The sequence below is a fragment of the Pleuronectes platessa genome, chromosome 20 (assembly GCF_947347685.1).
Source record: "Pleuronectes platessa chromosome 20, fPlePla1.1, whole genome shotgun sequence".
Classification (NCBI taxonomy): domain Eukaryota; kingdom Metazoa; phylum Chordata; class Actinopteri; order Pleuronectiformes; family Pleuronectidae; genus Pleuronectes; species Pleuronectes platessa.
Window position 1 is genome coordinate 4,148,758 of NC_070645.1, and position 144,179 is coordinate 4,292,936.

Genomic DNA, 144,179 nt, shown 5'->3' on the forward strand with positions numbered 1-144,179 from the left:
GACTTTAATCAACAAAAGGGCGATCTGACATATCACCACACTTATTCAACGAGCAGATACAGCGATGGGATTAAAATTCATAGTCAAAATAAGTATCGGGCATCTCATCTGTTACAGAATCTCTCCCCACTGAGGTGACTTGTTTTAATGTGCAGCTACAAAATCCAAAAATGAGAAGCTCAGTTCCGATCATCATGAATTTCTAACACAAGACGGACAACTGAGGTGAAATTTGCCTCTCACTGTGTTAATAATCATTCTAATGGCCAGCTCATTCAACAGTCATGCTTTCTTGGGACTTAATATTCCAGGAGTTTCCCCTCCTCTGACTGCTCATGTGATAAACATGAAAAATATCTGAATGTTCAAGAAAATACCAGGACAAGGAAAACAGCCCATTTTCATTCCATCAGTATCGGAGGAAGGGACAAAAAACAAGTCAATGATTTGTTTCTAATGTCAAGCTGGGACTGAGTATGGCGCTAAGGGAAAGGTCACGGAATCCATTACTTACATGTTAATACATGTGGTCGATTATTTATTCTGTTTGTTTATTTCTCAGGAGAGCACATTAATAAAGATGTCCATTGTGAAGACTCACTAATGTGCAGGAACTAATGAATGCTTTTTTTTATTTCTCTCTCGTATATTGAATCACACGCGCGCACACACACACACACACACACACACACACACACACACACACACACACACAGTCAGCATCAGAGGAGGCAGTAGTGCAGACCCTAAAGCCATGTTATAAGTCAAGACAGGGTGCAGGGTGCATGTAGCTCTAATCCTCCAATTAATTCTCATTCCCCACAAGCAGACGACCCCTGAGAGCTTCTTGACACTTCCATTAAAAAGTAAAAATGGAACACAGCATGAAGGTGAAGAAAAAAGAGAGATCTCTTTCTTCTGTCCATTTCTATGGAGAGCAAACTTTTACAACATTCTTTTGGCAAGTAGGGAGATATTTTCTCTTGTTCTCATGTGGGGCTCGTATTCATAACAAAAGCCAGTTGGCACCAGGGGAGTTCTTCCTCAGTTTTGTTCCCTCTCCTCGTTAATTAATGCAACAGTTTCTAGCCACATCCAGATATTCAAGAGACTATGGATCAAGAGACCACTTTATGAGGAGATCACACATGCTGTCCACATGTGGACTTTCTGACGCATGACACTTTGAAATTAGTGAAATGAATAAGGAATAAGGAGTAAATCCTTTGATTTTGCAGTCTTTTGCACCAAACCCAAGAAAATATGACTGGAGCTTGAAAATACTTTCTCCTGATTTCTCAAGCGAACAGACACATTAACAAGGTCCTATAATCATGATAGTTATGGGTTCATAAAACTTCATTAATTGTTTATGTCAATTAAAGAATGAGTGAGCCATGCTTTCACAGCACAATTGTACTCACAGTACATTAAGTGATATATCTGTTCAAGGTAGAGCTGTTCTAGTTCTTAGAAAATACTGGGTAGTTGTTATCAGTGATGCATCCTATTTGATAGATTTTAGAGTAGAATCTGAGTAAGATCTTTTCCTTAAAATGTGTATTAGCTTCACTCTCCTGTTTGTGTTGCATTTTTTTTACCTTTAAAGCAACAGCTACTTCCTCCTCGTTGTGTGCCATTACCTTGGTTATACGTGTAGTTCCTGTCTATTGAAGGGTTAGTGAAAAGCCACCGCTTTCTTGTTGTCTCTCCCACACACACACACACACACACACACACAGACACACACAGTGTTCATGTCACTGTGCGCTGCAGTGATACAACACACTCATTGTCCTCAGTAAATCTTCTTGTCATTTGCTGTTTGAGGTGAACCACTCTAACTCTCTCTCTCCCTCCTGCTAGTTTCACTGCAGCGAGTGTTTCCTGTTATCTGCTGTAGAGCAGGTTATAAACAACTTGGTTTCCCGCACTTGTTCACAAAGATATTGTTCTGGATTTAGCTTGTGAGGAGAATGATCTTTGCATAAGATTATTAGAGGGAGTTAACTCTATGTTTAGTTTATAGTAGTGCGGTGCCCGTTGTAAACCTGCCTGTCTGGAATGGGCTGTTTGCTTGGCCTCTGGTAATACTGGTTGCAGCCTTTCTTTCTATAGCTCTAAAAGTGACCTGCAGTACTGAGCTGCACTCAGTACGCAGAACCCAAACTGGAGAATCAGTCGTCGTGAACACGCTGTTGTCGTAAGCGATGGCAGTGTCCAAATCGCACAAAAGTTCAAAACTGCACTATCTTGAGCCCTTACCAATACACCTGCTACATGTGGAGCAGGTTAGATGAATGGCTCTCGAGATATGCATTCCACATACAGAGAGATGTCTGGACTGAGTCTGCGCTAAATCAAACAGCAGTGGATAATATAACACTCCCTTAAAGCAATGTATCCTCCCTGGTATATAATACAGGGGGATATAGTGATTGGTATGTCCATTCATCAGTCCATGCATATGTCCATCTGCAACAAAACTCATTTCCAATTTTTTTTACATGAGACTTCACTTTCTTGCTGATGATGTAGTGATGGTGTCTTTGTATTTGGGGTTTCATGAGAGGAATATTATGATGTCAGGTAACTTTGATGGGACCAAATGGTCTGCTCTTTCATGTTTTGTGGGATATGTCCTCTCCTGATAACTCTTGTCATAAATGTCAGTATGCTGCCGGTATATTGCTGCTTCTTGTCTAATTTTCAGCAGATTGTGGATGAATTTGGTCCATAAATAGGTCTCTTCCCAGAACCAGTGACAACGGATGACATGACTTATAGAGTGGGAACGTCGCTGAATGTCAGATAATTCTCAGGCACTGCAGTGAAACTTCTCAAACATCTAAATCAACTTCAGAACAGGAGATATTTTGGGCAGCGGAGGAAACTTGGAGCTTGAGAATAGAGGGTTAGTCCAAAGATACGATCAGGTCATTGAATTAGAATGTGCTTACGAAACCGTAATTATTTCATTTGTAAATATATTCATTTTTCACTTGAGTTGACTTGATTCCCACGATGGCCCTGCCATGAATATCCATATTTAGTTATAGTGCAGTTTAGAGGCTGACATTACATCATGGGTGCGTCACTCTGTTTCCCATTATTAAAAGATTCCTCAAAAGTCCTACCGCTTCTTCTAGAGTGTTGTTGATCAATACTCAGCTTCTTCTTTCCTCCCCATTTGCGAAACATGTTTATTGTAGTAATTTTTCCAGTGCAAGGATATCGGCTTCCTCTAACATTTCCCCGGTCTTGACTTTCCTCCTGACATACCAGGGAAAAACGGATGGAGAGACGTCTTATCTAAAAGCATCACTATCTGCTGAAGCCCCTATTCATTCTTGACGGCTTGATGTTTTTTTCTCTACCCTCTCTGCGCCAGTGGAAAGATTGCTGGAAATTTAATCTTGGGTTACCATTTATCAGTGAGCAGCATGCAAGGGATAATTTGGCAGTGAGGGTGCTTTGGCAGGTGATTTGCCAGGGCTTTAAATAGAGCCAGTGTTGGGACGAAACTTATAAATCTATATGCACCGATATCTGGCTCATCAAAATAACATATTACTTTTAATGAATGAAATAGAGAAAAAATGGCTGCCAAAAAAATTGAAGATGAAGGCACTCTCTGATGCCCCTTTGCCCCGCCTGTGGTTCAGGAAGTAGAGCGGGTTTTCCACTTACCGTCGGCGATTTGATACCTGTCTCCCCTATTCTGCATGGGGGGTCCTTAAGCAAGATACTGAGCCCCAAATTGCCCCTGATGACTGTGCCACTATTGTATGAGTGATGTATAATAGAGAAAATGCTGCCCATAGCAGCCTGTATGGATGTGTGTGTTAATGGCTGAAGGGCGAAACTGTAATGTAAAGAGCTTTGAATGGTCATCGAGACTAGAAAGGATCTTTATAAATACAGACTATTTACTCATTTACCATTTATCTGTGTCTGGTTCCGTAAGTACTCTTGCTCTTGTCCCTGTGGTGACAATGACACAAACAGTTGAAACAAATCAAACATCATTCTATTGTTCCTGTGCCACTATACTCACAAATTCATGACGAGCATTTGAACCTCTTCACTCTTTCCAGGGACTTCACTTCCTCTCATTGTGTGATTACCATCCGTGTGATTGTGTCCCCCCGCCCCCCGACTAGTTCCACCACTGTCTGACTTACAGGGATACGTTTACATGTTACAGAGCTTAGTCTGATTATGACTCACAACAACATCACATCCTCTACGTTGCGTGTCCGACGGCACACACTCGAGCCCAGGGGATTAATCATCAAGCAGTTAGTAACTATGCAAAATGCTGAGAAAACTCCAACGTTATAAAGCCATTAAGACATACAGTATATGTAGCTCAGGAGATGACGCGGGTCATCCTCTACCGAGAGGGTCGGTGGTTCGATACCGGTTTCCTGAAGTGTCCTTGGGGAAAGAACCCCAAATTGCCACTGAGAGCTGTGCCGCTAGTGTAGGAGTGATGTGTGATTGAGCAAGTGCTTCACATAAGCTTATTTCAGACATGCACTAGACTCCTTCAGTTCCTCAGTAATTTATCCAGAGGAGGTGGATATGTTAACGCAAATGTCAGAGTGAGACGCTCCATTGTTTCCAAGGACTTTATCCGCCTGGCCTCCTATAAAGTCCAGCAGAAGTCGATGTGTGAACACAGCAGAGGGATCCCCTACTGGATTCACCGCAAGTGTGTGGGGGGGGGTTGATGTTGCTTCTAACACGCGACAGAAGCTAACATATAAAAAACGGGGACAAATATCTCCCGGTGAAAAGGTGGTGAAATACAAGTAGACACCGATATAGATGTCAAGGGAATTTGTGGTGAATAGAGCTGATGACAGTGTCAGGGTGCTGTTAACATGATCATATGATATAGGCAGCAGAGTTAATACGTCACTTCCTGTCTCTACCTGCTGCGATAATCATAAAATGCTGTTTATATGGCAGTGTCTTATTCATACTATTGTCTGATTTGGTGTTATAATATCAGTGTCCGTGTCAAAATCGAAAGAATGCACTGAAACATTTCGGAAAATCCCAAACTACCTGCGACATACAACACAACTACCAATGTGTGGGAAGGCGTATAGTTTGTGTAAAAGCTGACTGTAACGCAATCATGTGATCTTGTTGTATTTTATTCATGAATAACCAATTTCAAACCAACTTTTAAATTGATCTTTGACTGAAACCTTCCTGCAGTCTAAAATAAAGGGAGTGAATAAAGCAATTATTTGAAGAGTCATTTATTGTGGCAGGTTGAGATAACCAATACATGTATGTTATTGATGGAAAGGTTTGAATTAATCAAAAAGCTTTACACTAACAAACAAAAGAGCTAAATCGATTGAACTTGTTACTCCTTCTATACACCGTTCCGAGTCACAGCTCAGTGTTATTTCCTATTTGAACTGTTGTATATACAAAACTTAAAAAATGACATTACGTAATCACCTTTTGCGAAATGTCACAGAGCAATTTGAGACATGGTTCATTATCAACACACAGTATAACACAAAAAACCCAAACATGAATTTGCAGGTTGAAAGCCACATAGAAAATATCTGGAAAATGTATATGTATGAATAACTTAATATATGATTTTTTTAAATATAGGATATTATTTTAGGTTTGCAGAAAGGAATTAAGAGACTAGGCTGGTTTCCTTCTTAACTTTGTACAACTTTTAATTTCTGTCAAACAGAGGGGTCACAGAAATCTTAAATATGATGGTTAAAAGAATCAATCACGCACATCGGCCTGATGAACATTCTCTCACATTTACCAGCGCACGATTAAATCATTAACATAACCATCACCGCCAAGTTGCAATAAAAGACTGGTTACCTGTTGTTCAAATGTTTTATTATGTGGGATTTTAAAAAATGCAACCAAAAAGTAAAAATAAATTTCATGCTGAGGACGTGTTCTAAGTTTTAATAGTTAGACAATTGATAATGCTTAAGGTTAGCATAAGTCTAAGACACAATTCATTGTGTGTGTGTCACTGTCGGTGTGAGTGTTTACATAGACCAATGTAAATATCGTAGCATTGATCACAAATAATAAAATGTATGTGAAACATTAAGAGGTGCAACAAATATTTTCAGTTCCTAATGAAACTGTAGTGGGTCAGGGACGTCAGCTGAGTAGGTGATCCCTCACATGTCCCAGACCATCTACGAATACGAGTGTGAATGAGTTAAGTGATGCATCCTCAGTGTGCTCTGACCTGTGCTTGGAGTTGTCCACTTGTGATCACATCACTCAGGACAGATGTTAACACCAGGACCGACAGGGATCTAGGGACTTCTTTCTCTAGTTTTAAAACCCATGCTTTTAAGAACACAAACCAGTGCTGAGGAATAAAGGGCACCCTACGCCTAAAGATAATTGGGTGTAGTTTTTGTGGACCTATTGTTACTGCTGCTGATTTGATGGCAATAGATCTGCCTCTTTAAACATGGGAAGCGTTTCACCACAATCTGCTTAAAGTAGTTTTGGAACTTTTTCCCCACAAATGTGTAGAGGATGGGACTGAGGCAAAAGTACATATAAGCAATATTACGGGTGATGTGTAATGCATAAGCCTTTCTCTGTTTTTGCTCACAGCCATCAGCGCTCATCAGCTCTGCAACGTTGAATGGAGTCCAGCACAGGAAAAACAGCAGGACTATGATGAATATGAGTCTGACAGTCTTGTACTTGCCGATTATCCTGGATGAGAGGACAGTGATTGTGATCCTAAGGTAACAGTAGATATTAACCACGAGAGGGAAGATCAAGAAAAGGTTAAGCTGAATGTAAAATTCAGCATTTCTCAGATGGTAAACCGTAGTTTCGGTTAAGTTATTTCCACCCCACTCCTCGCACCGGGCTTTGTTAATCATATTGTCTCGATAAAGGTCTTGGAACACCATCGGCTTGATGCACGCCAGGCTGCTGATCAGCCACACCACGGCGCAGGAGATGACCGCGTAACCTCGGTTCCTCACTCGCGGGGCCTCCAAGGAGTAGACGACAGCGAGGTGTCGGTCGAAGGTCAGAAGGGTAAGGAACAGGACAGAACTGGAGAAGCCCAGATAGTAGACGCTGCACACAATCTTGCACATAGCCTTGCCGAAGATCCAGTCATCGAGCTGCATGTACACCCCTAAGAAGGGAAGGCTGCTCATGAAGATCAGGGACGACAGCACCAGGTTCAGCAGCAGGATGTTGGTCACAGTGGTTAGCTTCTCGAACCTAGGAAGAATAACAGTCCAGATGGGTCAAAAATGTTTGACACTGACACTTCATTTTGTGTTGGTTTATATGGCGTGGCTGTGGCTGAGGGGTAGAGTGGTCGTCCTCCAACCTGTAGGTCGGCAGTTCGATCCCCGGTCTGACCCATCTGCATGCCGAAGAGTCCTTGGGTAAGTTGCTGAACCCTGAATGGCCCCCCATAGAATAACAAAGTGCTGCGAATAGATGCACTGTGTGTGTGTGTGTATGGGGGAAAGTAAAACTTTAACTGTACATCAAGACTAGAAAAGTGCTATATAAATACAAAACCATTTACCATTACTATTTACATGATGGGTTCCCACAGAAAGTTCATCTGCCTTGAATTCCGTCTATTGACATGTAGTGACAGTCAGATTGGCGAGTCTGCTGTCTGTCCCAAGATCAAGGGGTTTTGGGGACAGGGCCTTTTAGATCGCTGCCCCTAAACTCTGGAGCTCTCTCCCTTCCATCATATTAATATCTCCCTCAATAGAAATTTTAAGTCATCTGAAAACACATGCTTTATTCATTAGCCTTTCGATATGCCTAAGTTTTTGTGTTGTTAGAATTATTTTTGTTGTTATTATTGTGATTAGAGTTATTCATGATGGTAGTGATAATTGTAATGACAATTTGTTTGTTTTACTTTAAATTGAGTTAAAATGTGTGTCGTAAAGCACTTTGGATCAACAGGGTTACGTTTAAAGTGATATATAAATAAAGTTGAAGAGTCTAGACAAGGAAGTTTTGCCTCATTCAAATTAATATGATTCTGTCTGCTCTGTTTTGTTGCTGTGTGGTTGAAGGGGACTTGTTGCACTCAGTTAGTGTCCATGTGCTCACATTTAATCATGATACTACAGCATAACCTCAACAACCTTTGAGAAGTCCTCATCCAAGGAAAGCACATATTATCCAACTGCTAATAGGAGCTGCTGTTTGCTATGAAACAGTTAGAGTCATATTTGTTTAGTTTATGGCTAAGGGTTCCTTTTGATAAAAATGATATGTCTTTGTAGAGACAATCCTGGTAAAAACGGATCTAGTTTGTGTTTCATTTCATGTAAAGTCCCAAGATCCAGTACATTGGCATGGTGTCATTGATGGAGACTTTGCTTTTATATATGGCATTAATGATCCGTTGTATAATAGATGTAATGTAATGCAAAATGGTGGCCCCAGGATGATTTAATCATGATAATCTCTCAAGCAACACGTTTAAACACTACCCACGGACATCCGCATTGAGCAAAGCTTGCTAGCTAGTTCAGGCATCCAACTTGAGCTGTGCTGCTGCAATCACATGTCATTACCCACCCTTGATAGTCCTCTAAAATAAACACCCTCCGAATTTGGCGTTCTATTTAAACTGCAAAGATTTCCTATCACCCATTTTGCTTGCCCCCCGCTGTCGCTGTGCCGGTAGTGCTGCTGATTGTTACTAAATAAAAAAAATGACCTTCTTCAGGAGGGATATGAAAAGATGGTGCTAAGTATTACCAGCCTCAATGATTAACGCTGTAAGCATCTACCTCACTCGAGTCAATGCATCAAGGATTCAAAATTATGTTGATTTATTTGATTAAAATGTGTCCACAGCTAAACCGCATTACTGAATAGTGTTCTGTTCATTTACTTTTGTAATGTTAGAAAAAAAATTTATAATCAAGGTTGTTCAAAGAAGAAAAACGAGGGAGTGAGATTTCCCTGTGCCTGAATGGATCCATAGAAAGTCTCTCTTTACTTATGCTGCCAGCATCTCTTCAGACATCTATTACACTGCATTCTAAATATTCCTTTCAGCTCAAAGCCCAGTCAGATTATGCTGAGATCCCCTCTGACGCTGTCATTTGTGTTTTCATGACCAGCGGGAATATGTGCTTGCTCACAAAGTTAGAGATCAGTGGTGGAGGCCAGGGAAAGAAGAGAGGCCGGACAGCAGAAGTAACTTTAAAGTGAGGCTGAGAGGAACTTTACCTCTGAATAGTTACTGATAGTTATTGTAGGTTATGTTATTTCTTCTCTGTCTGGGCTGCTGTAATGACTTCATCTTATGCTCGCCCAGTCAGTGTCTTTTTTCCCGCCCTCTTCGCCTCTCAAATGTGAGAAAGTCAAACTTGAAAGAGACCTTGATTCATCTTCATGGTCTCCTTGGGGTATTCAGTTCTGTTGAATTGTATTGCATTACTGTTTCTGATATTTTGTCCACTCATTCATACATGTGAGGGTGGTTAAAATATTGAACTGGACTCTGGCTATTTAATCTGGCTAAGGGTGGCTGTGGCTAAAGGGTAGAGCGGCCCTCCTCCAACCAGAAGGTCGGCTGTTTGATCCCCGGTTTTCCCCATCTGACGGAGTGTCCTTGGTCAAAATACTGAGCCCCTAAATCTGAGGCCTAAATGGCCTCAGATGTTGAATACACTAATGGTAAGTGGCCTCGGATGAAAAGTGTCCCCCAAATGGCATGTAATGTAATGTAATCTGCAACTATCTGACAGTTACCTACTCCTCATAGGAGATTGGACTAAAGTGACATGGAGTGAGAACTGGTGTTCAGGGTGAGGAGAGGAAATGAAAATGGCACCATTCTCCTTATTCCAAGTCAGTGAACATCTATTCTTTAATTCCAATCTCAAGAGCAGTTCATTTTATCGGGTCCACAGTTGGCATGTGTATTGTTGTGTATTGTGTGAAGTTGTGGATAACAACAACAGTGTGGTCATGTCAACGGCAAAGATAACTGATTCTCCAGTTCAGGGTTATACTGAGTCGAGCTTCACCGTACTTTGAATAAACAGGTGAACACTTCTTTGTGCGGCGGTGATGGAGCAGCTTCAGGTTCTGCGGACTGAGTCATGCAATCGCTCTTTACTTGCCACAGCTCAGATGCTGCGGGTCACTTTTACGGTTTCAGAATAAAAGCTGCAACCAGCTTCACCACAGTTTAGAAAAGGCACGGCACTTACTCGCATAGTGTTGCTTTATGCTATTTAAAGTTACAATCCTCGCGCATCAACCCCAATTTGAAAATATTTATGCTCAGAAAACCACCAGCAAAGCCATTCAGTACATACTGTAATCAATGCTGTATGTGATAGTTAGTTAGTGAATACACAATTCTACATTTAAAATATGCAACCGACTCGTACACAAACAGAGTTGCATATAAGTTCATGATTTAAGCCATATCAACCTAATTTTTAAGTAGGCCCTCCTTCTCAAAAGGTACTGGAGCTAAGTTACTGATGATGTAAACATTTACTCCAGCTGCTGTTTCACATAATTTGTCTGTGCCATTTGTTCCATAAAATTAGATCACAGTTCAAAGGGCAACTTGTTAAATGATGGAAAAAGGCCAGTGATTGTCAGATTTCTTTATAAAACAACATGGCTTGTTTGGTTGTGGTGGACACAACTCCACCAGTTGGTCTTTTGTTGTGTTTCTGACTAAATAGCTGTTCATTAAGCATTTCCCTTACTTTAATACCACACTTGCAGTCACAACAGTAAACGCAGATGTTGCCAAATCGACTGGGGTCTACGACTCTAATTTGCACCTACTATAAAATCTGAATTATACCCTAATTCTGGGTGTATGTATTCTAAACACTAAATCATACAGTAATTTAAACTGACCCACTGTAAAAACTGTTTAAATGGGATCATGGATACTGCATTAAACTGCTAAACTAAGACATTGTTTACTATGGAATCTTTTTAATTATTCCTGCACTATGTACTCTGTGTTTTCATTCAAGCTGAGCAATGTTTTTTTTAGTTAGTATTCCACTCACCGATAGATGATGACCAGAACCAGCACAGTTCCACAGAGACTGAAGAGAAACATAAAGTAGTACAGGATGGATAGACGAGCCCCCAGTGTGTTGTAATCGTCCATCACACAGAAGGTGTAATTATCGTCATCCTCGTATCCTGGAGATTCCATCTCAGATGTTTGCAGGAGACTCTGTCAAAAAAAAAAACATGTAGCCATCAAACCATGCTGTGTTTGGAATGATAAAATGAACAATCCTTAAGAATTGTTTTCAGTCATGTGAGAGCGATTAAACTCTGCATATCTGCTCCCAAGACTCAAGGAGCTCCAGTATAATGTGTTAAAGTAAAGCCCAGGAACATTAAAGTAGATGTTCATGCTGAGCTGAGATGACTTACCGCCTGGCCAGCGGAGACGCTTCTGCTTGTTGTCTGACAAAGAAGGCCTGGGCTCTCTGACTCACAATAACTTCAAGTCACTTCATGATAAGTCAGGCAGCCAGGGTGAGGAAGTTCCACAGCAGTGTGTGTGAGAGATCTGTGTGTTTGTGTGTGTGTGTCTGTCTGTGATTATAAGGGGAGGGATCTGCTGAGAGCTCAACATTGCTACACACCCTCTGGATCATCCTCCTCCTTGGATTGTTTAGAACAGATTCAGAGGCTGTGGCTACAGAGACTGGCTGAGAACATCTGTGCAGACAATTCGCTGGGATTGTTGTATATGTCCTGAATTGATTGAGGTCAACAACGTGAAGTCTAAAAACTGTTTAGGACGACTAGGGGTGAATTTATCAAGCATGTTAGGTAAAAGGCAAGATCCATGTTCCCCCCAGGAGACAGAACACAGCAAAGTGACAGAGATACTGCGAACAAACGTTTTTTGAAAGCAGTGATATAGATTCAACTTGGCCTAAAAAGGTTTTCAGACCAGAGATTGTAAAAAAAATATTCCAGAAACTGGAGCCAGCTACTTGCATCTTTGACATCATTTGAAGCAAGTGTCCTGCTGTGAAGCCACCACATCAAGGTCCCACTAATGCACACTCGACCAATCATGAGTCAGTTTCAGCAGTCAATCATGACGTTCCACTTTCTTGTTTTAGCATCAAATAACTAATTAAAAACCACACTCATCAGAAACATGAACACTTGAACAAACATTGTTGTAAGATCTACATAAAATGAAAGAAACCATCTTTGAGAAAAAAGAAAGTTGATGTGTACTTGCCCCATGTCCCATTCACTAACATGGAGGTCACTGTGTAGTGAGTATGACCTCTACTGCAGGTCAAGGGGCTGTCCAGATGTTTCGGCTTCACTTTTGGGAGCTGTCATGTCCTCCGTCTGTATATACAGTCTGTGGTTCCCACCAACAACTCCTGTCTTGCATCAGCAAAATGAGACAATCCCAGCCCAAATCCCAACACAGCTGTTTAGTGTTTATAATACAAGCAGGAGGACGGGAGATAAAAGCTCTGGCAGCTAACATGGCCGATCCTGAAGTCTGCCAGATAAACAATTGATTACATAGCAATCTATTAGGTATGTGCAATGGCAACTAACATGTATTCATGGCATCAGTCAGACAAATATATTGCATTCTTTTCCGACCTCAAATTTAAAATTCTCACCTTCTACAGTATCCGCACGTGGTGTGGTTAAAGATAAGGAAATATGTTTTCAGCAACTCAAACAGGATGGAACCTCAGCCCCCTGCCAGAAGGTCTCATGGGACACATCCACCTCACTGGCCTCCACGCTTTAATAACACTACACTCAGAAGGAGATTGCAATTTATTATCACAGCTAATATACCTTATCACTGTCCATTATCCATAGATAATAAATAAGAGCAACTCTTGTTCTCTTGAAAGCACTTATTGAACATAAGCATTAAACTGGATGGAAATATTCAAACCATTTGCAAGTTAAAGTGGATCTTTTTTCTAATACTGGTATACCCACAGTGAGGGAGGTTAAACAGACTTTCACAGCATTTATTTAAAATATACAGTTATAAATGTATGAAGGCGTTCAACATTAGTCTTCTCAAACTCAGTATTAAATGTACACCTCGTCACTGTGTAAAACCTTTTCAGTATAATACTTTTCAGCGTAATCTTTATAATCTAATATAATTCACACTTTATTTAGTATTTCCCTGAATATGCTTTCAAATTTCATTCTGGCCAAGGTTTGAGTCGTAGAAAAGTGTGTGCGCCTGCTGCTTTTGAGCTTTATTACATTTTTCTCTCAATATGAAAAAGAGGCAGATATAGTCATAATGTCACCCTGTCAGCAGAATATTTATAATTCAGTCCAATGCACCCAGTTCAGTGTGCATCACAGTCACAGTGGCATTGTACTGTGTGTGTGTGTGTGTGTGTGTGTGTGTGTGTGTGTCTGTTTGATGGTAAATCGCAGATTTCAGCTTCACTTATTCACTGGTTGAAGTACAGGGTGTTCCCAGTCCTCCCACTATTTCCCAAGTAGCGGTTGATATATTGTCGAGTATAAGTGTGGTGCAGTTAACTGATGACTCAGTGACAGCTGGTAACATCAACTGGTCATCAGAGAGATAATTGCAACAGCAAGCTCAGACTCAGCAGACGTGGTACACATGTTAGAAAACGTATGTGAACGAGCTACAACATGAAATACTATAAATATTCAACATGTATTGGCATTATTACACAAATCTATAAATTAGCAGGGGAAGGAAACAAAACTGACCTTTTGACCTCATTGAACATGCAGAATATTTTGTTTTTATTTCTTACGTAATATACATCATTAATTCAGCGGCATAGTCAACTCAGATTGTTTTATATTGTCAACTGAGAGACTGCTCTCACACTTAAGAATGGAGGAATGCTTGTCTTCTGTATGCTGTATGTGAAATCATCCCTTGAGAACTGCAATTTATGACCTTTAAAGGCTACTCTATTTTATATTAAATTCCAAAATGAATTTCTATGTAAAGACCTAAAATAAGCAACATGTTTATCTGTCTCTTAATACTTACTGACATCCTGTCCGTGACTTTGTGCCAAGCCCATACTGAGGATGTAGGACGGACGGACGGACAGATACTTTATTTTTCTCAAGGGAAAAGCGTCAATAATTTCCTTTTACAGCTGATCACTGGAAAATGTTATCTAACCAGAGGGAAATAATACATTCTTGATTTGTTGTTGTGACTCTAAACAACCCAGCACCAGTGTGTCCGGTGTTGGCCACCATTTTGTATAGACTACCCCCACCTGCCAGTGTGAGCAGGGAAGGACAGCTAATTAACACATTAGTGCATCAATCTGCAGCAGGACAATGTGTCCGTGTGTGTCTGTGTGTGTGTGAGCGTGCGTGTGTGTGTGTGTGAGTGTGTGTGTGTGGGATAAAGTCATATTATTATAGGAACATGTCGACCAGTGAAACAGTGAGTCTCCCCTCGGGTCAATGAGGAGGAGGATCTATCGGGCTTTAAATACACACACTCACACACACACACACGCACACGCACACACACACACATTGTTCTGCACTTTTGATTTGTGGACAAAGCGAGAAACTTAGAACATGACCAGACTTGTACTTCACTGTGGCCTTTGACTGTGTCTTGAGATATCATATATAATAGATTTCCATCATGTGGCCTGACAATAGAAGCTGTTATATAGATCCGTTAAATTTGCTCTTCTATCTATCTTTGGAGAAAAGTTGGGATTGTTGTCGTCCAGTTTTTGAGGATCAGTTTTTTTGAGTTGACAGTGTTCCTATCATCAGAGCAGAGTGGATATGAGAGGGAGATGATTTGTCTTTTGAGCATCTGAAAATAATTGTGTGGGAAAAGCATTGGTTTGTTTATATGCAGTTGAAAATAATAGGGCCTGTCACTGAACTGAGGCGCTGACGAATAAAACGTATGTAATTAAGGATGAATAATGGAAGACTGTGTATAAATCAGTCCCTGGGGTTTTAACAGCGAACAGATTAATTAATAATACAAAAATAATTGGCTGCAGCTCTACTGTTGTTTCAGCGGGTTGTGATGAACAACCTCTTTTAGCCTGGCAGACTTGTTGACCTCGACGGGAAAAAATATTTTGGTGTTTGGTGAAATAAAACACAGTTTGACGTCTCAAGGTCGTGTGCATCCTGCAAACTGCCTTGTGATTTCAGTTGCACGGAACAGGAATCCACTTGCTAGCTTCAAAAATACAGTATGTCACATATATACCATGCATGATTTGTCAGATTAAAATTCTGTTTGCCGAAAGTAAGGAAATCACACTTTGGTTTTGAGAGGAAATCTGTTCACCCCCTCTAAAGAGTGTAATACATTTTGTATGTGATGATTGGATAAACAGACGTGTATGTAGAAGATTGACTAGATTGTTCAACCTTAACTTTCGGTTTACGATTATTGCTCAGGGACTTTAAATTTATGGCCTCTTGAAGCCTGAGGTTCATGGTGTTTCTGGGCAAGTGTTTTGGATCTCACAAATGTTTCACTCCAAGAGTCTTGTCCAGAAATGAAGAGAGAATGTCTCCCACCCTAATTAAACATCATGGAGGGTAATAAGATACCCAACGGGAGGGAGCAGTGGGTTATAAGAACACAACTCTCATGCCTGTTCTTTGCTCATTGTGCATGTCATTCAGGTGATGAGTACTTTGAGTCCATCTGGAGATGTTGGATTAAATTTTCCGAAAGACAATGCTTTTGACATATGCTTGATTCGCAGAAATTGCCGCTACAAGAGGTAAAGAACCGAGCACGCACAGATCTCAGACGTGATCAGCCGCCAGCAGGGGTGGACTGGGACAAAAATTCAGCCCTGGCATTGTCTGTCCAGACCAGCCCACTACATTATCAGCGGACACCACATAGAAGTCCACAAATCTCGCGGCGTCTTCTCTCATGCATACTACTGTTACCACCTATCTCAAAGATGGCAACAAGAAGGGAGGCCACACACAAACCTCTCAAGCCAAAAGTAAATTTATTTAACTCCAAATCAAGATAGCTCTAACTACGTAGTGGGATGTGTAAAATATGTTACGTGTCATTGGTGTTAACAGTGTTTGGATGTGTGAAAATAAGGTGTGAGGTATGTTGTAAGGTGCAGAAGCAAAGAAAAACAAAGGCTGAGGGCCCCATGCCCCTGGAAGCAGCCTTTAGATCTGCAGCTGAAGCCCAGCCCAAAAGGGCAGGCCCAGGGTGACGCCCCTGCCAGCTCTACCTTTGTCTGGAAAACAACTCCTCAGGCTCTCACATGTCAAGTGGTCAACCTGAGAAGGACGTGGATACATTATAATGTCTCTAATCATCACAAATTAAGTATGATTTCATAAAACATAAAAAATGATAAACTCACCAGACTAGAGGAGACTCAACAGACAAACTTTGGTACAGTGAAGGCAGAGAGTGGAGGCAGACAGAGAGCAAGTCCTCGAACATGGACAGAGGGGGAACAACTCCTCAGGCTCTCACATGTCAAGTGGTCAACCTGAGAAGGACATGGATACATTATAATGTCTGAAAAATAAAGAAAATGTTTTCCTCTGTCCTGCACCTAGAGTTGAGAACTTTTGGATGTGTGTTTCTTTTAAAACCTTTTGAAAATTATTATAATTATGAAGTATGAATTTATACATTAAAAAATACATGATAAACTTACCAAATTCTAACAGTGGTCCCAAATGTCCACATATAAAACAGAGGGAGAACGACTCCTCAAATATATCACAACAACCTGTAATAATTGATAATTTAGTGTACATGATCACATCATTAAGGATCAACACATAAGCACAATAAAACTTGTGTGATAATAACAATAATATTAAATATTTCTCACCTTATCAGTGGAACATTTACACACAAATTATACCTATTAAATAGTTACCACCTCAGTAAACAATAAATGAATTGAAAGATTACAATAAATTCAATGGCAAATATTTCAAATTAAACTAATTATTCCCTATAGGTTTACTTGTATTCTGTTTTCAATACAGCTTGATTCTGCATCTCTATTTAAAGCTCAGCTATGGCAACAGTAAACGACGTTAGCAGCTCTTAGCTAGCTTAGCTAAATCATCTGAACAATAATAACCCATAATATCACAATTCGGCATATTAAAACCAAATCAAAAACGTTTTCTACTCTGTTTTGGACATGTCTCAAAAATGTAGCCTAGCCAGCCCCAGGCCAACGTTACTTACCATGTCTGCCTCCACTCGCTCATCATTGTCGAGTCCTCCTCGCTCGTCTCCCGGCGCACCTGCTGCTGCTGGGCTGGTGAACCCGGCACCAAACAGGTCCGTCAGTTTGCCACATTTAGCAGCCTCCACCTCCAGAGACTTCAGCTTTTTTTCCGATGCTTCTCAGCGCCAACCAGGCGTTTTTTACTCTTATTATCCATTTTAAGTTTCTGTCTCAGCAGCAGCCCGTCCCGCTACTCCCCCCGCCAATGCCATGAGGTCCCACCCCACCCTGGTTTGTGTTGTGATTGACAGCACTGTCAGGGCTCTCTGAGCCTGTCAGCCCATGATTGATTGACAATGACAAACAATAGGCCAATCATATGTGTCGATGCTGGCAACACACTGCTAGCCCTCTGTAGCCAATTGGCCGGCCCAATTGGAGGGAATTTAGAGAGGAAGAAGAGAAAAAAAACAAAACAAAAAAAACCAGAGCGGACCAGACCGGCCCACAAAGGGTCAACGGCCCACCGGGACGATGCCCGGTATGCCAGATGGCCAGTCCACCACTGGACGCATCCCATAATGAGCAGTTGTGAGGGGGCACAGGATTAATGACAGCGGGGCTCCCTGTGAGGCTGAGGGTCATTGGTCCCACCCAGGGGCGTCGTTAGGCCTGTTTTAGGGGGGCTTAAGCCCCCCTAAAATGTGCTTCAGCCCCCCAAAATAATGATTGTGATTTTTTTTTTTTTAATTAAACTATTGTTTTACACATGGACAAGTGATTTATAACTCTAACATGCTACATGTCATTTTAAATTGACTTCAGGGCCATGAAAATGTCTTCTGATCTGATATTGACCTCAAACTTGAATAAATTGAAAAAAATGTGTATATATACAGTAAATATATAAATGATAATGACTTGTGTGTGTGTGTGTGTGCGTGCGTGTGTGTATGCGTGTGTGTGTACGTGTATGTGTGTGTGTGTGTGTGTGTGCATGTGTGTGTGTGCGTGAGTGTGTGTGCGTGTCAGATGGGCGTGGTCAGTGTGATGGGTGGGCCCTCAGATGAGATGATAGTATTATTATTGTATTGTTGTCATAATTAATATATAGATTTGACCAAATGTAAAAAAGTTAAGAAACATTGTTTGTCTATGCTCTGCTGTGTTCATATGAATAGTAGCAAACTAAATGAATCACACTGATTTGTTTCACTCCAACACTGTGTTAATTGATCAATGAATCCTGTGTGTATATTCAGAAAGACAGAGGTAGATGTTACTATACTAGTTATTTTTATTCAAAAAGTTTAACATATTCACAACACATCATTAGATCATTTCAAATATGTACAAAGGGGGACAGGGGAGGGGTTTGTTTTGAGGAGTAGAAAAAGGGTGAGGGTGGGGGCTTCTCCACCTCTTCTCTCTCCTCCAGCTCATCTCGGCCTCCTCCTTTCTGTAGCTCAGTCCCATAGTTGGAGTTTTCTCCTGCTGCAGTTTCGTTTTCTTTCGGCCCTGAAGCAAGCACCTTCTCGTTCTCCTTCTCCATGTTGACCTCCACCTCACTGCTCACTTGTGCAGACTTGCTTCCAGAATTTTAGCCTTGGCCTGACAGTCAGTGAGCTCGGCCAAGCAGTCAACATAGGCCCTGAGGCGAGCATGCCCTTTCTCTACCTCCTTCGTTATGACAACATCTTTGTCTTTCAGCTGGTTTTCCAGCTGCTCCACCTTCTCCGTCAGGGCCTGGATCTCATTCTCCTTCTCCCTCTCCATCTCCCTCTCGGTCTCAGTCTCAATCTTAATCTCCTTCTCCTTCTCCGTCTCCTTCTCCTTCTCCTTCTCCTCCTCCTTCTCCTTCTCCACCGCCATCTTTATGATATCATCTCTGTCTTTAAGATGGTTTTCCAGCCGCCACACCTCCTCCTTAAGAATCAAAATGTTCCTGTTGGCTTGGAGGATTTCGACATTGTAGATCGTCACAAGTTTCTCCTTCTCCTTGTCCTTCTCCTTGTACTTCTCCTTCTCTTTCTCCTTCTCTTTCTCTTTCTCCTTTTCCTTCTCTTTCTCTTTCTCCTTCTCTTTCTCTTTCTCTGTCTCCTTCTCCTTCTCCTTCTCTTTCTCCTCCTTCTCCTTCTCCTTCTCCACCTCCACCTCACTGCTACATCCTGTATCAGGCTGGGGTGGCTCCTGGTGCAGCCTTGCTTCCATCAGCTTAACCTTGGCCTGACAGTCAGTTAGCTCAGCAAGGCAGTCCAGATAGGCCCTGAGGCGAGCGCGCCGTTTCTTCACCTCCTTCGCTATGACAACATCTTTCTCTTTCAGCTGGTTTTCCAGCTGCTCCACCTTCTCCGTCAGGGCCTGGATCTCATTCTCCTTCTCGGTCTCGGTCTCAATCTCCTTCCTCTTCTCCTTCTCCTTCTCTTTCTCCTTCTCCTTCTCCTTCTCCTTCTCCACCGCCATCTTTATGAACTCATCTCTGTCTTGAAGCTGGTCTTGCAGCTGCCACACCTCCTCCTTAAGAGCATTAATCCTCCTGTAGGCTGTGAGGAGTTCGTCATTGAGGATCTTCAGAATATCTGGTTTCTCCATGGTTCACCACAGAGAGTAGATGTATCTTTTGAAGAAGCTGTTGGATGAGTTGATGCACTGTTTTCCGAAGAAGTTTCTGCTCTTGTCTGGAACTTGAAGTCAAAAGGCTTTATGTCTGCAGGTGACAGGATGAAATAGTGTGTAAGATTTAGGTGAATTTGATCCATCAAACATTCAATATAAAACAATTGACACAGATAGAGAGACACACGCAGAGAGAATGAGAGAGAGAGAGAGAGACAGACTGGCTGGTTTAAGAGAGAGAGAGAGAGAGAGAGAGAGAGAGAGAGAGAGAGAGAGAGAGAGAGAGAGAGAGAGAGAGAGAGAGAGAGAGAGAGAGAGAGAGAGAGAGAGAGAGAGAGAGAGAGAGAGAGAGAGAGAGAGAGAGAGAGAGAGAGAGACTCCCCTCCTGCTACGTGTGTATCTGGTTGCCATGGAAACTCAACTGAATGCAACTGCTCTCTCCTCACTGGGAAGAGAGAAATCTAAACTCTGAGTGCACCACTCAAACAACTATAATTCAGAAACTATAAGTCCTATCTGTGAAATAAAGACATCGGGAGAATTCCAAGACTTTGCCAGACACACAGATATATTTGAAATTTGTGAGAGTAAAAAAATGGGACCGTGTGAGCAAGTTATGCAAGTTGATGCTCCTTCCAGAAAAGTTTTCTCTGAAATAACATTAGACCCAATAGAGAGGGATTGTTTTTTTCCTAAAAGCAGCTACACACCTCATGTAATGTGCTCCTAGCATTAACTTAAGCTTCCGTCAACTTGTCCTTCAACACATTCAAACTACACATTAACCAAAAAATCACCAGTAAATTTTTTGGGGAAATAAAACTTCCCTCATCAATCACCATGGCACCAAGCCCCTTTGATTTGAATTTGAATCTGAATTTGATTGGCAGTGATGGAAGCTGTTGTTTTTTTACTTTATCTTAAATACTAAAGTTAAACACCAAGGTTAATCTTCCCAATGTTACAAAACACATCGTTTGGTAGAATAAGATGTGAAATGGGAACATTTCCTGGTGCTACAGGTGTTTTGTCCACAATGCCTCGCTCTGCCTGGCCTCGGTGACCTAACGCTACTTAGCATCACGTTAACACATATCACCCATTAAGATAAGCAGCAGAAAACACAAAAGAAGCCAGCAACAACATTTTCACATTTGTCATAAAAGCAACAGAAAACCGCACATTATCAACATGTAACAGCAGAAGCTTCATATTATACAGTGGTTTAATTTCAAACTTGAATAATGAGCCTGAATTGTATTGGTTAGCATGCTGGGTAAACACAGAGAGAGGGTGAGACATGACTTACCTCAGTCAAGGTCAGAGTGCAATAGCAGCTGTCTTAAAATTTAACAGTATTTAAAGCAATCAACAGCCAATCAGAGGTCTCCTATCAAAATACCAACTTTGATGCTGTTCATCAAAGCATCAAAGGAGGTATTGAGAGAGTGTCCCTGTCAATCAAAATAATCTTCTATTTCAAATCTTAGCATCTGGTTGCTATGGTGATATAACCACCTACTGATGAGGAAGTTTTGCGATCATTTATTTCTGTAAATAAAAACAGGACGTTTCATTTTGGTGGACTTTTAATTGCGTCATTCTTGCAGCATCTGATCTTTAATTTTTTTAATGGCTCCTGTCTTATCACCTTCTTGTCTTAGTATTTATATATATATATATATACATATTATATATGTATATATATATATACAATATATATTTACATATATGTTTATATACATTAACATATGCATGTAATAAATGAAACAAAATACATTGTTCATTTCGTCGTGTAACTCTTAGCCGCAGTATTTCATCACAAACGAACATGTGAACATTATACAACCCAGGATATTTCCAAACAAAATTCAGACTTAAATAGTTTTAATTTATTTTACCAAGAGGTTCATGTCACACTGTATGGAGAATATTTAAGATAAGACGATTTTCGACAACCACAAATTCCATTGTACAAGTGTTTTGCAGCAGAAAATACCTTCATAGGTGTCTATGGATGAGAGTAATTCAACTCAGAGCTCAAACAAAACCTAAAGAATCACGGAGACGGATGACCAATTACAATACATATGATTAACTGGATATGAAATGACTTCTACAAGAGGATATGACATTTTGATCATTTTGCGCAGCCCTAGTTTTCATTGAAATACTTGTTCTCTCACATGAAAATACTTTGTTCTTTAAAATGCAAAACAATGTTTGTCAGTAGGACTTCCTGATATCTTCCTCAACGATGAATGGACACACATTCTGTTCATCCACCGACTGCCCTACCTTACACATGGCATGACAGTATGATTTTGAAGGTCGGATTTCAAAAACATCTCAGAGTTAATTTTTACTGTTTTAGATTCTTAGTACTGGAGATTCTTAACATCTTTCTGTCTAAAGTTGATTTTAGGTCTATTTAAGAAGATGTGTACTGTTTGTAGTGATCTATTAATGCAAAATGCAACAAATTGGTAGCTAACATGGTCTATCAATGAGGCCTAACTGGTTTGACCGCTATAGAGGCTGTTGGAATATATGAACTTCATTTGTTTGGTTAATCTTTATAGTTATTTCTAGTTTCTTGGTAGTTGATTGTTCTGCCTTAAAAGATATAAAACAAGCACGACGATTTCCATGACTTTTATAACTTCAGACGACAAGAAATAGCAAATAACGATTCAAAGGGAGCAAACAACATGGAACCTCGAACAAACACAGGAGAAATGATACATGTAAAATGATTTAGAACAGTCAATTATATTAATGATTAGATAATAAGATATAACAAATACGATTCTTAGTTTCAAAATGTACTCAAAGGAGAGACGTTTAAATGTGCAAGAGTATTGACATTGACAAATGTGACAACTGAAACAATAACATTTGTATTGGAAGCTATCAAATCTGCACCATCAGCAAATGTAGTCATCCTTATAAATCCTAAACATCTCATTTAATTCAATTCAAAAATATATCAGGTAGCACTATTTTGACATGTGACATCAAATACTATCACATCAAATACTACAAATTGCAGCACTGACTGAGCTTTCTCATAGGTTTGACCAAATAGTTAAGTCTCTGGGCTTCAGAAGAGAGTTTCCCTTTAAGGGCCACAATAAGAATCCTTTTCCAACAGGTTGGACAACTCCATCCACGACAGGTCCCACTGCACCTCCGTCACATCCAACTTGGTGGCAGGAAGCACCCCTGCTGGAACTTCCTGTTTGGAAACAGGCCAGCAGCTCCAAGTGCAGAACTTCTGGTACCTTCAGGAAAATACAACAGGCAGTGAATCATTTACTTCACCACCTGTTGGGCTTGTCGTTCATGCAGTAGAAAGTAGGAAGTCAAGACGGATGAAGATTTTTTAAAAACTAACCTGTAGTGACAAATGAGCCAAACAGTCAAAGGAATGACGATCAGAAGTAGAACCCCACATGAAGCATGATCCATTTCCAGGAACCTGATCAAGACGACATAATACTTGTTTAAATAAATAAAACTGTTATAATAACAACAACAATTGGATTTCCAATCCTCTTGGCGGACACATGTAGTAAGTGTCAGGAAAGGGCCCACTGTATTTTGGTATTAAGCCGATCCAGTCATTTTTTAACTCTTTCTTTAACATTGTGCTTTTAAAACGTTTTCCTAGGGAATAATTCTTGGACCTTAATGAAAACAATCTGCCGTATGTAGAGGACTGATATCTATGAGTGTGTGAAATTTGGTGCAGCTTGATTGTATTTAAGGGGACTGCTGGGCCTTGTTGAATATGCGCTCTACTGAGTCCCATTGTAGTTTCTTTCATCTCATTAGATCCTGAGGGATCTTCCTGATGAAATTTGACCTTGATGAAAAGACAGAGCAGGAGGAGAACCAGACAACCAGAAGGCTTCACTCAATAATGGAAAATGTGTTGATTAATATTGAGTATTTCCTCCAAAACAAGTAGATGTATATGAATAAGAAAAATACCAGTGGAGGCTGGAGTCTCCTCTGATGTGAAGTTTCCTAAAAGAAACAACAGTTGATATATGACACTGATCCGCTTCTATAGAACACACAGCAGAGTGATGATGTTCAGCTGACCTCTGTCCGGTCTCACTGATAACCAGCTCTCTGGACTCTGCAGCTGTCTGTCGTGGGACGCACACCTGTAGAAGCCTTCATCTTCCCGTGTCACATTCTTAAGAGTCATCTTTATGACTCGGTCTGAACCGGACGAACTGTTAGAGTCAATCAATGCTCCGTTTTTAAAGAAGCTGGTTTGTTTGTGTTTGCCGCTCTGATGCTGATAACACAAGGTGACATCGTCATCCGTAAACACAGGGGAGGCTTGGGTCTTCAGAATTATGTCGCCATCTGTGGAAGAAAAATGGAAGGCAAGATTGAACTCCTACTTCTTTTAGCCCCTAAGGATGCTGAATTTTTGCGGGCGCAAACATTCAGCATCCTTAGGGGCTAAGCCCCCCCTTTCTTTCAACCCTAGAAACGCCCCTGGTCCCACCCTCACTAAACTCTCGCAATTAACCCAGACAGGCAGAGCCTCGATTAGCAGAGGACACGGGGGACGAGTCCCATCGCTCAGCGGGGCCACGTCACCCCACATGCACCGTCACAGGCCGGTAGAGGGAGAAGAGCTCTGCAGGTTGGTTCTGTAGGTAAAGTTTCGCACAAAGAATATTTAAGGTTGCATTTTTTGGTCAGTATCAGAATAGTTCTTACACAAGCAGTGGATGTTCTCAACCTGCCTGTTTGGAAGGGGCTGTTTGGGCCGGTGCTGATGCTGGTTGCACGTTATCTTGCTGAAATTGAGAAAGAAAGAATGACCCTCAGGAATTGAGCTGTGGCAAGAAAAGTCCGACGAACACAAAGAGCAGTTCACCTGTTTACTCAACGTTCAGTGAATCTCAAACTGGAGTATCAGTTTTCATAAAGTAACAAACACAATCTTCAGACACAAGTTTTCAAAATAAAAGCTCTGTAATTCAGCTCGATATAAAGTATTTTAGCAACAAAATTAAGAATGTGCTTTTATTTTGTGGACAAATTGCTTAAGATAATGATGCTGTGAATGGTGTCGCCATGAGGGAGATCAGCATCTGCGACACACACGAACGCTCAGGTCAGTTTGATGTTGTTAAATAAAAAAAATTCATAATTATCAAAAGGATCTGGCAGAGCAGAAGATAAGTTCATCTCGGTCCACAGACTGAGGCACGCTGCCCAAGCCCCTCTGACCGCAAGTCACTGTTTATACTGTTTATACTGAACCTACTGTGTGTGCTAATCACATCAAATTCAAAACTGCACATGTCAAGTGTGAAGCCTAAGACATTTGTTCCAAATACACACAGACTTCTGGAATCATCAGCTGAATACAATTGGAGTCGAAATTATATATTTTACTATCAGCTACTATCAAGCTATTTCATTAAAAACATCTCCTCCTCCTCCACAGGCCACTGGGAGCGCTGCCAAGAGCGAGCGAGTGGAATCCCTCTGACACAATCAGGGCAGGAGGGACAGCGGAGTTACAGCGTCCATATACATGGCCACATTCATACGTCAGGGGCTGCATTATGACCGATGGACAAAGAAATGCGCTGAAGGCAGGGGTGGACTGGGACAAAAATTCAGCCCTGGCATTGTCTGTCCAGACCAGCCCACTACATTATCAGCGGACACCACATAGAAGTCCACAAATCTCACGGCGTCTTCTCTCATGCATACTACTGTTACCACCTAGCTCAAAGATGGCAACAAGAAGGGAGGCCACACACAAACCTCTCATGCCAAAAGTAAATTTATTTAACTCCAAATCAAGATAGCTCTAACTACGTAGTGGGATGTGTCAAATATGTTACGCGTCAGTGGTGTAAACAGTGTTTGGATGTGTGAAAATAAGGTGTGATGTATGTTGTAAGGTGCAGAAGCAAAGAAAAACAAAGGCTGAGGGCCCCATGCCCCTGGAAGCAGCCTTTAGATCTGCAGCTGAAGCCCAGCCCAAAAGGGCAGGCCCAGGGTGACGCCCCTGCCAGCTCTACCTGTGTCTGGAAAACAACTCTTCAGACTCTCACATGTCAAGTGGTCAACCTGAGAAGGACATGGATACATTATAATGTCTCTAATCATCACAAATTAAGTATGATTTCATAAAACATAAAACATGATAAACTCACCAGACTAGAGGAGACTCAACAGACAAACTTTGGTACAGTGAAGGCAGAGAGTGGAGGCAGACAGAGAGCAAGTCCTCGAACATAGACAGAGGGGGAACAACTCCTCAGGCTCTCACATGTCAAGTGGTCAACCTGAGAAGGACATGGATACATTATAATGTCTGAAAAATAAAGAAAATGTTTTCCTCTGTCCTGAACCTAGAGTTGAGAACTTTTTGGATGTGTGTTTCTTTTAAAACCTTTTGAAAATTGTTATAATAATGAAGTATGAATTTATACATTAAAAAATACATGATAAACTTACAATTCTAACAGTGGTCCCAAATGTCCACATATAAAACAAAGGGAGAACGACTCCTCAAATATATCACAACACCCTGTAATAATTGATAATTTAGTGTACATGATCACATCATTAAGGATCAACACATAAGCACTCTCATCTCTATTTACAGCTCAGAAAGTTTACTGATGCTATGGCAACAGTAAACGACGTTAGCAGCTCTTAGCTAGCTTAGCTAAATCATCTGAACAATAATAACCCATAATATCACAATTCGGCATATTAAAACCACATCAAAAACGTTTTCTACTCTGTTTTGGACATGTCTCAAAAATGTAGCCTAGCCAGCCCCAGGCCAACGTTACTTACCATGTCTGCCTCCACTCGCTCATCATTGTCGAGTCCTCCTCGCTCGTCTCCCGGCGCACCTGCTGCTGCTGGGCTGGTGAACCCGGCACCAAACAGGTCCGTCAGTTTGGCACATTTAGCAGCCTCCACCTCCAGAGACTTAGGCTTTTTTTCCCGATGCTTCTCAGCGCCACCCAGGCGTTTTTTACTCTTATTATCCATTTTAAGTTTCTGTCTCAGCAGCAGCCCGTCCCGCGACTCCCCCCCCCAAAATGGAATGAGGTCCCGCCCCACCCTGGTTTGTGTTGTGATTGACAGCACTGTCAGGGCTCTCTGAGCCTGTCAGCCCATGACTGATTGACAATGACAAACAATAGACCAATAATATGTGTCGATACTGGCAACACACTGCTAGCCCTCTGTAGCCAATTGGCCGGCCCAATTGGAGGGAATTTAGAGAGGAAGAAGAGAAAAAAAATAAAAACATAGCAGACCAGACCGGCCCACATTGGGTCAACGGCCCACCGGGACGATGCCCGGTATGCCAGATGGCCAGTCCACCCCTGGCCGCCAGCAGTCAGTCCGTTCATGGGGTGAAACAGTGGCAAATGTAATTTTCGCAATCAGTAGATTGTAATTTTCATCTGATCCTCATTGTGTCTCAGTGGTGAAGCTCTAAAACTGTGTGAAGAGATGTTACAGTCAAAGTTTGTAAGTCAGAGTCAACGTTTTTTTCCACGTTGTGTAAAAAGTAGCAGACGGATACTAATTTGTCCCGATGGACGGAACAATGACACTTGGAGGCAGAGCAGATTAAACCTGAATGCCTCCCCGATGAGTGTTATTAGCATTCCTCTTTCCTGAAGACACACTGATATAAGACGCTAGTGATTGTGCTTTAACTGAGCTGCTGTGAGATTGGCACTTTCAGAGACCTCATTATTTCATCCTCCGCAAAGTGGTGCCGAGTCTTTGTTAGTTTCACATTGACACTGTCATAATTTTCCGGTCCAGTGGCCACGTTGCTAAGATAACAAATGCTTTTGTGTCCATCTGAACCATCTGTGTTGGATTAAAAATAAGGATTGCATTGTTATTGATGGAATTTTATTATCTTAATTAATTGTAAGATTGACAAACAAAAACCTGATCTACACAACATTATCCAGCTGAATGCACTAGGAACAACTTCCTGACTGGTGTTTGTACTGAGCCTGATGCTCAGCCTTTCCTGTTTTCTGCTGGAAAACAGAACAAGACAGTTAATATCCCTTAAACGTTTGAAGGTCTTCTGCACTAGTTTGCAAATCACCAGCAGATGTTAAGGGACACATCATCTGTTGAGTACCTCAACGTCATTTGTTCTTTCTGCCTTTTAACCATCGAAAACTTTGAAAACTTTCAAAAAAGGTGGGTGACTCAAAAGAAACCCATTATAAAAGTAAAAGTCCAAGCAACTGAGGTTCAGCACCAAATAAATGGATCCTCAACCTCCTACAGTTCAGCTCAGTAACATATGATATCATAATTACCTGTCAAGTAGACAGGCCCATGTCTTTCAAACAACACACCCCCGGTGTGTAAGCCAGGATTTTTATACATTTCCAGAAATAGTGCATTCTCACAGTGACACTTTAAAATGCCATCCTACTCACTTTTCTCCGTGCAGCTTCCATCATCACTCATCCACATTACAGTGGCTAGTAATTTAGAAAAAAACAAAAAAAAACACTGCTGTCTGTTCCAAAGTGAATTGATGTGTGGCTGTGCTCAGCTATGTCCTGTTTATACAAAACAGTTATGGCTATGAAATATTGTGCACTGTCCACTGCCGTTTATAGCTACACTATAGTTCCTTATAAACACTCAGTGCTAAAAACCACATGGACAATTGTATTATTTCAATCACAGGCTGATCTTCATTGCACCATCAGTTGTTATTTTATGTTCGGTTATTGGCTTTTTTTCTTTCTTCAGTTGATGTTTAAACTAGAATAGCACTCAGTAGAGCGCATACCCCCGCCCAGTCCCAACAGTCCCCGTAAAGTCAGTCCAAGCACAACACATTACACACACCCATAAATATCAGTCTTAAATTTGCCAGATGTATTTCATCCAGATCCATGAATCATTCTACGGAAAATGTCTGAAAATGTCAAAAAGACAGCCAGATGTCCCTTTTTTTTCTGGGAAAACAGTTTTTAAGGTTTTAAGTATTATTAATGGTAAGAGTGTGTTTTACTAAAAGTTATTGTGAACAGATGAATGGAAAGATGAAAAGATTTCTCATAAAATTATTGAATGTAATGAATTTTGAGGTCACTGTAGGTCTGTGTCCTTGGCTCAGACTGTAAGGGAAATGTAACATGTGACCATAATATAATCATGTTTATGTATACTTGGATTGATCATCATTGAATCTCTAACAAATGTAACTTTGATGTTGCTGTTTCCTGTAGAACTGAGTGAGTGCTGGCCTGATTACTCCAGTCACAGTAATCTAATTAGTCCGGACACAGTGTGATAGTAATTAGCTATTCAGGCATTATGATTGATGTAAGGAACTACTTTGATGTTCCTTACACAAATTCACCTAACAAAGACCTTACAACACGGGGGATTTGTGGTGGTTGTAGACACTAAGAAGGGATCTTGGAGACAGATGTTACACTCCAGGGGTCTGAGAGCAGGGGACAGGATATCCGTCACCTATTTCCTTTATATCAAAGAGGCTGATCAATAAGTTTGTTCCTCTCTAGGAGGAGCTTGAAGATGTTTGAAGTGCTGCTTCTCCTGTGTCATTAACTGTTTAACAACCCCCTCCCGATTGGGTGGGGTTAGCCAAATGTATAAATACCAACCACTGTCTTCTGTCTGGGTGCATATGACAAACTCAACTCTGTTGTATGTACCATGCTCGAGCATTAAAGTGTGACAATACTGTAAGAGAATTGTGTCTCGTTTCCTCCTTGCTAAGGTGGGATTATTATTAATTGCCACGACAAGACCAAGGAAACAGACCATGGTTTTATGTGCTTCTCTCTACTCTGACCTCTTTTTCAGAATCCCCTCAGCTACCACTACAGGGAACAACAACTTCTGAATGCACAGTGCCAGAGTGGACTTTGAACTGATAGCAGTATGATACATTAGGTTGCTTGTTGTTCATCATTGCAGTTGTAGGAATGAAAGAAGATATAAATGTCTAAATTTAAAATATAATCTGAGATGTCTAAACACATTAGTTTTACGAGTGCTTTAAATTTGGCAGTTTTCAGACTGATTCTGAAAAAGTAATTTCCCTAAACTGTTAAAATAAAAATTAACAATATCAAACTGAAAGTAAATATTTGCTATTGACCATCATACATTGACTTATTTATGTATACTATCTGTTCAGACAATGTCCAGCATACAGAGCAGATGGCAAACTCTGCCATCTGCTCTATGAAGACAGAAGATATACTCACAAATTTTTTTGCAGGTCAACACTGCAGAGTAGGGAGCTATATATTTAAAAAAAAGGAGAGAGAGAAAGGAACAGGATGAAAGAGTTTTTCAGAATATTCTGTCAACCATATAAACTAACACTGGAAAAATCAATCGGTCAAACTTTATTTGTATAGCCTGTATTCACAAATCACCATTTGCCTCATAGGGCTTAACAAGGTGTGACATCCTAGAGGGCCTCATGTGAGGTATCACTCTCCCAGGACGGCCAAAGGTGCAACAGAAGCTTTAGTGTTTTACATCAGGTCAGGTCTGGGAGAGAGTAACATCAGCAATGACTCAAAATAAATGTATCCAAAGTGAGAGGCAGATCTCTCTGTGAGGCTTGTCCTGTTTGGGGCAGTGAAAGAAGAAAGACATATGGTAACTGCTGGTCTGTGGTCTGGGGCTTTCTCCTGCAGCAGTCGTGAACATTGATGATTGTGAACGTGGACAAAGAATCAGTAAATCCACCAGCCACAGTTGGAATACCTGATAGCCCAACCTGGGTTTTTGATGCAAAAGCACTAATATAGGCCATGAAACCCGAAAATACATTTGGAATATGTACTTATATCAGTGGTGGGTAACAAAGTGCATTTACTTCATTACTGTACAGATTTTTCATGTATCTGTACTTTCTACTCCACTACATATGTATAATGTGTTACACATCATTTTGTCATCAAGTAATCAACGAGAGGGGGATTGAGAGAATAAGAAAAACCTGAGATGATTCAGTCGTTAATAAATATGGCAATGGAAGTGTGGTCAGTAGCATCATCTGCATCATCATTATTTATTAATATGACAGAGTCTGTACTATTCTGGCATTAAATAAAATATACAGTTGGCACAGTTAAGGTGAGTAGACTGTTGGATCAGGAAACCAGCTACATTTAGCAAGTACTAGGTATATTTATATATAATACATTTATTTTATACTTTTACTTAAGTAGAATAATATACATGATCAATGCAGCTTACATGACTACATCTCAAGTGCTGACAAATACATACTAATGAGTATAATGCAGATGAAGATGGAGGAACAACAACAGGCCAAAGCAAAGGTCTAAGTTCTTGTCCTGTGACAATAACCATATGTCTTTTTGAGACATAGTGCAAGTTCAGGACGGATCAAAATTTAAGACATTGCTCTGACATTGGGACATGGAGCTGAGTGCCACACGATCAGAATGAAACACGGTGCCACAGAGCCTGAGATCTAACCCCTGCCAACATCGTTCACAGCTCTTTCACCTGACAGCAGAGATGTACAGAGCAACTGAAGCATTTACCTGTGCCCTGTCCGACCTAAAAGGGTGTAGTGGTGTAAATTATGCAAGATGTCGAATGTTCAGGAGTGGAAAGTGCACAGACAGACGTCTTGCACCTAACAGGGTTTCCTTACATAAGCACACTCAGCGGGCAAAGTAGCTTTCATCCAAAGGTGCCTGCAGAGTCAGCCAGACAGACCCCTGCCAGTGGCCCACTGTTGGAAGATTAAGGGAGACTTCTTTGTGATTGGCTGGATGACACTTCCCCAGCAACCCCGGTCAGCATCTTGCTGTGCTGCTACTGTAAAATAAAGACACAGTGTGTAGTAAGCACGATCCACACACACACGTACACACACACACAAAGACTGAACAGGCCATTTACTTTGAAAACATCTTAAACAAGGCCTGGAGTGCATTTGTTTCTTTTAAGGAAACTAAAATGGAGGTAACTGTCCAAGAACAGAAAGATGATCAAATTAAGTAAAAAAGTTGTAATGCTATTGTAAAAAATATTGACATATTAGGTCATCTTCAGATACAACCTCTGTAATAACTGGTGTCTCTTTAATTTCCAAAAGCTATGACTGTTTGGGTAGTTTTAATTTTCACATTTAAGAAACATTGTGAAGTGTAACAGTGATTTGTTTCTACATATCATTCTAGATGCAGGGCAAAAAGGTTCCTGATGCAATGGTTTTCAATTACTGGTAAAGGGAAATTAGTCAATGGCCTATTAGTCAAGGTGTAAAAGAGATGTTTGTTAGAATGTGTTTTGAATGGTTGCAATATTTTGTGCTTTAATAACATCGACTTGAAGCTTCCAACAATCAGAAATATGAATTTGGAACTGATGATCATTTGAAAAACAAAAGTGGTATCTGAAAAATGATTGCATGAAGCCTAACACGTAGGCTGTGGGTTCAGAAACAAGCAATGGGCAACTGGCGCAACAATTTATATATTGGTTTAGTGTTGTGTGTAGACAATGGATGACCACAGACACAGCATCTCAGATGCTCCTCAACCTCCTGATAGAAAGACAGGCTTGTCTGATTCTTCATAATGAGGTAATTTGCGAACAAATTCATACATGTGAAAAGCGAAAGAGTTATGATGTTTGGGAAAGGTTTGTTGAACCACACCTCTTTCTTTTGGACATTTCCTCAAGGGATGATCACGACTTTATAAAAAAGAGAGACCCTGGTCAGTCAGTCACAAGTGCTTCTAATGACGTCATCCACATTGTAAAAGATGGCAAGCGTGATTGGTGGGGAAGCAATGTTCTGACTGTCATGGCAGAATTTATGACTCTTTAATCACCCTCATCTGACACAGTGACCATCTAAAGCATCTCATAGTCTGACCCCATTAGGCAGAGAGCAGCCTTTTGCCCTCAGCCTATAAAGCAGTATGATAATGGCTGCAGGGACACAGCACTGCTCAGACAGATCAGTCTATCCAAGACAACTGTCTATGTAACACTGTGGTTGGTCTGTTTCCTTTCCCTAGTTTAAACAAGCCAGAAAGTTGTGAGGGCATCTTAAGGGCTGGGTTAACCAATCAGCAGAGATCTCACCATTGATTTTAATGCTTTGTATCCTGACAGGATCATAGTGCAGTCAGTGTGACTCTCACTACATATTACTGATCAAAGATCCATCAATATCACCATCATGTAGCCAATAAACAGGATGGATCCTTTTGAATAAGATTCGTCCTGACTGAAGTATTATAACAAATTGCAGTAAAGTCAATAAAAAGTCAATGTTAAATAATTAAAGTTTATTTCAATACAAAAAAACTTTACAACAAACATAATAATGCCATGTTTTTTCATATGTTGCTCATAAAAGGTACAAAAATATCATTCCAGCATTCAGGGATATTTAACATTTGAAAAATATAAACAAATCAATGTTTCGTAGAATATAATTCAATTTCAGAAGCTTGAAATGCAAAGAAGTCCTCCACAAGAACCTGGTTAAAGATCTTGTTTAACCATTGTTTTCTGATGAGATTGCAAACTCAACTCAAAATGTCACATGTAACAAATCATGTCACCGTCTGCACTGGAAAATTGTTTCGACAGCAAAGATTGTTTCAGAAAAGGCTGACACCTTTAAGTAGGTGTCAGCACCCAGGAATGACAGATTATATATAAGATAGAAAAAGAGAGCTTTTCATGATACAGAAGATACTGTGTTGAAACCAACCAAAGCTGCACCTTTCAGACTCACAATGTTAAATGTGAGACTGTACCCAGCAGAAGGACGGGAGCTTAGTCAGTAGCAAAAGCGGAAGTAGCGTGACATTGATGTACTGCTACAAAAAGCTTTAGGTAGCAGGCTGGAGTGGGTGTAGAAAAACATGTGACTGTGATGCTGGAGCCTTTTCTCTACCTCTTTTCTGTTAGTCCAAAGACAAGTGGTACAGTGCAGAGGTAAGTGTGTTGGACGGTTCGGTGTACGAGTCACTTTTAACATCGTGACTCACTTTAGTGTGTAGCATGTATTGTTGGAGTTTAGGCTTGTAAAACACTTGGTTAAATGGAACTCAAAGTCTATGCAAGCTCAAGTGTTTTGAGCTCGCAAGAATGAAACCATAAAAACTTAAAATCTGCTTTAGCTATTTAGGGAAAGCCTATGTAATTTGTTTATAAAAAAGATCTAAAAAAAAAAACTGATCTAAAGTTTACTATATCCTGCAAATAAATGGTATATAAATAATATATTTTAGGTAAACAGATTTGTATGAACTTTAATGATCACATTCATGCTCCTCGGATGATGAACCCGTTCAGCCCTCTCTCTGACCAATATTTCAATTGGTGCATTACAAATGGCAGATTGTCATGATCACATTCATGCTCCTCATAGGATGAAACCATTTCATGTTCACCATTTCCATGTACCAGAGATAAGCTTAAATTTAATGTAGAATTATATTAAATTCAGCACATTCATGGTCCCCAGAGGAAGAGCCCTTATGGTAGGGCACATTTACAGTGCTGGAAAAACTACAAATTCCAAAAGTATTACTATTTTGTTGTTTTGTCAAACTCAAAAAACTACTCTATGTAACCTGTAAGGGCTGCTAGCCAAGCTATTTATTTTTTCAGATTTGTCGTTTTAATTTTAAATAAAATAATGCTGGCAAACTCTGAAATCAGACATTTGGACGCTTAAGATGTGATGGTTTAATGGAATATTAGCATACTAACACGTAAAATATATATAATATTATGTTTTCATAAAAAAAATTATTGTAATAAATAGTAGGGTAATCATTTTAAAAGCATTACTCTTCCAGCAGGTCTTTGGCTTAATGCACATTAAAGTACATCCTCATCACTTTAAACATTTTATGTCTTGTCATATCCCAAAACTAATATGCTGTCTTAAGCTAAGTGATGCTGAATCTTTACCCAGATCTGCCTTTTTTTAAATAGCTAACAACACATGAAGGGATAGCAGGTGCTAAAGCGAAAAAGGAAGCCAACAAAAGCGTCTTAAGCTTGGGGTTGATAGTTTTGGAAGAGTATGGAACTGTGCTGCTATCAATGAATGTTGTATGTATGCTATCAGAGTGTCCAAAGCTACAGAGCACAGGCCTCAGACAAAAGGCCTGCTCAAAGGCAGGGGATACAGTGAAAATAAGAAAAGCTTTTTGCTGACTTTCTTTGTTATGATTGTCATTATGATGGTTAAACCATGAATATAAATAGGAAATTTCAAATGATAATTAGCTTTTCTTTATTTTGATTAAAAACGTAGCATTTTAATTAATTAATTATTTCTAATAGTTGTACATCATTTTCACTCCACCAGGAAGGGGATGGCCCTATGAGCTACAGGGAGCTATTGTTTTTGTTCAATTAATGGTTACTCAATCTAGTGCAAGAAACGGAAAATGAAAGTGACTGGATGCTAAATAAGTTTTAGCATAAGTAGTTCATTAGTGAAAAAAATGGGACAATGAGTTGTTGTGGCCCTGATGAAATTAGTGTTGTGGAGATGCACCTTTGCGAAATCTATCAAGACAACAGAAAACATGGAGGAGGTTTTGAGTTAGAGCTGACAATAATGTGGACGTATACAGAAACAGTGAGGCTTCTTCCCCTAAAACATGAGAGGATATAAATATAAAATGGGGAAAACAGAAATAAATGTCTATCAATAATAAGTGTCTGTATGATCTGCAGTTGAGGCACTTTCTTGAGACTTATTGGCATTTCATGCAAACCAAAATGCGATGCAAAATAAGTCAATATATAAAATTGATAAGCAAAACCTAAAAATAGACAGAATAGAATGGATCCTTTAAAGCTCTGTCTGCCACGGTGATTGATTAGCGCAGCCCCTGGTGATGGTAAGGTTTCACATATTGTCTCTAAAGCAGGCTGACTGTAAAATAAGGAAGAATCTTGTGCTCGCCATCTGCAGGTTTTACGCATTCATGAAATCTTTTTTAGTTTCTTAGCTTGTTAGTTGCTTGTCTTTCACAAGATGAAGAGGTGAAAGGTGTGAAAGGGATGTGCTCCATTCCTCCTTTGTGACGTATCCCAATGTAACATCAAGGAATGTACTGTACTTTTAACATAATTTGCTGATACAATCATTCTCTCTGGAACAGAGCTGTGCTGAGGGCAGATTTTACTTCACAGGTTCGGAGAAGCAAAAGGAACCACAGCTTTCCAACACAGCATGAGAGATAAGTAATGCCCACTTCCATTAATATGCAATTTTAGCTATTTATATAATGAACTAAGTAGAAAAGATAAATTATTCATTTTGGATCAGTTTTTATATGTTATTCAAAGTATTGGAAAGACCAATGTTTTAATTGGCTTTCTATGTGATTTCTTATTAATCGTATATTAAAGGTTCTTTATTATAATAAGTTGATTAGTCTCTTTTTGTGAATGCATGTTGATATTTGTGCGGACTGCTGGTGATGTTTGTCTGTTGGCCTTAATGATACCTGTTGGTATCATTAATTGAAAGAGTGACTCAGGTAAAAGAGGAGGTAGCTATTCTGTTGTGTTTTCCCAAACATGAATTATCTTGATAGTTACACAAAAAACAACACGTTTCAGTTACAGCAATTTCGGTTCTTTCCAGAAAAACTCCGGATAAGAAACCACCGTTTAAACCTGCTGTTAAACTTTGCATGTTTAAAGTTTGAATTAGCCATGTCAGCCTGGTATCTCAGTAAGTTACTGTGACCCTGCTGACCATCTTTGATCATGAAATCCAGAATCATGGGGGTATGTCCGCCTCCAGTGCAGCTGTTTTCCCACGTACTCTCATAATGGAGTCCACAGTCACACGCACTTCTGTAAATCTCTAATACAGTAAATCACTTCCGTAAAAGCAGCCTCTCCCACACTGCAATGTCCTCAGACGTTGGGTCCTTTGCTGTAATGTTCCCTGAGGTTGTAGCTCTGATAACACATGGAGATATCACACACCCCTGGGGGCCCTGAGCTTCCCCGTTTACCAGGGTCTCCCTGAGGTCCTTGTTTTCCAGGAATTCCCTGATTGCCTGGATGGCCAATTCCATCAAATCCCCGGGGACCCTGAATTCCTGCGGGGATAAAGAAAGATACAACAGAATTTTGTGTGAGCAGTATTTCTGCGTCATGTATGGAAATAACGTCAACGGTTCTAGTTAATTTGAGTCATCATTCTAACAAAAAAAAGCATAATTTGGATCATAAATTGCATCTACTCATGTGTGATGAAAATACTGCACTTACTGTCTGTATCTTGCCGTCACATCTCCCTCACCAAACCAACCATGCTGTCACTAATAGTACTCATTGAGAACTAAGTACAAACCTGATCCACCCAGGAACGTATTAAAAATGTAAGACTACCAACAGCCCAGATGCCTTTTTGTTAAAAGTGCATTCGTGCACAGATCTGAAAGCTCAGATGTCAGAACATTGCGGTTGTCAAAATAGCTGTTTCTTCACAAAACGGAATAATGGATGAGTCATTTAAAAGAGCGTTCGGATAGGTGCAGATTTACATACCTGGATATCCAGGTGGTCCTGGAGGTCCACGGTAACCTTCTCCTTTGCTGCCCTTGAGACCTCTGGATCCCATGTCACCTGAGGACACAATATATCTCCTTTAACAATAACATACAATTTGAGTATCTGTAAAGGTGTGTTTCTGTTAACACTGTCCAGACCTGTGCTGGGTCCACAGGCTTTCACTAAAAGGTAACAATACAGCAACTTATCCACCACTAACTCGCCACATTATTTGTTTTTTTACAACCTTACTCGTATTCAAGCATATTATCAAAAGCACTTGTTTGGAGTTTTATTTAAATAAGTCTCTTTTGGGCATCACAGTTTCAGTGGTCCATGTGGACACTGGAACACCTCACAATCATCAGACAGGATTTAAACAAGTTTAACTGATCATTGTTACCTAAACAAGTTGGAGTAAGAGAAATGTCTGCAGATTTTTTAAGTGTGAAACCTTGGAAATATCTCTGCAGGGCAACAAGTCTAAGCGCTGACATCTCTTTGAGGCTGTATTTAGGCACATCAGTGCTTCAAGCTAAATGTTAAATGTCAGCATGCATCATTTAACCTGATGCTAATATAGTAATCTATTCGTCATCATCATTTTCATGTTAGCCTGCTTACATTTGCTAATTACCAGGAAATACCTTGTTTATATGTTGGACGACATACAAGTTTGACCTGATGATGTGTGAGATGAAAAGTCAGTGGATGAACATTATTACATCTGTCCTGTGGGAAAGATTAATACCCATACTAAATGTAATGGCAGTCCACTAGTTGGTGACACATTTCACTTAAAAATATGTCAACCTCTTAGTGACTCAGGATAAAAAAGTTTGGTGATCACTAGTGGGATTCAGTCTCAGGGGTGTTTGTTCAAAGTTTCCTCTTAATCAGTGATAGAGTTTCTGTGTGAACCAAAGTGGTGCGCTGACAGGCAGACTAATCAATGTTGTCGTCTTTAGAGCTGTGCCACTTGTGTGGGTGAAAAGCCTCTGAATGCAGTTGCCAGCAGGATACTGTTTGCGCAGCACCACTCCCCAGGATCCTGGAGGAATCTCTTGGGGAGAATCTGTCCCTCCAGATGGCTGAGCGTAAGTTATACAGCTGAAAAAGACATTATTCTTTCATTTAGCTCCTTTAAACATTCTGTTCAAGCCTGAGTCTACAAAGTTCTCATCGATTACAGGACACGCAATGTTCATACCCCCCAGTGAAACTTTGTAGACACATAATTCACAGAGAAAACGAGAACGAATCATCTTAGGCCAACCTTGGCTCAAATTCATCATATTTATCCCTCTGATCTCTATGTGAACAAAGATAACTAAAATAAAAGTGAAGCCTCTTTCAGAAATGCACATGAACCCCACATGATCTCCTGAAATAATCAGCAGGGGCTGTATGTGGGAACACACACGTCCGAGTCATTTGCAGTGCTTATTCTGCAGCGTTTCTCCTGCCAGCCCCCTATTAGAAACTCCATGTGGGTGCATTGCTGATGACTTAATTAATACAAAAAAAACAAGAAAAACAAACAAAGAGAAAAGAGAAAAAAGGCCTCATACACAATTCGAGAGCTTTTTGTGAAGCCGGTGTTGATGCGCTGTAAACCAAAACACACAATCTCTGCGACGGACTGTGGAATACTGCGCCACCTCTCGCCTTAACACTCAAGATAAAAAAACATGTAACCGGAGATTTTCCTACTGCCCTCTTCATATGTGAAAGGCAAACATCCAAAACCAAAAAGTCCTGACATTTTCCAGAGTTCATGTCTGAAAACGGCTTTAAAGACGTACTCCAGTGATCTAGAATTGTACTTGTGTGACATAACAAAACAGTGCCAGATCAATAGAAGGCATTATGCAACTGTTTTTAACAAGTAAAACCTGCCTTACACTGAGCAATAGAGACAAGTGCATCTACAAATGACATGAGTGCAATTACCTTTTTAAGATGCTTTGTGAATAAAATGTCATTCAGGACATTTAATCCCTTTTTTCTCACTGCATTCAGCCTTCATTCTGTTCCCTCAGTGTTTCTAACAAAACCTCACACCTCTGGTGTTGCTCCTCTCCTGAACCAGCAAACTTAAATAGTCCACATGAGCAGAGTGGTACAGTTTGGCATCTTTCACAGCTGATTAGCCATTCCCTGTCTTGAAGTAGTGATAAATCAGAGACAGCTTATTGGGATGCATTCGGTATTTGTTGTCTTTTGCTCTGCTGGCGTTCACTGATGTTCACTTGTTTAATGACTTGTTTTATGGGCAACAGTGAACATCAACGCATCCAATTTGTTAGGCGTTGACACTGTTTTGATTTTAATAGTTGATAAAAGAAACAGTAAATTTTGCCTTCACTCTTGCTCACGGAGATGTGCTGCTTTTGTTTTCTTTGGGGTAAAGAGAGATTGTTGTCCCAGTTTCAGACAGTGAATCAGACGCCGTCTGTAAGGAAGCATTGCCTATAGAGAGCCTGCACTTTCACAAGGTGTTGATGAATACCTTAACAAATGTATACATTATGGGTCATATTACCTTTGATGCCTGCAGGACCCTGAAGTCCAGTTGGCCCTGGGTAGCCTGGAGAGCCGCTGCTGCCAGGGTAGCCTGGAGTTCCCATGGAGCCTTTGGTACCTGGTGCTCCTGGCTCGCCCGGGGGTCCCTTGATGTTCTGGCAGGGTTCACACCTTGCTTGGGGGGCCAAGGTCTGGAGCAGTGCTGGGAGTTGATCTGTAGGGCACAGCCAGAAAGTACTATTAGTGTTATTCAATTGAATTTATAATTTCAAACTCCGGACATATACAGGTTTACAACATTCTCAGGGTTTCTACTGCTAGCTACCACTACATTGGAAGTGGTAGCCAATTCCCGAACGATACTAACTTATTTTTTCTACCTTTTAAACATTATTTCCTCCAAACTCGAGGTTGCAAAAGAAAGAATCAATGCTCAAGAGAGCAAGAGGTATCCATTTGGTGGATTGGATTCCTTCACGTTGACATTTCTTGCATCTCTGTTAGTCTCTGTTGTTAGGAGCTAATATGTGACTTAACGAGTCAGGGAGGCGTAGAAGCTACATAGGAGGCATCTCATGCTTGAGTTGCTTTTAGATAAAGGGTAAACATGTCAAAGGCATTTACACAGTTAGGGAGTGTTTGGTTCTTTACGTTCATGTCAATATTGCTAAATAATGAAAACCATCCAATATGTTTTGTGTTATTTAACTTAGCGCCACTCCACGAAAGCAAAAGAGCAGAATAACCTGCTTAACCCCAGTTTGTTATAATTAATGAGAATCAATCAAAGGAATTATGTGAAATGTGCAGCTTTCAATTCGAGACAACTTAATCAGACTGAACCAAGGGAAACTGTGGTTTTCCCCTCTGGTCGACAGAAAAAACAGACACTTACTTCGCAGAACATCAGTGAGGAGCTTTAGAAGATATTCATCTGAGGGAGGTTTGCCCTGCAACACACAATTACACCTTTCTTTAGCTGAACCCACTCAGGGACTAGGAAAGCGGACTCATCCTGTGATTGACTATGCCTGCAGATTTACAGGATGTCAGCGCTCCACTCTTTGTCTTCACATTCAGCAGCCCACAAACACTGATCGTTGCACCCCATTACTCCCAAACATACCTCCCCTAGTCCAGACAGGAAATCACTGATTGTATCTTTCAGCCCAATTATTTCTCTCTTGGTTCACTCACAGGTTTCCCTGGATATCCTGGCTGGCCCGGTTGGCCTGGCAACCCATCCTGGCCCTGAAATCCCCTGGGACCAACAGTACCCATGTGTCCCATGTCACCTTTCTTTGCTTCAGGACCCCTCGGGCCTGTGTCACCTGTCACACCTTTCTGAAAAAGCAGAAGGAGAGACAGAAAATCTAAAATCACATGGAAAAGAAGCTGGGGCCTGATACTGTTTGCAGCAATTTACCAAATTATGCTGTAGATTAATTGAATGTTCGCTAAGTGCCGCCCCTAAATATTGTCCAAATAGGGCCCGGCTGGCTACCAATGAAAGAGCAAAGGCACAAGCACTGAAATAAACGGTGAGTTATTACATAAGCTGCCCTAAAATTTGCTGCAATCATTAGCGTGTCTGGGTAATTAGTTATCAAATAGTAAACTATTTCTGTTAGCACCAAAGCTAAGTTGCAGTTCATTAACTAACTAGATTACATTTGTTTAGTTAGTTGCATAAGTGCTTACATGTTATGTAAAAAACATGGAGTATCAAAGAGTTTAGGAGGCTTAGGAGCTTTATCCTGCTCTTAATGGATTTGGAGAATTTAGGGAAATGTAACCCAGACAAGATCAGAGAGTTAGCCCTCATCCAAAAACCTTTGTCTCTTGTCAAATTAAAATAAACTAGATGTCAACATGAGCGTGCTTAAGCAAGCAGAACATTTGAACCCACTTTTAAAGTTGTGGTGGATCTGTGTGCGAGCGATAAACACTATAAAAGGGTTATGTCAGACCAAAATAACAGTCTGCTCTTAAATCTTTCTAATAGAATAACTGACTAGCCCTAAACTGGATCACATGGATCAGCCGGTGAGGATGCTGTTTGCCTTGGATATGCAGTTTCAGTCTCTTTTAAGACCCTTTAGCATCGCTCTAATTTGTAAACAAGTCGGCTTGAAGCACTAAAAGTCAGCCGGAGACAGCTCGCGGAGGGATAATTAGCGAGCTGATAGCTTGGTTGATAATATCAGCTACAACTGATGATATCTGCCGTGGACAGTTGTCGTCCTCGACTCACAAAATCAACGTCCCTTTAGATAGAAAAGAGAAGCCTGGTTTTGTCGAGCTCTGTCTGAAATCAAGGAACCATTGTTTGAATAGAGTTATATTCTAGAAGAATTTCAAGTGGTACATACGCCACTGTGGTGAAACTGATCTGTGCAAGAACAGAAGCAGGAAGCAGTTTATACATGTATACATACGGCATGCTAATGTTTTCTACTTCACTAGATTTTATTAGTGATCAAAAAGCATAACACAGACTATATTCAATTATATCTTCCAAATTGTACAGCACTGGCACAACGGAGAGAGGCCACATAACTTGTGATTCTGCAGACAGTACAGTGTTTGATATTTAAGATGTGTGCGCCTTTAGAAAGGAGTGCTTTTGTGATGTATATTTTTGCCCGGGGGGCCAGATTTCCCCCAGCCTGGAGGTATTGGCTCTGTTAGTCTTCTATAGCAGCCGTGCAGGCTTGACAGGGCTTCTCGCCGCGGTGAAGAATAAGACAGAATGGATTATATCTAATGCCGCAAAGTCTAATTCGACAAACCTCTCCTTTCCATCCCCTGGGTCCCACTTCGCCCTGATGGAAGAAAGAAAAGAGAGCAAGAAGGGTGGGGAGGGAGAAGGGAGGGAGAAATGGAGAGAGGCAGTTAGAAACTTCTGCTTCCATATCAAAGGCTGAGACAGTATGTCAGAGGAGATGTGCTCGCTGCTCTGCATGGCTGATGCAGGAGTGTTCTCTTTCCTATCAAAGCTGACGGCTTACCAATCATTTTGGATCGGTTATGTAATGCGTTATCTAAAGTTTTTGTCTTACGTACAACTTGTTCTTTTGTGATGAAAAATGCAGATAGTGGTCCATAAATAACACCCTGCAGTGGTAACACCATTTCTGTGAGGCTTTTGATAAAAATGAAGAACCAGGACATGAATCTGAGGCTCATGATGTGCTCTGTTTCCCTTAAAACCCTTCCTCATTTCCCCCCTGAGGTGACTGATTTCAGCCATCTCCATCATGTATGACACAAGTAGCTTGGTCTGCTGTTAGGAAGCTTAATCCCCAAAATATATATCATATCAGAGAACATAAATACTGCCTCTTCCAGCTAGCATTCTCCAGTGATGTATTTACATGTAAAGTGTGCATTCAAACCCTTGAGACAGGTCCCTATTTATCTATTCTTCATTAATTCACATAAATGTATGTATTAATTCACTTAAAAACCATGCTCCTGCCACCTACCTAAATTTCAAAGGTAACTTTGTGCAGATGACTCGATGGAAACGACACTCAAGCTCATTTCAAGGATGAAGGATTCCTTATTTATCTACAATAGAACTTTTAAGAGCTATCGGGACTTGAATAAGAATTTCAACACTTGCAACAACCTCACACAGGAAATAAATTAAACTGTCATGCCTTGGTGATGGCAACATGAGAAAATAACAGTCTAATGCTCTACAGGATCCACAGTGATTACAAATAGCACTGATGTCTGCCTGTTTCTATTTTAGTGATAATATCCTTTGTCTTTACCACAGTTCATCTGGGCCTTCCAGTTTCAGTTGGTCAATCCCACATCTGACAGAAGGAAACCACACTCTCAAAAAGACAAATGTTTACATCGGTAGCAACGTCAAGCTGCTGTAGAAACGATGATGTAAAGCCGGGAGGAAGTCACATTGTGTTTGAGTTATGCGACTATTTGTTAAAAACACTGGCAGCTTCTTCAGATGTTACTGTAGAAATGACAGACTGTAAAAGATGGACAACATGTCTCCTCTTCCTTCACCTGTCCAGAAATAAAGCCAAAATACAAACGCTGACATTTTAGATTAAGAGCCGCAGTCTATGCAGTAGGAATCGTGGGTTGGGGCCACAATAGCGCGGCCCCGATGATAATAACACTCAACCTTTCTGAATCAAGTCCCTAACTCTTGTTTTCATAGCATCAGATATTTTATTAAAACCAAACTTACAGGCCAAAGTAAACCCTTTGTGATGCATCAATGTGATAAGAACAACCTACAATTATCATTCAGTAAAAGTTTAATTTTGCTAGGTCTAAAACTTCAGATAATGTATGCTGTGAAGTAACAGTCAAGTCAAAAGTAAAATTGAATTAAATTGAAGCAAATTGAATTGAAGGTTTATGATCCATTTACTACCAGCCACTAGGGGGAGACCAAGGTTCTTTGGATTAATTTTTTGGGGGGGTGGCATTTTTATTTACGGCCTATGCTGGAAATTATGTGTTTTTACATGATGTTTTTGCTCTTATACCAACTGGTTTTGGCAACTGTGATACATAGTTAGGACGGATGGTTCATCCAATCAGCTGTCAGGTATTTATTTATGAGCACCTGTAAAGTTGGGTTTATGTGACAAACCCTCTGTTGTGTGTCACGGCGGGGAAGTCATTATAAATCAACACAATCTCTGCAGGGAGACGGATGGGTTAACAGGAAATGAGCGTTCATTTCCCGTTTCAATCTTACAGTCAACATTTTTCATTTGAAAGAATAAAAACATCATTGGCTTGCGTCATGATTATTTCTAAACCCAAATCAAATCGTAACACTATGAGTTATCACATCATTATAGATATTTATATTCCAACGGTGACCAGTAACCTTGAGTTTCAGAGACACTTCTACGGTGTTGACCCACATAAACCCCCATGGACACACATCTTTTATTATGATTAACTCTAACCAGTTACCAGCGTTCACTCCAGAGTGTGAGGTTGTATAGAAGATATAGTGAAGGTGGAGTAAGGGTCACGCTATCTAGGATTGATGTGAACTTTTAGGATGCTCTAAAAAAAAAAAAAACTTTCCCTCTCTGTTCAACTCTGCGTCCACATCTCATTCACTTTCCTTCCATTCTTTAATCGCCTCCTCCGTGTTGTGTTACCTTTGAATAGTCACAAGAAAAAGCCAATAGGGGAACTATCATTGTGTTATTAGTATAATTTTATTCCTGGACACCCTAAACCCCAAATGTCTAATTTATTGCGTCTGGGCTTTGCTAATCACTGTGCAGAAGAGCCTCGCTTTCTGCCCTAAATCTTAATGCCACATTACTTGGCGGACGGGTGGAAGTGAGGAAGGAAATAACTGAAACAGAGCACACCCTCTCTTCTCCTGCAGTGCAGTTTTATCCTGCAGGAATTAGGAAGTCTGTCTGAAGGCAAAAATATGTCATATTCATTTCTGGGGGTGACACACTTGTGATTCACGGCTGATGCTTTTAGCCTTGAGGGCGTGTCACATGGAAGTTGGGCTACACTGTGTGCACGTTAAGCTGCACACTGAGAAATACAATCGTTTTATCTGTCTCAAGTGGCACAGGCAAAAAAACACAATTCTGCAATATAGATCCTGCTGCGCATGCACACACACACACACACACACACACACACACACACACACACACACACACACGCCTCTGACTGAATTCTTTCTTCTATAGAGATCGATGCCTCAGTAATTGATACTCACTGATCGATTCTATTCATTTGCTGTTGTTTCCAAAATGTATCAATTAAGAATACGAGGCTTGAAGGCTTAAAATCGCTGCAGATAGCACAGCAATTTATATCACTATTTTTGTTCATTAACAATTATTGATGATAATCTCAGTATAGATAAACCTGTTAAATCAGTCGTGCTGTTCTGCTTCTTTCACCTTATGAAACCTCATTTCATCTTGTTGCCAACATCAAATTATTCCTCACTGCTCAGATTGAAAAAAAATTTCAGATGGAATTGCATCTTAGCTTCAGCGTTAGCATAGGTAAATATATCATTAAAAAAATATATATATACTACATTTGTATTTGAATATTGACAGAGACTGATCATTTTATCTGCTAATCAGCTGGGAACAGGCTAGTCCTCATCAGACACAATAAACTTTTTCACAGAAGACACTTTCACTGTTCTGGGGCTGTCATGGTTTACTGGGACACTCAAACAGAGCAAAGTCATCGTTGGTGCAGTAGCTGGTCTTAATGTCTTCTGTTGAAAAGGTCTAATATTGTCATAAGAGCTCTCCAAGCTTAGAAAAGTATCCATTCAAATCAGCTAGAATAAGCTCATTAGCTGAAACATTTGCATATGTCTATGTGTTAACTTTCCAATGCCCATGTCTCTTTGGAGAAGAGCAGTACACACACTACTAAAAATGTAGATGAGGAAGCACAACAAATATGACACAATCATACAAAAAATCATCGAATGGCTTTGGTATTAGTTAACAATGTAAATGAGTGTGTCCGAGTGAAACTAGAGGCAACGGATTTGCATGGATTTTCTATGCCTCTGAGCAAATCCACTGGTCATGGTGATTCCACTGAAATGAATCAGTTTTGCTGCAGAATGTCACTGTTTTAATTGATGGTGTGGCCGCACTCTCTCTAACACACCGTCCTGCCTTCACTGCATCAGAACAGTTTGCCAGCACAGACTGCTTAAAATTTGCCCGACTGCAAAGTGACCATTGATTTTCAGTTGACCGTAATTCCACCTGCACCGACTTGGCATCTCACCATTGTCAAGAATCTGAACTGTGACCCCACAGTCCTCTTATTGGTCTGGGGTTGAATCTAACACAGGTAGTAGCTTCAAAATGAGGGGACTGAGATTGCAGGACAACGTTCCAAAACAGAGTAGCCAAGTCTCTTACCTCATTGCTTCTGAAAGTTTTGTTTTGCAGACTACATTTTATTAGATTTTATGATTTTATATTATTCTATGAAGCTTGAATCATTTTGTTCTTTCAATTTTGTTTTCGTCTTGTCTCTTCTGTAATCTGCTTTTTTCTTTTATTTCTTTTGCTCTGTACAGCTATTCACTTCACATTTTTGTTTGGCCTTTTATTGCATTTTTTATCTTTCTACATGCTGGTGAATTGTATTCCTGTGCAGTACATTGTTAAGTCAGTTTCAGACTTTTGTTATATAATTTTAGTTACTTATATATATTTTGTGTTGAAGTGACTTTCATGAGAGGATTTCTGACAAAATAATATTTCATATTATTATCTGCTTTGTAATATATTTCAAAACGTTCGCTATGCATGTAGCTGTAAAGTGTCATTACTTACAATCGTAACGGTGAGTGTCGAGAAAAGAAAAGTAGCTGCGGAATGTGCCATTTCTAAGAGAAACGAATGCGTAAAGAAAAAGAAAAGTCACTGTGCCTGGTTTGCAGGGATGTGGTCACACTGATGAAAAACTGAAAATACAGCGGCTGAACTGGATGAGCTGCAAGGACAAATGCACTTGAATGAAGTTAATGCTCTTTGGCGGAGTTTCGGTTCCCAATAACCAGCTTCCACATAATCGCATTCTGACACAGACAGTGTTACACAGGCAAGTTTTGTGGAGAGAGAGCTAATAGCTGAGAAGTTGAAACCTCATTCAGAAGGAGAATTTGTGGAGAGCCTTGTTGCTGCTGTGTCACTGCAAAGTTGAACATTGTGTGCCAGCACTGGGCAGAAATAAAATCCCAGTACAACAGCCTCCCTCTGCTCAAGTTTTCTATTCATGAATCTGAGTATGAGACCGCATTCTGTTGTTAGCAAAGCAAGTGCAAAGCTCCGCTCAAGACCCACTGACCGAATGTGAGTAACATCATCATCACTACCTTCTGACATCAGATCCCTTGTCAAAGTGAAGCAGATTCAGACATCTCATTAGAGAGCTCAGTGTGAAGTTTGCGTTTAGTTATTTAGTATGGCCCACAAAGGTTATTATGAAAGTCCAAATTAACTGTAAGTGTGTTTAAAATTTGATGTCAATTTGTTATAATGCAGAGAAAAGTATTTTTTATAGTATTTCAGAGTGATTTTTCTTTTTAAAAATTAGCTTTACTTCTTATGCCCTTGAGGGAACATTTGTGACCACAAACACACATTTAAACCAGTGTCTCTGCTCAACCAATCTCATAAACTTCGCTGCCACCCAGTGGAAGTAAAACGACTTTACACTTACAGGCACACCAGGAGTCCCAGGTTCTCCATCTCTGCTTCTCTCCCCCTGCAAAGACATACATCATGATTAACTGAAGGTTTGTGTGAATAAGCTTCCATACACAATGTTTGTGTGTGTGTGTGTGTGTGTGTGTGTGTGTGGGTGTGTGTGTGTGTGTGTGTGTTCTCTTACTTATATATCTTTGTGAGGACCATTTAAGTATAGACCCTAAAGAGTGAGGACATTTTTGGAAAGTGAGGACATCTTGACTCGTCTTCACTTTTTCATTCGGCTGTTTGAGGGTTAAGCCGGGTTTTATGGTTTCATGTGTGTGTGTGTGTGTGTGTGTGTGTGTGCGTGCGTGCGTGCGTGCGTGCCTGCATGTGCGAGGATGAGAGTGAATACGTGCAACAACAGTGTGTCAATGTAGTTATGTGTGTGTGCCACTGTCTGCTGGTCCATATCTTTATTCTGTGAGTGTGTGAGCAGTAGAAAAGGTCATGATTACCACTAGCAGCCAATAAGAGAAACCCAGGGAGAGAGGGAATAGGAAATGGCTAGCAGTGACCTTTAACAAACCTGACTTTTTATCTTGTGTGTGGATTTTCCCACTATATCCTGCAGCACTGTAACACACTGCTCCCCTCTCTCTGCTCCGGGCCTTCACACTGTTTTCCATTAGCGCATGTAAAAGGGAGCAAGTGAACCTGAGCATCCATCACATGCTGTGATTGTTCACTTTGTGATTGATGCTGTGTTCACAATGCTCGAAGTAGAGTGGCTGATGCAAATCAGTGCAATATGACACTTTTAGACTTTCAGAGCTCCCGTAATGAGCAAAGGCTGCAATCTTAGAGCAGATTGTTGTCGCACCAGCCACAAGGGACCTCCCGACTAAGATCAGCACATTACAATCCTATAATCACATTAATTAAACCAGGTCCTCTTTAATCAAAAACCTTGTGTAATCAGATTTAGTCAGTTTCAAGAGTGGTCAACTTAAATTGTCTAGAATCACCTCTGGGATTTATTCTGAACAATTTCCATCTGTCCTGAAACCGGCCAGTCAGTCCCAAACATTTATCTTAAATGGTCAATACTGAATGAATATTTTCTAATATAATATGATAAAGTCTATTAGAAATCCCAGGTGTCATTGCAAAGTGGTTTGACAATACCAATGAGTCCAATTTTGTAATAAAGTTGTGTTTCTGTTCCGCTTCATATGAGTTTTACTTGCTACTTTCCACCTGGTCAGTCTACTTCACCAGAAACGATACAGTCAGAAACACAAAATCATGCTCAATAAAGCTTTACATTTGAATGCAGGAGTTGTGTGACACAAATACCTGGTTTCCTTTAGAGCCAGCCTCTCCTCTCTCTCCCTAAAAAAACAACACAGAACCTTAGAACGTGTCCCGCTGAAAAACCGACAGTTTGACATCTTAATAAAATAATTTGCTGTTTGAGGAGTTAATACTAGAAAAAAAGCATCAGTATTCTGTTTACATAATACTGTACAGCACGTCAGAGCGACTGATCCGGCTGATCCGGATTAGGATTGTTTGTACTGTATTTGTGTTAGGGCGAACTGCTTTTGATGTGTGAAGGACGACCTTCAGCATCATTAAAATTAATCATGTCATCTGAGCCGAAAAATAAATAATGCATTAACAAGTATGTATAATGTTAAGCTGTCAACACTTCTGCAGTACGACATGTAAATTATGTAAGCTCCTCACAGCTAACGCCATTAATCATTCATGAGGTGGAGCCTTCGTGTCCAAATGTGGACGGCGTTTAGTGAAAACAAAATGAGGCGAGTCATGTCTTTTTATTTGATTGATTCCTTATTGGCTTCCTGACCTTGTGACCTTTGAACCCCGGCAGGCCCATGCCACCTGGCAGCCCTGGAAAACCAGCCTCGCCCGTCGAGCCCTGGAAAGGTCAAAGGTTGTTGATCTTTGGGAGTCAGCGTTAAAAGTGCTATGGAAAACCATAGTAACCATCATTTTTATGTTTACGTTTGATAACAGATAACAAGAACTGCATAATGAATAAATACTAAAACATGTTTTAAAATGTCAAAGTTTGTGTGTGACCTAGACTGTATATAAAGATGGGCGACATGACTGCTCCCCAAAAGTGAAGCCAAATTGGCTCTCTATTGCCAATTGTATAGGTTCTAAAACCTAGCTCCTCCATGTTAATAGATGGGACATGGACCAAATTAGAAAGTACACGACTGATCATTTTTGTCTCACAGGTCAATTTGATTATAATTAGCTATTTGATCCAATTGAAAGGGGGTGAAACGTCGTGATTGATAGCCGAGACTGATGATTGTTCGCAGCTCCATCCCCCGATCACTACTGCGCAGACTTTTTTAGGGATATTTTCGCTTCATATCTGGAAAGTGGAGATGCCCCATCAATATTTACAGTCTATGATGCGTGACAAGCAATTGGGTCGACGGCAATAAATTCCCAGACTGTTGAAGTGGAAGAAAAAAAAAGTCAAGGTTAAGTAAGTATTAAATAAATATTATAAAGATGCCTAGGTGCAAATTTTCCTCCAATAAAATCCTGATTTCCAGAAAAAAAAAATATAGCAAGATCTGCTTTGAAGGATGACACCTTCATCTAACCAATTACCTGTAATTAAGTGACAGAACAGAGGCAACTCAGAGTCTATTTAACATCACAATGGTTGACATTTATGGGCGTAATTGCAGAGAAACGTGTCAATTAACAAACAAGTGGCATTAACAGTGTAGCTGTCACACATCAGCAGGATTTCAACTGCAGGCTGGTGAAATAAAAAGGATGCAAGGGAAGAGACTGATAATGGGGTTGGTTCAGAAAAAAAGAAAAGGCGAAAGCTGTCACCCGGATCGCACCCTGATCCCTCCGGGGGGGGGAATTAGTAGAGCCCCTTTTAATCCTACCACCATGTTGAATTCTCTCAAACTCACAGGAGTACTCAAAGCAAATTCGCTAAAACTGGGGAATAAATAGTGCACATAGTGTAAAATGCAATTGGCAAGTGAATGAAACTGCCAGACCCCTTTAAATAAATCACATTTTTCATGAGCACCTTTGCTAGAATAATCCATCCACCTAGTCGGTGAGGCACATCAAGTCCCTGATTAAAGAGCATTATTATTGCACAGGTGGGCCTTGAACTGGTCCAATGAAAGGCCACTCTAAAATGTGCAGTTCTTTCATGCAACACAATGCCACACATGCCACAAGTGTTGAGGGAGCTTGCAATTGGCAGGAATAGAGCTGCTGCCCATGAACTGAATGTTGATTTCACTGCCATTAGCCGCCTCCAACTGATTTCTGAGAATTTGGCAGTACATACAACCGGCCTCACAACACCAAACCACGTATAACCCTGCCACTCCAGGACGGACATATTCTGCGTCAACATCTGAGAGATTGTCTGAGATCCGCCACTCAGGCAGCTGTTTGCACAACCACAGGATTTCTGCACAAACACTCAGAAGCTGTGTCCTAATAAAAGTCCTTTTTCAAGATAAACTTCAAATTTTTTGAGTGGCATTTTACTGTTACCAGTCCATGGCCAACAACAAAGTGAAGAGCAAGATTTGAAAGAAAAAGCCTTTTGTTTGCATAGAGGAAATCTTACATCTTTTACTTCCAATTCATGAAAAAAAGGGAGCGAAGATGAAAGTGTTGCACTTATACTTTCGTTGAGTGTACATGTCCCTGCAACAGTGTAGTTTAAACAGAGTACGCACTAGAACAGGGGTGTCCAAACTTTTTATCTTGAGGGCCACATATAGAAAAAATATGAAGGTCTGGGCCACTCACGCCACCACGCCCCCCTGCCCTCTATGCAAGCCTTTTGTTTGCATAGAGGAAATCTTACATCTTTTACTTTCAATTCATGAAAAAAGGGGAGCGAAGATGAAAGTGTTGCACTTATACTTTCGTTGAGTGTACATGTCCCTGCAACAGTGTAGTTTAAACAGAGTACGCACTAGAACAGGGGTGTCCAAACTTTTTATCTTGAGGGCCACATATAGAAAAAATATGAAGGTCTGGGCCACTCACGCCAACACGTGGCGTTCTGAGGGACAGCTGCAATACAGTGGGCCATAGTCCATCACATTACATTTCATTTAGCTGACGCCTTTATCCAAAGCGACTTACAATAAGTGCATTCAAGGGTACAAACCCAGAACAACAAGAATCAAGAAAGTACAATATCTTCAAAAATAGAGCAAAACTACAAAGTGCTATAGGTAAGTGCCGTAGTTTGGACACCCCTGCACTAGAAGATGGGATTATTCAACATAGATTCTCCATTAAAAGCAAGATTGAGATGATAATTTATGTATAAAAGATGACTTTTGTGGTTCCTGCACTGTATTAGCAGTTTTTAAGATTCATTTAATGTGAATGTTTATCTTTGTGAGGATGCAGTATCTATGCAGATTTTACCTGCTCCAATTGTCTTGTTTATTTTTATTTTTAAGCATGTGTGTAGGACTTCGCAGCATCTTATTGTGTTGCTTCCACATCATAATGTATTGTGCACTGTATATGGGTGGTTCTCTTATCCACACTGTAATGCACCATGAAGGAGCCCTGTGGCGAAACATAGTGGTTCAATAAATAGCAGACCATTGCTTAATGGATCCACGTCCTTTGGCTTCCACTGGGCAACAAATGATTAATTGTTATTTACATAAAGAGCAGCCTCTGACGGTCATGCCGTAATTTTTAGTGGTTAATTATTACAAAGATTACATTGATTTCAATAATCTGCCATAGCTTTCACCCTGAGTTTGTTTTGATTTTGCTACATACGCCATTTTCCTGTTGTCTTACTGGATTTTTGCATCTTACTTTTATAAGAGTAAAGAATAAATAAATTTCGATTTTTACTGTACTTTTTACACTCATCACAATCATGAATCAGGTCTTTTTTGATACTGCAGCAAATGGCAGGAATCATTTGTACTGGTTGGTGGACATTAGTTCTGCTTTTGCCAGAAACTTATGAGTGAATATCATCAATGATGACTTATACATCATGTCTACCATAAGAATGCACTTGAAAACCAGACATTATAGCAGTAGGCTGTGAATCTCTGTGTGAATAAATAAAAGACAGCGAGTCAGAAGGGTGGACGGAGGAGGAAAAGTAGAAAGCACAGACAAAAGAGAGGGAGGTGAAGTGAGGACAGGGGTTAAAGGAACCAACAGAATCTGCTGGATAATGGGCTGCTGCACTCACCTTCTCGCCTGCAGGACCGAAAGAACCAGCGACTCCTGGATCTCCACACTCTCCCTAAATAAATCACACACACACACACACACACACACACAATGCATTTGTCTGGAGATGACCGTAAGAGGCCCCTCTTTACAGAATGCCTTCCTCAATCTAATCTTTAACAAGTCTTGGGGCTGTATTCAGCAATCATAGAGACCAGCTGACAGGTCACTGAGGACACATCAGAGAGTAGCTGCTATATGCATTCATATAGGTGCCGGCTGCCATGCACAAAGAGGTGACGTGCAGAGGAATATAAATCAGACTGTGTGATGTGTAATCATTATCCTCTTTTTCATTATTGGTCTCCTCCCTGTTAAACAGGCAAGAGGGGACCAAAGACCAGACCTGCTACATTCCCATAGCATGAAACAGGTTTTTAATAAGTAAGATAGTATACATTAATAAGTAGATATTACACAATAAAAGTGTGTTGTAGGCTACGATCACATTAGTGCAACCAAGGGGAATGTGTTTTTTTTAATCAAGTAAAGGTAGCAATACCAAAGTGTTAAAATAATTTTGCAACATGCTGAACAGTATTAGTCCCAGGATGGTTTGCTCGTAATGCTCAAACATCTTGGTTATGCAGCGGGGAGGAACTAGAGAAAATGATGGTCAAGCAAGGAGGCATCAACCGCTCCATTGGAAGCATAAGTTCCACATCATGTGAAACAAAGGGGCCGACATAAACACACACAAAAATTTGCTGTGTACGAAATCACTCACTAATCTCTATGTAGTCCACTGTATAGAGAACTCACCACTTTGTAGTTCTGTTTGAATGTTTAGTGAAATGTTTTTATAGCCTATATGGTGGAGAGTTGAGAGGAGAGAGTTCAGCACGTCTCAGCCTTCTCTCCCTGGCGACTTTACTCCTTCTAATTCTCATCCAAAATATAGTGTTATCGTGAGGACAGAGACAAACAGGTTTATATGTACTGGCATTTTCACAGAAGGATAAAACAAATCTTTTTTCAGCATACCTAATATTTCAGATGGCGCAGTTTGTTTTGTATAACCGTACAAAAATATAAATCTGAGATGTGGCCTTTGAAATATGTAATAAGAGACGAGCAGTGCATCACAGCATCACAACTGTGACAATCAAGGTTATTTCTATCGTCAAACGTCATGGAAAGTGTTGGTTTTTTACCTAATACATGATATGATTAAGGGCAATATATATATTTTTTTATTATTATGGGATCATAATCCTGTGAAAATGAAACTGAAAGTGTTGTTTTTCTTTTGCTAAATAGTCCACGTTTGATTTGAGACGACAATACCCTGTCGACCTTTGCATCCTAAGCAAGTATATACATAATGTACTATGTGTAAGTGTACTAAGGGTGAGAAAGTATCTGGATTGAGACACAGTCTTATTTATTTATTTCTCTGACTTGTTCCCCTTCTGCTCTCCGGTGTTTGTGCGAGACCTGTGAACTGTGCGCTTCGGATTACAAATGATACGTGCACAGAAACACAGAGGTTTGTGTGTTTGCTTTACAGCATCTTGGTATTTGTAAGTTATAACTTAAGTGAAACAGCAGCGGATCACTGTGTGTATTACAGTGCTTTTAACATGATGTGTGTTCCATCTGCAATTAGTGGCTACAGATGGAACACACGTCCTTCAGACCTCTGTGGGATGTTAATGAGCTGAGAGGGAGCTGATACACAGGTGTAAAAGCAGGTGAGGAAACAGATGTTTAAGTAGAAAATGTTCCCAAATGATAAATATACAATTGAAATAATGAATTCACTAATCATGTTTATAAGAAGCAGTGTTTTGTGATGTTTCGTGTTATTTGAATTGTAAGGGGTGTCTTATGGAACAAGCAAATCTAACATTGTCCTCTTAAAAACAGGCTGGTCCTGGATGTCAGCTCGGCTTCAAAGAGCCCATTTTCACTTCTTTATATATAAAACTCTGATCTTCCACCCCTGCCTCTCTTTCCATCTTTGTTCTGTGCGTGCTGTGGCGAGTATACAAATTGCAAAGAGACAGGAGATGAGAAATCCAAGGTCAGAGAAAGAGGAATATGTCCCTGTGCCCCTTGTGCTAGTCTTTTTGAAAAGACAAAAGCAGAAGCCTTTGGGCTCTACACTGATTCTACCCATAAATGTGAGTTTAAAATCAGTTTTGCTGCTTTATAAAGTCCCAATATCACATTCACTGGTGCTTTGATTTAGACCAGAATTGATTGAAGTTATCTTGCAAATCATGCAACTGTACAGACGTGCATTAACATATCAGTAGAAGAGCTCTTCAATCTGTAACTAGTCCTCTTAATTCAAAAAAACTCAGTTTGCATAAAAGTCTGAAAAGATAAGAGAGCTCAACTAATTCTCTGAAGGAGAGAAATACATGCATACAGACACCAGCAGTCCCAATATGAAGTGTCCTTGGCAGAGTGGCATTTATGGCATGTTTAGAAACACCTACAATTTTACTCCAAACAAGCCGACTCCCGCTCGGCAGTTTTCTCCACGGGAACATCAAGAGAACAGGGAGGGTACAACATCAGAACAGGCCGAGAATAGCCGAGCGGTTAGGGAGAAGCAGGCCATTAGCATAATAACTAATTATAACGTTCAACGAACAGACCTTGGGACCATCTTGGCCGATCAGTCCGGGCGGCCCCGGGGGCCCCTGGATTCCCTGGACAGAGAGAGAGGGAGAGGTTTTGGAGGAGAGACAGAAAAGTAGCGGGGGGGAGAGGGGAAGGGGCGAGAGAGGAAGGAAATGAGGGAGGGAGAGAGAGAATGAGATGAAAGAGACCGGACACACTGCTTTGGGCTGAATGTGACAGAGTGCATGACGGCTTAGTCAGGAGGCACTGAGGGAGAAATGAGATGGCTCAGGTCCACACACACACACACACACACACACAAATGTACGTCCACATATGCACACTTGTAAACAAACACACACACTGAGTTTGCATATTCAACAAAGCATTCTGCTGTAACCAGAGCGCAGCTTGAAGCATCTTCCCACACACCTTCAACACAGAGAAAACACACACATATAAATCTACTATCTCATAGTTTTACTGACTGTAGTCTACAGTCTAATATGTCTGACTGACTCATAACCATTCATTCATTCAATAATTTTACTGTTACAGTTTCTGTCTGTGAGGCAGAAACAAGCACTCAATGTTTTTCAGAAGAAGAAGGGTATGATAGCAAAATAGATATGAATACCAATGGTAAATGGCTTTGTATTTATATAGAGCTTTTCTAGTCTTGATGACCACTCAAAGCATTTTACAGTACAGTTTACAATCACCCATTCACACACACATTCATACAGTGCATCTATTCACAGCACTTTGTTATTCTATGAGGGGCCATTCAGGGTTCAGCATCTTGCCCAAGGAAACTTCGGCATGCAGATGGGTCAGAATGGGGATCGAACTGCCGACCTTCAGGTTGGAGGATCACCACTCTACCCCTAAGCCACAGACGCCCAATCATGAATTTGATATTATTGTTCTGTATTTGTTGATTCAGGTTGTAGTCCCTTATATGATTTCTGATTGATCTGAGTTCTAAATGTCTAACGTCATAAATATTTGTGTTTGGATTTTTACTGGTTTCCTCCTCCCACAGTCCAAAGACATGCAGGTTTGTGGACGACTGTAATTCGCCTGTAGGTGTGAGTGTGAGCATGAATTGTTGTTAATATGGCAGCCGTGTGACCGACTGTCAAGCTGTCCAGGGTGTTGCCCGATGTCAGCTGGGATTGGATCAGTCCTCTCTTATTGGCTAAGGATAAGGGATGGATGTGTGAATAGAAATTTGTCACTAAATACGCTGGAACACAGTATGCATAATATTTCTCTGGATGTGTCAGCACAAAGGCAAAGACAATATTAGGAAAAAAAAGGCAGCCACATTCTGAAAAGGTAATCCCAAAAAAGATTTAGAGAGCAGATGCCTGTCAAGCTTGTTTACAGTAGTAACAGTGGCAGATTCAACTCTAAATTCTTTATAACAATCCCTATTTTTAGACAGAGCCACAAAAAATAAGCTTTTTCTATTCAGACAGATTGTATCAAACCTAGTTTTCTAGCCAAAGAAGCTGATGTTAGCTTCAAGAGTTGGTTGAAAAGGTTTTCTCTGGCTGACTTTTACAGGGCAGACAGGGTGGATGTCTCAATGGCTGCTTAAAGACTGAGCCAACATCCTATCCAGTTAGATTGTCAAATCCCAGCTTTAATTTATATTTTGCATGTTGCCTTGTTTCCTGTTGTCGTCTCAAGCTCATTGTCATGTTACTTACTGATCGTCCTCTGCTTCCATCTTCTCCTGAATACACGCACCTGAGAGGCCAGAGTTTCTCTTTAGTTTTACCAGTTCATCTTGATTCCTTTTGAGTTCAGAGGTCCGGCACTTTGTTTAAGCAGCAGCATTTTGGACTAGCTGCAGGCGTTGAATGCACTACTGGTCTAAGCCCACATACAAAGAATCACAGTAGTCAAGTTGAGAGGTTATGAGGGCATGGATCACCCTTTCTAGATCTTCAGTGGGAAGATAGGTCTTTACCTAGTCTATAAGTCTCAACTGAAACAAGCTAGACCTAACATCTGCGTGTCGATTTGAAAACACTGTCAATATAAACACAAAGACTACAGGGCCAAGGACGACCACCTCAGCAGTCTTCCAACACTCAGTCGTTCTTTCATTTAGGTTTGGGAAGTTTAAGCTCATCCATTGTTTAGTGTAACAACACAATAAAGCAGGGGCTGCAGTGAACCCTTAGTTTATAGATTTGAGGGCAAGAAAATGTGTACATCATCCTTGAAAGAGACATCATATTTCACATAAATTGACGCCAGGTCCAGTAAATATAATGACAATAGGATGGGGCACAGAACAGAACCTTGAGGGACGCCACAGGTAATTGAGGCTGTCTCAGGGGAATAATCACCCAGGGTTACAGAGAAGCTCCTATCTGTTAAGACTGAAACCACCTGAGTGAGATCCTACTTGAATGACCTCTGATCCTCAAGAGCTGCTTTCAGACATGCACTGAACTCCAGATAATCTCAGACAGCCTCAGAGGAGATGTACGTGAGAATGTCTCTCTCAGACAAATCTCTGTAGAATGCTTTTGAGAACGCAGCAGGACACCCTCCGCAGGATTCACCGGGAGCAAGTGAGCGTGTTGTTGATGTTTCCAACACACTTCAGATGCAAAACTGACTTAAAAAAAAAAGAACACAAATATCTCAGTAGAAAAAGCCGTGCCACACACACGCAGAAGACACCGTCTGAGATGTCAAGAGAGCTTTTGATGATAGGGGCCGATATTTTGATGTGCAGTAAACAAAACGACATGATCAGCTGTACATCCTTCCTCTGCATGCTGCGCCATCCACGTCTGCATGCACCACAGATTTCTGTTTTGTCGTGAACATGTCTCTCCTGCTGAGATATTCATGTGTAAAAGGCAAACTCAGGATGATGATGATTCTGATACCTCTGATGTCTCTCGTACTGAACTTTTGTACTTTGATTTTTAACCTGATCTTGTCTCTAAGTCGGCTTTCTGAGTCCTTTGCCTCCGACCAGTGAACAGTTCTACTATCTCGGGTAAAGGTAGGATTAGTGCTAATGTTGCCTCCACGGTAAATATGTGACCCTTGGCTTTTTCCCTCCTTTTAAAAACTAACGTGTGATGTTAGAAACGACTGTAGTTAGTTATTGATATGCTCCTTAACTATAAAATTAACAAATAAGTAAATAACTCGTATGTTATCTTATGTTAGAAATAAAAACAATTTGAATCAATCCTTATTCGTCATTGTTTAGTTGATGGAAATCGAGAGATCGACAATCCTACAGCTGCTGGGCTATAATGGGTAAATCACTGTTTGGGGAATGGTTTATTTTACAGTAAATTGTGTTTGTAATCGCGCACGGCTATAAATTGTCTTTGTAAGACTGATTCATCATATTTGTTATATTTGTAACATCCCTTTAATCAGAGGAGTTTGCATTCTGAAGTATTTCATTGCTCCTTATTGATTTGAATTGGACTATGTGGAGTTTTATGTTGTTAACAGTTTGATGTATAGATGATAATGGAAGAGCTGAGGATCACATCTGTATCAAGTCAAATGAAGTGTGATGGATCTTTGTTGTCACAAATCAAAACACTATAGCTATAAATCCTTTTTTGCATAAGAGTGTGCAAGCCTTTGTCTTCAGCCATAACATACACAATTTAAAAGCTAAAGTTTATCCAACCTTAAGGGTTCTGGATTCAAGTAGACATTTGCACATGTATTTTCCTTCATTTTTAGTTAATGTAGTGTTCAATGTTTTTAAAACCCATTATGAAATATTCTGGTTTGTTGTGGGAACACAGATTTATGAAATACATTATTTCTATATAAGCAACCAACCACTGTGTGTCTATAGATTAAAAGGAGCTAAGTACGAGCATTTGTAATGCCAGACTCGATTGGTGTTGTTTGGATTGGCTGACATTTAATCAGACTCCTATGTATATTTATCGTCACATGATTGTATGTGGTTGCCTGGATACGAGCGGTGGCTCATCCTATACCTCCTCCTCCAGACTCTGTGCGTACGTGTTTGTATAAGTGCGTCACACAAGTCCGAGGCTCCCTGCAGGCACGTCGTCACAGCAGTTTTTTTCTACTGAGCATGAAGGCTAAAAGAAAAAGCCTGTGGTTGTGGAAAGATGACATCTCTGCACTTAGGCATGTTCAGGTGGCTGCAGCAGCTTTGAGCTCGTATTAACAAGGCTTTATATAAGAAATAGAGAATGAGCCAAATGCAAAAAAAATATAATTTTCTTAAACTATTTTTATATACAATTTATGTAACATGTGTGTAACACCTGGATCCAGACAAGATCTAGAAATATTTCCTGTTTTAAACCTTGATCAGTGACCTTTCACCACATCATCTCAACAGGCTATGCAATGCAGAGCCTCATTCACCTGATCTACTTGAAAGCCTCCTATTGATTCACTGAACCTATTCTTCACTCCACATATCTGTACTACCTCTATGTGACCACAAGAGGGGGGCAGAGCAACGACGGCAGGTTCCGGCCATCACCACGGAGGCCCCGGTATTCACAATGCTCTGCTGTAATTCCATCTGACTGTGTGTAATCTTGTTTACCAGAGGGGGGGTGCCCTTACTGTGTGTGAAGCCGTAACCCCTGCGCACACTCGTCTGACTCTGCCGCTAAATTAACAACCACTCACCACCTTAATGGCATTGCTAAATAAATCAAATGGCCTCATATGGTGCCTGCGCCAAATTAATGATCTCATTAGGAGCCCACTGCAGGGACGGGACAGTGAGCAGCTTTATGTGCCGCAGTGCTCAAAGACAAATGAAGAAACCGATGGAGCCGGTCGCCCACTTGTTACATTACACAGGTAACTGTTGGGAATATGCTTTCGGATCAGCCTTGTGGACGGTTTGGTCCCTGTTTTAGTTTGCTGTGGACAAGGTAAACCTGTCCCTTCTCATCTGCCTGTTGGGACAATAGCCTTTAATTATTCAAGGTATTTTTTCTTCTTTTCCTTTGGACAGGGATTTGTGTCCTTCCTCCCACTTCTGAATACCATATGCACTGCAGTCATTGTTATTGTCGACTGTACTCACGGCCTGGGGAGGCTGTGGTGAGATATGTGCCACCTCCATGCTGCCAGCTGCCTCCTGTCACCTGCCAGCACTGAGCTTCATGATGAGGGAATAAGGGCCAGTGTGCTTTGAACAAGTTGCCGGACGTCTGACGGCGTTGAGGGCAGAAGTGTTTGGAGCTGTTCCGGATGGTCCCATATGAAGGTGAGGCAGAAGGCCTGTCATCAGAGTCCTCCTCTGACTGTATCCCACTGGCTCACCTAACTTTCTTCAGGAATTCTGTGTCTTATGAACACTTTGAATTGTGCAGATAGAGTAAACATTTTGGGTAGTTTCTCCCCATTAGGCAATCATGATGTTCAGCTGAACATGTGAAATGTGATGGATGTAGCTGTATGCAAATACGTTCAACCCACCAGCCTTACAAACCAGTAGGAAGCACAGAAGCAATTAATACAGATGTCTGATACAAAATAAGGGAACTAATACTGCAGTGGTGGTTTGTGTTAAAGTTCAAGTCAAATCAAATTATATGACATCTTCTAGTCTTCTAGTACAGTCCCTGGCATCATTACAATTCTATGGGAAGATGGAACAAGCAAATCACAAAAATATATATCAACCAATCAATCAATCAAATTCTATTTGTATAGCCTATATTTACAAATCACAATTTGTCTCATTTAGCTTAACAAGGTGCAGCATCCTCTGTCCTTGACCCTCTACAGGAGTAAGGGAAAACTACCATAAAAACCATTTTAACAGGGAAAAGAACTAAACGTAGAAACCTCAGAGAGCCACGTGTGAGGGATCCCTCTCCCAGGAAGGATAGCAGTGCAATAGATGCCGTGATTAGCAGAGAATATCAACAAAATAAAAATATCCAACAGAGCTCATCTAAGTCAGTATATCCAGGCCCATCTGTACAGACATGATGGTCACTGAGAGAGTCAAGGACCCATGTGATAAATAGAAAAAAACACAAAATACCATATTTTCATCGTCTTAAATGACTGTTTTCATGCAGAATGTTGACATGAACAGGATTATTCCAAGCTGAAAAAAAATCATCATTGATATTACCTTCATTCCTGCGAGTCCCTGCTGCCCAGGCAACCCGGTCTCTCCCTAAAAAGACATGAAAAAGCTCATAGAATAAACTGATGCAGGTGAATTTAAGTCCCCAACAGCACTGACATGTAAACATGAGGTCAGATCTTACCGGAGCTCCAGCTGGGCCGACTTCACCGGAAGCTCCCGGAACACCCTGTGGACAAGAGAGACGGACCAACACAGTTACAATGCTGCATCAACTTCTCACTCTCAGATAGATTTCTTTACTGTACCTATTTCCTAATTTCTTATATATTACATATATAGAAACCCAGTACTTCAGCTCAAAACAATGTTGCTTGATTAAAATACAAGAATTGTGCATCGGGACAGTGTTTGACATATCAGGATGTCCAGGTTTTTACATGACACCCGCATTCTAAAGCATTGAATGACCTCTTAACTCCACCCGGCTGTTAACTTATGCGATGATGTATCAAACAACAAATCCCATCATGACCCCTCTCAGACAAAGATGAAGGAATACAATCCGTGAGTGTTTCAGCAGACACCGGGCTCCGGCTCGTGGGAGTAATGAGAACTTCACTTCGGAGAAGCAAGTAGTTTTTACATCAGAGGAAATAGTTTCAGCAGCAGCTCAACTGTTGAAGGAACAAGAGCATGCAGCCTATTCTTTATTGTGTTGTATTTTGTATTGTGTCGGAAATGGAAGGGTTCTGTTAACTTGTCACGGATAATTTGTTCAGCAGAATTATTCATGATGTCTTTTATTGTGGTAATTTATTTTAATTGAAAAAGCTTTTTCTTCTGATAGAAGCAAACACATTGATCCAAAGCAGGACACCAGAAAACAAAACCTGAATAAACTCTACAACATTAAAAAAAGCTGAAATCTAAATGAGGATTTATTTTCAATGATTTAGCCAAACAGTCATAATTGATTAATTTATAAGCTGCTCTTGTCTTTTTTGTTCTCCTTCCTCTGCTGCTCCTCCAGTTCTCTTTGCCTCATCATTTGTGCCGTCTGTGTACTCTCTAACAAGTGTCTCACTGTGTCAGGTTTCTTACACCTGGCTTGGCTGGATGAGACTTGCAGTGAGACAGCTGTAGACTGAGGTGCCTGTAATCCTGCCGGCAGCGTGGTGGGGTGTGCAGCTGTACAGGGGCCGGGCCTGCAGAGCCTGAGGTGTGTCCCCTTACACTAGCTTGAAGGTTTGGGTTTTTGGCTGTATTCTAAGCTTGTTTCCCACAGCACTGTTTATGGCAAGAAAACATTTCCAGTATGTAGCTAATAACTCTCTTCCCTCTGCTCCCATACCAGTTTTAGGAGAATGAGTTAAAAAACATGTTTTAAAAAAGTGAGAACGAATTGAGCAGCCCCTTTGAGGGAACACTAATGAAACGCCAGTGAGATCCAGCAAACCCCCAAATTCAAATTAGCTGTGTGAAAGAATAGTCACAGAGTCTAGACTAAACAATATAACTGTTTCCATCCAAATTCTAAAAGTCTGTTTTTCCTTTCAGATAATAAAAATGAAAATGAAAAGAGCAACACTGGAATTCAGGTCATATGTCTGATTGGAAAACCAATGTCTGTGAAACATAGGGAAAAATAATGTGCAGCTCTTATCCCAGCACTGTGACTAGTTCATGCACAATGTATTAGCTGTAACACAACACAGACTTTATACTGTGTAAGCCCAGTTTCTGCACAGTTCTATGATGCACTAACCTCAGACCAGCATCCATGCTGCACTCTGCGCTGTGGCGTGGTCAGGTTCTCATAATGCTGTCAGAAAAGTCCTATTCTGACACTGACATGAATGTCTAGTCTCATGTGAATCAGCTGCTGTAGCTTCAGCCATTATTCTGCTATGAACGGCTGCAGCAGGATACGCAGCAGCAGCAGTAGAACTGGTTTGAGGTCAGCCTCTAAACAGACTGACTCATCTGAGAAAAGATACAAGACAAATCCAGAACAAACAGACTAAATATCACATAGACCTCATAGAACACAGCCAAAAAGGCTATCTCCTCTGTCACCTCCTCTACACACACACACACACACACACACACACACACACAGCCGCTCCACTAGATCACTGAACTTTCGATTATGTATTATTCTATTCTATTTTTTCCCAGTCTTTTCTAGTCTAGTCTATTCTTTTGGACAATACTTGACACATTTTTTTCTGCGCCAGTAATAAAGACATTTTTGCAGGTTTATGACGTATAACAACAACGTCGGCCATTGGAAAACCCATAATACATTTTAAATGTTTGTTTTACAGTTTACATGTTGACTGACCATCTTTAAATGTAGAGATAAACATGTTAACCACTGTTTGTGCTGTGATGTGCTGCTCTTCTCAGGTCAGGCTGTTCCTGCTGCCCTCTCTCTTCCTGTTGCTAGGACTCTTACTTCTTCTTTTTACAATGCATTGTGGGACGCAATTAGTGCACTATATAATGTATATTCACACAGCTTCTGTTGAGATATCTATGTTTCTCTGTATCTTGTGATTATATTTTACCTATATCCTGTGAACAAATATTAGCTGTATAATCCATATAATCAATAATGCTACAACAGTTACTTTTAGTTAGAATGATGTATAATCTTTTTGACTCAGACGCAGGGTCAGGCCCAGAGCACGACCACAGAAAGAGCAGGTGTCAACCTGAATGTCAATCTGACCCAAAATACAATTCGGAGAAAAGTGTGTGATGGAAATTCATCTTGAGATTTGGAATAATGAAAGCACGGATGCTCAGAAAAGAGAGAGGACGTGCCAGAACTAATACAATAAGGTGCTTCATGAAATATGGTGAGAAAAAGATATGAAATCCTCCGGAAAAGTATTATCTGCTGGGTCTCTCCACTGTGGCAGGCTCCCTGTTTGCCAAGGCCACAGTGGTGGGACACCTGGTCAGTTGAAAGTGATGTGCTTGCAAAAAACTGCACTTTGAGGAAACAGTATACATCTGGCCAATAACTGGCCAGATGAATTCCCTCAAAGAAAAAGAACCGCCTCTGTGCCCACCCTGTGTCTGATTATATATACTGTGGACTTAGGATTGAACGGGGCTTCTTCTCGACATGATCCACTGAACCTGGTGACGTGTCCGGCAGAACCCCAGAGACTCTCTGTAAGTATTTCAGTGAATACAATAAATGTTCAATTTCCAGAACTTCATGTATAAGTGTCTAATTATTCCTTCTCAAATCCTGGATCAACAAACACGCTTGTCCAATCGCCGGAGGCGAGTTCAAGTTTAAAAGCCTGGCGACGACACTTCCTACCCACACAGTGACTATCATCTGCATTTGGGTCCTGCAATAAATGAAACCCTGAAAGCATACAGCCAATTCAAATTTCATAACATAATCATTTGAAATTCAATAAAGTTTTAGTAAAGATTTAAGTTTAGATTTGGATTGAATTAAGATTTTTTTCGTAGCATTTTCCTATTTTCATGCACAAATTGTCAATTTGCCGAAATAACAATGGAATATCAGTTTTATAGACATGTGGTTGTAATTTTTTTTTTCTTTGACTATAAGCGTTTGGAAACTGTCAAGTAATGGTGAACGATCTATTTTAACTTCATTAAGTAAACATGGAGAGGGATTACATTGTGCAGTGTCTTGTCACGTCATGCACTGTCAGATATCAGCTGGGAAGCTCTACTGAAGCTTAGACTCTCACCAGAGGATCAGAGTGCTTTGTATTCAGACTATGTGAACCTGCACTGATGATTCCACTGTAGATAAGTGTGTGCTTTGTGTGTGTGTGTGTGTGTGTGTGTGTGTGTGTGTGCGTGTGTGTGTGTGTGTGTGTGTGTATGTGTGTGATAAAGTAAACTAAGTGTAATCTCTGGGGTTTAGAATGAGGCTGATGGATCTGGATATCAGCAGGTGTCTGACATGGTGGCTTTACTCTGGTAACAACATTGGGCCTGTTTAGCATCAGAAATACATTGTGTGACCTCTGTGCTCTCTCTGCCTATTCTGTCTGTCTGGGAAAGATTTAGTCAAAGTTATATTCCAGTGTCGGATCAGACGAAGAGATTCAAATTTAATTTCAATGGTTTGTTAGATTGTGACGGAAGGATATGTGGAATTAAATTTGAGATAAAAAAAAAGATACATCAGCTTTTGTGGAAATAACATGAGCACCGATGAGGGTGACAACAAGTTCTCCCCCTAGAAACAAACTTACAAACAAAATTTAAGTGAAGCGGGCCCTGCATAACAACTCTTGTCTGAACTCATCCATCTCTCAGCAGCGTACCAGCAGGTCTGAGGCTAGATGAGGACATCTGATCTGTCTTTAGCAGATGTGGTTATCGACACGTGATCGTACCTGAGGCGAGAAGAAGAGGGTTGGATGACAGATGAAGAGAGAGGCCACATGGGGCACGGAGAGGAGACATCACAAAAAGGATTAAAGGATTTATCTAACTTTGATATTTGGAACAAACAACAGGAGTGAGTCTGTTTGGGACGGATCGAAATACGAAAAATGCCCGTCATGCTAAAAACTTTCACTCTTAAACACAATCATAAATCAAATTAATATCTGGATTTTAATTTGGATCTACACCATTTGAACACACTCCAAGAAACATGCCAGACTTTTATCATTAAGATCTGTAAACTCTTTTCTGAGAAATTAACTAAAATGGTAAAAAAAAAATGGTAAAAAATGACCAAAATAATTCCTGGATCCACCCACTGATCTGATCCACATTCAAATATAAAAGATTCTTTCCTGTTTCATAATGCATCCAGGGGTTAATTTGTGCCGGATCCTGCCGGAACAGGATCCGGCACCTCTTGGTTTTGGCCTGCCCGTGTTCCGGGACTTATTTGGGCTGATCCGGTACCTCTCGTATAGAAAAAAATATTAATACAGAGCTGCCAACTCTCACGCTTTTGGCGTGTGACAAACATCCAATTTCTCACGCCAAAAAAAAAAGTGATTTCTTACAAGTGGCCAATACGTCGATCGCGAAGGCAGTGTGGTCCGCCGCGGACGAGGTTCGCTACATCGTCCAGGGCGGGGGCTGGCGGCGGCGGCGGCGGCTAAAGACACACTGCCGTTGACGTTTTGTAATAAATCTCTCATTAGATTTTTGTGTTTGCAACTTGTGTTTCTGCTTGCGCGGCTATATTTTGGTCACCCCCGACAAAATCTCACTCCAAGGTTTTTTGAAAATTTCGCAGCTCTGTTAATATTAAAAAAATGTTTAAAAAAATGTATAAAATAAAAACATAATATTCATATAATAATTTACAGAACAAATCCCATGAATTTCATGTTGTTTATTAAGATAAAACGACGTCATTTGAAAGACTCGGGAGATCTGTTGTTGATGCACCCCGCTTTGCAGACAAAAACTTTTGAAATTTGCTGCATCTGGGGAGCAAGCAGCAGAAAGGAACAAAGAGTTACCTGTTCAGTGCAAACATGTCAAAAAGACAGTTGAATTTACTGTCCTTTTTCAAAAAGAAGGAAGAGTTGCATGACGCTTCGAAACGAGTCAGAAAAGCCTCGACAAGCGGCGACAAGGGCAGTTGCAGCGGTCATGTTGACGAGCAAAACCGGCTGGAGCAGGAGACTAGCGCCGCAACCGCTAGCCAGCTTCACCGACAGCTAGCCAAGCCAGGGCAGGAGGCCGGTACCGCGGCAGCGGCAGGTCAGGTTACCCGCCAGCCGGAGCGGGAGCTAGCTACAGCGCCAGCAGTCACAGACACACGCAGTAAAACCCGAAACAGGGAGGAGGAGGAGAATCCGGACATGGTCGTGATGTGGGGTGTTTTGGACAACTAAATATGGTGAGCATACTGTCTATTAATAGGCCGCCGTGCCAATCTTTAAATAATAATAATGGAAGATTTATGTGATTTATTGTAAGCTTTGAACTTTTATTTTTTATGTTTTACAAGTTAGATCTATGTTGAGAAATTAATTGCTGACTGTAAGTCCCACCTGTGTTGATGTGGGCATTTGCCTGTGCTGTGCAGTATAGCCTAAAATAATTGTAAATTATTGTCATAAAATTTATACCATGGATATTATTTGAAATTAAGGCTTGTAAGTCCCACAGCATTGTCAGTGGGCATTTGCATGTTTTTTTCAGCACCGTTTTCTGTATGCGTTCCGGGACCTGTGTCCGTCTCGTCATCCCTGCGCTGTCATATGTACTTTGCGTTCCGGCACCTTGTGATTTACAAATTAAGCACTGAATGCATCCTTCCATTAAGTGTCATGGGGAGACAAAAATAGGTGAGGGACAGGATTTTGGGACCGGCAGCGTTCAGGTTTTCGTTTCTAATTTGACCAATCACGTTTGAGCAGCAGAAGAGGTGGATCACACTGACTGAAACAAAGTGGCTATCAGCTTTTTAATTTAACTGCATTCATATGCAGATAGTTGTTATAGGGATTACACAAAATGTGGTCTGGATCTAACAAAAACCTACAAAAATCTAATGTTTTCTGTGGAGATATGTTTGACTTGGTTGATTAAAATATAGTCGCACTGTGAATGGTGTGCAGCCAACAAAAGATGGCGGCTTGGGAACAGTTGCAGTATCCCCCAGAGGCTAATCGGTCGTCAGATGATAGCCAATGGGCTCTGAAATTTTATGATTCATGTGATGTCATGAGTACGTGAAAAAACTGAAAACCCGATGCACAGTAAACTGACAGAATATGTAATTGAATAGACCAGACACAACTATTGAACAGATAGTTTCAAGAGCAGGATAGTTCGCTGCTGACCCGGATTCATTAAGTATAAGACATCGCATTGTTACCAAGCAATTACAGTGGTGGGGGGACTGTAGTATTGTAAAACTATTTACAATAATAAAAGCTGCATTCATAGTTTTTTCTCTCACCGTGCATCATCAGCCTGATAAGGAAGGCAGGGTTTTGTTTGGGGATGCAGTAGGAAGCTGCTCTGCACGCACACATTAAGGTTTCTCTCTATTTGTGCTTTGCTTTACATTCTGGCCCCGATAAAGTGCGGGTGTGGGGTGTGACAGTGATGAGTTTAGCAGTCTGATTCATGCAGACATAGGATAATAAAGAAAGTACATAAAAAGGGCATAACATTCAAGAGTTAAAGAGCCTTTTCACCTCAGAGGACAAATAGTGACTTGGGCTTGACGTAAGTAGATTCATCAGCTTTTTCCTCCCGATGGTTTGTGTTAGTTATTACCATATAGATGTATTCAACAGTTAATGGAACTTTCTGCTGATGCTCACTGCCCACGTACAGACACAAAGGCTGAGGACAGCTCGGTGCCTGCTCTGGATGCATTTGCATTGGGGTTGTGTATCGGTTTGTGTGTCTGCGCGCGTGCTGGGTTTACTAGCTTGCAGCAGTGTGTAAAAGCTGCAATGAATCTCAGCTCTCATGTTTACGTCCCGATTATTCTTCCCTTCAAATCTTTATGGGACCAGTTAAAAGCTAGCTGCTTGTTCTATCCACAGAATCCACAGGAAATGTGTTTCGTGAGCAGTCTCGTCACAAATTATTACAACATTTATTGACAGATATGTGATGCTTCCAATTTAAAATCCCCTCATGCAGCCGTCTGTAATACATGAAGCAAGAACAGTAACTTACCGGGGCACCTTGAGCTCCAGCAGCACCAGCCAATCCGGGAACCCCCTTCTGTCCCTGAGGACACAACAGACATGTCAGAGAACTTTCACTTTACTAGTGCTGCTGTGAATCAGTTCCACATGGTAGCATCAGTTGACTAGCATCTGTCATCGGATCCTCATCATTTAACCAGATATTGCTGAAGAAGACAACACGACATTAGTAGAATACATGTACAAAACACACCAGATCCACGTACAGTCATTGGGCAGCACCAAAAAAGCAAAGGTGAATCACTGTCTTTGTGAACTAATGGATGAATGCACGAGAGAAAGAACTCATGAATAAATGGGGATTTTGAGCAGCTTTATTCTGTATTCACGATAATATAGATAAAACAGTCTGACATTTTGAAAAGGAATCTCTTTTAAAAGGTTAAACTTGTTAGTGTCTTTAAGTAGGACTAAACACTATTATTGTAAAAGTATAAATAGTACAATTTATATGCAGGAAATAAAGAAAAACCCTTCCTAGCATCATAGCAGCTTAGCTCATATCACACAACTGTCAGATGGATTGACACACTTTGTACAGACATTCATGGTTCACATACGGTTCATCCTTTTTACTTTGTACTTCCTCCAGCAGGAGGTTGTCATTTCTGACTAAAAGACCTTCATGAGCCCTCAGGATGAATTTTAATTCTGATAACTTTGGTTATTCCTAAAAAATATTTGAATGTGTCCAATACATTGATTTACAAAGAAATTTTCATCAGCTTCTATTCATGTATGGCTCATTGGCAAATCTTAGTATGCTCACACACTGCACTCAGATGGTAAGCATGTAGGAAACATCTGCATGTTATCATTGCTACTGTGAGCATGTCGGCCTGCAACCACCACTGTGTTGCCTATAGCATTGTTAAACCTGCTGTAGAATAAAGGTTTGAATGAAGAAGGTGCTTTCTCTCATCTAAGTATTTGTCGTTGCCAACAATTATTTTGAAATGTGGTTGTAAGCTCTGAAAAACCCAGTAAGTAAACTTTTGAGGGAAATTTCCTTGTCTCTTGTTGATCCAAGGGTCAAGAATGAGCTTCCATATTCAAATGAGATGGCCTGCTGTGTATAACTCCAAGAAAAAGCAATGATTCGATATTGTTGCTTGACTCTGTTAATGTCCGTAGAAGTAGTACAGTTTAAATATGGAGGGAATATTGGGATTAGGCATGTAATGACTCTGCTTGTGGCACAGCACTGACGCAGGGGCAGCTTGTGGTGTGCCGAGTCCTGTGGGCGGACGTCTCGCAGAGAGGCGGCAGCTAGTTAAAATAAAAATGAACGGCAACAAACAAACACATTTTAAGCCACAACACAACATGCAAATAAACTTTAAACCTCCAGTAAGACCTCTCTGCGCTGTCCAAGTATGTGTGTTGAATGTGTTACGATGTCTGTGGTATGTGACCTGGTTCCAGTGTGTACCACCATAATACACTGGCACTGGCAATGGCCATGTGAAACAAGTTGTAAAACACATGTTGTACATTGAAGAGCATTCATTTGTACATGACGCCTCCTGTAAAGCTCTGACTCCTCTGTCTACTCGACACATACAAAAGTATCGCTTGATTTCCACTCAACATGGTCAGCATTTCTTAGTTCCTCTTTTCTTTGTGTCCTGTGGATCAAGAGGTTTGGTATGGGGGCAATGACTTTTTTGTTAGGGGTTGGGGAAAAAATGCATTGGCACTTTTGCTTTACATATACTAAATATGGATTTATATATATACAACTCTGTTAGCAAGTATTACTCTTGAATAAATATGACATTTGTGCCGGGATATATTTTACCAGCTCAGTAAACAGGATGAGATTGATATGATTTAGATGAGCTTTTAGGTCTGTATTGCATTAGCTATGATGCATGTTTTGTGTTTGTTATGCATCTCTCTATCTTGGGATAATGTTGGAAGTACCCTCACTTCTACATATCTCTCTGTCTCTCACAACTCTAACATATTCATATCTCTCGGATATATCCGAGTTAATGGTATGTGTCCTTCTAAATGGTAAATGGATTGAATCAATTATTATCCAGTCTCCACTTCGAAGTGCTTTACATGAAGTATTCATCCATGCATGCACACGTTCATACAGCACTTATTTACACAACTATTTTGGGGTTCGTTATCTTGCACTTTTGTATGCAGGCTGTAGGACCTTGGCATTGAACCGCATCCCTCTGGTTCATGGACGACCCTCTCCACTCCCTGAGCCTCAGCCGCTCCAAATAAATATCAAAGACATTAGATCACATACAACAAATATCCTTGAGATGTACTGTCATGAGGTGGTTGAAGGGTACAACTGGCTATATTCTACATTGGGGGAAAAATTTTGGGGGGGGGGCTTTAATTTTCAATACTTTTTGATGTAGTATATGTGTTTGTAGCATTACCCATTGTTTCCTACTAAAGCCTTGTATTTTTCAAATGGATCACAAGTCTGTAATTTTACTTTAAATTCTCAATCCCTAAACAGATGGTCACTGTAGGTTTTATCAATCATTACTCAAATATGAGGAAATAGTCCATTTGTTGAGGAGCAACAATCAGGAGCAAATTCAAGCATGAATGACCTTTTCAAGATCGGCAATTTATGAAAATAAATGATTTTCAGCTGCAGCAGATGTAATGGCCCAATTCTCATCAGTTGAGGGGGAAAAAGAATGGTGAAAATAGAACATTACTGCTAAATTAAAGTCTGAGACTTAATATAGGACGAACACGGCCGAGGAAAGATAATGATGCTCATTGTAGTGGTCATCTACTTTGCAACCCCATCTGTAAGGTTTCATTCAGGGTTGTAAAGGCCCAGGTTGTCAAGTATACTCAGGAGCTTTCTCAGCCATTTCTATCTTTATTCAAGAGCGTGGTTTTTAAATTTCAGTGCAATACTTCTTTATTCCACTTTCAGATTTTGTTATGCGGAAAGCATTAAAAATCTCTGTCCTTACAAATAGCCTCAAGCACAAATTGTCTCTGCTCCTGCTCAAAACTGGTTGTCTGCACTCAGCTGTGATGTTTCTGCACAAAGTTCATCAGCTCCAGTTTGAATCCTTCTCCTCGTGTTACGGTTGTTTCCGCGTCCTTGCTAAACCTCTCGGATCTTGCAAATCTTCTTCTCTTGTGCACTGAACCTTCTTAAAGGCCTACAAGAGTGTTTATATCCCCTAATGTTGTTTAATTCTCAAAATTCCTTATTCAAAAGGTTGGCCATGAAAAACCTCAACTCATGGGCCTAAAATAGCTTAAATGAAAATTCACTCATTATCTCCTCACCCCTATGCCGGTGGAGAGGTGGGTGAAGTGTTCCAATACACAAAACACTTTTGGAGTCATGGGGGTAAACAGTGTTACAGAAGACAACTTCGTTGCAGCGAGTGCAGATATACTTTTTTAGGCAGAATCAGAGCGTTATATTTTCACACATGCAATGAATAATGAAGACAGTGTGCAGGGTTTTGAAGGAAAATATAGCAAAACCTCTCTGAAAACGATAAAAAAAAGAAAGAAAAAGAAACACAAGTATAATGAACATGCTCTATTTTTTAAAGCATTTGTGGTTTCTCATTGGTTGCTATTTATAGGGTGCCATTCCTATACATCTATCAAATCAATGGGGTCAATGAATCCATCCATGACCTGTGTCTTTCTAGTTTGAACCAAAACCTAACAGAGCCACTAGTATGGCTGCAAACCTATAATTAAACAGTTTTGAGGATAAATTAAATAACTACCTAATTATTTAAATAGTGTTGATGTAAAATACAAAGATAATAAAACTTAACATGGTCTTTTAAACTATTTGGTTTATTCTCAAAATGATCGTTTGTATTTGGTCCTAAAATATCTTCTCTTTGGTTCATCTAATACAAACTCCTGTGAGGCAATATAAAGCCACTTTTTACCAGAAGTATCTGGGTTCCAGCGGATTGGGGTTTGCCACACAGACTAAAGACCAGGGGAAATTAGACAAATTAGCCTGCTGATGTATGAACAACTGACAGTTACAACAAGCTGTTCCAATACAGACTGTGATGGAAGTTACCTGGAAGCAGGCGAAAGGATAATAAGGGAGCAGCGTATGTCTCACACAGAAGAGTTTATTGCAGCTAGATGCGCATCGCACGAGGCCAGGCGGTGAAACAATATCAACGCCCCCCTCCAAACATATCTTATTCCCTCCCCACCTCGCATCACCCATCCTAAATATATAGATATCCTAAATCACTATATCTATGCTGCATGTGTGTATTTTTGCATCTTATTGTTTCCTTACACCTCACGTGTCTGTATGTTGTGTCCTTGGAGCCCTCGGCTCCCTAGTTATCCCTAGTTTTACCTCTATCTCTAACCTGGCCTCGGAGGAAAGGGAGTATTTGCAAAATGAGATGAGCTCTATTCTCGCGATTGTTAATAAATAGCAGATGCGCTGTGTGAGGATGCTCAGAAAATCCTTGACACGGTCCACCAGAAGACTGCACAGCAACGATGATGCTATGCAAATCATCACTGAATGTAACACATGCTATGTAAATCTTTATAACCACAGCAAACATGGAGAAAATCCATAGTGTTGTTGTTCAACACACAAAACACCCACATTGAACAAATGAAGTAGTAACCAAATACAGCGCTGGAGGTCCCACACCAAAGGTCTCTGTACTTTTGTAAAGTACTACCCCCTAACAGGGACTCTTGGGGGGTAAAACACTTTCACCTGTACTTAATTTATGCCATGGATCCTCAGGTGGAATCCTACAGAGTTCCTGTAAAGGTTCCTACTTACTGGGGGAAAGTTCCTGTGGTGGAAACACATGAAGATGACTAATTGTTGATTCCTTTTTCATCTGCTCTATCTGATCCTGTTAACCTGAGCCCATCTATGATCTAACTTTAGCCCTGGTTTAGCGCAGCTCCTCAAGCATGACGCCATGCAGGTATGAGGCACTTTCCCTCTCTTTGAGCCTATGCAGACACTGAGGGTACCAGGTCTCACCAACATGTATTTAAAGTGCAGATTTCTAAATGTTGGCAGCGGGGAAACAACTGAATTAGCCCTTCACTGCGTCTGTTTTCCTTTGAAGCGTCTCGCCACACTACGCACATAAACCCGTAAGAGCAGCAGACCTCATAATTACACAGCCAAGACGCCCACCACAGTCCAATAAACGACAAGATGGCATAAATCTCTCAAGGTCTAGAACAAGAGAAAATAGACAAGTGCTCTGACACTGTCCTTTCATGTAAGCAGACGAATCTGCCACTTCAGCCTGCCGCATATTGTTAAAGACTGACAAGACTGTAACCGCTTGACGTCGGAACTCGGGTTAGATTAGTTCAAATTGAAGATCTGGAAAAAACGTCAATAAAAGATAAAGACACCAAGCAGAGGAATACAAGAATACACAATAGAGTGTGTGACTGACCAGACGTTTTTATAACAGAGGAGAAATATGCAGCAGCTCACTTACTCTACTGTGAGAGTCAGTAGCTGCCGCTAGTCAAATACTTTAAGTATCTCAGGGCTGGCTCACGAGTTGGGGGGGTAAGACAGAATGTGGGATTGACAGGCTGATTTTGCAGCTTTAGCCGATATTCAGGAAATGTACCTGACGGCTGTGGTAGGAAGAAACAAGCTCTTGAAGCTTTTGAGTTTCCGTTCAGTCCATGTTCCAACCCTCACCAGAGGCCATGAGGTTTGAGGAGAGACCGATAGAAAGACATAGCATATACGAGCAGGTGAAATGAGTTTGCTTTACAGCCTGTGGAAGAGGATCTAGTTGAGGTGGTTAAGGATCTGATAGGGATTACTCCTGGCCTCCCTTTAGTGTTTTTTCTGGGTGCAACCAACTGGGAGGAGACCCCAGAGAAGACCCAGAACAAGCTGGAGGGATTATACATCCCATCTGGCCTGAGGAAGCCTTCAGATGCTCTGGGATCTCTGAGAATTCTTTGAAGCTGTATCAACCACTTCACACTGAGGGATACTGGATTTGTTGAACATGCCCTTTGGTTGATTGGCACGTTCAGGTAAATACGATCATTTGTTGGTCACAGTGCTCTGGCTTATTTGGGAGGACCAAAAGTGTCAAAAATCTGTTTAAATTACAAAAGTATTAATTAATTGATTGATTTAATTTAAAATGGGATTCAAAATTATGTATTAAAGGAATTTAATTCCCATAGGTTTATGAGTGTGCATGTGACCTTTTCCCTACTCTCATTCAACCTGTTGAGTTGTTGATAAACCAAAAATGTAAATGTACATTTATAATGTATCTCAAACAAATAGTGAATGGATAAATAATGGGATTTGAAACCTTAAAATGACAAATTTATGAATGGATTTACATAATAAGAATATATACATGTATTTATATCCATGTATTTTTCCCATTTGGACTTCAACTTCCCTGCTGCTTTCACTTTTCCTGTTAGCCATTCGATTTTGCTGACTCATTATTTAGCTTCTGCTTTTAGCCTTTCCATGACACTTTGGTCTTTGCACTGGCAGAAATTATGTAATTAAATTTTCCCTCATTTAGCCAGAGTACGTCCCACAGTGTCATGGGAAGTGTCTTGACATAAGTCTTTCTGACTGAAAGGTAAATTAAAAGCAGATATAAACAGACTAAATATACCTTATATTTTTCGACCCCATCCTTTTTTTACCATGCTCCTCCCCTGCTCTATAGAATCTCGCCAACGGCCACAGGACCGTCTGTCCACCGGGACAAATATAGATCCAACGGGAAGCCGACTGTCAGCGAGTGCAGGACTGGCTGATTAAGTCTAACCTCACATGATGTCACTTGACTCCAGGAGGCCTGTCTATGCACTCTACCATTATAAACAGCATGTGCTGTGTGCGTTTTGGGGTGGGAGGTCAGTATGTGTCGAGGGATGTGCCTCATTTACCTCACTCTGTGCATTCAAGTGAGTAAAACTGCAAACTAATGCGCCTCCATAATCACCATGATTAATGACCTCATTACAAAAAGTTTAATGTATGATGCTACAGCTTTTACATTGTTCCAGGACAATGTATTCCTCTGGTGATATTCTATTGAGAAGCCAAGTGGCAGTTTTCTTTTCTTTTATAGCAAACAGGGCTCTGAAAGTCAAAGTTTCTCATATACTACTTAGACAGAAGGTCTGGTGATTGGCAGTTGGACCATTTTGACGTTTATGGAGATGAAATTCTTAAATGAATAAATCAGCAGAATAAAAGTGGATTGACAGTGTTAGGAAATAACCAGTCCTTTGATTAAAAGTCAAAGACAAACCTTGAAGGGTTATATGGTTCTTTGCATTTACAGAAAATCTTAAATTTTTTCTTTCCCAACACAAGATATATCAGATTTACCTCCGTTGCCAGGAATTAAATATTGAATTTATATATTTACTTGCTGTAGGTTGTTAAATAGATATGACCCAGATGGTATGCTGTTATTTTGTTACCAATTCTAAAAATGAGTCATGTTGAAGAACTTATTTTGTATAATAACAACAACAAATAATTAAATTACTACAAAATCCTGAAACATATGTTTCTTTGTTAAGGAGCATTTAGTCAACAAAATAATGCAGGAAAACACAATTGGAAACAATTGGTTTTAGCTCTATGCAGCAGCACATGTTTATAAATACAATCCCAAAGAAGCAAAGATTCGATGACAACATCCATAACAACAAACCTAACTTAAAGAGCCTTTGCTTCAGATTTGATTTGAATAGGCAACATTTTGTTTGTATGGTAAATATAAACTTGTATGTCTTTTACTATAAAATGCCATTATGCACCTGCTGTTTTTGAATCAAAGTCCTTATTCTAACTAACTAATTCACTAGGTTAACAGCTATTAAAGTCCAGTTACAAAACCTTGTAGTTCGGTTGCATCCATTTATAGTTTATAGTTGACCACATCAGAGTTTTCTTTTTTAGCCATGTGACCCCCCGTGGCTCTGTAATCTGTTCTCGTGGTGAACAACTGATGATTTGGACCTCTAACAGCCTGAGTGATGCAGAGGCTGTAACTTTCACATTAGCAGGTCTCTGAACCTGCTGCTAAATTACAAGCATAGCAGTTTAAAATAAACTCGGCTTAAACCCACAGCGGCTTCTTTGTAGTATCTTTACAAAGACTATTGTCATGTATTTTTTGTGATTAAGCAACATATTTAATGGCATCCCACTATCACTTAACGCTTGGAAACAAAGTTCTGCTACTGTTGTTAATTATTTTTGTAAAGAACATATAAAAGAGAATTTACATTTTGATCGCTGAAACATTTTCCAAACCTCTCCTTACAGATTAAACGTATACTGTTTAATTACAGGGAAAGAGCGTATGACAGACACTGTCTTTATCTCTGTTACATTAAAACCTCACACAGCTACATCTGAAAATCCATAATTTTGGGTGTGGAAATCTCTATACCAGATAATAATAGACCCACGACCACCACAAAGCAGATAACTTTCTTCACTCGAGTGGCAAACATCAAATCCAATGTTCCCGAAAGATAGCAGTTTACTGTTTATGTGCAATTTTTGTTGTATGTATGTGTGTGTCTGTGTGTGTGATTAAAGATCAGGCGGCCGCTAGCCTGAAGCCTTGTACACTATATCAAAGTGTAGGCCTCATTAACATTCAATGGAGCTGTCATGGATGGGTACACATAAATTCCTTATAGTCGATGGAAAATCTTTTCCTCAGGCAGTGACCACGCTGGTGGGTAATTTGGTTCTGCGCAGATCACAACTGTTTTTACACACAAACACGCACCCACATACAGTATACTGTATATCATGTACTGTATATTTCTTTTCTACCATTGTACTCTCACTGAGTGTCTACTCCTTGGTAGTTGTGTATGAAGTGATATTATTTCAGGTGTATTTACTGGCCCTATTCTGATGAGACAATTGTGGCAGGGATAAAATGTTACTTTATTTATAATGTAAACTCCTCCTTGAATCATTAAAATCCCACAGTTTTCCTCAGACAGGAGAGAGCATGTGGCCTTTGTGGAGCGCTGGTCCTGACTTACAGGAGTCGTACGTTTATAATAAACATCATAGGTGAATATAAAGTCAGCGAGCAAAGCATATGGGTGAAGAACTGTCCGATCAGACGACAAGAAACAGTTAAAAGCTCCAAATGATTAACAAGCATCCCTATGACCTTAGATCCATTTCAACATATTTGAGGAGTTTATAAGTAAATGATTCCCTGAATTAAATGGCCTGTATATCAAACAAAAATCCATGCAGCGCTATATGCTGCATGGATCACCAACCATTCACACAGCTGTAAGGGTTTAATATCTTGACATGTGGATAGGAGGAACCGGGAATCGAACCACCAACCTTCTGGTTACGCTCTGTCTCTTTATGCCCTATAGAAGTCCGTAGTTGGAACCCGAAACGGCCAAACACTGAGCAGGTAACGCATTTTATATGGGATGACTCTACCGGGCAAATAACAGAAGACGAAAAACAACTGAAGCTACTTTTGCAGGGCTCTGCTCTTTTATTAAAAAATAAAACAGTGAATACTAATAACAGTCAAAAATAATGCCCTTAGTCCTGAGCCTGGTCACAAGCAACATAAAGGGCTGTCATGGTCTGTAACATGAATACTTGTCCAACAGTTTTCTCTGATGAAGCTGTGATCACACTCACTAAGCCTCACATGCTCCGGACTCACTTCACTGTAGCTCGAGAAAGAATCGTGTCTCTGCTCAGTTGACTTTTCGTGCTGGAGCTGAACAGAGACCTTGTTAGACGTGCCATGCTGGTGTATTTACACGCAGACTTCTCCAAGGTAAATGTCCTTGTCAGACTTCAACAAATATTAGAAGAAAAAATAACATGTACCCAAAGTACCTCAAATAAAAAATAAAAATATTTATATGTCTGCTGCAGCTATTCATAATGGGCCAGTTTGGTTCACACATCGGAAAGTTTGAGTCCCTGAAAACGTCCGATACCGAATGATGATTTAAAGTGTCATAACAGGAGAAGTAGGAGAGAGCAAGAGAATGAAGTCAGTGTGGGAAGATACATCTCAGAAACTGCAGCAGCCTCAGATTCTACTTCATCTAACAGCCTTCAGTCTGACAATCCGGGCAAAGCTCTGCATTTAAACGGTGCCCTTTTAACCCCAACATTATACCCAACAACCAATTAGCCCTTACAGCACACGACCCTGTGTTCTGTAAACATCAGACGGTTTCCTGTAAATCATTACGACGCTTAATGTTCCCTGACATTGTTGCGGGAAGAAATTCGGTCTGTTTGTTGGTCTTGCGGCGTCTATGATGTCACTCAGGTCTGATCAACACCAGCTTGTTCCAGGAAAGTGGAGCATCCGGTGGTCCTGTCAGTCTCACAAGCTTTTGTGTTCAGCTGCGTACTGAATCATGGGAGGAAACCACTAGCAGCAGGACACAGGCTCCACACAGCCAAGACATGGAACTAGTTATTCACACAGACATGAAATGGGCCCATGGGTTTGGACAGTTCCAAATTCATATAGATACAAAACTATTACCTACGTATTAGGGTATTTTATCAACGTGCACAATGCTACACATCTGATTGTAATATGAAAAGTACAAAAATACTCCTTTGCAATTATAAGTCCTTCATTCGATTATATATATATTATACGATTGGATTACTATTGATAATAAAATGCGATGGGTTTTAATGTTGGCGCTAAATAGGACAGAGACAACTTTATGTTAATATTCTGTATTCAAAAATATTAGGGATACTGTATTTTATTTGTGAAACATTATTCTGTTAGAATATTCATATCTGTCAGAAACTGTAGTCCAGCAATATGTCCATTTTGATATCTAACTAAGTTCGAGTCTACTTTGTACTAGTACATGAGGAAATATCTCTCTGACTGGTTCCATAAGCAGTTAATGTCTGTAAAGCAGGGGAAAGCCCTGGTAGATGACTGTATCCATGGCATTTAGTATCCTGCATAAAGACAATAATTTTCAACATCCTTTAATTACTGTCGAACAACCTCTGGGGTTTATACACAACTCATGTCTACCAGCAATTTATGCACTTCCAGCCGTAGCGTTATGTTCTAATGCGGGGAAGTCGTGTGAGGTTCATATAGCACCGGGACGTCAGGGTTTTGACAGCAGAGAGCAGACAACCCACCTCTTTATCATTGAGATGAGCTCATGTGGAATTGTGAAATTTATGTGAAATTTAGTATTGTAGATATATTTGTTCAGTAAATAATCTGGGTGATATATTTGATATAAAAGTTCAATATTTTTAATGTTATCCTTGTTCAATTATTGTCCACTAGAAATATGAAATAATTAAAGTAATGAAGATAATTCTCCTGATCGATTGAATTGATTAACCTTGTTGGTATACACATTGAAGTTGATTAAAAGTAACACAACAGTCTGCTCACTGGCTTTCCCAACACACACCCTCTTCACCACCACCACCAGCAACCCCCTGACAAGTCCACACATGGACACCAACTGTTCCTACTCCCTGTGTACTACCACCCTCCACTTGGTGTAGAACACTTCCAGACTCTCGGGGAAAGCAGTTTATTATGATAACAGGAAGAGTCCTAAATTACTGAGCAGTGCGGCTGCGAGTCAAACTGCCGGAGCGGTCAGAAGACTTCAGAGGAGACTTAAAATAGCATCGCGCACTTGTAGCTGGTGGGCGTGCTCGCCTGCCTGCACATGTGAGCAAGTGCTCTTTCATTTAGCCACTTGCTCTTTTCAAGTTACCACACCGGGGACATCCCATATAACTGTACATGGCCCACATACTCCTGCAGTGGTGTCAGGGTCATTAACTGACAAGAGGAGAGAGTATTCAGATTTACTGTGATTTACACTGAGGTTGATACTTTTATGTCGTACATGGGAAAGGATGTTGGCGGGTTGATTCGCTTTCACACACAGCAAGCTGCTCACTTTCCCTCTGTGGTACCAGTTAGCAAAGAACAGCAGTGGATATCACAAAGGCACAGCTTTAAAATTCCTCCAGTCAGAGAATTAAGGGGAGTTGTTTGAAAACTAGAACTTCCCTAATTTTTTTCTTGTACTTCATTGTATACTATACAATTTCTGAATATTTTAGATTTGTGAACGCATTGAGGTGTAATTTCATTTTTGTAAAAGATCCCTATATGTGGGTATCCATGTGTACACAACCGTTATGTGCTTTTGGTCTGGGGCTGTTTTAATGGTTCGGCCCATCTCTTTTTGGTCCAGGTTCAGTAAATGTTCAAGAAAGCATTTGAAGAAGAGTGGAGGCTGTTAGAGCAGCAGAGTATTGATTTCTGTGTTTTTTGCACAAGATGTCCAACATTGACTGTGAGGTGTGACCTGATCTGCCAGAGTCCACACTAACCTTTTTTCCTGGTGGCCCGACCAGTCCACCGGTGCCTGGTAGTCCTGGCTCCCCCTGTTTGGAGAACCAACACACACTCAGAGCCAAATCCAACACTATAATAGCATTTGTTTGTCTGAATAACTTGGGAGCCAAAGCACCAGAATTGGCATTCCTTTCTGTCTCTTTACTTCATTTAAATTATTTAGTGTAGTATCTGGCCAAACGTGTTTAGGGTTTTTCACTTTGACTCGTAAACAGAACTCGATCTTACCATTGATCCAGCCTCTCCCGGAGGTCCTGCCTCACCCGTCTCTCCAGGAAGACCCTATGTAAAACATTAACATAAAATTAAAGCACTTAATAATAGGGCCTAGATTACTACTTTGAATGCTTTGTAAATTGGTGAAAAATGTTTCTGTTAGGTCATTAGAAGTGATTACAAAAATGCGTATATGGTAAATTGTACATGGTTGCATTTATGTTGCACATTTCTAGTCTCGTTGACAACTCAAAGTGCTAAACAAGCGACATTCATCCATTCACACATAGATTCACATTGTCTCCTTATGCATTTTCAATTCATTTTGTGGTTAAGTAGTTAGTAGCTGACAAGACATAATATCCCACAATGCTCATCACTAAACTGACACGGATAGCAACAAGTAGGGGAGAGCGGGGTAATGTGCGAAATTTTTTACATTTGCTCCCCTCTAGGTGAGCTAAAATGATATATCAGTAAAATTTACACATTTCCCATTAATTCAGGATGTTTTCTAGCAATGGAAATGATCAGAATCTCTTCAGGACAAAGGGCAGTGAAAATATGATTGTTTTAAAAAAAGTGGTCTTGTGTCCCACTTTACCCCGGCTACGGGGTAAAGTGGTCCACTTACTTTTTCCACTTTAAAACTACCATAGTTAAAATCCCGACAGCTAGATTGACAACCACTAATATCGGACTAGTAACAGAATCATGGGGATTGGTCAATTAAGCACATTTATGATTATTATGATTCATGTGATCTCTTGCACACCCTAGCTTACCTGCACATTGTTTCTCTGTCCAATGGGCAGGGACAGGGATATTGTTTTTCTCTGCGTATTCAAATGCCAGTTCACGGCACTTAACTGGAGCAAGGCCATGGAACTGGTCAGCTAGTTGTTTCAAGTGTTTGGCCAGCTCCTCCTCCATCTCATCTGTGAATATTCTCTTTACCTCAGCTACTGCACCCCAGGCTACTGATTTTACTTTCCCTTTCTCATTTTTCTTTACAAATCTTTTGAGGGTTGTCTTATCAATATTTCTATCCCTTCCAGCTTTTCTTAAGGACTTCTTTCCTTGCATGACCTCAGTGGCTACACTCTCCATCTCTGCGAGGGGTGTTTGGCCCCATGTTGTCTTCCTGATGTATAGTTTCTTGGCATGATGGCTTTTCTACAATGTTTATGACATTAAAAATAAAACATATATAATGTAATATAACACTTAAATATGTTTAAGACTAAACTTAACTTGTGCAGCATTTGTCCCACTTTGCCCCACAGCCACCGTTTTAGAAAAACAACATCTCTTAGCAATTCAGGCTAATCTTCAGCTAGCATCAATCACATGGTTTTATATGTTGGAAGTTCATCAACATGTATGATACAAGTTTTTCTACCTGAATCAATTTGTTTTGACACAACAGTTGATTAAGTTCAAAGCAAGAAAATTTACTTTTACATGCAAAAAACACATTTTTGTTAAAAAACATACTTTCCACAGCACCAGCACCAACTTCTCCTTCATAGCAAGGGGGGAATGGGAGGGGCTTGAAAACATAATGGTCACATGACCACAAATGTGTTCCGTTGCCTAGATACAGGGGGTGTCTCACATTACCCGATGTCCCACATTACCCCGCTCTCCCCTACCACATCTACAGTTGGAGTTAATTAAACCTGGACCTCTCAAACTTTGCAGATATACTAAGGATTGTATAGGTAGGATTTTCATTCATTTACAATTTGGGCTCCTATATGTATAGAATATAATTAGGGATGCACCGATATGGAAATTCTTGGCCGATACCGATATTTAAAATATCAATCTGGCCGATAGCCGATACCGATACCGATATTTGTTTCTTTTCTTTTTGTTGTTATTCATTCACCCTTTTGTGCCAGAAAAATAATTAAATCATTATTTAAAAAGCACTATTTAAAAAAATGTCAGCTCTTCATCACTCTTATCTTTTAATGAGCACAAATTGAATCAGATTTATGAAACAATCATTGATTTAACTAAACTTTATTTAACAGAGACATATTATGCCCATTTTACTGCAAGTTGAAATGGTTCATTGGGATCTTAATGAAATGACTGCAACATACCACAAGGATAATTTAAAACAGCACCTTGTTACCCTGTCTAAAACAGCCCTGTTAAAGTATCATTATAGAGAACGCTCTTCTCATTGATTTACGGTAGCAGTATTGCCCGTTTATTAGATGTGTTACGGCTTCTGTGTGTATGAGGTATGTTGTCAATTCCCTTGTTACCTGTGCATGAGACGGATGAATAGAGCCGGTGCACATGAGAATAAAATACTTAAACAGACGCTACGCTCATACTTTTTACGCCAAGTTACACTGCGTGAGTCAAGATAACTTAACAAGCCCTCCTCAGTTTTACCTGTTTTTAGTGTCGGGCAGAAATCACATCGTGTCAACACCCACCTCGGCGCTTCGTGATGCTTGTTTTAATTAAACAGTCGGATTCCCCTGGTCCGCACCAGTTCTCAGTCAGCTGCTAGGCGCCAGCCGAGGCGCACCGCAGGGTGCCCCCCCCCCCCCGCGCGAACGGAGGGTTCCCCCAGCGGTCGCCGTAGCTGAGGTGATCCGCGAGAAGGGCCCGACACGCGTCCAGAGTAGCCCCCGCTGACCGCGTACCCCGGTACCCTCCAACGGCCCGCTTTCCGCGCCGGCGATGGACACCGCCCCCGGTCCAAGAGAAAGAAAGCCCCCGCACCAGTGACGCCGTGAGGTGCCACCGGATGAGGACCTCCCGGTGCCGCACACTGAGCCTCCAGCGGGGCGGAGAGGAGGGCGACGGAGCGACTGCTCCCCCAGCCGCGGCACGTGCCCAGCGGTTTTACCACAAACATGAACATCGGCCAATGATATCGGTGAAAGTCAAGTTTATTACCGATAAGCCGATATCAGTAAACGAGGCGAATATCGGCCGCTACCGATGTTCGGCCGATAAATCGGTGCATCCCTAAATATAATCATTTATATGTTCAAATAATTATTTAAACCTCACATTATTTGTGTTAATAGCATCTGGCTGTCCTTCACAATAAAGGTTTGATGCAAGTGCGGGAGCTATAAATTCTGTTTTGTTCAGTGTTAACCAGATTAAGCAGCAGCTACCAGTATAGAGATATATTAAGGTATAAATTAAAAAAAAAGGATTGTTTTAAAAGCGTCACTCAACCAAAATTCTTCTGGCACGGACAGGACTCTAACAATAACAGATGGGTTTCCTTGAGTTTCGGTAAGGAGGGTTCCTACCTGAGGAACACTGGCAGCAGTTACAGTGCCTTGCATAAGTATTCACCCCCTTTGGACTTTTCTACATTTTGTCATGGTATAACCACAAATTAAAATGTATTTCATCGTGAGTTTATGTAATGGACCAACACAAAATAGTGCATCATTTGGAAGTGGGGGGAAATATTACATGGATTTCACAATTATTTACAAATAAAAATCTGAAAAGTGTTGAGTGCATATGTATTCACCCCCTTTACTGTGAAACCTCTAACAAAGATCTGGTGCGACCAATTGCATTCACAAGTCACATTTGCAAGTCACATAATTAGTAAATAGGGTCCACCTGTCTGCAATTTAATCTCAGTATAAATACACCTGTTCTGTGACGGACTCAGAGTTTGTTGGAGATCATTACTGAACAAACAGCATCATGAAGACCAAGGAGCTCACCAAACAGGTCAGGGATAAAGTTGTGGAGAAATATGAAGCAGGGTTAGGTTATAAAAAAATATCCAGAGCTTTGAACATCTCTCTGAGCACCATAAAATCCATCATAAGAAAATGGAAAGAATATGGCACAACCGCAAACCTACCAAGAGGAGGCCGTCCACCCAAACTGAAGAGTCGGACAAGGAGAAAATTAATCAGAGAAGCAACCAGGAGGCCCATGGTTACTCTGGAGGAGTTGCAGAGATCCACAGCTGAGGTGGGAGAATCTGTCCACAGGACAACTATTAGTCGTCTACTCCACAAATCTGGCCTTTATGGAAGAGTGGCAAGAAGAAAGCCATTGTTGAAAGGGATCCATAAAAAATCCCGTTTGGAGTTTGCCAGAAGCCACAGCAAACATGTGGAAGAAGGTGCTCTGGTCAGATGAGACCAAAATTGAACTTTTTGGCCTCAATGCAAAACGCTATGTGTGGCGAAAACCCAACACTGCCCATCACCCTGAGCACACCATCCCAACAGTGAAACATGGTGGTGGTAGCATCATGCTGTGGGGATGCTTCTCTTCAGCAGGTACAGGGAAACTGGTCAGAATAGAGGGAAAGATGGATGGAGCCAAATACAGGGAAATCCTTGAAGAAAATCTGACGCAGTCTGCAAAAGACTTGAGACTGGGGCGGAGGTTCATCTTCCAGCAGGACAATGACCCTAAACATACAGCCAGAGCTACAAAGGAATGGTTTGGATTAAAGAATGTTAATGTCTTAAAATGGCCCAGTCAAAGCCCAGACCTCAATCCAATAGAGAATCTATGGCAAGACTTGAAGATTGCGGTTCACAGACGGTCTCCATCCAATCTGACTGAGCTTCATCTTTTTTGCCAAGAAGAATGGACAAACCTTTCCATCTCTAGATGTGCAAAGCTGGTAGAGACATACCCCAAAAGACTTGCAGCTGTAATTGCAGCGAAAGGGGGTTCTACCAAGTATTGACACAGGGGGGTGAATACTTATGCACCCAACAGATGTCAACTTTTTTGTTCTCATTATTGTTTGTGTCATAATAAAATTTAGTTTTGCACCTCCAAAGTACTATGCATGTTTTGTTGATCAAATGGGAAAAAGTTTATTTAAGTCTATTTGAATTCCAGTTAGTAACAGTACATAATGGGAAAAAGTCCAAGGGGGGTGAATACTTATGCAAGGCACTGTAGGTTTATAGTCTACAAGCTGTAATCTCACCTTGGGTCCAGGGAGTCCTGGTTCACCGAGTAAGCCTGGCTGCCCTCTGTCTCCCTGAGAAACATCAGTAGCATAGGGGGACTGTCAGTACCGGCTGCAGATCAGAAAAGCTACAGTAAAGATTCAACTGCTGCTGTAAGGATTTACCTTGTCCCCTTTTAGACCAAGTTCCCCTCTCAGTCCAACTGGGCCCCCTTCACCCTGCCAAGCCAAGTCAAGACAATCGGTAAGAACTCAAATCCAAAGTCAGAAAAGTGTTGACTTAGTTGAACAAGCGGTGCTATTACTTTAAAAATCAATTATACGGCTTAGAAAATATGATAATGGAAACCCTTGGAGGTCCTAATTGTGCAGCAGAATTTTTTTAAGTGATAAGAAGCATTTTGGTATTCAGTGCATTTCAATGGTCATAACATGAAGACACACGGATTGATTGGTTTGTTTACCAATTAAAAATGGCAAAGCTCAATAACTGACGTAAAATCTTTTTTTAAGTTAAACCGGGGAATCATACATAAACAGTGAGACCGAAGGTTGAGGAGTCTTCAAGCGCTGACCTACTGACACTCACATTGGTGCTTCAACAAACTAATAAGGGAAATGTAAAGATGACATATGTAGCAGCTGAATCCAAGTAGAAATTGTGAATAGCTGGTAGATGTTGAAAGGTAATGTGTAGGCGTGTTACCTTCAACCCTGTTAATCCAGGAGGGCCATGAGCCCCAGGATTCCCGTCCTTACCCTGGGGACAGAAACCACTTCCAACATGAGCATGTATCTCAAAGACTGGTGACAACAGCATGAAGAGGTTAAAAGATACAGTAGAAGGAACTGATCAGCACTTACAGGCTTACCATCAGGTCCCGGTGGTCCTTCCCTTCCTTTCTGTCCTCTGAAACCCTTTGGAATCACAACAACACACACACACATTTCAATAGCCGTGCTGGTGGCACGGATCTATGGTCTGACAGTCTGTTCAGTACGTCTGCCTAGACTGACATATTTCAACAATTATTGGATGAATAGCTATAACATTTGATATACAGATATTTAGGCTTCCATAAAATCTGAAAATTAACGGACTTTTCATAAGTACCAAGAGGCTGACATTTGTAGCACTGGGTGAAATGTCTTGACAACGATCATGTGAAGTGCAATGAGAACTCATTTAACATTTATTGCAGCATTTATTGCAGCATTAGAACAGTTTAAGTGTTTACACATGAATTATGGGAGTGATGAGCAAATACTTGTAACCCTCCGTTGGAGCCTACAGGTGGATGCTGGGCTTGTGGAGGGGCTGAAGCAACTGGTAGCGATACTGCAGCAACAGTGCGACCAAGAGGGGATGATGGGAAATTTCTCTCTGCTTAAATAGACCACCAATAGATAAGATGGGTGTGTATTATAGATGGTTGTGGAGAGTGAGGTAGGTCACATGATGTATGTCACAGACATTCATGTTCCCCTCACAGTGAAATGCAGTATCTTTGATGATCCTTTGACTCTTTGCTCTCAAGTATCAATTTTATCCAATGTCTATTTGATTTATGATCAAATACCTACTAAAGACATATTCAATTATTAGGTCATTTAAGATCATTGGAAGAAGAATTTGGACAGAAGAAACGTATGTATTAGCAGCTTTATAGTTCTGGAGTTCAAGTTGTGGTCTTTCTTCCGTTTGTTAATTACATAATCCATTGCGATATAAAGTCTGTACAGTGTAATAACCTCTGCCTTCTGTTGGAGCAGATGCATTACTGGAAAATAACATGGGGACAAAAAGGTGAAGACATGTTTTACGGAGGTTTTGGTTAGTCAAGTGCGTAGGTGTGTGCATTACCATGCGGCCTGGTGGGCCGCGCTGCCCTGGGGGTCCGACTGCACAGTTACTGCAGTCGTCCTCGTCCTCTGAGGCAGTGCGGTTCAGAGGACACTGAGGAAACACACACAAACAGTCAGTGCTTTCTTCATTAGGATTAAAAAAATGCATTTAAAAACACATTAGTTGGATTACATTTTTTCTCACACTTAAAACAAAAGGTCACACTTCAGTAATTATCACGGCCAGTGAGTTTTACTCATATCTCATGAGGTTCTCTACTTTTGCGTTACTGCTGTGGCTAAATGAGCAAAGTCGGATAAAAAATGTGAGAGAAACAGGAACCTGCACTCACCCTTTCATCATCCTGTGCAGCATCAGAAAGACGGAACAAAATATATTTTATTATCATTGTAGAGTCATACACGCAGCAACACACTGTATTTTAAGTTCCACGTGTGACCTGTTGACATTCAGGTTGGTGACAGTGGAGGTCTTACCACAGAGTAGATCTCACAAGCAGTTTCTCTCTCACTCTGGTGAGGATCACAGTACAGACGCAGCTTCTGAATCTCCACCTGAGTCAAAGAAATTGGATACATATCATCATATGGCAAACGTCAACATGTTCAAACTACATTTGGAGTTTTTTCTACCCTTTTCTCTACCAGTGAGTGCTTTAAACCTGACATTCATCTAGTGGCGACTGTAACAACCCATTTAAATGTTCTTTCACAAAGGATCACCTGCCCTTGTTAATAAATAAATTCAGAGCACTTGGACCTTTCAGCTGCAGCTTTATTTAGAGGTGTGATTTGTAAACTCACCGGCACAGTGAGGTCTGTTCCTCTCCTCTTAGCCACCTGCGTCTCCCCATTGATGTAAATGGGCTCCATCGGTTCCAACTTGACTTCCTGGATCAGCTCATCGTCAAGGAAACCGGTGACCTGGCTTGGCCTCACAAGAAGTTTGAGCTGGTGCCATTTTCCATCATACAGATTCTGCAAGAAGGAACAAATGTCTCAAGTATAAAGATACATTAACAGAGAGTTTATTCATTTTCCGGGACTGGAAACAGCTTCCATTCATTAGCAAAGGTGAACGTAGCTATCAACTTGTCAAATCTTGATCGCAAGCCTCCCATTTCTGTTGGCAGTTGTATGTATGCATGCGTTTCATCTCAACTAATTCTGTTGAAAATGTGTGTCATTTAAATGCTCCACAAATAGCTATGAGTGCAGAGTTATTTCGACCAAAGCTCTTTTTCCATCCCCTTTTTTCTCTTAAAGTCATAAACCATATAGCGACAGAGAAAAGAGACAGAGCAGCTATTGTCTCATCCGTGTGCTACGACACAGCCATCATCTCTCAAAACGACAAATCACAGGCTTACACCTCGTGCCACATCAAAACAAATCAAATCAAACACATGCAAACACAACCTGAACATAATTACAACCCTCTCCTCCCTACAGTCTATGTGTGTGTAAGGATGGAGGCTGCCTTTCGGGAAAAACAACTTGACGTGTCCAACAGGATGTATTATAAGCTTGTGCTGCCATGGAAACAGGGGCATGTTCTCCAAGTACTACACCCCGGCCAACTAGTTTCCACGAGGTAAATACAGCGGTCTAGCACAGGAAACCTTTTCTTTGAGCCTCTTCCTGGCTTCCATCACATTACATCTTCACCGGGCTGGCTGTAAATTGAACTCAGCAGGCGATGATGCTTAAACTACTACTAGCTTGGCTCTCCGCAAGTCAGGTTCATTCACAGCGACCAACACGAAGGGAAACTCAAGATTGGAAGAGACACACTCACCGCACAAAACATCCTTTTAGTGGCACTGCAGGAAAATAACAAACGGCACCACGGAACACGGCACTCTTTATATTAACCAATACACCTACGCTGTTTGGGTAGAAATGTATGAAGGCATCAACTTAAAAGTAGAAACAGACAAATTATTGGCCAGGCCTATACATCAGGAGATAAGTATACATGCACGTAAAACCATTTGAGTATCTTTGATAATCAGCTTTCCAGACATTCAGGTTTACAGCAAAATACAGAAAGTGCTGAGAAACCATGCATGTGCTATATATGAAAAATCATAATAACTAATAGTTGAATTGTTATCATTTGCACATATTTCAGCATTTTGTCAAACAATTTCATGGAAAACTGAAACTTTTAAATAATAATGTGCAATATATTAAATGACACTCACTTTTCACAGATACATTTTCTGTTTTTCTGAATTTTTATAAGCGAACCTAGAGAAATCTGAGGAACAATACCAGGTCCAAGTTGTGCATTCACAGTCCATCTATGTGCAGCACTTGTTCTATGACAAGAGGCAATTTTTGGGGTCAGTATCTTGCCCAAGGACACTTCAGCATGCAGAGTGGGAAAGACTGGGATCAAACGGCCGACTTTCTGGTAAGAGGACGACTGGTCTCTCCCCTGAGCCACAATAATGTGGTTCAGGTTAATACTATTGTGTGAGACGCATGTACATGTTGTGTTGTTTTCCATTCTGGTTTTGTTGATCTACCCTTAAAGCACCAGGCTTATAGTCTTTGGAACTGTGTTAAGAGGCTAAGGGGCAGTTTGTTGAGCGTCTTAATACTGAGTAACCAAGAGGGGGAGAGATCAGGTATTTGAGCAAATGTTTTCAAAATTATGAAGAAATAGTAAAAAGAGAATTTTATAGCACAAACAAAAGGGAAGTAGCGAGGTGAAAAATTATTCACAGATAGATCTAGTATGGATATGAAACTCAGTCCTTATACTAACCTGAAATCCATTTTTAAAGATGACACTTTGCTCCTCTTCGTTTAGCCTCGTGGCGGTGAAGGTGACAGTTTTGTCCTTTCCACTAAGTGTCACTGCCGCTTGCATCTCCTTATCCTTTGACAGCACCCTCCAAAGGTCAAAGGTCAGTTTTGAAGCGGACCCCTGTAGGCGCAGGGTGGCTACAAACACATAGGATGGAGGGAGGCCTTCTGGGAAAATCTCTCTGGTGTGAAAATGAAGCAAAATAATGAAATATGAAGAATAATTAATGCACAAATAGCCAAAAATATGAAATGTAACAAATTGTAAAGGACTTGATCACAGTGTGCTACCTGGTATTCTCAGTAATGTCTGTGGTTGAAGTCAGGGCATATGCTATCTCAGAAACCAGAGAGCCAGGGATCTTCTTGGCCTTCATCTGAATGTTCAGGCCCAACAGCAGCTCAAAGCCTTTCTCATCACGAGAGGCCACTGGGATTCTTGTGGGACAAACAGACTCTGGAATGAAAAAAGGGTCATTTCTTGAGACAGCATAAGAAACGATAAACTGCAGCTACATCAGCAGGGCCGAGCCACATCTGTCTGCACTGGCTGTTGCATTAAAGTAAGTAGTTGTCTGTAACTGTAGTTTGTCTGTGGTAAGCCCTGTGCTTATAGCTAGATAGTGACGTTGCAGTGTTTTGATGTAACATTATTTAATATTAGCACATATCTGTTTTGTCCTTGAGCTTGAGAATGATAAATGCAAAATTGAACATAACTTGGTGTTATGGTGTTATGTATGTTCTATTGTGAAGACACTATCATTACAATGTTACAATGACTACAGAGGATCATTCATTGATTGTGAGTGGCAATAGGGACATAGCTGTAGCTTTGTGTATTGTCCTGGTTATGGCTATTGTTGTATTTGTAGTTGTGGCTGTTTTGATGAGTGAGACTGTTTTCGACTTCACTCTGAACCAGATTTAATCTCGAGCCAGGGCAGATCATCTTGAGATGGGTAACCTGACCAAACCCAACCCAAATCTCTAGACATAATCAAACATAAGGCTCACTCAGGATCATGGCCGGAGTTGGAGATTAAAAACACTTTTTCTTTACAAGACACACTGACAAAAAATTCTGACCTTCACATAGCTTCTGCTTCATGGAGTCTCGGATACGGTCAATGTTGGTGTAATCCTCTGCATACAGGACGTAGGTGGATGACGGTTTATTGGCGATGGACACCAGCTCTGAGGTGGTGATCTCACTGCCGACCCCGACTGCAAATACTGTAATGCCCTGAGCTCGTGCCTCCATACTGGCATCTACCTAAAGAAACAACAAATGGGCCTCCAATGGTTGAGATGTCTTTTCCTTTTAGGCCAAACATCACAAAAGGTCAATACATATTGCAGCATTTCAGCCATCAGCTTTTATACACAGCTTTACCACATCATCCTGAGATTTTCCATCAGTGACAACCACGGCAATGCGGTTCTTCACTTGGCTGGCTCGCTGAGATGCGGCGAAGACGTGGTCCACAGCAAACTTAATGGCCCTTCCAGTCTGCAAGACAAATTCAGAAAACAGTGGATGAAAAAACGCTGTGATGCTGTGAGGGATGGCATGTGTGAACCTGTCAGTTCATCAGTTCTCAGCCACTGACCGCTACATCGCAGAGTGCAAATTAAATTATATACACACATAAAAAAGCTTTTTTAAATCCACTTGGGAGCGGATCGCAACATGAGCAGAAGGTTACGGGTACAGTGTCGTATTTTTCAAAGAACAAGTTCCATAAAGTAAATGCAGCATGTCTGTTTGTTTATTGAGTATTTCTATGCTTGTGGTGTTGCTGTGTGGTATTGTTGCACCTGCTGCAAGCGAATGCTGGCACTCATGGACCGCACTTAAGTGTAGCCTGCCTCTCCATAACCAGCCTCAAAGCCCTTAACTTTATTAGTTTATTTTTGGAAGCAGAGTTCGGGATGTAGTGAACATCTTTATAGGATATTTTAGAGCATATTTCGAGAGTAAAATATTTTTTATTCTCCCACCCCACTTCTGCGTGCAGGTGCGCCAGGAAACCAGTTAAGAGAAAAGCACTTCAGCAACCCTCAGTTCCCAGTTTATGATAAGCGCACACATAGTATTTTATATTGCACATGTATATTATGACAATTAGAGGTAATCAAGTAAGTAGTTAAAGTTTACTTCAAATAGTACCTGTCACAGAGGAAGTCACTTGGTGCTTCACAATAGAACTTTTATTAAAAAAAAGGAAATGATAAATGCAGCAGGCAAAGATGTTTCTCTCATAGAACAGGAGAACCAGGCAAGTGTGAATAAATTAGTGTTTTTCTTCTTTTTGAAGGCATCCACAGAGACAGCAGATCTGAGGTCATCCCATAGAGTCTGATTCACAGCTTCAAATGCACAATCTCCTTTTTTTTAGTGAGCACCGATCAGATCTAAGTTACCTGCTGGTGCTGGTGACAGCTAAGGTGCAAAGAAAAAACTTGCTGTCCCACCTGTGTGTTTCCTCCCAGGTAGGTGATGCTCTCTATGGCCTCGATGAGCTCTGCTTCGCCCTGGTGTGTCCCCAGGGAGATCTCCAATCGAGGTGTGTCACTGTACTGGATCACAGCCAGCTACAGACACAGGAGGACAATGGGCAGAAGGTCAGCGGTTCTGAATGCCTAAGTGTCCTTGGGCAAGATACCGAAACAATTGTCCCATTGTATTAGTATGTGTGATATTTAATGTTATATGTGTTGGTGCTATATCAATTACATTTTGTTAAATTTAACTGAATTAATAGAGAGAGTGCTGCAGATAGACGCACTGTATAAATGTGTGTGTGAAAGGGGGAATGGTAAAATTGTACTGTGCTGTTTCATATTGTCGTCAAGACTAGAAAAGCTGTAATATAAATACAGACCATTTACCATACTGTCAAAAATGTCATTGGTTATACTGGAGGCCTTTAGAAATCTGATACGGTAGTGTCCCAAGTACAATTGATTGAATGAAAAAAATGTGTTGAGTATAAAGTACATACAGTATAATAGAGTTTGCAGTACCTGTGTGTAGTGTGAACTGATGTCAAACTGGCTGGTGATGTTGATAAGCCACTGCTTGGCCCTGTCAAAGTCAGAGACTCCGACACTCCATGAGCCATCAACAATATACACCAGGTCATTCACAGCTGTGCTGCAGCCTACACACAAGCACACACACTCACACAATCAACATAAACAATTGTATCAACAATTTGAACTGTAAATAAAAAAGTCTGTTGTGAATATTTCATCCACATTTCACAGAAAGTGCAGCCAAAAGTGACATCCCGACCTGCTCGCACATCCTCCTCCTCTGCAGCCTCCAGTGGGGTCAGTAGTAATATCGCACTCCACACCGACCAAAGCAACATGTCTCTGTAGGAGAGCTGCCTCATTCCAGACAGAGGTGGATAATTCTGAGCTGAAACACATGAGAAATTCAGATTTTAATTTGCTACGGCCACAATTTATGTAATTCACTCTCCGCAGAGGATGGCTCCTATTCATTCTGATGAGCCCTGACCTTTTCGCCTTTTCTCTCCCCAGCAAAAATTTAACTGAAATTTGCTTAGGATATTCATTGTTTGGCGATGACATCACCATCACAATATTCATTTGCACAGTAGAAATATCACAATATGTTCAAAAGATTGATGATTTTTTTTTACCACAATGTACTCTGCTTCAACCACAAGTGAAAATGTCCACACTGAACTAAAGACATCCTATGAAATGCTTAGGCATATGCATCTTAGCAGGAAGATCTATTATTTTGACTCTATTGTCTATAGTCTATGTATTTTATCTCCACATGTAGTAGGGTTCAAATAGCAACACAGTGATGTTGTGAAATGTAATAAATATCCCATCCTCAAGGGGTCACTAGACTTATAGCCTGTGTCCACAAATAGTCCAAATTCCAAATCCTCATTTCACCAGCTATAGTTCCTGGACCCTAGAATACCCACACTGTTGGGATCAAAGTTGCCAGTGCAGTGAAGAACAATGCTGAGTGTCATCTGCAACAAATTGTGCTGACGTGCATTGTGTCTCCACAGAGCTGTGTCAGTGCTGGAGAACTGTTTGTCTGTAGCCACTCTCCTCCTGTTATAGGAGGTAAAACTGCTCTGTGTTACACATGATGATCTACATTTGCCTTCAACTCAACCTGTAACCTTAATGGTATGTGTCGTTAAATCAGTGCACGTCTTTGGAACATGTTCATCTAGGGGAGAACAACAACAAATTTGTGTCAGCCCAAGAAATATTGACTACTGGATTAGTGTTACACTTAATATGTGTTTATTTAAAAAACACAGTTGTCTAACAGCTCATAGTTCACCGCTCACTTTTCCTTCTTGTTTGTTTTGAAAAATAAATACTTATGCTAAAGCTTGTTTAAAAAAAACAACATAAATGTATACACATAAATACACACACTTCATAATACACACTGTACTATGAAAATAATGTATGCATGTGTACAATTTGAAAGTCCAGCTCAGGGTACCCATATAATATATGGCTCGAGGATGAGATTCGACCGCCTTGTGAATTCACCACATCTCCCTCTTTTCTTCTCAGACCGTCTCCACTGTCCATCTCTCCTCCTCCTCTTACCTATAAAACAATGTTTGCGAGTGCTCGTGTTGTGCCATGCAACATGGCACACGGCACATGGCACTGCCTTGTTCTGGGTTCGTTTTACAGCGCAAACACGGTTCCACCGACCACAAGGCTGGGCCAGAGAAAATAACTACGTGAGCGCTGTGCTGTGCTGGGAAAACAGGAATATAAACACGGCAGTGAGGGCTACAGTGTGTTGGCACCGGCTTTAAAGACAGGGGAGGATCAGTGAGCTGAAGAGAGTACAGCTGCCACAACCTCTGTTTTACAAAGTCTCCTCCCAGCTCCTGTTGCACTTATCCTCTTTGTGTTAGGCTTAAGGAATCATATTTTAACAATGGACTTACACTTTTTCTCACAGTGTGAATATTGAGTATATTGAAAACACAATATAAACGGGTAAATTGATCTATTTAGCACAGTTCCATCCTGCTCATCGTAACTATCACCATTACCAACCAGTAGCCCTTTTTATTTGTGCCCTCATAAAAGGAATTGATTTACAGCTCAAAGTAACTGAATGAAGACATCTATCCCCGTCCACATGCACATGTGCAAACCATATGGATACAATCTGGACAACATGGGTAACCAATGCCATGCACTTGAAATGGGCTAACTAAGTGCTCCATAAATGCGGCTAAATGTGGACTGTATGAGCATATGTGTTCATAACATGAGCCCATCTGGGCTGACTGTGGGTTCCATGTGGGGAAAGGGATTTTTTATTTAAAAGGGTCCCTTTGATAGCAGTGGGTTTAAACTGGGCAAACAGATACTTTAACAGTGACTTGGAAACTCTGTCACTGGTGAAGTCATTAATTTTATAATGTTACATCAACTGATCCAAGTCTAGTCAGTCATGTGAGCTAGGTCTGGCGCACATAGAGGATTGTCAACTCTTAACTGATTTTCCCGTTCAGATTGTTCTCATTGGCTATTGCTCAGTTTTTGCTCAGTATTCCGTCGAAGCAGATTATCGTAAATAACAGACATGTTAGATATTTATGATTCGAAATTGGAGAGGCTGCGACACAAGCGGTTGCATTAGGATTAAGGTCCCGTGATTGTCGAAATGGTCAAATTCTTTCAAAAATCGCTTTTGTTACCTTTAAATTGATCTAAAACTGCTATTAATATACTTGATTTACTTGTTTCCCTCCCTATTCATTTTGCCTTTCTCTGTCGTTTTTACAAGTGTTTTCACTTTTTACATGCAGTTTATGGTCCAACCTGATTAGACCTCTACATCTACATCCTAGACTGCGGGATGGGTTCGTGGAAGTGTTTCCTAAATTACATTTATCTGATCCTCCCACTAGTTTTGTTGGGCTGTGTGCTGGGGCTTCTTCATGTATTTGGCGACCTCACAGAATTATCATAGCTCAGAGTGATGGTCCTATCCACAGTCACACAACTGAAATACAGAGAAGTTTATCCAGCCTCCCCACACTCATAGAAATCTAAAAGATAGATGTAGAGTTTCATACAACTCTGTTGCATTTGAATCAAACTGATTTTTGGTTTCACAATTTAGTTTATTGCACATTTTGACATTATATAGACAAGCACATTTGGTTGACACTGTTCAGTCATAGTCATTTGTATTAATTCTCTTTTCTTTGTGTTGGAGTAACAGGATCTGCTACCTCAGTCCTCTATCCTGATGGGTCAAAAGAGGTGGCTGAGGGTGGAGCCTGCTTAAATGCAGAGTCCCAATAAATGAACCAGACCAAGAACTGAATTATCACAGAGGGATTGGTGGAATCAATGTCCTGTATTGTTGGCGGTGTTGTTTTAGTAGAGTTCTGCTTGGTTAACCTATTCTGTTGGTTACAGTTTTCTTCTACTATGCTGGGTAAAATTAATCTCATGATTTGAAAGGTAATCCAGTGCTGGTTTGTACATCGGCTGCTTGACTCTGCCCAGTTTCAACATCAGCAGAAAACACCTGGCTGGGTGTAAAGGGTCGAGGACGCTGAAAAGATTTAAACCTCTCCTAATTCTAATAGACAAATCTTAACTGATCTAGAAAAATGTTACACTCAAATAACATAAGGGAACATTCAGAGAGCTGTCATGGAGCCGTCACAGGTTGAACGTGCGGTTCTGGAGAAAAATAAAGTTTTGTTTCATGGTTTATCAGTGAATATAGCTTAAATCTGTTTTAAAATCACATAATAAACACACATACACACACACAAACAAACACACAAACAAACACATGTCCCTTGACTTCAGAAGACATTACAATGACTTAACCTTGATTTCCTGGAGACTTACCCTAATCTAAACCATAGTTACTACTTCCCAACCCTAACCTAACTTAATCTGACAAACATGTCCTCATCTTAAATCTTATGTTATGGAGTCTAACTTTTGTCCCCATAAGGAAGACAAGTCCCCATGATGTGACTATGCAGACACATTTAGGTCCTTACAACATGTGTAATACCTGGACCACACACACACACACACACACACACACACACACACACACACACACACACACACACACACACACACACACACATGCGCACACACACACACACACACACACACACACACACACACACAAAGAAAATTGAAAATGGAAAATGGTTTAACCCCTTCTTTTCATCAATATAAATGCTACTTCTGCTGATCTGTGTGAACAAAACCTCAGCAGGAGGCGGACAGGGTGGTCAGATGGTTCAACAAAGAATGACTTTGATGAGGGAGACCACTGTTTAATTCAATTTTCTTACCAACAGTCAGTTTTGGTTTAATTTAACCACAAACACGAACACTAACCAGGTAGTTTATCCATAGTGGAGACAGATCAGGAAACAGTCAGCTCAGTGAAAACCCTGTGTGTGTTGTCCTGATGCAGATCAGACATTACAATACTGACATTTGTTCTTCAAACGGACATGCAATAGAAATGCTTTGTAATTAGTAGTGGTCGACCAGTATAGGTCTCCTAATGGCCACATTTGAACCATAATCTCCGGAGGAAGTCTGAATAATTTGGGTCCGGACTCTCTGCGGATGTTTCCTCTCACACATGCACAACACAGGAGATTCCCTGCTCAGACATGTTCCCAACAAGGCCGAAACCTCTGGAGCGTTCAGGTGAGAGGGGGTGCACCATACAGGAGGCAGGATGCAATCTTTCAATGCTGCCGCGGAAATCTCATTTTTTGTTTGGAGCACATGGACACCTGCGTCGGCCCTTATCACACAATCTCTTTTGACATCTCTGTCTGCTCTTACATGTAGGTAACTGCTTTTTCATCCTGAGATTTTTTTATTTTTTTTATTTTTTGTCCTCAGCAACCACATTCGCTTGCTGTGAATCCTGTGGAGGATCTGCTCCCGTGTTCCCACATGAGCTCCGACTTTCTGCAGACTTTAAATGAGGAGGCTAGACAGAGAAAATCCACTCTCACTCTGACTGTTGCATTCACTCATACAGCCCCTGCAGAGAAAGTCCGGAGGATCCCTGTGGTTAAGTGCATGTCTGAAAGCAGCTTTAGGGAACATGGTGCTCGATGGCACATATATAATATAATCATTATAATGTTATTGTTAATTTAATAATAAAAAATTAGACATTTATTGCTGAACTTAAACATGTATAACTCTGATGCAGTAGTCAAATGAACCCAGAAAAAGGAAAGAATAGTTGCTTAAGTAGATCTCCGCTGTACTTATTATTTAAAATTTGAAAGGTCCACAAGCTCCTTTACACTTGACATTTATTGCACTTCTGTCCGTCCTGGGAGAGGGATCCCTCACATGTGTCTCTCTCTGAGGTTTCTACCGTCTTTTTACCCAGTTAAAAGTTTTTCCTTACTCTTGTTGGGTTAAGGACAGAGGATGTCACACCTTGTTAAGCCCTAGGAGACAAATTGTGATTTGTGCATATGGGCTATACAAATAAAATGTGATTGATTGATTGAAATGATAAAACAACTAAACACTGTAAACATTTACTTCAATCATGTGAAGATATGTTCTGCGGGTATTTTTGTTTATGAGCTTCATGAGCCAAGTCAATCGGTCTATGCAGATAATCTCAAAATGCCATAGGCTATTTCTCTGATTTATCGTCTGACATTTTAACCGAAGCATCATGGTCAGAATCAGTGCAAACAGATGTTTGTTTTTAGAACAAATCTATCAGTCACGTTAGCGGATAGATCCCAGGAGAGCATGGGAGTCAATATCAACCCAAGAAGGACCCAGGAGGCAAAAGTTAGATCTGTGAGGCCTCAGTGAATAACATGAAACACTGACAGTGCGCCATAGGAGAATGACTCGTGTGTTTCTCTATTTCTAAATGTGTCTCTAGGATCCTAAAAAAGACCTGCGTAGACTTTTCATATTCTATCCTTCCTCAGATTCTCAGATCCATCTATGCATCCTCTCCTCCCTGCCTCTCTCTTTCATTTTAAAGCGCATAAGACATTACAGACACTGTATGCTGATAGGTGGGCCCTGATCCTGAATTCCTCCAAACCTCACTCTACATTTGGCAAACCAGAAGTGCAGCGGACCAACCACATCAGCCGCCTCCATTGGCTCGAGCCTCACAGAACATTCCTTGTGCGCAGATGTCGGAATAGCTCGGAGCCTTGACTTGTTGACTGTAGATAGAAATTCCAGTAAACAGGCTCTTGACCCTTACATGCTCATATTCTGACTGATGGCTGAGAATTTATTTTGGTCATTGTAATAAATTATGAGTTGTGGGGTCAGGATATTATTTTGTTATTGTGGTTGAATTTTGAGTAAATTTAGATTCATCTCCTTCTTTGAAAGACCTGTTTACTGTTATTTACACACATCCTGTAATACTATTGGTGCTTTTTTATATTTTAAATGCAATTTCACAATATTCCAGTGATTATTTTAATTAATTCGCTTTGGTATTAGTATCTGTTTGCAGTGGCTTGAAACTTGTAAAGAAATCTAAATGCCTAGGTACACATGGAGGATGGAAAAAAACAGATATTGTTCTTTAGATTTAAGGATTAATGTGAGATTATGTAACTTCTGCTGACAATTAAAGGATGGAGTTAAGGACTAAAGACAGCTGAGGTAAAGAAAAGTTTTGAAAATACGTTCACATCAGTATTAAAAAAAATTGAAGTGAAATAGCTTTGTTTTTTCCGTACCAAGGAAAGCATATTTACGCCTTTGTCTTCTCTCCCCTGCAGTGCACTGTTTACATGTTGCAGTCATTCCTCCGTGTCTCAGCCTCAGCTGTGGTGCAGAACGCTGTTTCTCAAGCGTATAGGAACCATATCGCTTCAATTCTACCCTCCATTCATTAGCTGCCAGCTAAATTTAGGATTCATTTTAAGATTCGTTCAATGACTTTTAAAGCTCAGCACAGTCTAAACCCCCAACTATAATATGAAGCTACAAACTCCCGGCCCAAGGCCATAACCTTGCAACCAAAGTTGATAGTAGTTCCTTAGTCAGGACTGGTAACTAAGGGTGACCTGTCACTATATTAAACATTTTTAAATCACCGCTTAAAGCATATTTTTATAGCAAAGCCTTCTAATGCCTGATTTTTGGTTGGTTTTAACTGATGTTGTTTGTTTATCTTTCTTTTCTTGTTTTGTTCCGTGTATTCCCAGGTATTTGTAAATCAATTTGTAACCTTTTTTAGATAAGTGTCTCATTGTTAATAATATCTATCTAACCTCTGCTTATTTTGACAAACATTTCAACCGATCTTACCAGAACAAGAAAGGTCCCATGGTTACGCAATCAATCAAACCATCAAATTTGATTTGTATAGCACATATTAAAAAATCAAAATTTGGCTCATAGGGCTAAAATAAGGTGTGACATCCTCAGTCCTTAACCCTCAACAAGAGTAAGGAAAAACGAGAAAAAACATAATGTGGAAACCTCAGAGAGAACCTCATGTGAGGGATCCCTCTCTCAGGACGGACAGAAGTGCAGTAGATGCTGCGTGTAACTGAGAACATCATCGAAAAAACTGTATTTACAACACTGAGACAATTGAGCAAATATGTATATTATTGTCAATGAACTGAACTTTTCCTTCGTGCTATTTCTTCCTTCAAAAATGTTGCTTTAAGTTCAGCAATGACATGAATAACCCAGAGTAAAAATAACATGACCAAAGTATTTTAACAGTCATGTAAAGACTTATAATTGGTGACTGCTACGGAAGACTATATTTTTCTGACATTCAGCGATGTAGTTTGACCTTTCCAAGATAAAACTATATGTCCCAAACCAGAAACTGGTGTCTGATCCCTGGACTATCGTGAAAACCAGCCCACACACCTTCTCCATCATTTCCACTTCATTCTGCACGTATGGTCATTAAAAAGGAAGACAAAGATATTTCAGTCTTCAGACTCAAGGAACAGCATAACTCTGAGATGCCAAGAGACAGAAAGACAGAGAGAGTGAGCGACTGGTGCCTGTGCTAAAGCAGAGGACCTCGCTGACCCATAATCACAGAGGCTGATGCACTGTATGCAGTTAGACTGTATATTTAGCTTGTCTTCTCAGTGTAATGTTGGCTGGTCACTCATGGCCAAGCCGAATATATGTTCGCATGCATACAAGTTCGGGAGAGATACCTTAAGAACAGTGGGGATGACTGTATGCACACATAGATACTATATGCTGCAGACACTGTCACTTGTAAATAAAGGTACCATCATCAGAATGACAAACAACCACCATCATGAATCGAGAAAACTCATATCCTCCAAAAATAACTAATGCAAACTTTTCTAACATGGTCTCCAGTTAACCAACACCACTAATCAGAGTTTGATTAGTGTAATATACTGTGAATGCATCAAGGAATATGATCCCAGCCTGAGTTCTCAGATAATTCAGGTTTACCCTCCACATAACAACACGTGCCATAAAGAGGATGACATGGGCCTTACCTTTCTCTTCCAGCTGCGAGCAGACACTGATGGAACGCCACTGTGCGACGAGAGAGAGTGAAGAGAGTGAAGTCCTGACTCTGTGGTGACAGTCCTCCCTCTGGTTGGCAGAGGGAGTGGTAGGAGTGTCAGGGCAGCCTTTACTGTATAAATCATGGCCAGCCTCACCACAGAATATGACACTACAGAGACAAATCTGGATCCAGCAAGGATTTACACCCTCATACACACACTTACAGTCAGGACAGGGTGTGTGGACTGACCCCAGTGTGGCAATGTGTCCGTGTTTGTGTGTTTAAGCATCTAAATTGCAGTTATTACCATATTAAATCACTGCTAACACCAGAGGCTTAAAGCTTGTCAACTTCTAACTAATCCATCTAATCCATTTTTGTTGAAATGAAGGATTCATATGAAGAGTGGAAGTCGTAATCTGCAGTCATGTCACACTGTAAACTGGGGCACCACTGTGGTCAGCATCTGTTTTTACTGCAGCTATGCAGGAGTGTAATTACAGTGCAGGTTAGCGATGCTGTGCAAGGTGCAAGTGATGACAAAGCACACGGCGAAACACTGTGACAAAATAATGATTTAACTACAGGTTCCTTTACTCCGACATTTTATTGTGCGAATTTTAATTAAAGCCTTATCATTCAGTTGGTGGGTATGGATAATCTACAGCTGTAAATAGTCCTGTGCTGCCTCCACCAAGGGGTTTATGATTTCAGCCCTGTCTGTTGGTTGGTTGGTTTGTAGTAAGCAGGATTGAGCAAAAACTACTGGATCACGACATTTTGTGGGGGACTACAGTATGGGACAGGGAACAACCCTAGGGTTAGGGGGGTGAGGGTTTGATGTGGATCTGGATCAGCGTGTGGATCGAGGTTTAAACATTTTCCTTGATTTTTCAAAGACTAAATATCAAAAATATCTATGAGTATGTGAAATTTGGTGTATATCTCGATCAAGTGACTTTAAATGTGGGTTCATTAGGGGACTGTTGGGCTTTGGTGGGGGGATGTAGTTTGAGTTCTGTTTACAAAAATCAAATGTTTTCTGAAAATTGCTGAATTAATACAGAGATAAACAGAGGTGACTTGTAACAACTTGAACTCAGAGAACTGTATTTTACTTTTTAAAATACGTTTCTCATAAGGTTCTGTCTTGAAAAATTTGGAAATGTTTGCAATTTGAAGTTTTACACAAAAGGTTCATGGTATCCTGAGATTCCTTCAAGGCTTCTCCACATTTTATTTGAGGGAAATGTTTCTTCAATGTGGCCTTTTTTATCCTCACTTTCAGAATAACGTTTTGTGCTCAACATGTCCAAATCACGACAGATTTTCGAGAATCAAGGGATTCTTTAGTCTTTGTCCCCTTAAAGGTTCAGTGTGTGGAATGTAGGGACATCTAGTGGTGAAGTTTCTTGCTGCAGCTGAATACCCCTCACCTCACCCTCTCCTTCCAAACACGAAAGAGAACCTGCGGTAGCATGTACGCAGAAAGTATTTAAAAATAAATTGCCCATTATAGGGTAAAGAGAACAACCATTTGCACAATTAAGATGATTATACATTTTTATATTCTATTTCTGCCAATAGATCCCTTTCAACTGAATCTTACAGACTGAATCTTGTGTCTCTTTGGTCTTTCATGACAAAATATAGAATTTAGAATACAGCATAATCCTATCAACAGCCCCCAAAACAGATTAAAACAGCTTTAAAGATCAAAATAATGTATGGTTTGTAACAGGCTTATGACATACCATCAATAATCAAACTGAAGATACTGAAAGAGGGGATTGAGATGACTAACAAGCAATCCTCCATCAATATCTATAGTCTATTTTCCTGTAAGTAGCTGATTATTGCTTCTTGAAAGGGACTTGTGAATGTGTGGATATATGAATGTGTGACTGCACAAGACAAATACACTCTCCCAGTGATCCCACATGAAAATGCTTTAACGGAATGGTACAATTGATTTGGCATCTCAACACAGACACACTCAGTGTTTTTAGCACCGTACTTCTCCAAGGACAAGAAGCCTGAACTGCCAACGCCCCCTGCTGGGGACACACAGGGAGCTTGTTCTCAGAGACACTCTCTGATCAGGGTTGCTACCTCTCTCCCTCTGGTTAAAAGCTTTGCAGTTGCCAGTTCTTTCCAAGCTGAGAAAATACAAAAATTTGAAAAACATGAACAGAAAAAAAAACATGGTTCTAAAAATATGAGCTCAAATATGTGGATTTGCTTCCTCTCCAGTCAGACCACACGAGGCTGGACGACACAGGGGACTAGGATGAGTTCCAAGTGTATGGTTACTGCAATGATATGATTCAGTTTTGGGTGCATGACGGTATTTTTTTCACCTTTTCATGCACACGCACAATTATTCTGACTAGACCTGCTGTATGTAGAGAGAACCGGGAAGGAAGGCACCTTTCTTGCATCTAAATATTAAAAAAGCTACTCTACTCTATATAAAAGCTGATATTCAAACATTTCAGAATGTCACCGAAGGTCACAAGCTATGTCTGAATCATAGATTGTATATTAAATCTGAATAGTCCTTCCAGAATATTGAACCAAGCTTTATTCAAGGGGAAAGATATGTGGTGAAAAATTACGCGGACCCAATGCAACATTTCCTTTTTAAATCTATGATCTCATGCACAGGGCTTTTCTAATTTATTCGAGAAAGCACTGGATAAAAAAAAAAAGAAACACTTGATGAAAAGGAAAGATTCAAACCTTTGGCATTATTTCTCAGGCACACAGTGGTATAAAATGTGCTCTTTTGTTTTTAATAGGCGAGGTTACAGCTTCAGACAGAATCATCAAAATTAATTAAAACTAAACAAGCAAATTACTTCTGTGATTCTCATATCTGAAGGGCTGAAAAATAGATTGAGGTCCTCTGCTTGAAATCCACTACTGTGTATTTACTTCTCACAGGGTCGATTCAGGGGGATTATCTCAGCAGTCTGGTTGTCTTCTCCTGCCTCTGTGTACCTTACCTCCTTGACCTCACGTTTTTTGATACAATGCAGGATATCTAGTCAGAAAAAGAGGGAAGCTGTTTTGACTGTTCAGATCCAGTCCAGACAGACACTGGAGAAGCAACAATTGCTGACTGACACAACTTTGAATCTCAGAACAGCCTCATTTATCCACTCTGCTTTGTGTCTACTTGTATTGTCAAATTTTTCCATCAGGGGGTGGTATAGCCTCAATGAGAATCAGGGAAACACCAACTCAATTTTATTCATTATCCTCCTCTGAACCAAGTGGTGGAAAGGAGCTGAATACATGAACTGAAGTAATATAATTAGGTATTTCACTTGATTTACACACTTTAGGATTCCATTTCAATTTAGAGAGAACCATTGTTTTCTTTTACTGCAATTCATATGATTGATATTTTAGTTTTTAGTTATTTAGCAAATGGTTAGATAGTCAAAACCAACAAATTGTACAATTATAAGTTAGTAGATTTAGATTTTAGGGCATCAGAATCAGGTTTACTGGCCACAAACAGGGAATTTGACACGGTTAAGTGGCTCTCAGTGTGCTTACACAGAATACACAAAACAAAACAATACAAAAAAATACAACAGCCCGAACAGTGCGACGGTCTAAGAAAAGAAGTGCAGGTGTGCGTATTACAATTATACAGTGAGGGTGAAGCAAGTAAACATAATTAAATATAATTATAATATATATTATATATAATATAATTTATATATAATTTCGGGAGTTACTGTACAGTGGTTATGAATGATAACAATCCAGAGTTATTGCACAGTGCCACAGTGGGTTGGCTGCTCAGAAGTGTGAGGGGTTTTTCCTCCCCGTTTCCTGACTCTGGAGGTGTACAATTCCTGGATGGTGGGCAGGTTGGCACCGATGATCTTTCCTGCAGACCTGACTGTCCGTTGGAGTCTATTTTTATCCTATTCGGTGGCCGATCCACACCTGGCATCTTCCTGGCTCTCGCTTCCCCTTTCATTCAAATCCCCTATCCCTTCAATATCTTAGTAAATAAATAAATAAATAAATCGTCTTTATTGTTCCCAAAGAAACTATTTACAAGTTACCCAGCTCTATTAGCCACAGCTTTACCAGCTGCAACATTAAGGTCATGGACACATAATACATTGTTTATACAACATACAATATTCCCAAATGGGCCATTCTGTATCTGAGCACTTTTACTCTGCAACTATTTTTAATGCTGATGCTTGTACTTTTTTTTAAATCAGTCTTTCAGTAAAATGTTACTCACTTGTAGTACAGGATTTTTATATATAATAGGTCTTGTACTTGGGCAGGGGGAAATGGCTGAATTGCACTACCCCAATGGACAGTTTTTAAAATGCAAAGCCCCCCTAATTTAAAATTCAGGAAACAGGCTATAGGCAAAGAGTTTGAACCTTGCCCCAAACTGCCACTTTGAGCTTATTGTGCAAATTTTGTGTGAATAGCGACTAATCAAGAAACCATTTCAGCCTCAGTGACAAAGTGAAAGCAAAGTGAAGCACCAAAAACTCCTGCCATAACTGCTGCACTGGAGTCTTTGACAACCTGCCGTATTGAAGAAGTGAACGGTTTACACCCTGCCCACAGACTATTCCATCTCCAGCTTCACCACCTTCTCTGACTCTGCCTCCTGATGTCGTCATTACATACGTCTTTGATGGTGACGATGTGGTTGATGAGCCAACCAGGGATCCAGACTCTCCTGGGGCACCGGCTCCGCCATGTCTGCTCTGTGCTAATGAACTTGCTATCACTGCGATCCAGGAGGATTTGTCACTGTGCCAGGTTAAAGCAGCCTATCTCAGAAACCTCAGTCTCTGCTGTGAAAACATCTCCACCTCTTCCTCCGACTCCTCCTGCTGGATCCACAGTAATTGCATCAACCCCAGATGTTGAGGTTATAAGTCAGGTGGCCACCAGCGGATTAAACTGCTTTAACTCAGGCTGTGCAAGCTGCTCTGGTTCTGCAAAACCCTCTGCTGCCTGAAGATTGAGAATAAGACTCATTAATTCTTTCTTCTATTATCTTATTATTTGTTAGGGAATTTTCTTAAATATGATATGAACTATGGCAGGTCCTGCATTAATGACTGTGTTGTAGAAAGTGCATGTGTGAAAATCTTGTTTTAAAACTTTTATCAGTCTATATTGTTTTAATTAATAATAAACCCATATCAGAGGTTCAAGGTTCAAATATTCTATTGTAAAATGTGAGACATCGGGTAATGTGAGACACCTCCTGTATCTAGGCAACAGAACGCATTTGTTGTCATGTGACCATTATGTTTTCAAGCCCCTCCCATTATCCCCTTGCCATGAAAGAGAAGTTGGTGCTGGTATGTTTTTTCACAAAAATGATTTTTTTGCATCTAAAAGTAAATTTTCTTGCTTTGAACTTAATCAATTTGTGTCAAAACAAATTGATTCAGGTAGAAAAACTTATATCATACATGTTGATGAACTTCCAACATAAAAAACCATGTGATTGATGTTAGCAGAAGATTAGCCTGAATTTCTAAGACATGTTGTTTTTTTCTAAAATGGTGGCTGTGGGGTAAAATGAGACAAATGCTGTGAACACCATGAAGCACAAGTTAAGTTTAATCTTAAACATCTTTTAGTGTAATATTACATTACATATGTTTTATTTTTAATGTCATAAACATTGTAGAAAAGAGAAACTATAACAGGAAGACAACCTGGGACCAAACACCCCTCGCAGAGATGGAGAGTGCAGCCGCTGAGGTCATGCAAAGAAAGAAGTCCTTAAGAAAAGCTGGAAGGGATAGAAATATTGATAAGACAACCCTCAAAAGATTCATAAAGAAAATGAGAAAGGGAAAGTAAAATCAGTAGCCTGGGGTGCAGTAGCTGAGGCAAAGAGAATATTCACAGATGAGATGGAAGAGGAGCTTGCCAAACACTTGAAACAACTAGCTGACCAGTTCCAGGGCCTTGCTCCAGTTAAGTGCAGTGAACTGGCATTTGAATACGCAGAGAAAATCAATATCCCTGTCCCTGCCAATTGGACAGAGAAACAATGTGCATGTAAGCTAGGGTGTGCAAGAGATCACATGAATCATAATAATCATAAATGTGCTTAATTGACCAATCCCCATGATTCTGTTACAAGTCCGATATTAGTTTTTGAATGTGTGGTTGTCAATCTAGCTGTCGGGATTTTAACTATTACAACATGTGTTGTTATGGTAGTATTAAAGTGGAAAAAAGTAAGTGGATCAGTTTACCCCCTTGATTTCTCTGGTCTGTCTCACTTTACCCCTTAGCTGGGGTAAAGTGAGACACAAGACCACTTTTTAAAAAACAATCATATTTTCACTGCCCTTTGTCTGATATATCATTTTAGCTCACATAGAGGGGAGCAAATGTAAAAAATGTCTCACAAGTGGGTAAACGGTCTACACAATACTGCTGTAGAAAATGTAGGCCCAGCAGCCTTGGACCCATGCAACAGGTTAATCTGTGGAACCTGGATATAAAAAGACACAAACCAATGAGGTTAGAGAGGCAATCAAATATATTACATGGAAAATATCGAAAAAATAAATTTACGTTATAGTGATTGGATGTCGAGGTGATTATAGTACCTGAATATAATAAACAATTTCATTGTGCAAACAGTTTGATTAATGTGATATTACTGACTTCAGAAGAAGCATATTGAGTTATTTACTGAGCACAAGGCTAAAGTACAGTGGACAAAACATTTCAGACAAAATGTTATTAGAGCACTAGATCTCTAGAAATATATTAACCTTCATTTCCTCTTAAAATCAATCAATAAAAATGCATTTGCATAGCACCAGTCTCTCTCCTCCTGTGATTCTGTGTCTCTTGGCATGTCAGAGTTATGCTGTTTCTTGAGTATGAAGACTGGAATAACTTGTCTTCCTTTCTAATTACCATACATACAAGTGCAGAATGAAGTGGAAATTATGGAGAAGGTATGTGGTGTGGTTTTCAATATAGTCCAGGGATAAGACACACAATTTACTGGTTTGGGAGATATAGTTTTATCTTGTAAAAGTCCCTGCATTGCTAAATGTCCGAAAAATTTAGCCTTCACTAGCAGTCACCAAATTATCTGTCTTTACATCAATTAAACAATCCATAAAATTTGACTTGTAAATCCTATATTCACGAATCACAATTCGTCTCTTAGGGCTTTAACAAGGTGTGACATCTTCTGTCCTTAAACTTTAACAAGAGTAAGGAAAGACTACAAAAAAGCCTATCAACAGGTGGGGAAAAAATAGAAACCTCAGAGAGAGGATCCCTCTCCCAGGACGGACTGAAGTGCAATATAAAAAACATCAGCAAAATAATAGTATGTACAACATTGATTCGAAGAAACAGTCTGTAACATATTGGAAAAGTTAGTCAATGTTTAAAGTGTTTGTGCCTAAGAAAATGTCTGATAGAGATGAAGGGAGCAGCAATGACAAATGAATAGAGGAGTTATTGTCAGTATTGGTAGAAAATGTGAATTGTATATCAAGCAGTCATGTTTTTGTATACTGTATACTGTATACTTTCTCAACTGATAGTTGAAAATATCATTTTGATTTTCTTTATCCACAGTGCTAGTATATGGCTCGTCACAGTCATTCCAGATTTACAGCTGAAATGGTCATAGAGATGCTAAATGAAGAACAGGATTAAGATGAAGCAATTCTTGATCCTGATTCTGACATCTCTGGTGCTGATGACCTAGAGTAGACTATGTGCCACAGGGTCAAGCTGGAGTTGTGGGTTTGTCTATAAATCAAGCTATCTTAGAAGACTCGTCTGATGAGTCCTCTGAAGAGGAACCTCAGACCCAGGCCAATAGACTGAGTAAAAAGGGGGGCCTTACTGGAATGAGCATCCCCCCACTCAGGGCAGAGCAAGAAGCCACAACATCCTGAGGAGCTGCCCAGGAACTGCATCTGCTTCAACAACAGTTTTACCAAAAGATGCCTGGGATTTATTTATTAGTGAAAACATCATTTAGGAGGTTCTGAAATGCACCAATTTAGAGGGACAAAGAGCAGCAGCAGCAGCAAATGAAAAAGAGTGGAGATGCGGTGACAAAGTAGAATTCATGGCCTTTATTGGTTTCTTTGGTCCAAATCACTTCTAAAATAATCATTTTTGACAAAATCATTATTACAGCATGTCTTTTTTTTATCACACTTGCATACCTGGGTCATTTTTTACCCATGTGTGTAAACTTGATGTGAAAATACAACGAATATTTTAATTCATAAATTGAAAAAAGATAAAATGAAAATAATGATTTGTGGTAATCAAAAACAAGATATTTAATGAATACTTTGAATATTAAATGATGAAAAAAATTGATTTCCAAAAATATAGCAAAGAAACACTCAGCCGTACAATAACATGGTAGGTCAATAGGGATCATTTTTGACCCATGTTGTGTTTTTTTTGCGTAGCTTGTGTATCAAAGGGTTAATTGGTTTCATTGATAAATGCCTACTCTAGGTTTCAGAAAGTCCACCAACAGCCTCTTGATGGCGGTATAAACTGATAACCGTCCATATCAACTCTGCCGGAAATTTGGAGTAGAAGAAGAACGTGACCAGAGGAAAGCAGCTCCAGTGGCGTCGCCTCGTCAGTTGGTCAGTAAACCGTGAAAAACCCCGTTAAACCACCGACAGTCCGCTTTACTCTTTAAAGCTTCTCTTGCACCGGTTGATAATGCTGAGAATGAAACTACCGATGAAAACGGGCGAGGAATGTGAGGACGAGGCGCTCGAGGACGATTCATTGGATCGGTCGGCGCACCAGCGGATTCCCGGGGCGGCATCTCCCTCCCCGGTGTCCTACGGGCTGGAGAAGTCTCCGTCCCAGCTGGACAAGGAGACCGTCTTCGAGTGGTTCGGCCTACATTTAAACCCGGCCAAGCGCGTCGAGTTCATGTGCGGGCTCCTACATATGTGCCAACCCCTGGAGCTCCGCTTTTTGGGATCTTATCTGGAGGACCTGGCCAGGAAAGATTATCATGTTTTACGGGACTTCGAGTTTCGGGCCAACAGCCCGGGCGACCTGGGCGTTTTGACAGACGTGGTTGACCCGGTGGTTCGCGCCAAACTCCTGGTCTGCCTGTCCCTCCTCGGGTCCGACAGCAGGGAATGTGCTGGAATACTCTTCGGGATTCTGAGCCATGTCGACCCGGCCCTGTTCTACAAACACTATGACTACTCACTTCCGTTCCGGGGTCCCCACCAGCACCACCCGGTCCACCCGCCCTGTCAGGACGGGAGTGTGTACGGGCGCTCGGAGCAGACCTGCGGCTTCTCCGCGAACGAGACGGCGGCAGGACCCCTGGAGCAGTTGGCGCTGCTCTTCACCATGGCCTCCCTGCACCCAGCTTTCTATTTCCACCAGCGGGAGACCGTCCGTGGCCAGCTGGACAAAATCGAGCTGGCTCTAGAGGAGAGACGCCGGAGTCAGCTCCGGATAAACGCCCAGACAACGGTAACTCCACCGACACTGTAGTTTCTACCGCCCAGCTAGCTTAACATGTTTTAACTTCTGCGTTTTACCTTTAGCAAGAGTTTGTTATCAGCATAGCTGTCTATGGGAAAGAATTATGAGTAATTTACACACTTAAAGCTAATTAGATAATGATAGCTAATGCCAAGTACTGCCTTTGGGAACGTCTTTCTTAGCATGAGCTGGGGTCCATGCTAAAAGATTTAGTTAACATATACTGTATAAGCTGGTAGTAGCTATGTGGTTCCAACCACTGACTCCAGCCATGTTCACACACATGGGGTAAAGCCCCTTTGCCTCGGAGCCATCATGGAGCTTCCTATGTGTCTGGGCTGTGGATCAATACTTGCTGCTGTTACCTTTTTAAATGCCCCCCGTAGTTAAAGTCATTAACAAGCTCCCTGGAAGCAAAGCACTGTCCCCATTACAGCTGTATCCAGATCAAATGCCAAGTCCTTGACTGATAATGCCACTGTTGTTATTATTATCACTGCTATCATTCCCTATCCAGTTACTCCAGATTGCTTCTCCACAGCTGACCTGTGCTGTAACTGAGCCACAGTGGGTTTTTGACGTGGTTCTGTTTCACTTGTAGCTTTTGAACCTGACACCGGGTGTCCGTAGGTTTTCACTCCAACCAAACAGGGCAGCAGCTCATCTTTCTCACCATGTCTGCAGTGGAAGTTATGTCGCATAACTTAGCTGGTTTCTATCTTGGCACTTTAGACTGATCCGTACAGTTCTTTTAAGTTTGTAGGTAACTAGCAAGTCCCATAGTCCCCTTAAATACAATCAAGAATCATTTAATGTTTTCTGGGAAATCAATGAAAATGTCCCTCTTAAGCAATGTGATAAAACATTTCTGGATCCACACTACAATTTAGTGGGTTCTTCCCGGGCACATACTGCATCCTTCCACCAAGTTTTGTGCTGCACTGTGAAGTTGTTTTTGCAATATCTGTCTTACAAACCAACCAACCAACACAGAAGGCCGACAGAGGTGAATCACAACCTCCTAGGCTACAATGTTGAGTACCAAAGTTAACAGAGCTTTTGTCTACATTTTACACAGCTACAATTTTGTCAATTAAACTGCAGGGCACCATTAGAGCCTGCAATGAATCCAAAAAGCAGAGCACACACTGAAATCCATGGCTGAGACCTGGAGCACATGTGTGACTTTACATAACCACGGCTGTCATCTCTCTGATGTGCAAACACTTCCGCAGGCCTCACTTTGCAGATCAACCAACTGATTCAGTTCAGTTAGGTTCAGTTTTATCTGCATAACACTATATCAAAACATATATTACCTCAAGGCATTTGTCAGAATGAGGTGAAGATCTTACAATATACAGACAACCCAACAGTTCCCACCGTAAACAAGCACCTGTTGAAAGTGAAAAGAAAAATATACGTCAGACAGAAGTGGACTGAGGGGGGGGCTGTCCGCCTCAAGCGGTCGGTCTGAGAGAAGAGAAACGAGGGGGAGAGGGGGAGAGATAGACAGGGACAGCTGTACATATAGTTGTTTTCAAGCACTGTTATAACAATATATTAATAATTAGTGATGGCAGCACCAATAACAATAATAATAATAATGATGATGAGTTTTGATGTTGGGTAAAGCAGGGTTTCTCAATAGGCAGTTTCTATGCAATATTTCTCTCTGTCTCGATCAGTCAACCTCTACGTTCCTTGGGGTCATGCACCATTATCCACAAAGGTCAGCAGTGAGCAGGTTTTCATTCCATCTGGTACCAAACTAATTTCAACTTTCCTCCCCTGCGGGCTGGGGCGATTTAACAGGGGAAAGAACCACTGTCTTGCTTGCTTGAAATTGAACCCTCCAGGCTGTGGAGGCATACAGTATAGTGTGAAATCATAAACACCAAGCTACTGTATATGACTTTAAGGCAATGGTGTCTTATTGCGTGAGTCAGTAGGGCCTCTGACCACAGAGAGCTCAGGCTTTTTGACCAGAGACTGTCTAATAATAAAGATAAAAGCTCTGTTGATTGGTGAATTGTTTCAGCATTTGTGAAGTGTACAGTCATGTTAAAAGATAATTTCACTCTATGGAAATTGTTGACTTTGTCAATATATTTATCTAATAACTATCCTTTTTGATTGAGTGCCTTTTAAATACGGGTTGTCAAACAAATATAATAAAATGTATTGACATTTAAAACATCAGGTCTCCCAGATTAGGTACCAATGATAACCATCTCTTCAGGGACGGCAGGTGAAACGTGTCTTATTCCTCTGACATGTAGACCCAGGTGTTCTCTTTGCTTTCGAAGTGTGTGATGTCATTATGCCATGATCTGAAATGCTCTCCAGGGCCTAAATGGAAAAAAAAAAAACAGTTGTTGGATGCCTGTGAGTCTGGCAAAGGAAGTAAAATAGATCTTCAAATTATTTGAAATCATTCCACTGTAACTACAACTGGCATAGATTTCCAACAACTGCCAATTTGTCCACTACTGGCCACCCTGGATAATTCAGCCCAAAAGCAGATAATTAGATTCTTAGTGAAGTTTCTTAGAACCCAAACTTGTGTATATTCATGTATATGTGTGTGTGTATATGTAACTGCATCTAATTTTAATGAGATTGCACAAATTTGACCCGTATGGGAGGCCCAGGATAAAAGCCTTTTCTATCCAAGAACAATATTGCAGAAAGACCCAGCCTTATGGAACAATGTGCTCTGGACAGATGAATGACAGTAAGAGTTGTAGGAGGCGTATTAGCTGCAGGGCAAATACAGTTTCTCAGGAAGTGAAACTTATCCCAACAGAAACCAATAGTAGAATCCTGTTAAAATGGGCAGTAGATGCATGAAACTCCTCATAGATCTGGCATCTGATGGAACTTTGCATGGAGGGGTGGTTTAAATTGTCAACAAAGTAAATTTCCATGGGCTGTACTTAACCTGACTGTGTGTATACATATAAAAGGAAAATCCCTAATCTGAAGTCATGTTAGTCATGAAAAGCTGCTCTCAAGTGACAGTGTTTCCCATCAGCTGTCTAATCCACACTTCTGGTGCTTGTTGCAGTTTACATTAAGGATGTTCTTATCAGCTGAGCAATGGCTGGAAATTAATTGTTAGTATCTCTTATAAATAAGTCTATCAGTGGTCTCAAAGGAAAAAAGCCATGATAACAATAAGTTGGAGATAGTTGTTTCTGCCTAATAAATCATGTATGCCTGATGTGCACTGATCAGGTGTCAGAAGCAATGTATCCTTGTGTGTGGCGGCACCACACATGATATTGTTTAAAGATAACCAGAAATAAGAACGTACCAGTTAAGTGTGAATTTTTGTTAAGTGCGAATAAAAGAGGAGCTTCACCTATTTTCCTTATCTGAGTTTGTTTCAGGTGTAGAGGAGAACTACGGCATATGTTCTAAAGTTTTTGTTCCTCCAGAGGGAACTGCTTAAATTGTCTGAAGCGATGTCACTCAGGTCAGGGTCGGTTGTGGCTGAAGACATGCTAAAAATAGAAGACGTGAGCCTCTGTATCCTGGCCCTCATCTCTGCTGGAGGCTCTATGCTACATTAGCACTACTAACATAACACACTAAACTGCGAGGGAGGGTGTAGATGCTAAAATAAATAAGGCTGTATCAAATAGAATGTTTTTTTTCTCTTTGGTTAGTCCGTCAGTGTTGCAGTGCAGTGCCAAACCAGTGGAGTGCTGCTTCTACACAACGAGCGTACCTTTAATCAAGTCAGTGCTAGAAAACTATGCGAGGTTGACATCATTACCCTGAAGATGCTTGCCTCTTAATAAAATAACCCTCTCCATTTTTAGAGGGCTGCTCTGTGTCTGTACTGTGGCACTGTCAGATTTATTGAAACACAGAGGGGGGAGAGGGGCAGTGAGTAAGTGAAAGGTTAGAAACAAACACTGCTAACCGGTGTGGTCAGGGTGCTGACATAATGTCTGCTCCATCCCTTTTGATTTTTAAACTCTGCTTTAGTTGCCTTTTTGAAATCCCACACATTATGTGTTAATGTTTAAATGGAGAATGGGATTTGGCTGTTATCACATGCATATATTTCTATTGTATTTGTATTGCACACAAGTTTTTGTTCATTAAACATTTAAGTGAAAGTTTTTATAGATATTTTCAGCTGAATTTATGGGGTTTAAATTGAGCTTTTAGTCAGTGTATACACCAAAACTTGGGGAATCAGAATAACATATACGATACAAAATATTGGATCATTTTGTTTCTCATTTCCATAAGGGACAAACTACTGATGACTCTATTCTGTTTCTCTCTGTCTAACATGATTTTACAGGCACTGACTCACCTATCAGGGCTTTATTTAAACATCAAACTATTTAACTTTAACGTGAATTATTTGCCTCTGGCTTTTTATGAGTGTGTTTCATGAGTAACTTCATAAACATTTACATGAAGCTATTCATACTAAAAGAAAACACAGGTTATAAGTTGAAAAGATAGCGTGACAGTGTGAACAAACCATTATGAGGCATTTACTAACTTTGTTTTGTTTTTCTAGGAGCTCACAGGTCAGAAAGTGGATTTCCTGCCCCCCCCAGCGCTGGGTTTGGGAGAGTGTACTGCTTCACATCCTTCGTGTCAGAACCGACGCTCCAGCCGCTGGGTCACACAAAGAGAAGGTGAATTGAAGCAGTGCATATATAACAATCATTACTAATTTGATACAAATTGTGTTTCCAGTTTCTTCAGCCTTTTTTATTTAATCTGCCCAAATATTTTTTGAACAAATAACTTAATGAAGTAATGAAGCACTGATATCTCTAACTATTGTATAATGATAATCTTTGTCCATCTAATTTATTTTGCCGTGTATTGTTCTTTATGTTTTCATGGATATTGGCAGTTTGAACAGTGACAGTAGGGGCCCCCTTCAGGTTTTTATGTAAATATCTGGTGATGCCAAACAAATTCACATTTGTGATTGGGTCTGAAACTTCCCAGCTCAAAGTCTTGCAGACCAAAATGCCTCTAAATTGCAGTAGACCTAAAACCTAAAACATATAAGCGCAATGAGCTGTGTGACAAAGTGGAGAGGAACAGACAAATGTCTGGAAACACCTTACCTGCAGCTGTTTGTTCTTCTCTTTGAGAAAAATATCATGATTATACCAGTTCAGTTAATTCTGTGGTAAATTAGATTCACATGCTTCTCCTCATCCGCAGCAGCCATCTTGGTTGTTAACAAAAATAATCTTGCAGTACTGCTCTGACAGAAACCAGACCCATTTTATAAGGGGCTGGATTCTTCTATCTAAAGTGGTTTTAGTTGCCCTATAATGTTTGTGATTGGCCTGACTCGTTTCAGTATGATGGGATATTATCTGATGGGGAGGATGACCAGACCCATCTACAAGAGTGAATATGATTGTTCTGGTTTCTAGGTTAGGGTTGTAGGTAGGGCTGCTCGATTAATCGAAATTTAATCGTGATTTCGATTATTGGGTCAAACGATCTCCAAACTACTATAATCGAGTTGAAACGATTATTAGGCATTTTTTTCTAAAGAGACGTGGACGCGCCTTTCAGTCCTTCCTCCAAAGCATTCAGCGACCCAGCTGACTGGCACTCACTCTCAAGCAGCTGTAAAGTGAAGGAGGCGAGTTGTGTGTGTGTGGTGACCAGCTGTGAAAAAAACAGCGCGAGTGGAAAAGCAGGGAGGGCAGCCCTGTTGGATCGACAAAAAGGGTCGAAAAAGTTTGAGCAGCAGCACACCATGTAGCGGGCACGCCGCGCACCGCTATTCTCAAGCGCGCTTCCGCCTGGCTGTTGAGATCGGTCAGACCAGACCCGCATTTCTCCGCGCCTTTCAGCCAGAAAAAATCATAATCGTGATTATAATTTTTTTCGAAATCGAGCAGCCCTAGTTGTAGGTGGACATACATAGTGGAAAGTACTGATTAATTCATAGCATGCACTATAATAACACAGATAATTGTATGGGCCTAAATATTTGAATAGGCTTTCAGTAGACCCACACCAGTATTTGCCAGTAGTTGCCTAATCCCAGTAAGAAATCCCATCACAAACTCTTCATAGTTAATTTGTGATTTCTGTTGTTGTTGTTGTTGTCGCAGCGGTGCATATAGAGGGGATTGTGCTCAGGGGCATCTCTCGGACCAGAATAGACAAGGAATACAACTTTGAGGTAAGTAACACCACCACACACACACACACACACACACACACACACACACACACACACACACACACACACACACACACACACACACACACACACACACACACACACACACGCATGCACACACACACACACACACATATGCACACACATACACACGCATGCACACACACACACACACACATATGCACACACATACACACACACACAATTTCCTGCTACAGCTTAAAATGTCTTGTCTAAGTGTGATTTTGACAATTTTATCTACAACGTATGCAATCTCAAGTTCAGTAAGACTTGGTCCTGATTATTGCAGTTATGTCTAGTGTTCCCTGTCGTGCTCACACACATGCACACACAAACGCACACACTCTCACATTCACATTCTTGTATCTTACTGGGAAAACTCATTGGCATAATACCTTCTTTAGCCCCTTACCCTAACCTCAACCATCGCAGCAAGATGCATAACTCTAACGCTACCCTAAACTTCTAACCTTAACCCTAAAAGCAAGTCTTTAACCTCAAACAGCCCATAGAAGAAGTAATGACGCACAATGGATGAATATTTTTCACAAAATGAACAGCGTGTGTCAGGATCAGTTCTTTACTTGACAGCAACTCATACTTCTGTCATGTTCTCCTCACTGATGGGTCAAAATACTTAATGGACTCACCTTATGCACAGTCATTATTTATCAAGCTCCATGTACTAGTTTGAACATGAGGTATCTTTCTGACTGGTGACTGTTTACTCTTATTCTTTGGCATCACTTTCTCGTTGTGTTGTGCTGGTTACTTTTTTTTTTAAATCTCCATTCTGGTTCAATTTTTAGCTAGATCGAGCAGAAGGTGGCTGCCATGTATTTTGTAGCAGCCAAATCCCACTTGACCATTTGGTTCTGTGTGTGTCCATATTGTTAGATTACACATTTTCTTTGTATCCTTTGTTGTTTTTTTGCCCCAGTTGGCAGTGGAACTCCACTTATCCAAGTTTCAAATTCTACAGTGACTCAATGTTGTGCCAATCTTGTGGCAGCTCATCACTACTGTTGACCTTGTCGGTTCAAAATTAAATTTTATCTCAACACAAATGAACAGTATTAATAGGCATATGTAGAGCTCGTTTACAGAAATACAAATTCAGTAAGACAGATGGAGATGACACACTAACCGTCCTGTTGGCTTGACTGAGCTTTGATAGTGAAGCCAGCAGCATTCAGCTCTCCATCTGGACACAGACCACTGATACACATGCAAAGACCCATCACACTCATTCTAACATGTCTTCATATCTGCAACCATGAGCTAAATAGGCATGCACTGTTTTCATCAAGTAGCATAATTAATAAACATTACAGATATGAACGTTTTTAATAACTGTCAAGTGGTAATGTCTATCTGAGTCCTTTTGATCTCTATTAAGTAGATGCATGCTCCTGACATGTGATATGTGTCTGTGTGACGTACGTGTGTATGTGTGTATCACCCACTAACCCTCTGAGAAAAGATGGTTGTTGGCTTGTTTGTTAGGAGTTTGATTTGTTATGTAAAAATCTTGCTTAATTTCCCCTAATTAAAGTTGATTTACCAATTTGTTACATTTATGTCTGAGCTAGGTAACTGACTGCTCTAAGAAAAAAATGGAGGGTGCGGCAGTATCTGTAGAGTATGGACCTTCTTCTAGATCTGTGTTTAACTTGCACGACAGACTACAACTACCAAGTAGAACAGCAATGATTCATCAAATCCCCTCAAACACAAGCTAGTTCTCATATCACAGTACACACACACATAAGCAGCTTTGTTTCAAACACACGCATTTGTATCAAAGGGGTGCTGCAGTAAATGCATTCAATGCACATTGTAGCACGTGTGGCGTATATGTTGCACTGTTCAGCCTCACTTGTAATTGATCATAAACTTAGTCAAAGTTTTTCCTGTGCTTGAACATTCTGCAAAAGCTTCTGTTAAGAGAGACACAGTAAATTACTTTCACTTTATGTCAGTGTGTTATCCATATTTTCCAAATTATGGATTGATATTTCCTCTGTAGTCAACATCTCCACACTTACCTAAAATTGGTTTGCTGGGACACTGATTATCAGTATCAGCCAGCAGACCATTAGTCTTACTCGGTTACCACACTGTACGGAATTCCAAATCAAACTTTCACTCTGTGGTTCTGAGGTCATTAAAGTGAGTTAATTATCTACATAAAATAATCTAAACAAATCCAGTTTAGTAAAGATATTCTCACCAGATAAAATATTTTTTGTGTTGACTTGTCATAAGAAAATATAGCCAGCTGGTGTTGAGACAGTAATGTGTCTATTTTTAGCAAACTACCAATTACCCGTCTATGGAACATGCCCTGATGGCTTATCTGGCACTGTCCCACACCCACACTGTGGGCAGCACCTACAGAAGAACTGCAGCTTCTCGGTCTCTTTTTCTCAGTTGGATACGATTTGCAGAGCACAGACAGGCACTGCTCATGTGCTGACCTCTGTCACTTTGATTAATACCTATCAAACAGTGTGTCTGTCTGAGCTTGGGTCACAGGTGACACTGAGTGTGAGTTAATCAATAAATCAAGTTTTATTTGTCTAGCCAATATACACAAATTAGGATTTGTCTTATAGGGCATCCTCTGTCCTCAACCCTCAACAAGAGTAAGGAAAAACTACCATAGGTAGTGAATGTGTCCAGTTTGTATTTTTACCAACTTTATTTCTGGTCTTAAACGATGTAATCCCAAATATGGATCACGTAAGTAAGTTTGATGTAACTGTAATCTACTTAGTTTGAATTTTTTGACGTTGTTTTTCGTCAGTTTTCTCACCATAGTCAATGTAGTGATGGAGGTCGTTCTCTGCTGTGTTTCAGGTGAAGTGGTCAGACTCTTCTTCTACCAGTGTGACCAAAACCCACCTGGAACTGGAAAACTTCCTTCTTAAGGTAAGATATGCACTTTTGTCTAAAGATATAGTTTGTTTTACACCTATCAATTGCTCTATCAAAATGTATGTTATTCAAAAGTTATGATTCCTGCAAAAAACTCCAGTTCTTTGCCAGCCACACCTCACTAGCAATGACTTAAGAGCCTTAAGTGATACTATAGTGTGGAACGAGAGGGGGATGTCAACACTTTCTACAAACATAACTTTCAGGCACAAAATAACATGATTCTACGAGATTAATTACTTTAAGTAAACAAGTAATACAACCTCAGCAGTTTCTCCACTATATGCCTGCATTTGATAGCAGATAAGACATGTTTATACACAGACGACTTGCAGTTGTCAACATGCAGCGGATTATTTCTTTATTTGCACAAACCTGTTTATAAGCGAATCTTGCTTGTTGTTTACCTTTCTTCTCTATCTGCAGCTTCCTAAGGATCAGTGCACTGAGTCTTTTGAGAAGAGCATCCTGAGGCTTCTGAACCAGGGGGACCAGTATGAGAGCAGTGAGGTGGAGAAGAACCTCAGGTACATTACACTTGTCCCAGATTCACACATGATGCGGTTAGGGTTAGATCAAATAATAATGTATTATTACCTATTACTGATCAATATTAACATAATTAGCTTTAGTATTTTTGAGCATTCTTAAAATGACTGTTACCTCAATGGTTTCCTTTAGTGAGAATCGGTTTCTACAGTGTTGGAAATGTTCATGATAGATCTCATTTCAATTACTTCTGCCACATGAAAATGTTACAGACTGCAGCCTTGACCGAAGATAAGGCTGCAGTCTGAGTCCTGCAAGTAGAAAAGGGTCAGTGTCTGTCTCAGGGTCATTTCCTGTGTGTAATAAATCTGGAAAACGATCTTTATCTGTGTTAGAGGGCAGAAAAGAGAGAACTACCACCCACACTGTCGGAATTTAAATTGTTGTTATTCTCACCTGTAAAACCTGATGTTAAGTCAAATCTATAGGTATTGAATAACCACTTATGTGAAATAGCTGTTGTTTGTCAAATTACATCACTTCTGTTAAATGATGAAGCTCTACAGCCTGTGGTTGTTATTCAGAATCAAATGTGAGTCAAGATGGCTGCATCCCTCATCTCAGCCACATGATCCAAATCCACACCCTCCCCAGATGCATCTTTTTCAGCAGTCCATCTGCATGTCATACTTTTCTGTCTGTTCAATATGAAAGGACAGAGAAGCATGTTAGTGTTCCAGCTATGTAAGAACCATCAAATGTGAGCCTTTGTCAAAGTGTCATTCAATTAAGTGGAGTCGAGTTTAGGTGCCAGAGATTTAGTCATTCAGCTGCAGCCATAAACCGTTTTTTTTTTTTTATCTCTGCAAAGGAGGTTATGTTTTCACCCCTGTCAGCTTATTTGTTGATGTCTTGTATGTTTTGAAACAACATTACAACAACAAAATCACTGAACAAATTTCCATGAGACTTGGCGGAAGGATATGGTATGTATGGGTCATGGTAGAGCCCACAAACTGGAACTTTACTCACGATGGACATCAGAGGTTCAGTGTGTAGAAGTTAGTGTCCTCTAGTAGTGAAGTTGCATGTTGCAGCTGAATACCCCTCACCTCACCCGCCCCTTCCAAACACTAAACGGAACCTGTGGTAGTCTTCAGTCGTCATAAAAACTCAAAATGTGTTTAGTTTGTCTAGTTTGGGTTACTGTAAAAACATGGCGGCCTCTGTAGAGTGAACCCTCTCCTGATGTAAATATATAGTATTTAATTATAAAGGGCTTATTCTAAGGTAAAGAAATCCATAATTCGTCAAATTTAGATGAAACACACTAGTTTACACAACCCCAAGATCATTTTTATATTTAATTTCTGTTAATAGATCCCTTTCACCTAAATCTTAAACACTGAACCTTTAAATGTCATCACACACTCTGAAATTGTCACCCACGTTGAATCTAAAACTATGTGCAATGTGTCTGCTCACATTTGAGACATTTTTGACACAGGTTGCAGCATCTGGGCATTTTGTTGTAGCTTCATTTCTTCAGTGTCTGTGTTACAGCCACTGCTGCAGCTCCGACTGTTAGTGTTTGAGTCGGCGCAATCCCTAAAACAAACTGCATTGACTATGTATTCAGAACACTGATAAGCCCTCATCCCTTTGAACTTATTCAGTATCATTGCCTCACATCCTGCCCACTGCACAGTCCCCACTGAGGAGGCAGCCCTCACATGTAGAAAACCTCTGATCGAAAGAGAACCGCTTCACTACCAATGTATCATGATGCTTTTCAAATCAGTCCCAATGCTACATGCACCTTTTTACTGTTGTCGGATCACACTCAGGCATCCGTATCAGAGCCAGCACCTTTTACACACACACACACACACACACACACACACACACACACACACACACACACACAGGGCATTGCGTCCATCAGTTTCATTTTGTCTGAAAAGAAACTTGAAGCTCAAGCTATTCATCAGTAACTCAGCCCCCAATTCCAGCTGCATTGCAAACATTGTTGCTGCTTGTATTTGCAAGTCTCTCGCCTTTTATGGTTCTTGGCTCCACCGTTGACAGGCGAACGCTTTTTGTTTTATTATTTTAACTACAGTATGTTAGTTTAAAAGCAACAAATTGTCATTACTAGACAGCTCCACAGATGGTTGCAAATGTTTGTTGTTTCATTAGTAAGGCACTGCAGTGTGGTGTTATGGTTTGAACATAGCCGCACAGTGATTGAAGTATGGAACTGTGTCTTTTCATAGAATTCTCTCCTTCTTATAGATGTAGAATTAAATATATGTGAATAAGGAAGTGTCACTTTGTGTTTCCAGGGAAAAGTTCCTGTCTGCTCCTCCAGTCTTCAGGCAAACCAGAAAAGTCTGCAGCTTCTTCAACTGTGACTCCACTTACTCTGCTAAACCCACTTCTTGCAGATGTGAGTATCAAACTAAGAATGACATGATGCATTTGGAATGGGTTATCAACTAATCTGTTCTTTTCAGTCTCAGACAACTGATCTCATCACAATGTTTTTTTCTTTCAAACTTGTGTTCCCCTGTAGAACAGGCTCACTTTTCTCTTCTTCTTGAACAAGCTGGAACAAATTTACTTTGATCATTTTTTTTTCATGTTTATGTTCCGTGAATAGCTTTTTAAATTGCACTCACGATATTAAGAGGCAAGAAAATTACTGTCGTCATGTCATCATACATGTGCCCATAAGGCTCTATTTAAATCTTAAAATATTAGTGTCACTGTTTTTTCACTCCACAATTATTAAACTGGCTGTCATCATGACTTGAATAGTTCTTGATATGTGCTTGGGCATTGATATAAAATTGTTTTTGTTTTTTCAGTCAGAACACACATAGTAGTGTTATTTATTGTTTTCCTTGACATGGCTGTGAAATCTACTGGTGTGTTCTTTCAAATTCGTACATAATTCGATCGGAAAAGGGACGTTGACAACATAGAACAATTTAGTTTTCCATCCACATGAAGAAAAAAAAATTACTATCAAAGATTTGCGATATGGGCCTTGAAGAAAATGATGATTTTCTGCCTCTTTTTCAGACTCAAAAATACTCAACATGGTTCCTCATTATTTGCCATTTATGATACATTTAGACCTCGACTTACTGTCAAACAATGAAGCACCGGTGTCAAAAATCAAGAAATCTTTTTCTTTATAGGCAACTGCCAGCTGGGCAAAGTCTACCAAGGAAACTGCTCCGATGCCTCCAGTCAGGAAGAAGGTGAGAGGAAGTGAAATTCCATCACAGCTTATTTCCTCTGTGTTTTCCTCTGTGTGGAGCTGTATTGGCAGAGCAAGAGCAGTGTGAAATAAATGCACTGTATAAACCGTGAGTGAGACCTGAGTGTGTTTACAAAGGAACAGCCCCACCAAGCTGACTAGCATTTATTTTTGGAGGCTGCTGAGAAAGGCTGATTGTGTTTCAAATCCTCATATTTCAAAGCTATATTTGCCTGCTCATGTACAGGACTGAGTTCAGCGCCAGCAGTCACAGCTCAAACTTCACAATAAGTCAGTGCTCAGTCCATGCTGGGAAATCTTGTCACATTACATATCATTTAGCTGTGTCTTGTGTTTATACTCATTACCAGTATTGCTTGTGTGGGATAAGGAAATACAATATAATTGCATTACTTTTCCTTACCCTTTAAACAAGCATTTGACTCAAACTTGTCAATAAATATAGCAAATTGAGAATTTTATGTGAGCAGTACTGAATAATGTTCTTTACTTGGATAACATGGCCTATTTATAAAGAGAACCCTAATTTATGAGGCATTGCTACAAGCATTAACAGCTAATAGTTGGTAGTGGTCTATGATCTGTTCATATATGTTCAAAATTCCCGGTGTTCATGTTAAAATAATATCCTGATGATTTTTCTTGTCAAAGCACATACGAAAAACATTTAACATCACAGACTGTACCTTGATTCTTGATGAAAAGCTGTTGTCATGACGTTTTCTTGATTTGTCTCTCAGATTTAGAGTCGTATGTTCAGGGACACAAGAAAAAGCATGGGACCAAGAGCCCAAGTCAAGGGTGAGTAGAGCCTCTATGGTGTGACCTGTTTTTCTGACATGTTTTCATCCCATGAGAAAATGATGACAACTAGAAATGTAATACCACTGTGTAAAAACAACAGCTGATTAGTAGAAATAAAAGGTAATATTTACTTTATAGAAAGTGTATATGTCCAACAGGGATGTGAATGTTACAATTGTATACAGGAGGGAATGGAAAAAAATATATATCAATGCATACTTTTAGAACTCAATATTAATGAGAATGATGTTATACACATGTGAAAGGACATCACATTAAATGACTTTCCTCTGTATCAGTCTCTCTAGTGCCAAAGCCTCTCAGGGAGACAGTTGGAGGGGGGGGCACACTGCAGAGGTCAATGGTCCTGCTGAGAGGAGGAAGAAGAGCTGTGCACTGAGGAGCAGTCAGGAGGCGGAGCAGGTAAGGGTACTGCTGCCTGCTTTATATTGTCTACAGTACTGTTGCTGCTGCCTACATATTATTTTCAATAGATGAGCTCAATAGTCAGACATTTAGGTCCATTTAGAAACTGAGTTCCAGAAAAAGCTGCAAACAAAAGTAGCCTTATTGCAATATATCTCTGTAATTCAATCCTACAAGGAAAATCCACTTCAACAGCTAGTGTTTTTGCTGTAACTTTTCTTTAGCCTTTACACCACTCTTACAATACCCTTAAAGACTATTATTCTACAGAGTGGAATTATGAATAGATTATTCCTTAACAAGAAACATGTTTTTAGTTGTCTCGGGATTACTCAATTTGAAGTTAGAGATTAGTGGTGGTTTATAACTTTCAACAATCTCAGATTATGAGTGGGGAAACTCTTGTGTCACCTATCCAGGGGTTATCCTCATAACGAGAAGAGGAACATTATCTCCTCCCGTGGACGATAAATGTTGTTTTTCCACAGATCAGTGTTCAAAATTAGCTTCTTGTACAAATGAAAATCACAGATTAAATATACAGCTCACTACGAAATATGAAATACTGTAAATTATAGCTTTATGTAGGGGAGGATTGTTGGGCTGGAGGCCTCTCTGGTTCAAGATGTTTTTCTTTGCTCACATGGAGGTCCGTCCGAGGTTCGTGGCTGTGTTTATCGTTAACTTAACTGTAAACTTCAGTAGCACAGTTCATAGTTGAGGACAACTCCACGAACAGTGGTTAATCATTATACATGGTAGATACATGAAGGTCACTAAGAGTTAGACGGCGTTTTGTGTGTGTGTGTGTGTGTTGGCATGTGTGTGTGTGTGTTGGTGTGTGGGTGCGTGTGGGCATGTGTGTGTGTGTGTGTGCAATTCATAGAATGTATTACACCATACCGCGTGAATGGGAGTGTGCACCGCTAATCTAACTGATATAGGTCAAGACTGCTTGCATGTGTGAGTGGGGGAGAGAAAGCAGAATGCTGACAAAGCACATCCTATCTCTCTCTCTCTCAACAGCTCTCTCTCTCTCTTCCAGTTACTTGCATAACAGAGGCTTAACGCGCAGTAAATGTCCGACCCTCTTCATCACAACTCTGTTTATTCTTTTCTGTGATTTTACTAATTATTACTTAAAATAACTTCAACCTCACCCAGTTATCATCATGAATAGAAATTCTTAGGTTTCTTAGAAATTGGAGAGTCCTTCAATTATAATATCTCAGAAACCTCCTTGGGATTTTTTGGTTTATTTTTCAGCAAAATTACATAAAAAGTACTCGCATGTAAAAGCACTACTTTGCGCAAAACAATTCATGCACTAGTAATACACGTTTTGATTGTCCAACTAAAGTTTTAAAAACCTTATCTCTGTCTGTCTGTCTGTCTGTCTGTCTGTCCACAGTAGTTCTATTTTAGTAATTACTGTCTAACTTTGTAGTGACTCTGTAATGACAGAGAATCACCTAAATGTGAGAGGTGCTCTTTGAAAACTGACTGCTGATGTTCTTACTATATTTCTTCCTCGCAGCACCAGGACACTGAGATGATAAGCCACCCAGTCACTAAAACCAAGAGCAGAGTCCTGCCCTCTGACAGGTATCTCAGCTATTCATGTCATTTGTTTGCTCAGCTCGTTTCTCCAATAACTTAAAATCCAGACACGCGATGACTAACTTCCTAAAGTTTATAGTTCACATTAAAGCCAATAGCTTTGGATTGTTATAAAGTAAACACCTTTGCATTTTAAGATCTGATCAGATGTGTAAGATGTGACTGTGTATTTGACTGGACCATAGCAGAACGCAGAACCGACGTGTTTAGGTATCTATAGTATATATAATCTGCCACTGACGCCACAGCTCGATCTCTTGATACTGTATTTCTCTGCTGATGTTCCTACACCTCTGCCTGCTTCAGGGACAAGGTGAAGGGGAAAGGAGCTGCCTTTGTGACCAATGGTAGTTTGGTGCCAGCTCTGTTGCCTCAGAGGAAAGGTGAGTGTCTGGATGGCTGATGTGACGCTTGGATGTAAAAGACCAACAGAAGAGAGGGAACGTGTAGTTCCAGGAAGGTTGTGAATGAGTGAAACTGATATGAAATGACTTGCAACTCCCTTGATGATGCACATACAGTTTATTTAGATTCAGCACAGCTACACTGTTTCAAAGGATGATATTATCGCCAGTGTCCACCATGAATATATCCTCATAATCCTAAATACATATATCCTTATCACTCAGTACTTCAATTGTCCATGGCAACAGGATCTACCTCCATTGCAAACAGGAACTGCTAAGAACTAATTCACAACAATTTTTTTGTGCAAATATATATAATACTATTACATAATATTGGCTCACAAAATGGTGTTAAAGGGATAAAGGCTCCTGTTAAATGCTTCCCCTGTGTGACAAACTGTGACACTGTAGAATCCCCCTCAGAAAGTTCCTTAAATCAAGTACTTGATTAGTTCTGTGGAATTTTTTTAATTTTTTTTATTAGATAAGCAAAACCATTAATATAGACAGATGACACAAATATTAATTAACATTAATATTAGAAGTCCACTGGTTGTAAGATAAAAAAAACAACGTATTGTGATGCTGAATACAGCTCCCCTGTGTAGGCTGTTACTACTCAGTGTTTTCAGACCCTGTTCTATCCAGCTCCATACTATTTACACAACGCACATGCACAGCAGTCGCTCTGCTCAATGCAAACAACCATACTGTTGTACAGATACATATAGTAGCCGGATGTTTGTTTAACACAGATGTTGTTGCAGATGGGGGTTCTGGTCCAGATACGTTTGGCGAAACATCATCAGAAAGCTACAGCTCACCATCCAGCCCTCAACACAGAGGGCCAGAGAGCCTCGACAGTGAGGATGACAACAACAAAGGTACAATATCACACTATGTATGTTAAAGAATTACAGGTTCTGTAATGAAAGACGTCAGTGCAACGTGGAATCAATCTGTTCTTACCTGTTCTTGTTTCTCTGCTAGACACAGACAGCCACTCTGATGACTCCAGTAAAGGTCCTGGTCCTGACATGTTCTTCACACACCAGACCGTTCCAGCTGTGGTGGGGGACGTCTCCTCTGTCCATTCTCTGTCTTCCAACAACCACCGGCCTTTGTGCACGGAGAGCAGCACAGAGTTTCCCCCTCTCTCCTTCATGCATTCTCTGCCACCACCCAGCCAAAGCATCGCCCCTGATGGGAAGTCCTCATCTGGGACAATGATGATGCAGATGCCCTTAGTGCCTCCAGCCATTCCAGGCCCAGGAATTGTGGGAGACCCAGAGAAGAGGGACGTGCTCCCGACCTTTGGGATTCCACTGATTGGCGTCCGACCTCAAGGAAGTCTGTCTGTGCAGCCTTTTGTTCAGAGGTTCAAAACCGTTCTGGGTGGAGCTAATGGAGCATCAGGAAGTGGTTCTACTGTTGCCATGCCACAGGCTTCACATCAGGCCCCAGTCAGAGCCATGAGTGTCATGCCTCCTGGCCCCACGTCCTTCTCCTCTCCTCCTCAGCAGCCCTGCCAAGACCCGGCCAGTATCAGCTCAGGTCTGGCCTCCTCTATGCCACATGTGGAGCCTTCACACGCCAAGCACCCTTGCTTAACTTTACCATCTGGCCTGCCTTCTCCCTACACCCTGCCCCCTATCCCTTCATCTGTGATGCCTGCTGCAGGAGCACCTGCAGCCACTGGAGTGGCTCCATCTTCTGGACATTTACAAGCTGCTGTTCCCCCAGCTGTGCCCACCCACACCCCTGGACCCGCCCCCAGCCCCAGTCCAGCACTTACTCACAGCACAGCACACAGTGAATGTACATCCTACAGCAACAGTGGTTCTTCTTGTGGAAGTGCCTCCATTGCCCCTGGCATCCCTATTACCCTTCAGCAAACCCAGCAGCAACAAGTGACTCCACAGCAGCTGACACCACTACAGCAGCAGCAACAACAGCAGCAGCAGCAGCAGCAGCAACAGCAGCAACAACAGCAGCAGCAGCAGCAACAGCATCAACAACAACAGCAGCATCAACAACAACAGCAACAGCAGCAGCAGAAACAACATCAGCAGCAACAACATCAACAGCAGCAACATCAACATCAACAACATCAACAACATCAACAGCAACAGCAGCAGCAGCAGCAACCGATGGGCTGTGGTACGTGTGGTTGTCATAACAACTGTGGTGGGCGAAGCGGCAACAGCAGCAGTGTCAGCGCCCCCCCCAGCTGCCAGGCTCCCTTATTCTTCCCCGCCCACCAAATGGCAGCAGCAGCCGCTCGTCAGGTGTTCAGCGTTCCTCCACCTCTCTTCCAGCTAACAAGCCTGTGCAGTAACAGCTACCTCACCCAGGGCCAGCCTCCTCACCAGGCCAACGGTGCTGCCACACTGTCGCCCTTCTTCACCACTGCTCCACCTCCTGCACACCCGTCCCCCTACGGCCCCCTGCACACTCACTCCCACAGCCACGCAGACGTGCCATCACATATGCTGGGCACCCAGGCTGCCGCGGTGGCGGTCGCTGCAGCCGCAACCTACAACCTCCAGCAGCAGATGGCGCCGGCATCTTTCTGCCAGCGGGTCTACCAGCACATGTACCAGAATCCTCTGGGGATGCTGCCCGCTGCAACTCTGGGAGGAGGCGGAGTCAACAAGAAGAGCGGCAATGTGTCCTGTTTTAACTGTGGAGTCAGTGGCCACTACGCTCAGGACTGCAACCAGCCCTCCATAGACTCCACACAGCAAGGTAATGCAGCTACGCAAAGCAGGGAGAAACAGAGGAGCCATTAGTTTTCTTTTCCCAGAAGCCCAGATAAAAGTCCAGAAATTAGTCTTGAACAGTTAGACAAGTTAGAGATCATTCTCACCAGGCATTTTTGGCACCAGTATGATGCTTGGAAAAACCAAGACTGGGACAGTGTGGTAGGAGTCAGACTGTCAGTGTTCTCACCTGGAATTAAATCAGCTAACCCTTAACCCAAAGTGTTTAGCTCTTAAGTCAGTGTTAAAACCAGCTGCTCCAATTCAACCACTTGTAGGAACGACTTTAGCAGCAGTGGTTTAGACCCACACGTGTAGAATTGTCAACATCACCTTCTATTGACACTTCTTGTAATAACTGAAGAGATAAACCACTGAGCCACCTGCTGGCTGAGAATGTTAAGAGAGGTTTTCTTTGCAGCAGTTGTTCTGTGTATGTTTCTGTGGGTTTATGGTGTTTTTCAAAAGAAGAATTCACCTGGAACTGTTTACACTGGTTTTTAACACCATGTACTACACAATCTAATCACCTAACCTTGTTGTAGGACTGTCTCAATTTAATTCAGATCTCATTGTCACCATAGAAAAACTCAGGGGGGTATATATACACTTACCAAACTAACAACTTGATGTTCTGCGGACCACAATGAGGTGGAGAAGATGATAATATACAAATCTTGAATACGAAGTAGAAAAAATATGAAAAACCCGTAGGCATAAGATTATCTGGTTGGTTTGGTGAACAAACATCTAGTTCACCTTCCCACCATTGGTAAAGAGCAGTGCATGGGTTTCCTTCCCTTCGATTTTCAATGGAAAGCATGTGGGCCAACTAAAGCATGGGAGCTAAACAGTGTTTCGAGCAGTGTTTTCTCTTTTGAAAAGCTCAGTAAAAATACTGTACACCAGGATACACAGAAACAGCGTAAGGTCGAAGTTCACCGACCTTCTGTAATGTTCAGATTTTCCTTTCCTCAGCTGTCCACTGATTGTGTATCCTCTGTGTGTTTGGATACATCTGTCTGTGTGTCCATGTGGCTGCCTGTGTGCTTCCATTGCAGGTGGCCTCCGGTTAAAGTACGCTGCCGCCCACATTTCAGAAGCATTCGACAATGCGGACTGAGGAAGAAGAGGAAAGACGAAGAGTTCCTCTGGTCTCGTTGCCACGGGGACAGTCTTCTGTTGTCCCCCCAGGCAGTGTGTGAGCGGTGCACTAAAGCATCTGTGCACTTCAGGAAAAAAAAAATCTCAACCTGCCAAGGGCTCGGTGGACAAAGTCTAAGTGCTCGTGCCTGAGAACATCTAGTGTCTGTGGAGATGACACACTGTCTCATGCGCACCATCAGTGACTCCCAGTCCCTTCCATTTCAGCTTGTTTTAGATATTTTTGCACTGAGGGTTGGAAACGATTACATAATTATTAGGATGTTTTGTTTTTACATAAAAGTGGAGAGTAGTCTCGACTGAAAAATGGTTCTTTTACACTTCTTTCTAAAAACAATGTATTTATGCAGTTTTTCCTCTTTATTACTGGTTACCTGGGATTTTATGTCTGACAGAAGTGTATAGTAGTTTTCAAAGATTAAGAACAAGAATCAAAAAAGTAATGTCAGCAAAATGGATTTTATGTTCGTTCTAATTTTCAATTTTGCTCATGTTTTCTGAATGTACACCGTCTCATTTAAGGAATCCGAAAATGTATGGATCTCTTGCATATCTGTTACTTGATCTGTGTTTGATTAGAAGGTAAACTTGCTGCTTTGTGTTTGTTCTGTTTTATTTTTATTGTTTTACTTGGTGAAATAGTGAAACAGGAACTTAAATGCACTAAAACAGTTCTCACTGCAAACATGTTGTTAGGATTAATTCATTTTAAGATGAAAATCCACATGAAGTAGCAAACTTGTCAGAAAATACGGCATTGTGAGGGTTTGGGTATAATGTAGTAGTACAGGTGTGACCCCTTCTTTTTGAACGGTTTAACACTTTAGAAGGAGATGTGTGTTCTTAATGAAGACGTGCAGCCACTGAAGAAGAATATCAATCGACCCTGAAACAAGCCGAGGGAACTCAACGTCATCAATAACACTTGTTGAACTTAATCCTTTGGTTAGATTCATGCTCTCCTGAAGAGTAAGTCCTTCTGATTGTACACTCATTACTGAAGACAACGACTACTTGGAGAACTCTAACCTCCGTTTGCTTCGTGTCCTAAGGCAAAAACCTGTTTTGACCCTTTTCGACTCAGAGGCTGAGTGAACATCCTATCGTCACAGCTTCCTCCCACGTCACCCAAATGTCCTAACATCTCTACAAGATCCTTTTTTTTTGCCTTAAATTCAACCATCATCCGATCACTAACTACTCTGCTCCCTTTAATTCACATTGGCCGTGTCAGTCAACTGAATGACAGCCGTGTACACCATCTCATCTTGCTCCGGGCAAAGTTTTCCGAAACGATTATTTATGGCTGTAGGAAGCTAGCTGTGCTTCCCATTCATAAGAACAAGACTATAACTGTTTGCTTAATTGTGGCCACTTGTGACTTAACATGATGTTAAATATACAGCAGAGTAAAGAGTCATGAAGTCAGTGAGCTGACCCTGTAATTACACAGTTTTCTAACTCGAGCAGGAAATATGCTGCAGGTCGTAATATAAACCAACACTGTAGCAGCAGGTTCAGTCCCTGTGTAAAAGTGAATTTTATTTCTTCTTAAATTATCTTTTTTAACCAATAGATGAAGAAAGGGCTATTTTGTTTCTTTCAGCCGTCACATATACTTGTTTTACTCCCACCTACTAAATGGGAGAAGTCATTGTGTGGGCTTGGCGGCCAGTGCTGCGTTAGACGCCACCATGATGATCTGTAGAGAGTCCAAACAGACTGTGTGATGGCTAATGACACTAAAAGAAGAGTTAGGTGGTGCTGGGTGCAGACTCTTATGCTCTCCACAGAGGAGTTACAGCATCCAGCTTTTATTTTATTAATGTTTTTTTAATGTTGAGCAAATATTTCAGCCGTTGCCTTCCAGATGGAGCAGTGGGCACTTTGGTTTCAGGTTTGACTTGTATAGCTTGATCCTCGCTGAATTATCATTGTTTCTTGCCCTTAACCTACGAACTGACAAACAGAGCAGAATGTTAAGTGGGTGTATTATTATTATTATTATTATTGGACGGTTTTATTTCTATGCCGGATCGCGTCTGGAAGATGTAATATTGAGACGCCTTGTTGGTTCTAAGTCCATGTTGTGCTGCACACTGAAGAAGGAGATATCCAACTTTTTCTGCACTCTGATTTCATGGAAAGATTTACGGTTTTAATTGCTGATCCAGTATTTGACTTGAGTTTCCTGAGGCTGCTCAAGGATAGAATGGGAGAACATGGAGCCCTAAAATATGAAATAGTGCATAAATAGATAATAAGTTCAACAATATTTTGTGAAATAATTCATTAAAACTACTCAACTATTAAATATATATTTATTTAACTATTATTACACTCATGAGAGACACTACTTTCTGTCTCATTTGTGTAGCTCTTAGACGGTAAACAAACAGTGTGTGGTTAAAGAGGTTTAGTCTCTTGTGTGTTTATTCACATCAGCAGCCACAGTTTCTTCTAAATAACTGACACTCTTGTGGCTTTAACCAACAGGAGCTAACTGGCTAAATGTAGCAGCAGCAGCTATGGAGCTTGCTAACTGAAGAGGTTCCCTTTGAAAAAGGGTATTTCTGTATGTTCAATACAACTCCTTTATTATAACAATAACTAGATCATATTTGGCTATTTTTCCATTTATTTAATATTGAGCACTTTAGGGCTCCATACTGTGTGAAAGTGCTTAACAGTTCTCATTTCAAAATAACTGCAGGATGAATTAATATCGAACATATGTTGGCCTTTATTTTTTAATTGAACAATCCAAATTTTTCATAAGGAGCCATTTCTTAGGGATGCGCTTTAAGTTTTAGAATAAATACAGTTTCTGCAAATCAAGTGTGTGTGTGTGTGTTTGTATTAATGCGTGTGTGTGTGTGTGAGAGAGAAACTCTCAGGCTGCTCATTGGTTCTTTCAGGCCTTGTGGACGTGCTTGTCTCTGTTTTGTATAACCATTAACTCTCAAACTACTGTCAGTGCACAAGGTGAATCTGAATCTATGCATACACAGTTGTTTGTCCTGAATCCTAAAGCGGCTGCCAGAAGCTGCCGCTGGTTGAGACGGAGACAGTGAACGTAAATCTGTAAAAGGAGAAACGGCCTGTAAGATCAAACTGACTCCAGTTTGACTCTGAAGATTATTTATGCCCCAAACTGTCCCACAAAGTTCTTACTCCCATTCAATCGCTGATTTCCAATCATTTGTGCATTAAAGTGGATCAGGCGACCCTGCTGATCAGATCACCATCAGATGGGGACCAGTCAAACTGTTGTAGAAGAAGAGTGAAGTCCAGTGTGTATATACTGAGGACGCACCACACAACCCATGTGTGCTTTTGTTTGACCTGGAGAGTTTGAAATAAAAAACAAAAAAAATGCTGTACTGTACATTTGCAAGGGATCAGTCTGCTCCCACCCTCACCTAAAATGTTTACTCTTTGATATCTATGTACTGGAAAGGTCAAGTATATTTCTAGAGCAGAATTTGGATTTTATGCAAACTGTTGATCTGTTTTTGTCCGGTAATTAAAAGCAATAAATACAAAAATGAAGTAAGATTTATTGTTATGAACATGTCCCATCCACATCTGTGTCTTGGAAGGTTTCGACCACATGAAGACAATTCTCATGTTTTCATTTGACTAACGTTAATCATTTTATTTAGTTTTAGGGTGAAATTCTATCATTTTCTAAACACTTTGACACGTAGCTTAGAATTTGTTTTGCCTGAACAGGGACATCAAAGTTCTGTATTGTAAGGACTCTAAGAAGAGGACTTGTTGATTTAGCATTTTGTGCTAAATTAATGTTTATAACTGCCAGCCTGGAACGTACAAAAATGAAAATGTTATCCTGAGCATTCATAATTTGTGATCAGAAGCACAAGTACAAAGCTCACACATACACACAGCAGAATGTCTTTCAGAACAACAGGATGTGTTTGTTTTAAACTTCACTGAGTTTTGCTAAAAGAATCTGCAGCAAATCAACTTTTTTAAATGGCCTTTTTATTTCTTGCAAGGATCAATAGCTGTAACAACATTAAGCATACATTTTTTTTAAACCTCTGTTGAAAAAATACCATAGCTGTGCAATAGCGAAATACAATAATTGAATAACATTTTAGATAATTATGTATCAAATTCAATCAAACAAACATATTACTGGTTCAGCAACTGCAAGAGAGGAATGAGAGACACATTGACAAACTAACATCCTCTCTGAACTGTGTGAAGAACTGCAGTTTTAAAGGGATAGGTCACCCAAAAATCTCATTAGTTTACCACTATGCCGATGTTTCCATACTGCTCGCGTGGAGTTGTCCAAGTGTCCCAAAGCCCAGACATTCAAAATCCACTTGAAACAGTCATTTACACCGGTTGAAGTCTCGGTCACCATTTATTTCAATTGATTCGGTTGCAACGCTGTTAACCCCTGACACTCAACACCCCCTCCATCGACATAGTGGTGAGTAGATGATTAGTGAATTTTCATTTTTGGGTGACCTATCCCTTTAAGATGACTGTCTTATTGACACATATGTGAAGGTTACTAGGAGCGGTGTTATGTCAGTATCATTGACAGTTAACCATAAATATTTGATAGCATATCTTCTATCCTAACCAGTCTCACTGGATGTGATAACCAATCAGTCACGCTGTGTTAACAATACACATTGTGTCCCTGTGTGTTCAGCTCCTGTTGCTCTGTAGCGACTCGATGAGACACTTGTTGTACTCGGCCACTTGTTGAGAGACGTTCTTGGCCACCGAGGCGTAGTCGCTCTCCTGGGATTTCGAAGCGATGACTGGTGCTGCAGTTAAGGAAAAATCACTGGGGGAGCAAATAAAAGGGCTTTACCAGAGACACGTCTCACTGAGCCGTTTCCTGTGGAGAAGCCGAGTGGCACCACTCAGCCAACACACACAGCCACAGATAGAGGATACACTCTTTCATCACAAAGTTGTTCTGCTCCAAGTGCTGCCACTTCCTCTCCAGGTTAGCCAGCTACGAAATGAAGCACAGACACAAAGGGGACCGCACATTAGATTGGCATGTGCAGAGCATCACAAGTTTATAATAACATCAAATGTTGAGGTGCTTTGCTCAAGGGCACATCAACAGTGCCCATCGGCTCACTACTGTGTTAACACAAACCCTCACTCTCATGTTGTGCTCCTAATGAGTTAATGGGATCTTCACGGAGAAAAGAAAGGACTGGGAAGAGGAGGTGTCAGTGCTTAACAGAGTTTCTGTCCATTTCGCAGGTTCACTGTTGTAAATATTGTTATTGTATTGACGTGCGCTGCCACTCGCAGTCCAGACGTCTGTCTGTTCTGGGAGAGGGATCCCTCACTACGGCTCTCTCTGTGGTTTCCACCAGTGTTTTCCTTCCTTCTGTTTAGGGCAGACAACACCTTGTTAAGCCCTATGAGACTAACTTTGATTTGGGAATATGGGCTACACCAATAAAATGTGCTGATAGATTGCAAAGGAAGCAAATGTTTTATAAGCCCCTAGCTTGCACAGAATGGAAGTGAACGGGAGGCGAAGGTTGATTGAATGTTCTCAAAATCCTTTAGTGAATCAGGAAAATCCCTAAGTGACAATTTCAAAGACAAAACATGACAGAAACATAAGAAGACATAACATGTTCACAGAGAAACTGTTGAGCGTAAACTGTAACCTGAGCGTGAGTCTCGTTCTCTTGCAGTTTGGTTTTCAGAGCTTCATATTTCTGGTTCATCTCGTCCAGCAGCTGTTTGAATGAATCTCGACGCTGAGTCAGTGACACTCGGTCGTCCTGCAGCCTCTGCAACGCACCAGCAAACACACGGGGGTCCTTAAGCTTAATGTCTGAACTGGAAACAGATTACAGTGTTGGTTTTGATACATCTGATGAAGCTCCTACCTCCAACTACAAACAAATACAGCCATACATATACCTACAGTACAGAGTTGAGAAGCTCTGTCTGTTTCTAAATGTGCACTTTATGATTATCCAGGTCTCCAGCATGACCCGTGTCACCTTCTTCTTGTCCTCGGCTGTGTCTCTCAGGGTGTCCAGGTCTCGGTAGGTGTGCAGCTCAGTCTCCATGGTGCTGACGCGCTCCTTCAGGGTGCTGAGCTCTCCTGTGATCTTCCCCTCCAGCTGCTGCACCTTCTCCAGGTCCTGCTGCAGGCGCTGCGACTCTGGGGGGGGGGGGGGAGAAGTTAACAAGGAACAATTTGCCTGTTTTGTATGTTTTTCATTGTAGGTATCGTCAGTGTGTGTGTGTGTGTGTGTGTGTGTGTGTGCATGTTACCTGTTGTCAGTCCCTTGGCGGTGCTCGCTGATTGGACCACCTCAGTCTCCTTGCTGACCAGCACCTCCTGCATGCTCCTCAGCTCACTGGCCGTCACTGTATCCACCTGACGCAGCCGCAACATGTTCTACACACACAAACACAATCATAGGCTTTCCATCACTTTTCTGGCTCATACGCTTCTGTCTTACTATTCTCTGCCTTCTGTCCACCCTCCATAAACCACCTCCCCCTCCTCCTCCTCCTCCTCACCCTGCTGCTGTGCTCCAGGAGGGAGACAGTGTCCTCCTGGCTCTGCGTCATCTTCTCCTGCACCTGAGACCTGGACTCCTCAAATGACTCCAGGAAGCCTGAAACAAAGGAAGGAAGTTACTGCCACTTACTGGCTGCATGTTACTTTGCAGTGAGGTCTGAAAGATTGAGAGATATTCGGACTCTGGCGACACCTGGTGGCTTCCTCCAGAAAGACACTGATCTTACGTAATTTTGGATATTTAGAATACAGCCTAGAATTCAAACACGATGACACAAAACTGATCCTACAAACTGTGCATCATCAGTTACAATGCAATAATATAATAGAGGACGTTTATTTATATAATTCAGTACATAATATGACATTTGATATTGTCTAGTTCTCCTCAAAATGTTTACTTACGGTCAATTTCCTCCTCTTTCCTCTTCAGCTCCTTGTATTTCTGTTGAACCTCTCCTGATGGAACAAGCATGATAAGAGATGTCATATTATTATTATATCACATTCATACTTTATATGGAAACATTGATGCATCCTTTGACTGTAGGAGTTGCTGTAAATGTCAAGGTGAAAATGAACTGAAAATGTCTGAAGGGATTCGGGCTTAGATACAATTTACATTTCTGGCTTTAGTTCCAGTATAAACATGAAGCAAGCTACATGTTTGTGGTTCAAATCCAACAATCATACAACATTTGGATTAAAAAGGATATGAGAACTCAAAGATATTGAGTCTTTTAATGCAATAAGGGCACTTAATCTAAAATAATATCAAAACTGGAAAAATGTCAACGTAGCTGTGAAATATAGCAAGAAAAAATTATGAATTAAATGTGAAGTTGTTTCAAAGGTTTGAGATGCTCAACTGAAAATAAAATATTAGTTTGAAAAATTTTATTTTTGTAATTTACCCTGAGCTTCCTCTGAGTCCTGCTCCAGCTGTTGGATCTGCTCTTTGATTTGTGTGGTCCGGTCTCTGGTTTCTGTGAGCCTGGACACACACACACAGACACACACACAGATACACACACACGTCACTACGAGGACCCCAAAATAAGTTCAAATCTACAAGGAACTGATTATATGAAAACTTACTGTCTCTCCATGCTGGCAATTTCTTGGTTGTCTTCCTTCACCTGGAAATCAGAAAATCTTTATTGAGTCACTATGTTGAGTCGACTTCAATTAAAACCAGTTCAAACCACATCTCGTGGTCATAATGGAGGATTGTGAGCTGCAGTAGAAAGCTCTAGAAAAAGCCAGTGATTTTACCTTGTGGTAGATATAAAACAGGACAATATCAATATCACTGTTGAATTAAAGGTTATTTGGTGTTAACACAAGTTTATTTGTCGGATTTCGTCGACTTGTTTCTTCTGTGAAGCCGACCTGTTTGAATAGCTTCTCTCTCTCCTCCTGGGGGGAGCCCAGGCTCTTGTGCTCAGCCTCCATGGCTTCACGCTTCCCCTCCAGCGTTGACAGAGTCTCATGAAGACGCACCACTTCCTGCTTTATTTGCGAGTGGGCCAGCTCCTGCACACAATAAAATGTCAAATTTTTCAGACCTCTGACGTTATTTAAAATTCATGTTGATATCATTGGTTTGTTTTCTCCTCTTCATCTGGGTTCAGGTTGTGTTTAGTGAGTAACTTTTTTTTATTATCAGGAATGTTTGGAAGTGAGTAACATATTTCACTGTAGGTTTTATCATCCATGCTGGGTTTACTGATATCTTTTGCATATTTGCTGGTATGACTGTGTAGCAGGTATGTTGATGCATTCTATACACTATTAAAAAGTCCAATGTCTTGGATTTAACTTGAACCCAGAAGGAACCTGTCCCCCCCCACACTCTTAGACCCAACCCACTGCTTCATAGTCCTCCTTCCTGGTCACCAGAAGGTCCAACTCCTCCTGCAGAACAGTGAGCTCCTGCAAAACAAACAAAACACGCAGGCACTGAGAACAAAGGCAAGATGGTGAATAGGATAAGGACAGAAAGATGGTGCCAGTATTAAACTACAGTATGAGTCTCCCTATAGCTAAAATCAAGTTTTTAAACATGTTGCCCTTGTTCCACTTAGATGATGAAAGAAATATTTTTGAGTGAATAAGCAGTCAAGTTCTTCCACCTTAACACTGGAGTAAAGAACTGACAGTCTGAAAAAAACAGACAGCAAGGGATTATATTATGATGATGAAACATAAGAAGCCAATCCTATCAACTGGTGGGTGGGGCTCAGTAGCTGGAAAAGGCTCCTCAGCTGCAGGGTGGGGAGACTGGGAGCAGGGGCGGGGCCATATTAGCTTATTCATAGATCTCAGTCACGGAATAAGGACTGAAGGTGAAGAGTTACATTGGAGCCATTTAATATGTTTTCATAACAAACATTTTGAGTTTTTAAGATTGAGGAACAAAGAAGAGTTTAAGGGGAAGTACTAAGCTCCTGCACTGTAACTTTAAGTATTGTCATTGCAGTGCCATGGATATACTACAATAGCATCCTGACGGTATGCCTGTTATATTAATACAAGCATAAGAGCAATATTATATTCCTTATTCTCTATATAAACTACATTCATACCTGTAACAGTTCCTCATTGGCTGAAGCCATAGTGAAATACTTCTCTTGTTTTGCAGCAGACATCGATTGGACGACTTCATCAGCGACCTGCCTCTCCCTCTTGATCTCCTCCTCAATCCCCCTGATCGCCTCCTCTCGTCTGGGGAGCACACGCACAACAGAGAAGGATACACAGGGTCAAAGGGTGGAAGGGATAAAGTGAGGAAACGTGTCTAAAGACTTGCAGATGCCTTCCTTTCCTTCTCCTCTAACTACTTATGTGTCTCATTTTCATTTCCTTCCATCTAAAACTCATCTGCTTATTTTCTCTTCTCTCCAAATTGCCCTATCTTCTTTCCAACATTCCACCTCCTCTCATTTCCTCCACCTAACTCAAACATGATTTGGACCATCCTCTCACCTCCCTACCATATCTGTAAAATGTTTACTCTTGCTTTCTTTACTCCCTCCTCTCGGTCTTCAACTACTTTCTCCCTGGACGAACAGGCTTTTCTCATTATTCCCATTTATTTATGTCCTGTATTATCTTCACTTTAAATGAAATGCATTTCCAACAAAAAGCTTAAAGATACTTCTAACCAAAGTAAGACAGACAGGGGGAAGTGAGGACAGACATTTCATCAGTCATAAATCGTTAGCTAACAGGAACAGGGTATGTCAGCCTTTGTGTTTTACAAGGAACAAAGGTTGTTTGCTGTGCTGGCTGCATCAGGGTGACAGGTGAATAAAGCTTTATCTTGGTGCCAGTAGACGTGCAGGTAAGTGCCTTCAGTTACTGTAAATGAATATGTAATAGGGACAGATCCGCTTGAACTGATTTGTCGAATCCAATGTAAAGTATTTTGTGTTAATATTTATCTGTGGAAACAAATTGACTTCACGGTTAACATGATTAATCAGATTAAGCTTAATCAGTTGATAAAGACGTGGTTCTGTGTATTTTCCTGTATATTTTCCACACAAGGATTTATACCAAGTTAGTGTCCAAGTAATGCAAGGCAGTTCACAGTTCATAGTACATGTCAATTTACTTCATGAACACAATATCCAAAAGCTCCCTGCTTACAGTGATCGTTATGTAATAATGAAGTAGTTTAAAAGATGGTATACATTGTGCTTCAATTAAACCATCAAGTGAAAGCCAGAATATGAATCTGCAATTATTTTGATAATCATTCAACTCTGGCATTTTTCATTATGTTCGGCTATATTACAGATAAAACTATAATAATTGTTTCCTGCTGCCCTAAAAGGAGAAAAAAGGACACAATAAATTATATTATTCATAATATTTGTTTAAAGTTACGAAAATGTATTTTTGTACGCCAATAAATAATATAATCAACTTGAACCTGTGCTGTGGCAAAGCAGTTTAACCCATTAAGCTCAAATCGAAGTGAAATGTAGGGATACCCTGCATCACCTGTAAAGATAAAGCTACAGAAGAGTCTGTTTTAATGAGGGACTGAGAGTCAGAGCTCA

The 144,179-nt window shown here is 40.7% G+C and overlaps 5 protein-coding genes and 1 long non-coding RNA gene across 9 annotated transcripts in view; 2 read left to right on the top strand and 4 right to left on the bottom strand.

Moving 5' to 3' along the window:
* Positions 1 to 5,837: 5,837 nt before the first annotated feature.
* Positions 5,838 to 11,599, bottom strand: LOC128425896 (C-C chemokine receptor type 1). Its single transcript, XM_053412733.1, has 3 exons — positions 11,467 to 11,599; positions 11,088 to 11,260; positions 5,838 to 7,272 (listed from the first exon to the last, which is right to left on the bottom strand). Exons 2-3 carry the CDS (start codon positions 11,237 to 11,239, stop codon positions 6,414 to 6,416), a joined length of 1,011 nt encoding a protein of 336 aa, XP_053268708.1. The 5' UTR covers positions 11,240 to 11,260; positions 11,467 to 11,599; the 3' UTR covers positions 5,838 to 6,413.
* Positions 11,600 to 16,243: 4,644 nt separating this feature from the next.
* Positions 16,244 to 17,498, bottom strand: LOC128426150 (uncharacterized). Its single transcript, XR_008333242.1, has 4 exons — positions 17,297 to 17,498; positions 16,749 to 16,823; positions 16,446 to 16,577; positions 16,244 to 16,359 (listed from the first exon to the last, which is right to left on the bottom strand). It is a non-coding gene; the product is annotated as an uncharacterized LOC128426150 (long non-coding RNA).
* A 15,770-nt stretch (positions 17,499 to 33,268) lies between these two features.
* Positions 33,269 to 104,037, bottom strand: si:dkey-225n22.4 (collagen alpha-1(XXI) chain). The gene is made up of 32 exons (XM_053412828.1): positions 103,873 to 104,037; positions 95,604 to 95,732; positions 95,333 to 95,469; positions 94,781 to 94,900; positions 93,699 to 93,815; positions 93,392 to 93,578; positions 92,594 to 92,759; positions 92,262 to 92,484; positions 90,290 to 90,463; positions 89,963 to 90,040; positions 89,818 to 89,829; positions 89,484 to 89,576; positions 88,484 to 88,537; positions 88,326 to 88,379; positions 87,785 to 87,838; positions 87,638 to 87,691; positions 82,684 to 82,737; positions 82,431 to 82,484; positions 69,966 to 70,019; positions 62,467 to 62,511; positions 62,328 to 62,372; positions 56,212 to 56,265; positions 53,562 to 53,615; positions 50,157 to 50,228; positions 49,640 to 49,675; positions 48,312 to 48,356; positions 42,860 to 42,892; positions 41,265 to 41,411; positions 40,963 to 41,017; positions 40,087 to 40,281; positions 37,539 to 37,616; positions 33,269 to 37,087 (listed from the first exon to the last, which is right to left on the bottom strand). Exons 2-32 carry the CDS (start codon positions 95,704 to 95,706, stop codon positions 36,900 to 36,902), a joined length of 2,835 nt encoding a protein of 944 aa, XP_053268803.1. The 5' UTR covers positions 95,707 to 95,732; positions 103,873 to 104,037; the 3' UTR covers positions 33,269 to 36,899.
* Positions 104,038 to 112,522: 8,485 nt separating this feature from the next.
* On the top strand, positions 112,523 to 136,388 carry zcchc2 (zinc finger, CCHC domain containing 2). The gene is made up of 14 exons (XM_053412653.1): positions 112,523 to 113,420; positions 117,982 to 118,102; positions 119,558 to 119,628; positions 122,512 to 122,583; positions 123,016 to 123,116; positions 125,424 to 125,527; positions 126,285 to 126,347; positions 127,108 to 127,168; positions 127,471 to 127,594; positions 129,135 to 129,202; positions 129,524 to 129,600; positions 130,392 to 130,508; positions 130,615 to 132,372; positions 133,448 to 136,388. The coding sequence occupies exons 1-14, from the start codon at positions 112,641 to 112,643 to the stop codon at positions 133,507 to 133,509; spliced, it is 3,579 nt and encodes a 1,192-aa protein (XP_053268628.1). The 5' UTR covers positions 112,523 to 112,640; the 3' UTR covers positions 133,510 to 136,388.
* A 1,450-nt stretch (positions 136,389 to 137,838) lies between these two features.
* ift74 (intraflagellar transport 74) overlaps positions 137,839 to 144,179 on the bottom strand; it is a 14,018-nt gene continuing 7,677 nt past the window's right edge. The window contains exons 9-20 of the mRNA XM_053412906.1: positions 142,698 to 142,836; positions 141,982 to 142,044; positions 141,502 to 141,645; positions 141,208 to 141,248; positions 141,024 to 141,103; positions 140,515 to 140,568; positions 140,109 to 140,206; positions 139,857 to 139,983; positions 139,580 to 139,743; positions 139,238 to 139,363; positions 138,498 to 138,558; positions 137,839 to 138,358 (exon numbers count right to left, since the gene is read on the bottom strand). Of these exons, the coding sequence (XP_053268881.1) occupies positions 138,243 to 138,358; positions 138,498 to 138,558; positions 139,238 to 139,363; positions 139,580 to 139,743; positions 139,857 to 139,983; positions 140,109 to 140,206; positions 140,515 to 140,568; positions 141,024 to 141,103; positions 141,208 to 141,248; positions 141,502 to 141,645; positions 141,982 to 142,044; positions 142,698 to 142,836 (1,213 nt within the window). The 3' untranslated portion in view covers positions 137,839 to 138,242. The remainder of the gene's footprint in view (positions 138,359 to 138,497; positions 138,559 to 139,237; positions 139,364 to 139,579; positions 139,744 to 139,856; positions 139,984 to 140,108; positions 140,207 to 140,514; positions 140,569 to 141,023; positions 141,104 to 141,207; positions 141,249 to 141,501; positions 141,646 to 141,981; positions 142,045 to 142,697; positions 142,837 to 144,179) is intronic.
* The window catches only part of LOC128426050 (leucine-rich repeat-containing protein 19), a 5,159-nt gene continuing 3,418 nt past the window's right edge, over positions 142,439 to 144,179 (top strand). Inside the window, exons 1-2 of one of the 4 annotated variants that reach the window (XM_053412909.1) lie at positions 142,439 to 142,623; positions 142,754 to 142,895. The gene's annotated coding sequence lies outside the window, so the exon portion shown is untranslated. Of the gene's footprint in view, positions 142,624 to 142,740; positions 142,896 to 143,039; positions 143,456 to 144,179 lie in introns of those variants that run through there. The other 3 variants (XM_053412908.1, XM_053412910.1, XM_053412907.1) reach the window with 3 other exon arrangements.

What these genes read in the sequence shown, in the direction of transcription:
- zcchc2 (XM_053412653.1), top strand. Translation starts at nt 112,641, where the DNA reads ATGCTGAGAATGAAACTACCGATGAAAACGGGCGAGGAATGTGAGGAC. An exon ending in ACAAGGAATACAACTTTGAG is followed by an intron (nt 119,629 to 122,511) that starts GTAAGTAACACC and finishes GCTGTGTTTCAG; the next exon opens with GTGAAGTGGTCAGACTCTTC. An exon ending in TGGAAAACTTCCTTCTTAAG is followed by an intron (nt 122,584 to 123,015) that starts GTAAGATATGCA and finishes CTCTATCTGCAG; the next exon opens with CTTCCTAAGGATCAGTGCAC.
- LOC128425896 (XM_053412733.1), bottom strand. Translation starts at nt 11,239, where the DNA reads ATGGAATCTCCAGGATACGAGGATGACGATAATTACACCTTCTGTGTG. An exon ending in GTTCTGGTCATCATCTATCG is followed by an intron (nt 7,273 to 11,087) that starts GTGAGTGGAATA and finishes TATTCTTCCTAG; the next exon opens with GTTCGAGAAGCTAACCACTG.
- si:dkey-225n22.4 (XM_053412828.1), bottom strand. Translation starts at nt 95,706, where the DNA reads ATGAGGCAGCTCTCCTACAGAGACATGTTGCTTTGGTCGGTGTGGAGT. An exon ending in CAGGACTCCCTGGACCCAAG is followed by an intron (nt 82,738 to 87,637) that starts GTGAGATTACAG and finishes TGTTTTACATAG; the next exon opens with GGTCTTCCTGGAGAGACGGG. An exon ending in TCGGGCCACCAGGAAAAAAG is followed by an intron (nt 70,020 to 82,430) that starts GTTAGTGTGGAC and finishes TTGTGTCCTCAG; the next exon opens with GGACAGAAGGGGGTTCCCGG.